Source organism: Astatotilapia calliptera, chromosome 16 (assembly GCF_900246225.1).
Source record: "Astatotilapia calliptera chromosome 16, fAstCal1.2, whole genome shotgun sequence".
NCBI lineage: Eukaryota > Metazoa > Chordata > Actinopteri > Cichliformes > Cichlidae > Astatotilapia > Astatotilapia calliptera.
This window is the reverse complement of record NC_039317.1, coordinates 7,705,330-7,823,095: the sequence shown is the minus strand read 5'-3', so window position 1 is coordinate 7,823,095 and position 117,766 is coordinate 7,705,330. Positions and strand designations below refer to the sequence as shown.

Sequence of the window (117,766 nt, the reverse complement as noted above, 5' to 3'; positions counted from 1 at the left end):
AAACCTAGACTGGGAAAACTAAATAACAAACCTAAGCATGAAACGGGGAGCGGAGAATGCAGCGAGACATAGTTACACCGAGAAACACAGACGATCCGACGATGAACAGAAGCCAACACACACTATAAATACACACTAGGTAATGAGGAGATGACATGCAGGGGTGGACACAGCTGACACTAATGGACATGATGAGAGGCAGACCTACAAAGTAAAACCGGAAACACCCAGACTGTTTTGCAACAAAAACACAGGGATCTGAACGGAGCACAGAGGGGAGACACAGGTAGGGATAATAAACACGACAACCAACCCAAATAATTAATACAGAATCAGAATAAACACCAAACACAAGATGAACCCAAAAAGAAACACAAAACGCTGGGTCAACGACCCAGGATCACGACAATTACTTATTTTAAATTTTATTTGACTAATGACATTAAACCCAGGGGGTTAACACTGTTCCAGTCAAAACCATTGCTTTGGCCTGGTGTACACCAATTTCATTTACCGAGGTTATATCTATTGTGTCTTTATTTCCTGATGTCCGTATGTGTCATACTTGTTTGCCTGTCCCATTTAGTTCTTTAGCTGTCAGAATTGTCTGAAGACCAAGAAGGATACCCAATGGATTTACTTTGCTAAATGGATCATCACAGCCTTGCCGTATTGGTCCATTTGATCAACCTTTGTTGTTATTGTTTATTTTATTTTATTTTCAGTTGTTACAGACGGGACAGACATGACTGAGGGATAGGAAAGGGAGAAAGAAAGATGAAGAAAAAGAAAAACAGAAGGGAAGAGGGACAGTGAGAGAGGGTCAGTCACCAATTCTGAATCATAACTAACATTAAAAACATGTTTAAGAAGGAAAGAGAGCAAATAAATCTGATTAACATCTGATCTTTGTGTTTTTTGTTCAATATCAGCATGACCTGTGTATACATAGACAAACTTTATTAAAAGAGATAACATGACGTGTTTCCATCATGTAGTAATTGTTAGGTTTAAATGTACCAGAACAGTTAGACACTATGAAACACATACAGACTTCAAAATGTTTGATTAATATTTTTATTGTGAATATTAATCAAGATTAAAGTAACAGTGTGCAAAATCTCAACACTAGATGTCAGTACATAGCAGACTGCATTCAACCCATTTCTGTTTTCGTACCCCTCCCAGTCCAAATACACAATCCCAACTAAGGTGGCTTCCATTTATCTGTAGTGAGTGTGTGCTGTCAGTCCGCTGTTTAGCTCAGCAGTAGCAATATGTATCGACATCTATGGAGGAAAACGCAAAACTTTGTGGTTGAGTCCAATATGAGTCGATGAGTCACTGAAGCTCATTTCTGTCTGAAAATGATACTGCAGTGTTGTTCAAGATATCCTGAACTTCTCTGTCAATAAGTGCTGCCCTTGTTAGTGACACTTTGAAGTGGAGCTAACTTTGTTAAATTCAGACTCTTAGCGAATAAACTCTCATACAATGTGAGAGTGTAATCAAATTGTTTATTGGAGGGAAAATGTGATTTTTAGGACACTTGAGTCTAACATTAGGTAATATAGCATTAGCTTATTGCTGCTGTGTTTTAGCCAGCTCAGTGTCAGCTGTCTGTAGGTAGTAGGGTCGCATGTTTAATCTACTAACAATAAGTAATTGTGATGAAATCAGGAAAAAATGAACATGTTTTACACATTTCATGTGTTAGAGCTCTGACTTCAGTTCAGTAGATTTAGCTGAGGAGAAAGAGGATGACATCTTATCCAGTTATCGCCTTCCCTCGCATTTTTGCTTCTTTAATGAAGTAAACCAGATGATAAAACACGAGTATGAACCTTCCTGTCTTAAGTCTGTAGGTGCAGACACAAATTAAAATTTCTCTAGGCTAAATTATTACTATTTTATTATTTTAAATTTTGCTAACTTTCAGGGATTTCTCAGTTGAACAAACATGTTTTATAACTCATAAGATATTTTTTTCCCCCAATCTAATTTGCAGGGAATTATTTCTATGTTGTTGGAAACGGCATAGAAATACTGGACTGATACCGTTTTTAACCAAACACGTACATTTGGACAGTTGTGGATCCAATGTACCAAGCAAACTACCCACTAGCCAGTAAGCATTCATCTAGCGGCTCTAATCTGTATCTCTTAATTCCAACCTGAGCTAACAGAATTATTTATTTAGAGAATGAATGGTGGGTTTAAATACTTGGATAACACCTGGAACAAATAGACCTTTTTCTTTTTATTCTTGTACTGAAAATCTTGAGAGATGGTTTTTAATGGCATTTAACTTTAGTCAGAGACGTACAGTATAATATTACTCAGTGATATAAGATTTAAGACAGAACACACATAATACCTTAAAGGAGTGAGGCTCTAAGTGGTGAGGCCATTCAATTTCTCTTGGTGAATGACTGTAAAAATCTGTACAGCATATTTTACGTTGATATTTCTCTTCCTGCATTGTAAAGCATGGTAATTTTAGTGTTCAATAAACTTTCAGTCCAAAAACCAGCTACGTGGGTTTTATTAATAAACTGAATGACAGATAGCAGTTGGGTTCATCAAAGTTCAAATCTGTCACATTTTACAGTAGAATATCCAGGCGATAGATGGGTCATTCCATATGAAAAGCAACCAACTGCACCAGTTTAATGTTTCTGATGGAGAGGAATAGAAACAACCGTTAGTTTGATCTGTTCTCTGATTATTCTGTGGAAAAAAAACAACAACTTTTGAGTCCAACTTTTAAAGGATTTCATCACCATGTGAGATAAGCCAGAACAAGTTATGCCAAATAGGTTTGTTTTTTTTAAACCTAGTGTTTGATATTCCCACTATAGCCTTAATTCATTCTGTCAAAAATAATTTACCAGTAATCTACAATCCTTTTTAATTCTGTGGCTGTTAGGTGGAGACACTAGTTGGTTTTACATATCAGTTTCAGTTCCAAACTTTTAGGAGCATTAAACTTTCTGTTGTTTGGTTTAATATAATGAATAAATCTAATTTTATTAAGCATGACAGACACAGACGTCTTCAGGGATACAGACCACCATGAAAAATGAAGTGGCTTTTGAGGGGCTTGGAAAGTTTAAAAAGTCTTGAAATTTGGCCCACAGATTCAATGTGATGAAGGCTTTGTTGTTATGTGATCACTTTCCTTGAATAGGGCTTTGGAGCGTGATGTCACGGGGGTGGGCGTGGAAAGGATTTTGGCCCGATCCGCCATTTTGGGGGTCTAAGTAAGGAGCGAAAGCATAGCCATGGTTCGTACTTGCTGCGTGGTCGGCTGCAATGTTCGATCTTACGACCGGCACGGGAATAAGTTTCGATTGTCTTTTTATGCTTTCCCAACCTGGAAGCAACATGAAGGAGCTCATGTATCGGATATTACCAAACGAAGGCGTCTAGCCTGGATAGAAGCCGTGAGACGAGCTGATATCCAGTTCTGTTACGTCTCCAGATATATCAGCTGGTGTGCTCAAGACATTTTCATTCCGGTAAGTTCTAAATATGTTCACATCACACTTTATAGCTGAATAATATCATCGTTGGTGGTCTCGGAAGTTATAGAAATTGCGATCAAACATAGAATGGAGTGACTTGATTGGTTGATGTAAAGACAATAAATGAAATGAGACAGGAAGGACACAAATTGGCGTTAATAATTTACCCGATTATCAATGTGTTAATTTGCATGTACTTTACAATTATGGGCATATAATATGATAACGATATTTTAGCAGTTCAATGATAAATGTGTAACATTAATTATGGTGGGGGGTGGAAAATGGCTATTTCACTCGATGCACTCCAGCTGACTTACTTTGACGACGTACTCAGAGTTTGGCGGCTTGAAAATAGCCAAATCTTGCACCCAGCTATTTGTAAATTGGATGTGCGCCTCCAGTGACTTGTAATTACGAAACTGGTTCGCTGTGTAAGCGCTTACTCCACAAACAAGATACGTGAAGATATCGGGGTAGGACAGTGGCGGTAAGTCGTCTGGGTCTTTACTCCACTGCCGTATTTCATATGGGTCCAGATTTGCGATGCACTCTATTTTTTTTTCCAAGTACCGCTGCTTCGCCTCTGGACGCAATCGGTCTCTATACCGTCCGTTTTCTTTTGAGCTGCTTTTAAGCATGTTTCTTGTCGTCGTTGTTCCAACACAGTGTGTTTGTTTTGATTCGTAGACCCCGAAAATGGAGCTTCGCTCCCACAATGCATTGCGGCGTGACGTCAACTCCAAAGCCCTATAGCGCAAAATGGCTCCACAGCGCCCCCTACAATATTTCAAAACATCAGCCCCTGCTCTGTGTTTTATCTATGAGTCTGAAACCTGGCAAGCTTAATGTAAGATATCAAGATGTAGAAAAAAGTCTCTTGGAGCAATATCCCAAATCCAACAGGAAGTCAGCCATTTTAAAATTAATGTGTAATTTTAGCGACATTTTCCCCTCTTTTCAGGCACCGTTCTTTGACGAACTCCTCCAAGGGATTTCATCAGATTAATGCGATATCGTCTGTGTGGAATCTAAAGACCTTTGTGATGTTAAATTGCGAAGCTTTTTACGTTCAGGGAAACGGGGTGGTCATGGCGGCACGTGGAGTTTCAATCACTCGCCAAAAAGCAGTAATCTGCTGTCACTCAAAAACACAATGTCCAATCTCTCTGGTCGCAGGCGTGATGAGACTCGAGCTTGGAAATGTTTGTTATGCCATTTGTCAGTAATGTTTAGAGCGCCACCTAGTGGGACGACTATAATCATGATTGAATGAGATGAATTGTTAGCTGGTGGTTAAATGCATGAATTCCATCAATCAGATCGGACGTGCTGGTTGTAGGTGTTGGGCGTGGCTCGACATGCCGGGGTGCGAGGGCCCTCATAACGCTGCTTGCAGCTTTAATTCTGTTTTGTATTTTCTTATTTAATGCAAATGCTAATATAATACAAATATTACAAAGATTGTAAATGATTTCTTCTGCTTTGTCCTTGTCCATGTTATTAACATGTAGAAAATTATACATGTTTTTGTCCTGTAGAGGGAGACAAATATTACTGTTACTGTGTGTTCATCTGCCCTCTTGACAGAATATTTGTCACAAAGTAAGGTTTCTTAAAAGGAAAGGGGAGACTGAAAACATCCGATTACTTGTTTTAAGTTATTAGCATTTTATATATATATATATATATATATATATATATATATATATATATATATAGAGAGAGAGAGAGAGAGAGAGAGAGAGAGAGAGAGAGAGAGAGAGAGAGAGAGAGAGAGAGAGAGAGAGAGAGAGAGAGAGAGAGAGAGAGAGAGAGAGATCGTCTTATTTACAAATTCCCAAGGGAACTCACAAGTGCAGATTTGTAGCAATGGTGTGGAAATTGAAAGAGTTTCTTAGTGTGATAATAGATGATAAAATAAGCTAGAAGTCTCATATAAGTCATACACATAACAAAGTTTCAAGTTTTGTATATCTTTTGATGTGTTACTGAGGTTATTAAATAAATAAATAATACATGTAACAAATTGCAATGAACAATTTATGATAAACAGCACATAAACAGGAAGAAAAAGTGTAGGCTGATAGTTGCTAAGTAGTGGAAAGAGGGTGGGATTAAATAACCTTATGCTTCTTCCTACTCCTTTTTGAACATGTAAGACATTTATAATTAATTATTATTGATTTGTTTTCCTTTTGTTTTCCTTTTTTGTTTGTCTCTTTTTCTCAGTTTTTGTTGTTATACTTTTTTAACTTGTTCAAAATAAACATTGTATTCACTTCAGTTATATGGACTTGATTGTCTAAATGGTGGATTCAATAATGAAGTCTTCTGTTTTAAATGAAGAAATTAAATTAAACTAACCTCAAACTTTAGATACCTTGTGTTTTATTCTTCTAAACACAGATACTCTGCATTAGGACGCATCTCCTTACTTAGTACCAGTGACTGTTGTGGAATTCTTCATCTTATTGTTCCTGTATTTTGCTTTGAGCATTTAAACATCACAGAATCTGTTCAAAGGAATACGTTTCCACTTCCTTTTGTCTCTGAGCCAGAGAGAGGAGGTTAATGGCGCCATGTAAAAATAATTTGAAATTCTAACAGTTTTGATAATAAATTTTGAAAACTTATAATTGGTGCATATTTGTCTTCTCTCTCATAAAAACCCCTAAACATCGCAATTTTAACCTCTCAAAACAAAGCTTTCATAACATGTATGAGAAAACTGAAAACAGAAAATGAGAAATTGAAAGCTCAAATACGTGAGCGAAATAATCGTATAGAAATTAGAAAAGCTTTAAGCGCACTGGAAAATGAAGAAAAAGTCCTGCAGGCATGCAGCAGAAGGCTTTATAAAAGGCATGCTGATGTCTCCAAACAGGTTGTTCTTGATGAAGATTGGAGGCAAACATAATAAACCATAATAAACCATAATAAACTGAAAGAAAGAAAGAAAGAAAGAAAGAAAGAAGAAAATAACAATGTGTCTAAAGAAATTGATACTGTTCATGAAAATGGATGGATTATACGATCTAAAGGCTGTTAAGGCAAATTATAATACTCTGTATCGGTATCTTGGCTGGTAGGAGACTTTTTCTGTGCTTTCACAGCTTGAGGGGCTGCGGTCAAAGCTTGTTAAGGAACAGACTTTGCATCAGCAGAATAGTGAACTTAGAGCAGAGATCGACAGCCTCAGGATTTTAACTTCTGCTCCCCAAGCTGAAAAAAAAGAAAAAAAAAAAAAAGAACATTACACAGCACAACAACATCCTGCAAAAAGAAGTGAATAAACCAAAAACGAAAATGAGAGGCTCTGCAAGAGCAATGCGAGAATGTATGCAGACAATGACATGCTCTAAAAACAGAACTCAGCAATTTCACAGACTCAGTAAGCACAGGGTGGGTAATCTCAGACTCAGAAAGCACCTTTTATGAGCAACTACTCAAAGAAATCACATAGATCTCTGATTTTGAATCTGGGCAACATGGTAACGAACCTAAACTTCGTGAAAGAAGGTTAGCACGTCAGTGTACTGTGTGAAGTCTGGCTTTAGTATGTTGCATTTGCTTTACACCAGGTGCTCTATTTTACCCCTAATCTAAAAAATTTGCTTAAATTGGCATTTAATTAAATTACAGTTACGCAAAACCTCAACCAGTCCTGGCAGATGGCTGCCCCAACCTGAGCATGGTTCTGCTGGAAGTTTCCTTTTAAACCAGTTTTTTCTTCCCACTGTTGCCAAGTGCTTGGTCACATTCGATCTTTGGGTTTTGCTTTTTTTTTTTTCTTTCTTTTTTTTTTTCCTTTTTCAGTTTTATACTTTTTGTGGATTGTTTTTTTTCTTTTGTTTTTGTGCTTTGTTTAATATTGTCGTGTCTTTATCTTACAATATTAGACAGTTCAATTAAATTTCTTTAGCTTTCCATTTCAAAAATTGCTTGTATGCAATATATGTGCTGCCTTTAGTACCTATAGTATTAGGGGGGAAACGTAGTCATGTTTCCAGAATTTAGGTATTGAAAGGTTTTCCAAATAATGGTTGAAGTGTCAAGTCTGTCTGAAACTCCTTCATAGACTATCCCTGTAAGGAGTGTTTTTCTTTTTGTCTGTGGTAAATTAAAGAAGAAATTCAAACATTTTGCCCATTTTTTTCAAGAACACACTTTACATGTAATAACAAAGTAGTTCAAAATTTTAAGCACTTAATATTGAGATCATCACTGAAAAGTACAACACATTGTCACTAAGAATAGACTTAAGTAGGCTTTGATGTGCAAATAGTGTGAAATCATTCAATGCACAAACTGGAGCATAAAGGGACATATTTTGTGAATATGCTTTCACAATAGACTGTGAGGCGTAGCAATATCGTCTCTGGAGCAAAGTGCAAGAAACAGATTTCATGCAGATGCAGATCATGGCCGCTAGGTGGAGACTCTCAGGCAGTCACAAGGAAACGCTCACTGCTCGGCTGTTCTGTAGATTTCCTCTCTGACAACCACGAGATCCCGAGAGCAGCAGCGTCAGCATGCAAACTTTGCACTACCATGAGAGTTTTTACAAGGACACTTGTCGTAACATGTGATGGAGAATGAATTCAACACGGGAGGATGCTACGATAAAGTAAGTGGACATTATTTTGTTTTCAACAAGATATACAGTAATGAATAGTCATCATTAACGACATGCATAAGAAATGAAATACTATATCATGAAATACTACATATAATAGGGATCATATATGAATCTTTTCACACTGCCTGAACAAAAATGCACCAAAAGATTCCTTACTGATTCTTGGCAGTTTACATTTAGGGAAAAGAGAAGATATCAGTAAAGTAAAACATTATAAAAACTGGAACCAAGAATACAGTATGCACAGGAAATATTTTAACTTTAGTAAAATCAATATGAAGTCGGTGTAGCATCACAGACATGTCCAAAGATCGTTAATAGATATGGGACAGGTGTATAGTTATTCTATGTTGGTTTTTTTTTAAAAAAAAAAACAAATATTTCTGTAAAGTGATAGTGCTGAATGAACTCATGGTCAGTGCAGCTTATAGTCTGCAGACATAAGTGCAGTATACAATATAATTAGCTAATGTTGGGATAAAATTTACTTACTAAAATAATTCCTCATTAAGTATATTCAGTTTCCTTGTTCGTGAACACATACAAACACACTGCCACTCACTTTCTCACTAAGCCCTTTGTGCTCAAACATGTCATCTAAGCTGGGAGCTTGATGAATTGAGCAGGAACAGGAAAAACTGATCTGTGACACAGTGGCACAAAGGCAAATGGTTGTGAAGAGGTCATGGATTTTCTACACAATTTGTGACATGATTGATTGATTGATTGATAATTTTAAGAGTCTTGTAGTTGTTGATTTGAGGTATAATCATGTTGGGCATTTGCACCATACACTGCAGATGGGCACAGCAAACGTTAATAAACGAATGAAGGAAGGAAGGAAGGAAGGAAGGAAGCCTGAATTATTAGGTTCTGGTGAGTGCTGTGTTTTGCGACAAATGGCCATCTTTAGACATTATCAGCTAATAATGTCAGCCATAAACTGCATGAGTGCAACATATGTGTAAAATATTAGAATTTAAAAAGCAACTGAAGCACAAACTTCATGAGTGGGATGTACCACACAGCAGACCATAACCTTTTCAAGTATTGCAGTTAAAAATGCTCCAGAAGGCACACAACACCACAAGTAAAGAGATGTAGCTCAGTGATTTGAATAAGCTGCTTGTGTTGTAGTTTTTAAAAAAATATAATTACTGTGCATGAGATGATTTTATGAAGGGGGAATAGACTATAGAGAGTTTTACATCAAACCGTTAAGCATAGCTGATGCTGAATTATGAAGACTGGCTCATTTTTGGAGGCAGACTCGTGTGACTTTTAGAGAAACTTCTTTTTTTTTTGCACTTCAGTGATGTCTTCACTTTTTCAGCCACAGAGGTTTACACTTGATTTGCACCCATACATCCTCTGCATATGTCCCCAAATGACCTTTTACCTCCTTCGCCTGCTGCACTGAGCTCCAGACATGACTGTGGCCCGCCAGGCAGAGCATGTGTGTGTCTGTGTGTGTGTAAATATGCATGTGTTAGCAGAAGTAGGACCACGGCACGCTCCCATTGAAAAGAAAGGGTGATGGTAAGGCCAGAGGTCTCTGTGGATGACGTTTGGCCCGGCAGCTGCTGGAGCTGCTCCATGCTTTTGTTTCTCTGTGACCCTTCTGACCCGGCACTCGCCCTGATGTCAAACACACACACACACTTTCGCACACCTGCACATAGTCAGACACATGACCCCGCATACACACACACACATGCAAGGATGTGCAGGCATATATGTAAATTTGATTATTTGCTAAAGCGCCCTGTAGACACATACACACACAACGGTGCTCAATAGGCCAGGCCCTGTGGGGACGATCCATCATGACTTAATCACAGAGCTGTGAATTTATGTGTGAAACACCGTGTACATGTGCCTGATTCACTTTATGTAGCATTAAGAAATTTGTTTTGCTTCAGATCATTCCCATATTTTTTTCTTCTAATTCTCACAGAGTGCTCGAAAAAAGTGAAAAAGAACTCAAAATCCCGCTAGCATTACCATAAACATCAAAAGACTTGGAACACTGAAGTAGGTCTGCAGGTAGCAGCTTGAAAATTGCCACAGGTAATTGGCAATGCAGAAATATGGATGTTGTAGCACTCTTATCGCTTTTCAGTTCTTTAGAAACAGGGGTGTACTGACAGGTCACCGCTGTCGACTGTTTGACTGATATTAGCCTGCAGGCAAAAAGGACCTGTATCAGTGTCAGTTGCTGATATTTCTCTGTCGAGTCCTGGCGAGCTTTGCTGGTAGCCAAGTCGTGTGTTGTGTGCCATTATAATTTGGTTTGTAATTTCCCAGCAAACAGTTCAATCTGATGCAGTAATATATTGCCAGTGTATGTTTCAGTCTTTAACCGCTTTCTGACAAACCAACAGTGAAAATTATCCTCAGTTACGGCCCTAATGTGCTTTTTAAAACTACAATTCCAAAGATGCTAGCCAAGTTGCCATGGAGGTTTTATTGGCCTCAGCTATGTGGTAAATCTCAGTAATGTGTGGCTGCAGAATCACTCCATCTCCATTACACCAAATACAAGCCTGCAGGAAACAGCAGGTGGTGTGTGTGCGCACTAACATGTTTTCATGCTGCCTCCTTAAGTGACCCAGAGGGCACTGGCCTGAAGGCCAACCTATTGTTCTTTCAAAGTCCTGAGTGACCCCATCCCATTCCCCCCCCCACCACACACACACACACACACAAACCCCACACACACACCCGACACACACTGGTTTGTTTGACTTCCCTCTTCATAGGTAGCAGCATGTGTAGAGCCTGTTAGCATAGTATTGTGTGTGTGTGCGCGTGTGTGTCATTGATACCAGCTGGACTACCTCTTCCCCTGCCTGTTTCCACCCCTCAGGCCTTGTTAAAGGGCTGGAGTAATCCTTGCAGCCTGGATCAGTGTTTATCCAGTGTACTGTTTGAAGATCTGCTGCAGACCCTGCTCCTGGCACTTACTCAGCCCTCAGCGTGGATTACCTTTACACCCACACTTATTTCTATCCTTTTTGCTCTGTCCTTATTTGTTTTGATTACTTAGATCATTGATTTTAGAGTAAAAAGGACTCAACTGGATATTCACTGTTCAAGGACATTAAAATAATCTTTTAATGGAGGTACTCAGGGTGGTGTAGACAGGTTAAAGGTTATTTAAAGTAATCTGCAATCAGAGCTCCAGAACTCTGAAGTGAAACGCACACGACGCAGACCAGCATGTTTGGTGCAGCATCAAAGATTATAACAGACATCTCTAAAAGTTTCAAGTTTAAATTTACCCAGGTTGAAGTTTTAATTTTCCTGTTGGAACTCATTCGATACTGCAGAATGCTTTAAAAAAAAAGGAGTAAAATGTGTTTTAATACAGTCCTAGTCTTGCAAAAAAGTAGTTTTAAATAGTAAAGGTATGGGATATGATGGTGCAGAATTAGGTGAATTAGATCGGAAATGTGTACCTGTGAAATGCAGGCCACTTTTGATATTGATTCAATCACCGGTTGTTGTTATTCATCCAGATATAGGTTGGGACATGTATTAACCCATAGTTATATCATCCAGTTGCGCTGTTTTACATGGTGGTTTTCAGTGTAGAGTTGATATGTTCTCTTCTTGTCTGTATTTCCTTATCTGAATTTTAAACTCAACAAGACTCAGCGCAAAATAACCATAGAAATCCTTTGTAGAGGAACCACTTTGTAGTGACCCACTATCACACATGAGTGAGATCCTGTTCCAAAGCTGGGTAGAATATAGACGAACAACATAAATATGGATTTTCTGGATTATGGACACAATATAGAAATCGCTTATTAAAACACAAAACCCCAATTTTCAAAATGCTTTTAAGAACAGATGCATCAACCAAACAACTCTGACTCAGACGTGCAGTAACAGGCTTTACTGTCATGGCTGTGATCTTTATGTCAGATTAGGTAGCGCTTCCATATGCTTCCTCCTTTGTCTGAGGCAGAAATGCTGCTCAGGTCAAACAAAACTACTCGGATTTATCTTGTGTACACAGCGGCGGCGGCGGCTACTACACCGCGCAACACTGTGCCGTGCTACACTTCGATAGGGTTGGTAAGGTGCAGGCAGGCGGCCGGGAGCAGGACACCTGTTCATCCTGCGACTTGAAGCAGATGGTCCACATGGCGCCTGCTCCCCCGAGGGGAAAAACTGTCAGCTGAGCCCCAATTAAGGAGTCACTGCAAGTCATAGGGGAGCGGGGAGTGGGGGTGGATGATAGAGAGAGAGAGAGGAAAATCAGTCTGATAATCAAATAACTGTGACGTGATAATTGAACAAATCAGACTGTGGAATTAAAAGACATGATACTGCTGGTTAAGTTAGGAGCCCTTCTTTACTTTACTAATTACTAACCCCCCGACATGTGAGTCATCTAATCAGCATACACAGATATATGATATACTTAGCTATGCTTTTGTCACTTGAAACTAAGCAGTTTGTTTTTCCAAGTAAAAAAAGTTTCAGATAATTTAATTGGACGTTTTTCTTTATGGTGAATTGGAAAGACTTATGTGAGAAAAGTGTGACATATTGGAAAGATGCATCCTTTTAAGTAAATCTGTGCAGTCACTTTCAAACATTTTGTGTGCAGAGGTTTAAAAGGGAAAAACCAAAATGTGTAGTCACAGTGTATTCATATCTGCAGTAAATAGTCACACAAAGTTCTGCTTTTGATTGCTTTTCTCTTAGCCCGTTTGAGTCGGTTGTTTTTGCTGGCGCATATCAGACTTAAATTCCCTTCTCAAACAGTTTCACATAATCCAGGTCAAAGTTGTGTTGCCTTTTGTTCAGATGCAGCATCTTTTTATCTGAAGGGATGTTTGTTGTGTTTTTTAAAAATGCTTCTTTAGTTTTCTGTGAAGGTTAGAGTTCGCCAACTGTCCCCAAGTGTCTAAACAGAGCTTTGCAGAGCCACACCTACATGCTGTAGCTGTGTGAACTGTCACTTGTTTCAGAAATGGGTGGAACAGCCGGTCTCCTCTGCTCTTGGTTTTTAAGCTTGGCACTTGTTGCAGGGAACACAGAAGCAATAACAGACAAAAAACTTTGCTGAAGTGAAACCTTGTTTAAAACAATTAAACCTTGTTTAAAGCAATTAAACCATTGTCATCTGTGGAGGTTTCTTTCTTTACGTATGCTTGGCCTCTTTTCCCCCTTGCAAACATCTAGGATGTTTGCAAGGGCCTAAGCTACGATCCAGTTTAGGCATAAAGTTAATCCTGTCAGGGAATGTTCTTTTGGAGGGCAGAACATATCAGTAGCCTCTGGATTGGTTGAATTATTATTTTCCCTTAAAGATGTGGGAGGATAAATCTCAGATTTCAATTTAGTTTTATTTTAAAGCTCCAAATCACAACAACAGTTGACTCCAAGGCGCTTAAAGTTACAATAACGCAGAGATTTCACGGCGTAGGGGCTGTTGACATCCCCAGACTAGCTGTACTTTAAGACAAGTTGCCTTTGTGATACTTTTTCTCTCTTCTAAAGGTCATCGCCAATCATCTGTGCTGGTGAATCATGATGGCTAACGCCGCATACGATCCTTGCTGTCATTCAGGGCCTTTGAATTTCCCATCATCCAGGAACCATGCAAAGGGACTGGGGCTCTGTTTGACAGAGTTTTTTTGTTTTTTGAGGAAATGAGTGTGTTCAAAGCGTGTACACAGTAGACAGTACAGTAACAATTCACACCATAAGGGAACCAACGGCTTAGACAATGGATAATACAATGAAGCATTTCTTTAGCAGAAGAAGTCCACATTTCACACTATAACTACCAGATATGTAGATGCCAGCACATAACACACCTTTATCCATCTGAGGTTTCAGTCATCATCGGTGATGACTCCAACTCAAATCAGTCAAAGAAAAAAAAATCAGTCTAACTGACACACATTTAAAAAATAAAATTTAAAAAAATTATTTAAGGGACAGATTCAGAGTTAACGCCTGTGATGACTCAGAGGGTTCTTTGTTTGAAACTTTGACAAACTCTGCACCTACATCTTTTTAAAGTCTTCCCTGTAGAGGGAGTGACACCATTATGCTGCCTGTGTTTATCATGGGCGTACACAGAACAGGTATTACTGCTTGATGTGGTCAGATTTGCATTTAAAGAACCAGTGATGCCTACTGTAAAAACATAGCGAGTGCTCAACCCTGAGGGATAAATTCTGAGGCTTTAGACAACAATGGGAGCAGGCCAACAGTTTTGCATGGCCTGGACTTTCCAGGTGAGCCAGGTTTGGCCGCTTTTCATGTTAAGTAATTTAAAGTAATTTTCCTGGATTAAGAACCATGTTTACCACATGTAAAGTTGTTTACCATGGGTTTTTCCTAAGCAAGCAAAGGGGGCCTTATATATTTTTTCTCTTTTTGTTTTTGGAAGACAAAAGACAGAAGATTAACTGGCCAACCGAAAAGTAAAACAAAAAATAAGGGTCACTTAGAGAAGTTGAGACAAAGAATGAGGGGGACGCACGTTGTGGATGGTGTTGGGAAGAAGTATGCGAGATGGGGGAAGACAGACGAACTAGAAACAGCTACGGGAAAGCATCGTCTTTGTAATAATTGTCGTTATTTTATTTATTAAGAGAATTAAGAAAATGAAAGGAGACCTATTCATTTTTACTTTTGGGCTCTAATAAAGTAAAGTTCAATGTAATCTTTATTTATCTTGTATTGGTGGAGCGTGGGTGTCGAACATAAGGTCCGGGGTCCAGAATTGGTGTTGGCCAGGCAAAGACTTGAATCTGTTGCATTGGACACTTTGGAAAATGTGAAGGAGGGCATAAAGTTTTGGACTTTTTTAACATATTTTAGTTACATTTTTCAGCATTTTCTGCTTACAGAGACATGATCATTCATATTGCACCACAATAATTAAGCAAGACAAAAAATTAAATAACAGAAAAGTTCCAGTTTTTTCACTGTTGACTATAGACAATTTTTTCACAATGGGTCTCCAAATAACAACATTTTCTGTGAATTAATGGAAACTTTCTGTTTTATAGTTACGGGACAATCTGCACAATGAGCTACTGTAATTTTTTCTGTAATTTTTCACATCTCTTAAAAACGTCATTGAAAATTTCTTATATTATGTGGAAAATCTAGGACATACTGTTGGAGTTGCACTTCCTTTTCTTATATTAAGCTGTGTCAAAGATTTAATATGTGGTTAAACTTCTTCACACTGATAGAAGTGGGAAGTTCAGTGGTCCAGCGCCTTGAAGATCAAGGTGGACTGTATTTGACCCCTAATATGAAATTTGACATTCCCGGTGTAGAGGTTGAAGCCCTTCAGTATTAACGCCCCACCCTTTGAGCCAGCTTTCTTCTAATTGGCTGCCCCACAAAAACAGACGGTTTGAACAGCAGGTGGCTGCTGTGCATCCACAAAATTAGCCAAAGGGCTACTTTTCATTTTTAGTCCCCGATCAGACAAAAACAACAACTAAGAACACAGACGTACACATCAGATTGCAATTCAGTAGCGCACTTCTATATTTCCCACATTCCCACACACATTTGACAAGAATTCAATTTGCAGAGTCATGAAAAATTTATGAAGTTCTCAAAGCAAAATACGATCAAACCTGGGACTAGTAGTATGCACCTAACCGAGTGTCTTGTTAGTGTAGCTTTATGAGTGGCATGCCACATAAATGACTTTCCACTGAGACTGTGTGGGCTTAGCTGGAACATCTTCCTGACTGTCGTCCGCTGGCAATATTGACTGCATTTCAAATGGAAACATGCCACATATGACTCTACACGAGACAAGACAGATTTGATCAAAGAGCCATTAAAGGTCAAAGCTCCACTACGTGAGGTTCAATTTGAATTTAAAGACCTGAGATTTGGTATTGAGATTTTTTTATCAAAGAATTTCAGAAATTCGATTATGAAACGTCTCAAATCTCAACAACAAAGCTACTTTCAGCTGCTCCCTTATTTACAAGGGCTTGCCACAGCAGGTAGCTCCACCATGTTTGATTTGGCAGAGTTTTTTATATCGGATGAAATCCTGTCTACTCCCAGGACCTAACTGAGATCTTTTGCTTTTTGCTAGCCAGATGTGTATAGATGACGTGCACGTGTAAAAAGTGTGATGTGAAAATAGCACTTGAGCCCATAAAATGATCAGGAATGTTTGAACCATGGTCGCTGATGAAAGGAGCTGAGGGGTCATTTTTCTAACCTAGACTTCTACGCAATTGGAAGTCTTTTTGCAACTAAAGCAGTCGCCCCCTGCTGGTCATTAAGGATACCTCCGGTTGGCTTAACTTTTCAGTTTTTGACTCTGGTATACAGTCTGTTATTTATATGTCAATCAACATTCCCTCGCTGACATCTACATTTAGATTAAAGGAATTTAATCTGCTCAGGAACGTGGAGCACAATCTTCCCCTTAGGTGTTTGCAAACCTCACACAGAAATTGTTAAAGATTACGTTTGTTCACGGGATGTTTTAAAATGTGTTTTTATTATTCTCTGGAAAAATAAAATCATAAATATTTTTCTATCTAAATTTGAAATGACTGGTTAACTTGAGCTGTTCAAGTCCAGCCCGACCTCCTTTGAGACTGAAAAATTCCTCCTGATTGTAATGGCTGGGGGTTTTTTGTTTTTGTTTTTTTACTGCGTTAGTTTGGTGTCTTTTGCTCACTGCAGCTTCCTTCCCCACCTGCTAACTTTCCATAAGAGAGATGCATACGCACTCGTAGGCGATCACACTCCTGACACCCATTTTGGGAAGCACACACTACTTTTAACATAATTGTGTCATTGTCTGAGTCAAGCCAGTCCTCCCACCATGAAACAAAGATGTAGAAGGCAACAGCCGTCTCCACCGAGCCAGGTGTTACGCAGGGCTCCATTCTGGGTGCTGTTTTTTCTTTCTTTCCTTTTTTTTTTACTCATTCTTTCTTGTTGTGTATCTATTTGTGTGTGTGTGTTTGTGAGTGCATGTGCGTGTGTGTCTGGGTGTAATAGCTCTAAGGACGGTGTGTCCGTGTGCAGCTGCCCGCTGAGGGCCCTCCTTTGTATCCCCCTCCCCTCTATTGTCAACTCATGCCTTCTCGTCCATTCATGGCTGATGGTCGGCGGATGGTCTGGTGATGTGTGCGTGTGTCTGTGAGGGGTTGGGAAGGGGTGGAGTTACCCTACTACATCTCACAGTCCCTTTTTTATTGGTGGAGAGGGGGGTGATTGGCATGTGTACAGAAGGAGATTTGGTGAAGAGACGAAAGTGAGCTGTGCGAGGAGATTTCTGTGCTCGTATTGGTGGGCAGACTCACAGTGAGGAGGGGACGGTAGGTGCCTTAAACTCCATCTGCTGTCAGTAACACTGCTAGCCCTGCAGCTTCAGGACACATCACTCTGCTTTGCAACAACAAAAAGAAAAAAAAAGGAGAACTTCATGGTTGATCACTTAAGACTGCTGCCAGACTCGACCAGGAAACTCATTTTTTGCTCAGCCCCACTTGGACTGGCAGCTTTCTCCAGTTCTCTAGTGGATACAAGACATTTAACTTCCTTTTTTTCCATTAAAAGAAAATCGGGCCATACTCCTGGGCTTAGTCCTCACCACTTTACTGGGTCATTTTCTTTTTTAAAATCTTTCCCACTTTGTGCTTTGTTGCTGATATGATCCAGAGTAGCATGTCAGGAGACACTTTGTAGGAGTTCTTGGTTCTTCTGTGCTTTACTGCCTTGCTGTTTCTCGTGGAACTGTTCGGTAAGTCTTACTAATTTACTTTTGTGCGTTTAGCTTGGATTCGCGTTGGCCCGTTAAAGACGCTGATAACACTGCTGTCATACTTCATCCTGGATTATCTGCAGTATTTTGATGGGTTTTTTTCACTCTTTTTTTTATCATGAAATCTCTGTAACCATATAACCTAATGATAAACATATGTGACCAGTGAACAGACGTGCTGTAATACTACAACAGTTAAAGCTGCACAGTCTTTGTTGCTGTAACGCTCAAACGGGGACATTTATAGACTAATAATACCTGTTAGTTACTGAGTGTGATTTTTAGGACAGCGCAGTTCACTCTGGAAGGTTGTCGTATACATAAGCATCGCAGTCTGAGCTCACAAGTGAAATTAAGACAAGGCCGTTTGTGGTTTTAAATCAGGGCTCTTTGGGGGATTCCTTGGGTTTCCCCCTCAACGGGTCATTGGTTAGGTTTCACTTCAATTAAATTAATGTAAACAAATTATAGATTATCATATGTGCTGACGAACGTTAGCAGGGTCTGGACCACTAAATGTCTCCGTATGATGGCCTTTAGTTGAGCAGCGAGGGAGGCAGAATCAGACTCTGCACAGCTTAGAGGTGAAACCGAGTGCTGTCCGCTACCAGAAAAAGCCACATGACAGACAGTGGTGATATGTATCAATGAGGATGAATCTGGACACCACCAGTTGCAGTCAGGGAGGGTGTAGGAACAGGATGCTTTCAGGGAGGTCCCCTGTGGCTTCAGCAGGCATCTGTTGTCCCCACCACCACTCCCCCAATCCTATATGCACCCCCACCCCCACTCTCCGCACCCTCTTTGTCCCCCTCCCAGCCGGTCGCTGGCGTGGCAGACTGGGTCACTGCTGTACTCAGCCGGCAAATGGCAGCCATGCGGTGGCCCTGAGGGACTGGTCGGGGTCTTTCCTCAGGGGAGCTCATCCTTCCACCCCACACCCAAGGGGGCTAACCCGGGATCACAACACATATAATGATACGCACAGACCACTGTCAGGATGGGCAGGGTAGGTCAACGAAGTGCAGACTGCAGCATCTGCTCAGTATGGAAAGACTCTCAGCTTCCCCTCGATGAAACACTGACTCACCGAAGTTTGGTAGACAAGTTATTCTTTCCAATAAAATACACACTCAAAATTAAAACTCACGGTAGCTGGCAGTTTGTGAGACTCTTTCTTTCTTTATTTTATCCAAAGGGACTTAAAGGATCGTTACAGTTCTTCAAGATTTTGATGCATGTAATTAAGTTTTTTAGGAGACTAATCAACGGCTATGCATGCTCAGCTAAATGGTTTAAGCTAATCTGTCACTGCAGCTCATCTTGTAATATATGGCTGCTCAACAAAAACAGTATTCACCAGCAATTGCATTTTTTTTTCACCCATCTCTGATATTTCATACTGAAAAGAACAAAAAGGTTGGTGATTTGACACTGTGTGGTGGCAGAAGCTAAAAAACTCACCCTGTAACTAAATATAAAAACTATGTAAACTCTCTCCGTGTATATTAACACTATACAGTCATCTGATAGGCTGAGTTTCCTCCCTACAACCAAGTCCACGTTTAACCAGGAGACAATTGCTTGTTTTCTGTACTTCAAGATGGGCTATTCCGGATAGACAGCAGTGAACAGAAAGTTCATTCAAAACTAAAGTTTAGCATGTGTAGGGATCACGCCAGCTCTGAAACCACTAAGCTGTTGGAAGACACCCACTCTTATTTTCATGTCGGCTGCACACCTGTGAATTATCGCGACTGCATCTTGCATTGTGGTGACGCTGTCATGTTACCAAAGACTGACAGATATACAAACACCTTCCAACGTACTCAAAAGTCTCCTTTGTAGCACTTCTTGCTGCTGTACAGGACTCTTGAACTGCATTCTTGGTTTATGATCCACACCCACAGCATCAACACTTATAAAACTAAATGAAGCAATAAATGCTGCTGTTCAGTGCTTCAAAGTTTAACTGGACATTTTCAGATATTGTACAAATCCACCAGCGATATTATTTATTTATGTATTTAGTATGTTTGAAACACAAACTATAATAGCTTAATTGTCATCCAGGTCTTTGTGTAGTATTAAGTAACATTAAAATGGAACTGAAATATTATAAGAAATACTACAAGGAACAGCTAATGGCATTCCTCGTGAGTTATTGGAGTTTTTTTTTTCCTCTTGGTTTTCCCAAAAACTTCCATGCAAATACATTTGTGTATTCACACTCCTTTATACGGCACACGTATATAGTGCAGAGATCACACCACATGTCACCGGACTGCCTTATAAGTGGGTTTTCACACTTGCTGTGTCACTCTCACATTTCTGCTGACTCCTCAGATTCCGTCTGGCATCCTGCGACTGAAGTCCGCGCGGCTGATGCATAAGCAGGCATGCTTTGCATGTTGATGTGCTGGTGTGGGGGGTGAATGGGTTTAAAAAAAAAGAAAAAGCCCCTGCCTCCGTCTGTGCATGCTGCTCGGGCCGAGAGAACAATACTCCCATCACAGGAGGACAGATTGTGTGGCAGCTGCATTGTTGAAGGACGGCACGCCAGACACACTTCTTCCCCCCCGACACACACACAAACTCACTCTCGCTCTCTTCCCCTTTGTTTTTTTTCTGTTTTTTTTTTTTTGTTTTTTTTTTTGCTGGACTAAATTATTCCGGCTCTCTTGTGGCATTCAGGATGAAAAACAGCGGCGGTGCAGCTTAGACGTCGGGGGTCGGGACATTAAGAGGCCCCTGCTTTCCGGTGCTTTAGCGTGCGATCTGAGAAATTCTTCTTTAAACTATAACCATAAATAGGAGCACATACAGAGTGCAGAAGTAGCTCTTTTGAAGTGATTTGCAAACAACTGGTGAAAAAATGTATCTTTTGAAATAAATGTTCAGTCTTGTATGAGGAGCAGCTTCATGAAGTGAACTGAAGTCTTCCAATGCTACCAGACAGTATTTGTTCACTTTGTGTCAGCACATAAAAAAAATCAGCATTATTTGTCCAGAGCAGCATAACAGAGTATTTTTCTTTCACAGAAATCTTTTTTTTTTTTTTTTTTGACATCGTACTTTGAAGAACAACATTTGAAGAAGATGCACCAAACTTGTAAATAACATTCCCGTTCACTTCTCACAGATCTCAGGGCAGTTTCATGCACTGGAAGTACCCTCCGTGGGTATTTCCACAGATAAACAACCTTACATGCAAACACACAGTTGTTGGTATTTGTTTGTGATGTGAACCGTTGTCACTAAAAACTGAAGCAGGCCCACTCTGTCCACATCATACCAGTTACAGGTGGGGTGTTGAGGCAAGTCATCATATGACTGGTTTTCAACTGTCACTTCCTTTTTCTATGCCTCTGTTTGAAGATAAATTTTTTTGTACCTTTGAGGTACCCTCAAAGGAGGATCTTGGCTCTGTCTGTTTTTTTATGCATGAAGCCAACAAGACTAAACTAGGTTAACGGGTAATTTGTATACAATGCTTTTTCTTGCTTTCCTTCATATATATTGTGCTAGAACAGTGGATGTTCATGTTCAATATGAACCAAACATGAGGCATCACGCTCTGATTCACAGAATTTTTATCTACTCTTGGATCTGTATGTCAGTGAGAGTGGATATTATATGAAATAGTCATCTCTGGCAATCAGCTTGGGCTGAAGAAGCCCCACCCACCTGGTGTACAAACCTGCTGTTTATGAAGGGCAGGAACTAGGCCGAGCGTAAATAGTTGATTTTATTTTTCTTGGCTGGTTCAGTTGTACAATTTTTGTGATCTGCTGATACAAACAAACAGCATTTTTTAATGTAAAATATTAAACTTCACTGGATATAACTTATTTCCCCCTAAACTTGAGTAAGTTAGAGGATATTTTTCTTGCTTAAATATCTAAAAACTACATGCTATGTGCAAAAATGAAAGAGTTGCTTTAAACCACCTTTATCCAACATATTTTACCTTACCAAACAAAAGCTGGTGCAGCAGATTTACTTAAGAAAACTAATGTCAGGTGCTTACACTATTTTTCAGTATCTTTATATATTTATAACTTTTCTCTTTTTCACTCATCTCCATAATGTTTACCTTGCCTCCGTTGCTCATACCGAGGCTGCTAGCAGCTAGCTGGTGGCTTGCTCTGAGCGCTGGACAGCTTTATTTCTTTTTTTTTTTTTTTTCAAATGTTCATGTTTAGCTGTGTGAGGGTGATGTAAGTGTGATTTAAGAATATTAAATATCCAGCACTATCAAATAAAGGTACTATTTTGAACTTTAAAATATGCCAGGCTTATTTAGTATGCTAAATAAAAATATGGAACCAGATATATAGTATTTCTCCCCACACCCTCTAGCAGATCATTACATGAAGGAACCTTTTAAAAACAAGCGCGTCCATGCTCACAGGTCCACACACACAAACTACACCCTTTTTGGCTCCCACCTCAAAGCACACTGTGCGCTGTCGATCCTACGTGCTGCACAGTAATGTTTAATATTTAGTATTTACTGTTATATTCCCATATATCATCGTGATGTTGTTTATTGTATTGCTCTCGTTTTCTTCTGCTTGTTTTCTTTTTTTCTTTCTCAACAGGTGATCCAGGTGATTGATATATGTATTTTTTTTGTCTGCTTATTTAGTTGGTTTTTGTTTTTTTGCCCTTTATCCCCGTCCCTCTTCTCCGTTGTTTTTCCCCCTCTTCCTTTCTCCCCTTTCTTTTCCTCATTCAAGTCTGTCCCGTATCTAGCAAGTGAAAATAAAAAATAAATAAAATAAACAATAAAAGGTGAATCAAATGGACCATTACGGCAAGGCTGGGATGGTCAATTTGGTAAAGTAAATCCGTTGGGCATCTTTCTTTGCCTTTAGACAATAATTCTGATGGCAAAAGAGCCAAACGGGACAGGCAAAAAAAAAAAAGACATAGTATTTCTGAGGAAATGAGCAACATTTAAAGTCAACTCAAAATGAGGTTATAGCTACCAAAAGCATCGGTAATTTAGTGGATGTTTTGTGTGAATACACTGGAAGTAAACAAAGACATTTAATTTCTTTTTTTAAAGTGGTCACTGAACAATTTACAGATCACTCTTTGTTTCAGCCAGTCTGTGCACCCCCACACAACCAGCAGGCCACACTCAGAGGCTCTGAGCAACATTAGGGGTTTCTCTCATTTGCTACCACAGATGGAACTGAGAAACATTCAGGAAGGCCACATAAACACAAACACTGACTGCAGTGTTAGCTGGTGTATCACTGACTGAATTTCATAAACATTACTTAAGATTTTATGTTGTGGATTTAAATAGAAGTACAGCTTTATGTAATGTAGTTTGTGTCCAACTGTGAGGATTTCTTTTGGGCTTTCGGTGATCAGTAAACTAACTGGAAAACATAAAACATGTACTGTGTTTGTGTTAATGGGCAGTTTGTAATTTTTCTTTGTCATGGTAGCTCACACAGCTGTAACAGTAACGCTTGTTTGTGTCAGAAAGAGCCCTCTTTTTATGATTTTGATAGGACGCCCCACCTCTATAGTGGCCGGAGATTTGAAATAAGTGGAAAATGTGTTTTTTGACTCATGTCACGGCCAGCACCTCCTGCCTCTTAACATTAGCTTTGTCCAGTCAAAATGGATTTAATTTATCATACATATATCCATGGCTTTTTTCATAAATTATTCTTAATTATAGTTAATCTCCTGTTGGCTGCTCATGTTTGTAAATTTCGGCTGTACCTTTTCTTGCTGCACGTTTAGATTTTGAATGTGCAAAATGTGCCAAGCAGTTAAAAATGCGTTTGATTCTGTATGACAGCTTATTCTTACCTTTACTCTGAGGACACAGATGTGCCAAACAGGGCTGCTAACAATAAAATCATGTTTGCAGTGGGTTTTCTCACTTACTCAGTGAGACAGAAAAGTTAACGCACTCTGTTGAGTTATCACACAAAACGTGTCCGATGACTTGCCACAAACTTTGCAGATCTTTGTAATTACTGTAACGTCACGTCGTCACGTTCATTTCGGTTTCCATTAGTGAATGCAATCACTAAACGCATATGAATGAATTTTGCTCATATTTGTTTTGAAATGATGTATCAAGAAGAAGCGCTTTTCTATGTTTGAGTATGAAGTCACCACAATATGAGGAGACAAACAATGTCAATCCCATTTTAGAAGTTACAGCTAGTGCATGCATTGATTAGGTAAGCGGAGAATCTGCCTGTTGGCCAAAAAGGCTTTTATTTTATTTTATTTTATTTATATTACTGGTGTGAAGCAGCAATGAAGTGTTTCATATGGCAAGATCGTTGGCCTATTTCTCACTGAGCTGTTGTTTCAAAATGTAAAGTAATGTATTTCACAAAATAAAATGCATATGTCAATAAGAATAAGAATGCCTGCATATGACAGAGTCAAGTTTTGTACTCTGTACATATAAAATGAGGTGCTTTAAATCGTAAAGTATCAAACTGAAGAATTAAAAATGCCTTAAGCAGAGGGCTGGATATGATTCAACAGTGTTTCTGACAGTGCTGCTGTTCTTTAGCAGATGAAAATTGCCCGTGCTGCACAGTTATTACGTCTGTGCTGGCTTCCCCTCATTGGCTCGGTACTCGGGTGTTTAGCGTTTTGTCCCAGAGCTGTTATTTGTTTGACAACACAACTCATCACTGTTAAAATGCAAATCAGTAGAAGTTGGTAAAGATAGTTTTCAGCCTGCATGTTTTAAGCATCATAAAGCGTGCACCATCAGCAGCTTTTCATTTGAATCTTGCAGTCAGAACTTAATATGCAAATTAGCTATTGGAGCAGACAGACTCTGTCCCAGGGCAGAGGAGGTGTTGCTGCTTTGGGCCCTGCGTTTTTTTTCCCTTTTGATGAAGAAGAGGCGTGCTTGAGATGGGAGGAAGAAGCAGAATAAAATACCCTTACAGCTGCTGGGGAGAATTTTTATTATCATTGGGCCATACTTTAGATAAACAGATTTTTTGGTTTTTAATGTTTATGACATTTCAATTGTTTTTTATGTAGAAGTTAATGGAGTACTGACCACGAGTGTTTCTGTATTTGAACATAAATGCAGTGTAGTGCCCTGTGTCCTCATGTGATGGTATCACATGACAAGTGAGTATATACTGAGAATTTAACCAGTTCCTTTTTATGTTTTAATTCCCAGGTACCCTCACAGGACTAGTTAGTAAGTGAGTTAAGTATCAGTAGTAACAGTGGGGTCAGTCAGGTGTTTGGGAGGTCACGGAGGTAGTGGAGCTGGATGTATGAGAAGGATTCATGGGCCTGAAGGACCATCTGGAGGATGGGACAGGCCACATCCTCAGCCCAGGGCTGGATCTGGACTACCTACACGTGGAAGGTGCTGAACGGCAGGCTGGGAATTTAGGAGCGGGTGTCACTGTTAAAAGCAGCAATACTGCTGGTAGCAGAGGCATTAGCTCTATCATTCATTCAAGCAGCAGTAGCAGTTGCAGTAACTTTTCTGAAGAGAGTGCTATCTCTGACAGTGAAGATGAAAGGCTCCAGACCGGGTCTGGTTCTGACTCTAAAACACCGCACCACGATCAGCTTCACCTACACCAAAGGGAGGAGTCCTCAGTCTTTCAGCCAGTCAGGCTGGACCTGGCACCAAATACATCTCCTGGAGACCCCCCGGAAACATCTCTGACTGACCCCATCACACACTGCCGTACGAAGGTGGAGTTCGCTCTCAAACTAGGCTACCCCGAAGAGCTAGTGTTGCTGGTCCTGAGGAAACTAGGCCCTGACGCACTTATCAATGATATACTGGGAGAGCTGGTTAAACTGGGAACCAAAATAGAGATGGATCAGCAAGGAGGTCAAGCTGTCTCACAGTCTCCCTCGTCCTCTTTGTCCTCCACCTCCAACTCCTCTCTGGATTCTTCTCGGCTACTGTGCCGGTCCCACCTGCTAGAAGACAAAGAAAACCTGCGACCTGTTGTTGTGGATGGAAGCAATGTAGCCATGAGGTGAGGAGGAGAAGCTTTGGAATATACTAGGGTTTTGTTCTGCTTTCATGTATCTACCTCTTTACCTCACAAAGAGTGTAGCTTTATTACTTTATATTAGGCTTAAGAGCCTAACATATATAGCTAAGCTGAAAGCCATATAACACACATTTAGAGAAATGCTTATTTGTTGAAAACATGCATTGTTTAGTTTTCTGAATTTTTGTAAATCCAGTTTTTACCAAAACCATTTAAGAAGATATCAGTTTAAAACTATTAATGTTAGTTACATGTTACATACTATACATGCTGAGACAAGCAGCAAGACTCCGGCATGCAATAGAGGAGACATCGGTGAAAACAGGTGTAAGATTGATTTAATCAGATTTACTAAGAAACGAGTTGGAATACAGATGGGTTGCAAAGTGGCTTGCAGTGCTTTATATTGCCAATTCGATGCATAGAAGGGTATCAGCTAATTCTAGCTGAGCTTGAGATTGTGGCCTGTGTGAACTAATGCTATGCCTTTGTAGTTTGTATCACTGGTTTGTAATTAGTGACACAAAGTGAAACAATTGTTCATTGTGGGAAGATGTAATACGATTATGTAATTTTTGTTTTTGCTAAATTGTTTTTCAAAGTCTCAGCAGTCAGGGAAGACAACTATTTTAAAAAACAGTTCTTTCTCTGAGGGTTGGATTTACAACCTTAAACCTCAGATGGTTACAATCATTAGTAAAATGCAAAAACACATCTTCATCAACAATATCAACCTGAGGATACTCTACATTCAGATGCCTAATTCAAGAGTTTGACTTCTAAGCTTTTTTTGTGTTACTTGATTATAATTCAAAAAACATGAAAAACCTGCCGTACTGACAGTATGACTATGACAAGCAAACAGGCAAAGTTTAATCTTAGCTGTGTGGCTGATGCTTGCCTTCTGTTTGTGTAGTCATGGGAACAAGGAAGTTTTTTCCTGCCAAGGTATCAAGCTAGCAGTTGATTGGTTCTTGGAGCGAGGCCACCGTGACATCACAGTGTTTGTCCCTGCTTGGAGAAAGGAGCAGTCGCGACCTGATGCTCTTATCACAGGTAAAAATTACAGTCGTTGTCACAGTTGAAAGTCCCAGAATAACAACAGTGTGAAGGATGTGATTTAATATCCTGCTCTTGGAAGCATTTCCTATTATCCATTAACTCTAGTCTTTCTCTCTATATTTAACTATTGCACCTCTCCTTGTTCAGACCAAGAGATCCTGCGGCGTCTGGAGAAAGAAAAGATCTTGGTTTTCACTCCATCACGACGCGTTCAGGGACGTCGTGTGGTTTGCTACGATGACAGATTCATCGTCAAACTGGCCTACGAGTCAGATGGTATAATTGTTTCAAACGACAACTACCGTGACTTAGCAAATGAGAAGCCAGAGTGGAAGAAATTTATAGATGAGCGCCTGCTGATGTACTCGTTTGTAAATGACAAGTAAGCATATCGCACCAGCACAAGAAGCAAATCTGTTGGATTTCCTTTTAACGTCATTGTTTCCCTGCACCTTTGAACATACTAAATAACATGCTGTCTTTGTGTTACTCTAACCAATTTGTTGTTAAAAAAAAGGGAGAATTTCAACTTATGTCTGTGTTTGAAAGAACTCAATATTTGCATCTAATTTCAGTCTGTTAACTGTATATTTAGATTCATGCCACCTGATGACCCGCTGGGACGCCATGGACCTAGTCTTGAGAATTTCTTGAGAAAGAGGCCTGTTATTCCTGAACATAGAAAGCAGCCATGTCCTTATGGTAATAAAAAAAATGTTTAGTTATGTTTCTTATCAAATGCATGCTTATCAGCTATGCTGCAGAAGATGTCTGCTCTTGCATAGTGGAATTAGATAAAAAATTGTACGAGAATAAATGCTTTTTATTCCAGTACAATGACAAAAAAACTTCACATTTTTTCTTCCATTAGGAAAAAAGTGCACATATGGCCACAAGTGCAAGTTTTATCACCCTGAAAGGGGTAGTCAGCCCCAGCGAGCTGTGGCAGATGAACTCCGTGCCAGTGCCAAAATTTCATCAGTAGCTTCAAGAGGCCTGCTGGAACATGCCCTGATGGCGAAGAGCCAAAAAAATGGTCAATCAGAAGGAATGGCTGAGGCCCCGCTGATTCGGGATACCGGAAAGAAACAGCCAAATCGGAGCCTTCAGAGCTCCTTCAGTGAGCTCTCAGAGGACAAAACTCAGGTCAGTTCCAAAGTGGAGGAACAGAGGAGAAACAGCAGTCTTAGTGGCAGCTGTAGCAATAACATTGTAGCACATCCTGCTCCAGGGGGACCGCCTTCATCGGGACATCTGGAAAGATGGGAACACCCTGCTGGAAGTACTGGATGCAGCTCCGGTATTGCCGGGGCTTCAGGACCAAACAAAGCTGAATCTTATTACAGATGCAGTTCTCCAGTGGTGGGCTACAACTCTGTGGTAAAGGCTTATTCGGGACTCAGTCTTGTAGTGCCACAGACTCCTGAATGCTTCTTTCCAGGTGAGCTCGGCACAAGTTCACTGGCTTCAGATTGTAGCAGTGAAAGCAGTGTCAGCTCAGATTCTTTCTCTCCTGACCCCGTGTTAGATGATAGCCCCAAGTGCCATCACCATCATCCCCACCACCACCACCATCATCATCACTACTCTGGCCAGTACCCTCACCAGGCAAGCCGTGTTTCTCCTAGTCTGAGCCAGCATTCTCCTCGTGGCTATGTCCATCCTCAAGGACTTTGGAGACAACGTGATTTTGGCGTAGAAGATACTCCAGCATCTGTCGCCTCTCGCATTTCGCCACATCACGTCAACACCGCTTCTGTCTACATCCAACCCCAGCAACAGCTTCAGCTGCTCGCCAATTTTCCAGGGGAACCACCTCATCCACAACATCCACCCCAAACACCCACTACTCATGCCCGGTCTCAGAGCTTCCCTCGAGGCCACAATATGGTGGGCTCCCTTTGGCCGGAACATGGGCTTCAGGACAGAGTGTGTGAAGGCTCACCAGTTCATTCTAGAAGAAACTACTCTGTGCGAACCCAACAACCTCAGCACCAGCAGAACTGGGACCCTAATTATGAGCCACCCCCTAAGCCTTACTATGATCTGTTTTCCTATAAGAGTTTTCCACAAGTCCATGGACACTCTCCTTGGGGCCAGCAAGTTCATTCATCACCACATGGCCTTTTAATACCAGGTCTTCCATCGCTTTCACAGCAGTCTCTTCCATCTGTCCCTACCCACAAGAGCTACATGCCCTCAGCAACCCAGCACGCAAAGCCAACTGCCTTGGGTCGATACCAGGACCTTAGGGAGAGGGTGTTTGTTAACTTGTGCGGCATCTTCCCTCCAGATTTGGTGAGGATGGTAATGACCAGGAACCCACATGTGACGGATGCTCAGGAGCTTGCAGCTGCCATTTTAATGGAGAAGTCACAGCACAGCTCTTGAATAAACACAGTGAAGTTTTCATCTTAACTAAACTCGTATTTGCGGGGATATCCTCTGTAAGCTTAATAAAAAAAGTCAAGTTGGGCATACAGAAACCAAAATCACAAGATACGAGACTCCTTCAGCTGTTAACACGCTGCCTTTTTAATGCTATTATTATACAGAGAAATACCAAAATTGCCATACTTTTTTTCTAGAAATATGCCTGCTACTTCTGAACGTAACATAGGAAAAGGTAGGGGTGCATCTGCATGTTTTCATCTTTTTTGGTTATGAGTCAAAACAGCACTGTATTTAGGGAAGCTTTTAAGGTGTTTCAAGGGTGGCAGTATTGTTGATTTTAAACTTATTTATTTGTTACATTTAAGTTATTTATATAATTTTAAAATTATTTTAGTTTTATTGCACTTTTTGTTATTTTTTTTTTCTTCAGATCATTTCTTTTGGCAATCATATCAGGGTATAATTATAGCCGTTTGCGCTGTTTCTCTGTTTCTAATTTTTTTAGTCACTGAGATGACAACATTGGGTATGTAGCTCTAACATTTTCAGCATTAACGTGGCACGCACGTATTTGCCACATTGCAAATACAGCCCGACCATAGTTGACGCTCAAGTAAGCCCAACAAACGGCTTTCTTTCTGTGCTGACAGGTGGCAGATCAGTTGTTGCGAGATTTTGTGGATTTCCCCCAACAAGGAAGTGAAACTTAACCAGCACCCACAAAAGAAGATAGCAAAAACTCCACTTGAAAACCCCAAGCTCTTGTTCACTTTTGAATGAGAGTTATTTCCTCTGTTAGGATAGCCCTGTCAGCTGACTTCACGGTTCATCACGCGCTGTTCCTTTCCATCGCTAAACAATATCAGTGTGCTAAATCAGGTTCAAAGTGTGGCAACTGGAAATGTTTATGGGGAACAGATTGTTGGTATTGTTTTAATTTAAATTATGTGTTAATTTATTATACTTAATGTTTGTGAATGTGAGACACGGGGTATCGTTTATCAGTGGTGGAGGGTTTATCTGCCTCTAATGCTTTGCATACAGTTGTGTTAACTGCACAGATCCACAGTTTTTTGTTTTTTTTTTAGTTTATGAGACATTGAATAAAAAAACAAAACAGGCACCGGGTGAGAATCATAACCTTAAAATCACTACATCACCACTGAACTACATTTTGGACCATGGTAGTTTTTTACTTTGCAGGGTTTTTTTCTCAGGAGATATTCATGTTTGGTTTCAAAGTCTGTGGTTCTGTTAAAAAAAGACAATAAAAATAGTTTTTAATAAATTCAACTGATCCTGACCATCACAGACCTCCTTAAATGCCAGCAGGGCTCGTATAGGTTTCCAGTTATCCTTACTTTTTTAACCATATTTTTTTTATTTATATATTTATATTCATAATAATTTTGCAGTGCCCAAGGTGACTTCTGTGAATTGCCTGTTTTCTCCCAAAAATCGAGGGGCGGGGGGGATTTAAAATATATTTTTAGTGTTTTAAAATTATTTTTAAGTTGTGTCTTCTTAATGCAGCTTGCTTGGAGCTGTGTGTTTTTGAATGAAATTATGATAATTTATTTTTACTATCTCTGCCAGTGAGGTTATTTTTATTACCCGAGGAACTGTTTGGAAAGCTAACTCTCTCGCCTGGTTAGCTTAATTTCAAGTAGCCCGATGACACCTCTCTTAGTTGATACAAATTGTATCCTATATGGTGAAAATAAACATTGTTTTATATGAAAATGTGAGAACAAGTTTTCAGTTGAATATTTTTATGTGGCAAAATATGTCGCCCGTGATAGTTCGGCTTTTATGTAAGGGGGATTCTTGTTCCCTGTTTCCGGGTGCAGTAAAGTCTCAAGTGCACTTTTTGGATATAGTTGTGTGTATTGTCGGTGAACGGAAAGCAAGGTGGAGTCTAGCTCAGAAATGGTGAAACCTCTAACACTGGTTAGCTAGAGGCTAAGTGGGCACACGCTCATAAAACAGTAAAAGTGATCAGGGTTAAAAGTTTTATAACAGAAAGAGCTTGTTAAAGTTGTTTTGTGATGTGATTGGCTGTTATTAAAGTTTCCTGGCATCACACTCCATGGGAGCAGCAAACGCTGTAGCTAGCTTGAATGTTCCAAATGTTTCTTAAAACACTTTCCAGAAAATGTATTTCTTTATTTCTGTGGAGCTTTCTAACATCAAAAAACTTTATTCTCAAACCCTGGAGAGTTGTATGCAAGGCATGAACAAATGTGAGTAACAGTCTGTCAGGTTTTTGGGGGTTTTTTTACACATTTTTTCTCTTATCATTAGCCTACATTGTTATCCGCTATGATGCTAAAGGCTAAGTCTGTGGTAACCCTGCTAGTCTGGCACTATGTGCTAGTGTTTGCTAAATGGGTTAAGACACCCTACAGTATAATTTAACAAACTTCTAAAGTTATTGTGTTTACATTCTGATAAATATTAACAACTTTATTCAGTGTACAAATACATATTTTTCTATTATTACAAACGTTTTAAAAAGGTATTTTTCTAAATGTGTGTATTTTTTTTCTCAAAAAAAAAAAATCCCTAGAAAGTGTGTGTTAAATCATGTCCTGACATCATGCTGTGAATGGATTTCTTCATAGCTGTTGCTTGAAAAAGTGAATTCCGACTGAACATGAAGCAAATTTCTGTCTTGAATTATATACTTAAATTTAAGTATAGCTAATGTGCTGACTACACAGATGTAAATGTTCTTTAGCTAGCAACATACAGGCCACATTTGGAATGACTACAGTTAAATCTCTTCTTTTTTCTGTCTTATGCATATGTCCATTTAATATTCTGTCTCTTTAGCTAGCAGTGATCAAAAAGAAGAACCTGGCTCTCAAGAATCCTGGATTTAAATATGTTGGAGAATTCTGCAACAACTAAGATGGTTCATATCTGTTCATGGGGAAAAGATCTGAAATGATAGACAGTATCAGAGATGGACCTAGCCACCGTGACGTCAAGCATTGAGTAGCAAAACCCCATTGAAAAGCACAAGCGTTTTCTTGCACCATCTTAGTGTTTTGAATCTGGACTCGGCAACTAGCATATCCTGGATTATCATTACTGTAATAAAGTACTTTAAGCTGCCCTGTTATTTCTGAAAGGGTCATCTATATATGACAATCATGGAGACAATTTTACCATCAATTATAGCCATGATTAGTCCCAATTTTGGCTCTCTAGGGATGGTCACACAGTCCTTGGAACTGGTCTGCAACTTCTGGTTGTGTGGGAGCAATGAGTAGTCTTTGACCAGTTGGCAAGTAGCTTCTGAAGGAGGATGCAAATGGATTGCTAAAGCCAGGGCATAATAAATATTCCACCACCGGCTGGCAAAAACCTCCTTGCGACTGCTTTGGTTGCTAGCAGGTTGGTAGCAGTAAGCATGGAACACACCAACTTCGGTTGCAGTTTTTCTATGCCATAGGTGGTAGTTAGCATTTTCCCTGCAAACTACAGACGATGGTAGCAATCTGCTGACAACCAAAGCAATAATAGGAGATTTGTATGTGTGTAGTGAACTCAGATTTGCCTCCTGTTCAGTCTGAATGCGCTTTATTTGCATTTTGAATTTGCATGTGGGGTTTGTATTAACCGATGACGAGCAACTTGTCATTTGTTGCTCATTTGACTAAAATCATGATGTGTGTTTGTATTTTATTAGGTGTTTTATCAATAGAAAAAATGTAAAATGCCGACAGTCCCTGTTTAGCACATTTATTCACATGTTTATTTTTAGTGTGCTTTAATACAGCTTCATTTCTGCTACAGAAATAAGTAAGTGCCATCTCTTCAGGGACCACAGCCAAGGAAAAGGCTGTTTGTTGCTCATCTCTCGGGCTAGTGGTGCTTTTATTAAACCAAAATTAAAAAGGAAAAAAAAGTGTTAGACCATTGCTGCTGTTTCACTGTATATTCTGCTAGGGAATAAAGTGGTTCTTTCTATAATGTGATCCAGGATTATGGTGGTAAATCACAGTATTGATTCATACATAGAGTTAACAAATTAAAAGGAAAACCTAAAAGGAGGGGAGGAGGGAATTTCTGGGTTGCATTTGTCCCCTTGGAGGGAAGCGTCAGTTGTTCTGGGGCGTCATATTTATCCTGTGACAAAACATTTCAGTTCAGATGGCATTGATGAGTTGATCACCTGACTCCAACCCCACCTGCATGTTAAACAATGCTTCCCACCACCATCATCAAAACACTAAATGCGGGAATATCTGATAGAAGAATGAAACTATCCTTCCAGATGAGTGTCAGAGACGTGGAAAATTGACATTGAAGCCGTTTTGTTTGTATTTGATGGACCAGCGCTGTATGTTGTCACTCATCACTATATTGATTAAGGTGATTAAAATTGTGCTTCACAACAACTTTTTTGATTTTTGGTTTAATGTACAGTACTTTCACTTTTTCGCCCCTGTATGAGTTTAACTTTTTATTCTATAAAACCACCATTCCAGAGTCGGTTTCACCAAACATTTGTTGTGCTCGATTAAGCTTTAGAGATTGAAACCCAAAACAAGAGCACATAAAACAAATGTGACATACCTACAGGATCAGGGAAAATGTGGCTGAATGAGACATGTTGACTGTTCTTGTGAGTGATGTAAAAGTGACCAATAAAAGCCTCACTTAAAGCTTTCACGTCCTGCCTGGTCTGTGTACATGCTGGATTTTGGTATAGTGTGATTTGAAATAAGAGTCTTTTAATTTTCCTTCATGAACATTTTTATTTGTATTAAATGTAATGTGCCTACACTGAACCACAGATGCCACAGAAACCTGCATGATCGCTTTTGGATGGACCTTATCACACCGATTTTAGAAGAGTTTTTCTTTTGGGTATTTTGGACACAGCAAGAGAAGTGACATCACTGCTCTACTGCAGTTGTTTACACTTGCATCACTCTTCCTGTTTTTTGACGATCTATCAGCTGTGGCAGGAAACAATGAAAAGTGCTGTGAAATGTTTCCATTAAGTTATGAAAATGAAACTTTCCACTTTGCGACCCCGTGAAAAAATTAAGTAAATTCCATGATTCAGTAGCTGTAAAACCACCTGTAGTAGCAATAACTGATCTGTTTTCTGTATAAATTTCTGTCATATTGTGGAGGATTTCTTTACAGCTTCAGTCCATTGAGGTTTGCAGGCATTAGTTTACTCATATTTTTGCCATTCTGTTACAGATTTGCTGGTGTGCTTTGGATCATTGTCTTGATGACCTAGTTTGACTTCATGATTCATGACTGACTCTATGCCTGCGAGGTGTTCAGCTCCTGAGCTGCAAAGCAAACCCAAATCATGACACCTCCACCACCGTGCTTGACAGCTGGCATGAGGTGTTTATGGTGATATGATATGAACTATATTTGGCTTTCACTTTGCTGGGACATCCACTCATGGGAAGATTATGGTACTGTGTTAAACCACAGCTAAATGCACCACAGCAGCGAACTCCCAACACTTCTGCTTCTATAGAGGTGCTCAGGCCACATCCTGCAAATCTGATACTCATTCTGTTTGACGGAAGAGTCAGGACCAAGATCATACCATAGGTGTATTATTGGAAATATAAATTCATTCTTTATTGTGAGACAAAATATATATTGAAACAACTGCCTCAATGGAAAGAGAACGCCAAGCAAATCTAGTTTGCTTATCTGCCTGCTAACGGCTCTCTGTGAGCACACAACCTGTTAAAGAACAAGTTAACTGCTGAATGTGGACGACAGCGTAACTGTACCAAAACAAAATGACAGCAGTGAAAGGGAAAGAAATGACACGAGTAAAGCAGTTTAAAAAAAAAAACATTTAAATTGTTCTGCTGAAGACAAAATAAAGGTACAGATTAAAGCGAACTCCCAACATCAATAAGCTATAGCTACAAATGATCATTTTATTTTGTTGAATAAAAGAAACCATTTCGGAACAGTCACGTTTTGTCTAAAGGTTGCGATATTGTTTAATTATCAAACATGCAAGCATTTAAATTGCTAGTAATGTACAGGGAGACGACACGTTGCTTGCTATTTGTCCAGATTGATTAAAAGACGTGTGCTTCATCGAGGCGAGGGCAGAGCTCTAAAAAGCAGAAAGCTGAGTATGTGGCTGGCCAGCCGCTGCTAGGCAGAGCTTTGGCGAGGTTGAAGCTACGAAGCCCTCTATCTCATCTTTCTCTGGGGTAGAGAAAAGGTAAGCTATCCTGCAGTGGCAGCAGGTTTTGGGCTTTACAAGGAGAGTGAGGCGTTGACATGGCAATGAGACCAAACGGTCTCTTTTCAGTGTCGTGTCCATCCACGTTTCTGGCTCACATGGACTCAAACTCATCTATACGCTGCTTGGTGTTGCCCTGGCGGATCTGCCGTAGGGTTTTGTACTTGTCTCTGCCCGCTTTGACGTTCTCGGCATGTAGCATGTCGTTCTGCGTTTTCTTGGTGTCGTCCCGAGCCTCCGCCAACTCCGAACTCAAAGCCTGGACGGAAGACAAAGGGAGGGAGGTGGTGAGACACAATTCACTTAAGATAGACTCCATCGTTGCTCGAATGAAATATTTGCTTAAATTTATATCAACTCCTACAGGGAGTTGATACATACAGGGAATTTTGGCTTTTGTTTATTCAGTCAAGTTTTAAAGACCAGAAACACAAAGACACATTGTTGTAAAGATCAACAAACGGCCAAGAAATGCTGAATTCTGACAGCCGGCAGCTTGTGGTTGCTCCCATATCATAATAAGGATGAAAAGCTTTTAACAGCTGCCGTTCAACAGGACATCGGTACATCTGAGTGATAAAAGAAAACAACCTGCCAGGCTGGCTTATGCGCCACCTGATTTGCAGATAAAAGGCAGTGTTAATGTATTTTCACAGCTGCTCTGGATTCAGACAAACCGCCGCTGTAACCGAAGCTGCAATCAAATCTGTCGTATATTCTAATGTGCAGCAGGAAAACTTACGAGCTTTTCACTGCACAGGCTACTTTCTGCGGATTAAACTACAAAATTCAGACCCAGATCTTTTTAGCAGCTTTACCGGAAAATAACTTTGCCACAGTGTCTACGCAGCAGTGGTTTCAGAAAGGATGCAGTCCTTCCACCAACGCTTCACCTTAAGATGTACAGATTGTACGATAGTGCCAATGAGGACAGAAAATTAGTGCAATCTTTGTTTTTCCAATGATTGCATGTGTTGAGAAACATCAAAAACTCGACCGACTGATACACAGTACTTCCTCACTTTGTTCACCACACTGAATAAAGAAGTACATTCAAAGTTTTGCAGAAATTTATTAATAACAACAACAAAAAAAACCCCATCAAATTGTACGATTCTTGGCTTTTGTCTAATAAACTGAAAGAAGCATTATTTATTTAGTCCTTTCAGCTTTGTGACAGTCCTGAAGTTGCAAATGATGCCAGATACACAGATTGCGTTGAAAAGTGGGATTGGAGGCTTTGCATTTGCACTGACAAACTCGACTGTGCCGGTCTTGCAGAAACCCGTTTTCTCAGGTGGTGTTTCTGTTGTAGCAAACTGGCAGCAAGTGTGTACGTGTCTGCCAGCTTGGATGTTTGATGAAAGGAGTTCTCATTAATGCAGAGAAAACACACACATACAGTTTTTGTTGTGTGCATCTAAAACAGCTCACTGGACACTTTATTAGGTACATCTACTCAACTACTATGTGCAAATAGCTAATCAGCTAACCACATCTCAGCAACTCAGTGCATTTAGGCATGATCAAGATGACCTGCCTAAATTTAAACTGAGCATCAGAATGGGAGAGAAAAGGGACTTTGAGTGACTTTGAACATTAAACAGTTGTTGGTGGGCTGTCTGCCTTTCAGAAACTGCTGATCTACTGGGATTTTCCCCACACACCCATCTCTAGGGTTTACAGAAAATATTTTCTCTTCTTAAAAGCAAAAAAGAAAATATCAAGTGAGCGGCATTTTCTCTGGGTGAAAACAGCTTGTTGATGCCTGCAGACAATGGCCTGCTGCTGGAAACTGCTAGAAAGGCAACAGTAACTCAAATAACCTCTTGTTACAATCAAGGTATGCACAAGAGCATCTCTGAACAGAGCCAACTCACACCTTGAAGCAGATGGGCTACACCACACCGGGTGACACTCCTGTCAGCTAAGATCAGGAAACTAACAATGACCACGACAAGAAGATATCTGAGATCAAATGGTCACCAGCTGCTCTCAATCCAACTGGGCACCTTTGGGACGTTGTGGAACAGGAGACGCACATCATTAATGCATGCAGCAACTGTGTGATGCTGTCTCGTCGATATGGACAGAAATCTGAGCATTTTTCGAGGTCTTTGTTTAATCTTTGCCGTGCAGGATTAAAGCAGTTGCCCAGCAAGTGGGACCTAACAAAGTAACCAGTGAGTGTGTACCTTTGGAAGAATCCCTCCCCCAGAAACTCAGGCTCATTTCTACCTGTAGCTGTTTCTTAACACGTTCGTTCTTCTGCGCCTCAGTGATTCGTTCCTCCTCGCTGCGGTGGCTGGTGACGCCGTCGCTGAGAAGCTCGGCACTGGCCTCGGCGTTCGTTTCATCCTGCTCGTCGTTTTCTGGCGCCGGTGGAGATGTCATGGCCGTCTTAAGTTCTTCCCTGGTCTTCTCCAGGTCCTCTTGTGCTGACAGAGCCTGGAAAGAAGATACATGCATACTTAGAAAGAGTAATGACAACCACACAAACACACAGACACACAAACACAGGCATTACTTTGTGTTGCCATTCTGTTGCTTCCTCTTCTTTTTTTCTCTTTGCGTCCTCAAGCAGAGCAATTTTGGCAGTGAATTCTGCTAACTCAGCAGCCTGTGGAAAATAATAACACATCCAAGCAAAAACTTATCACAAACATAACTGACATTTCAAGCACACAATGCTATTTGCAATGCAAAATAATATGAAGCAGAAATAATGATGCAATTCTCATATTTTAGGGAAAGGATGGTTCTGGTGGAGAAACACAGCCTTTGCTACATGGTTACAATTTTTTTTTACATTATGTATTTATTTATAAAAAAAAAAAAATTCTAAATGTGAATAAAAGAGGAAAATGATGAATAATCACTGAACTGGTCAAACATGAATCTATAACAAAAAACTGTTATGTGGTTTTTCACAGATCTGGTGGCATCTACACCTGCACCACAGCACCAGTATAAATGAATGAATATCCACGTGCGTGTGCAGGTACCAGTTGTTCCTGGGTCTTCATCTGGTCAGCGGCCTGCTGAGCCAGCGCTGTCTTGGCCTCCTCCGCCACCTGCCTCTCCCTCTCCAGCCGCTCTGCTTCTTCCTTCGCCCGCTTCCTCTCCTGCTCCAACTCTAGCGCTCTGCGGGTCTGCTCCTCCAGCTCTGCAGGCACACGCATATCAGCGTCTCAATATGCATCGCTAACATGCAGTGACCACAGTTTCAGATTTGTTTTTTAGAGTTTTTGTTTTCTATTCAGTTCAGTTTCCAGAGTGGATTTGATCGTGTCAGTTTAGCCCCTTTTTGCTCTCAGATTATTTCGTTTTTATGTGGTCCAGGGTTAGTTTTAGTGTTTTAAATGGAATAAGATAAGATAAGATAACCTTTATTAGTCCCACATGTGGGAAATTTGTTGGATCACCTCTCAGCTTATGCAGGCATCTAAAGTCTTAATACAGAAATCCATTTATTTAAAAAAAAAAAAAAAAACTGAAGTCAAAATGAGTTAACTAAAATGTTTCTCACATCTACTTTTAAGCTTTACTTGCAACCCTGGATGTAAAGTCGTCAACAAATATAAAGTTTTTTAAATAACATGTATTTTTAATGATGAACCGAAAACATTTTATGTTTACCCGGTAAAAAAAAAAATCCAAGTTAAAGAACTGCAGCAGACCAATATTTTCAAACGTCACGTCACGAGTTCTTTAAAATATGTTTATTTTTCATTTTTTAAACTTCCACATTTGTACCTGTACAGTCCAGATACAGAGTGGTGAATCCAACGCTTCAAGCATTTCTTAGATTAAAAACACTCCAGGTGTGAATTGTTCTTAATCTTCTGGGATCGGCGCCAGTACAGCCTGCTGCTGCCTGCGGTCTGCACTGCAGCTTCTATGTTATGCAAATTCAGAAAATTAGTAATAAGATGATGAACCACAGATGCTGATCCGTCTTAGATAGCAGTTCCCAAATGTTAAACATCAGCCAAGTAACGCAAACTTGTGGGTAGGTGTGCAGATTATCAGATTAGATACACTTCACAATAACCCTCACTTCAGGATGGGAAACTGCATTTGACCTCCAGGGAATGAAAAACAGCTCCCTGTTCAGTGATTAAAACATTATTACCAAATGTCTCTTATCAGTTCAGTACTGAAACCACAATTAAAGTTATGTGTGAAATGACATAAATAAATATAAATTATGTCACTATAAAAGACTTGTGGCTACAAACATGTAATGACTCCCAGGACTAAAGGAAATATCTACGTCTCACAGGCTGACGAACAGAGGACGTGCAGAACGAGGTGAGAGTGACCGGTCGGTTTGTTTTTACCTGGCTACATCAGATGATCTGATATCGTCGAGTTGGTGTTGTTCCCACATCATCATAATAAATATTGTTCCAGGTTCAACACTGCAAGTGACCAATCACATTGTTGTGACGTAATACTAAGGAAATGTCCAAATATAATTATGCTCGACTCTAATCTGCTACTATGTGTCTTTTACACAGCTGGAACTGCAGCTGCTAGACCACAGCTTAGAAAGTTGATCAGACTGTCACCAAGAGTACCTGTTAAATCAATCAAATTAATTTCACTTTGATGTGCCAACAAACTCTCCTCTGACTGTGGGTCAGCAAGCTTTATAGTTTAAATGCATACACTTTTTTACGTTATGTTATCTAAGTTCTCTGTGATCTAAATCACCAGATCTTTTGCCTGATCTGCAGCAGTCTGAAATTTTAGTGTTTTCTGTTCTCTAAAGTTTTTTAATCACCATTTTACCATCTTCATCTGTGATTGGTGTAGGAGGTGAAAGGCCCCCCCTTTAATGCGAGCGTGCACAGAGCCTGAGACAGAGAGCTAAACAGAGAAAGCTGATAACCATCACCATGACAGCAGTTATCTCCGAGTGGGGCTTAGGTTTTGCTGAGCCAGCTAAAGCAAACAAAGCCCAGCCGTAATACTTCCTTGAGCTTCGTTTGTAGTACACCCCACTGTCACACACGCGCACGCACACACTAGTGAAGTGGGTGGAGACGTACCTTTCTGAGCTCTCTGAGTTTGCTCTTCGATCTGCCTCAGCCTCTCGATCAGCTCTTCCTTCTCTCGCTCTATTCGCTCCTTCTCTTTCTCTGCAAGCTCTCGCTTTTTCTTCTCATTCTCCAGCTGTGCCCTGTCCAGACCACAAAGAAAGCAAACGTCACATGATTGTGTACCGACAAAACTCAAGAGGAAGGTTTTAAAGGTTTGTGTTGAGTCTGGCTCCCTGCTGCTGTGTCTCCAGCTTCATATCAATTAACCATTTAACCCAGTTTCCCACAGAAAGCTGTGGTTCCTTTGTTCATGTGAACCCGCTGACACACACAAAAAAACATGTTTTTTCAGGCACTGCGTGCACACTCAGATCGACTGACTACTCAGCTTACATCATTCTTGCAATATTATGCCAAATTTACCTGTTTATCCATAACAACCACATAATATTGGCACACACAGACTGAAGATGATAAAACAATATGTTTTAGAATCACTTACAAAAAAACAAAAAAAACAAACAAACCCTTATGTAGTCAATAAAAGACACTTTTACCAATTTGTTAAGTAAAACTAAATCTACCCACACACACAAAAATTCAGCACAAAGTGAAACCAATGCTGGACACATTGATGGCATTTATAAAAATCGCCACATCACCTGCTACCAAATAGAAATATGTGGAAATTTACAGTTAACAGAAAAAAGTAAAGTTCAGCCTTATGATTTTCTTCAAAGCAGCACTGCCCCCTAGTGGCCAGAAAGGGTTACTAGCGTACTGTCACTTACAGTGGGGCAAAAAAGTATTTAGTCAGCCACCGATTGTGCAAGTTCCCCCACTTAAAATGATGACAGAGGTCAGTAATTTGCACCAGAGGTACACTTCAACTGTGAGAGACAGAATGTGAAAAAAAAATCCATGAATCCACATGGTAGGATTTGTAAAGAATTTATTCGTAAATTAGGGTGGAAAATAAGTATTTGGTCACCTCAAACAAGGAAAATCTCTGGCTCTCACAGACCTGTAACGTCTTCTGTAAGAAGCTTTTCTGTCCCCCACTCGTTACCTGTATGAATGGCACCTGTTTGAACTCATCATCTGTATAAAAGACACCTGTCCACAGCCTCATACAGTCAGACTCCAAACTCCGCCATGGCCAAGACCAAAGAGCTTTCGAAGGACATCAGGAAAAGTATTGTAGACCTGCACCAGACTGGGAAGAGTGAATCTACAATAGGCAAGCAGCTTGGTGTGAAAAAATCAACTGTGGGAGCAATCATCAGAAAATGGAAGACATACAAGACCACTGATAATCTCCCTCGATCTGGGGCTCCACGCAAGATCTCATCCCGTGGGGTCAAAATTAACATGAGAACGGTGAGCAAAGATCCCAGAACCACACGGGGGGACCTGGTGAATGACCTGCAGAGAGCTGGGACCAAAGTAACAAAGGTCACCATCAGTAACACACTACAACGGCAGGGAATCAAATCCCGCAGTGCCAGACGTGTTCCGCTGCTGAAGCCAGTGCATGTCCAGGCCCGTCTGAAGTTTGCCAGAGAGCACATGGATGATACAGCAGAGGATTGGGAGAATGTCATGTGGTCAGATGAAACCAAAGTAGAACTTTTTGGTATAAACTCAACTCGTCGTGTTTGGAGGAAGAAGAATACTGAGTTGCATCCCAAGAACACCATACCTACTGTGAAGCATGGGGGTGGAAACATCATGCTATGGGGCTGTTTTTCTGCCAAGGGGACAGGACGACTGATCCGTGTTAAGGACAGAATGAATGGGGCCATGTATCGTGAGATTTTGAGCCAAAACCTCCTTCCATCAGTGAGAACTTTGAAGATGAAACGAGGCTGGGTCTTCCACCACGACAATGATCCAAAACACACCGCCCGGGCAACAAAGGAGTGGCTCCGTAAGAAGCATTTGAAAGTCCTGGAGTGGCCTAGCCAGTCTCCAGACCTCAACCCCATAGAAAATCTGTGGCGGGAGTTGAAAGTCCGTGTTGCTCGGCGACAGCCCCAAAACATCACTGCTCTCGAGAAGATCTGCATGGAGGAATGGGCCAAAATACCAGCTACTGTGTGTGCAAACCTGGTAAAGACCTATAGTAAACGTTTGACCTCTGTTATTGCCAACAAAGGTTATGTTACAAAGTATTGAGTTGTATTTTTGTTATTGACCAAATACTTATTTTCCACCCTGATTTACGAATAAATTCTTTACAAATCCTACCATGTGGATTCATGGATTTTTCTTTCACATTCTGTCTCTCACAGTTGAAGTGTACCTCTGGTGCAAATTACTGACCTCTGTCATCATTTTAGGTGGGGGAACTTGCACAATCGGTGGCTGACTAAATACTTTTTTGCCCCACTGTATGTAGTTGTCATACAAAGTGTGCAGTACTAGGAGAAATACAGGATAGACTGGTGGGAAATGACTACCATTTAAAACTGCTGGTATGTATTTAGATATAAACTTCATGCAATAAATCCATTAATAGGTCTTTTTGCGCCGTACCTCTCCATCTGCTTGTGGTGCTTCTCCTCCCTGGCCTGAGCCTTCATCTGCTGCACCTCAATAGTATCAGGCTTCCTCCTCCTCATGTACAGCTCGTGGTTTCCCATACACAACGCCAGGATACGCTTGTTGATCCTCAACCGTGGGGCGTAGAACACAAAGTCCTGGAGGAAGCCGGCATAAGAAAGGTTAGTAAGTAAAAATTTTATTCTTCTGTGGGGGGGAAAAAAAACAAAACATTAAACCGTGTATGAATTCATCAGCACTTACTGGAGCCTTCTTGTCAATGGGCTTGATGACAAACTTCTTGTCATTGAAGGAAATGTTTCTGATCTCGCTCCAGGGGAAACCGATCTTTGGTGACAACCTGAGGCAGCAGAGAGAGATTTTACTCCACTTAAATAAACGCACGAGCTGGTAAACATAAAACTTCAAAACAACAGTGGCTTTCAGACGATGGGTGCCCATTAAAATCCTGGTTTTGTTTCAACAATCAGTTGTGTACCACTGTTCACAACCATTAGAGGGAAATAATGTCAGTGCATCCCAGACCTCATTTACATACTCGGACTAAATATCAAAAAAGTGTTAGAAGGTGGATTTAACGATTTAAACAAACGACTGAATTACGTTTTCTTGTGTAATTAAGTTCTAAATCAGCGGTCTCCAACCTTTTTTGCGCCACGGACCGGTTTATGCCCAACAATATTTTCACGGACCGGCCTTTAAGGTGTCGTGGATAAATGCAACAAAATAAAACTAGTACCGGTACCGAAAAAGAAGATTTATTCATAACACACGTGAAAAGACCCAGGAAAACTGAGTTAACGATAACAAAATAACGCTGAAAACCGATAAAAACCCTGAAAATCATACATTTCACACCTGAGCCTCAACTCTCACGGCCCGATACCAAACGACTCACGGACCGGGGGTTGGGGACCGCTGTTCTAAACCGCATTAGTGTATGTATGCCAGCCATCAATCTCTGTTCCACTTTTTCCCCAAATGAAACCGAGCAGCTGTCTAACAAAACGTCTCTTTTTGTTCCATTTTGCTCCTTCTTTGGTTAAAATGACGTATTGGTTTTCATCCGCTACATGAATGATTTCGTCAAACAAATACTGAGCTGAGTCCCTGATCACAAGAAACAATGACGATATCCACGAATAACACAACAAGTACACATCCATGCAAATGTGTAGATTTATTACTTGTCTTCATGCTCGTAGATGTTGAGTCCCAGGGCGTCGACCCCGAGCCACAGCTCTGTGCCCTTCTTGTTTTTAATTTCAAAGTAGTTGACGCCATACATCTCCAAGTCCTGAGCGATCTTCAGATACTCCATCATCGCGTCCTCCCTGCACACACAATAGGAGAAAACAGTTAGCAGAGAAACATGCAGGAGCCAGTGAATGAAACTTTCCATGCAAAATAATATGAAACCATAACCATGAAACTTTCACAATACACTCACCTGAGCATGCTTCTGTGCTCCTCGTGCCACGTCTGTATTCTGTCCTCCCACTGCTCCTTTGTCAACTTGTGCTGCTCCAGAACTCTACAGGACACGCCGAGGAGAAAAGGACACAAGAGACACAACACAAGAGTTAACAGTGAAAACAATAACACAACAAGCACTCCTGGGCTTTTAATCATGCTAAAATGTACACATTTTTACTCTTAACAAAGAGAGACTCTGGAATCAGATATTTCATTAGACCCACGTGGAGTAGCATATTATGTCTACTGATTTTACCTCTGTGGCAGTAGCCGGTCAGATGCCAGGTAGCCAGGCTTGTGAATATCGTTGTTATAGTCTCCGTATTTGGCCTGAACGGCATACGAGGCCAGCAGCACGGCTGTCTCTGGAGGACAGTAGTTCTCATCATTCAGAATGGCCTCCTTTACCTGCTCAGAGGACACATATAAGCAAAAACACACAAGCGTCAAGATCTTCTGACTCCATGATTCATGGGTAAAAAAGAAAATTCTGTTTTTCCAGCAGAACTGAGTTGAACTAAAATAGTAATGCAGTCCAAAGATGTTTTAAAATACATTTATATCATTAATTAGTAATTCCTTTCACACTCTGGCTTTCTCCCATCTGTCTTGTCCCTCTCTGTTTAACCCCAACAGATGGCTACGCCTCCCTGAGCCTGGTTCTGCTGGAGGTTTTGTCCTGTTAAAGGGGAGTTTTTCCTTCCCGCTGTTGCCAAGGGCTTGTTCATATGGGGTCATCTGATTGTTAGGGTGTCTCGTACGGTTTGTAACCTACAACATAAAGCGCCTTGAGCAGACTGCTGTTGTGTTTTGGCGCTACAAGCCAAATCATCTTTGGCAGATGTAAGCCAATGCAAAGCATTCCATCTTAAGTCCAAAGAAGGAATTTCTGAGTTAGTCGGACTTCCAACTCAGAAGTTGGTGATCCCCCACCAACCCTAACTTAACAGTCCAAATGGCGGCAGTGTATGTAAACATTTGTGACTTGTAACCTACACTACTACATATGTGTGTTTGAGACATAAGCCAAAATAAATAAATAAATTAAATAAGCCATATGCAGAACACTGGCCATGCATGTGCCTCATTAATGGCTCTACCTTTACCTTTGCTAAGCACTGAAACAAACCTTGTTTATTCTTCCTTTTCTGACATTCCTAATGAATGTGCTGAACTTGGGGGTAATGTCACTTCCCAGTTCCGCCTTCCAACTTACGATGCAAATGGAAGACAGGACTCTGTTGCGGACACGGAAACATCACAGCTGAGCAATCATTCCTGTTTCACCTGGATGGAAGCACACTGCCTAGGCTGCATGAACAGTTGGTGCATTGTAAAGTGTAGTCTCGAAAAACTGGCAGGCAAGTGCACCTCAGGTGGCGGACTACAAGGACGCTTCAAAGAAGCATAACGGGAATCACTGCTCACCCGTGGTGTCTCCAGCTGTCCGCGCCCACAACAGAGTATAATTGAGGCCTTTTACTCATATATCAGAAAACTGGAGGTGACAACAGTCAGTGGGTGGGCTATAGTTAAATGAATGTAGAGGAATTACAGGGATTTTCACTAAACAGCAGGATTCAGAGAATAGTGTTTCTGTCAATATTATTCTGCAGCGGGGGATGCACATTAAACATGGTTATTAAAACAAAAACAAAACCCCCCCAATTTAGCTGACAGACATTGGCAATGCAGATAGGGAAATAAATAATGATTTAAAACTCCAGGAAAAGTATTTCAGCTCGTCATCAAACCACCTTTCAATATTATATTTAATAAATGTAAGCCAGCGGCAACCATACGTACTCTTTTATTTGCTGATATGTTGATCCATCTACTGCCAATAATTGATGTAGAAAGCAAATATACCGGTAAGCATGATCTATACTAACCACAATAGCCACATTATATGACACCAGCTCAAAAAAGGTGTAATTATTGTCTTAGATAAGAAAGGCTCTTTACAGCTGTAAATCCAGCTCAGTTTTCATGCAGGTTTACCCCGTACATGAGCTTGGCAGCCTGAGCAGTTCACAGTACCTGCAGGAAGAAAAGTTTCTGTGTGATCTCCTGGATGAGCTCCTCAGAAACATCCTCAGGGAAGAACTTTGCTCTGAACTTGAACTGCAGCGGATTCTCCTTCTTGACATCCTGCTGGGTCACCTGGAAGGAACACCCGAACACAAGCCTTCATCATCTGCCCTTTACAAAGTGCATGGGACATGAAAGTCCTGAGAAAACTAAACTGAAAATACATTAAAAACAGATCTCAGTGTTCATGGTCCATCCTCTACGTCGTTTTATAAAGTATTAACAACAGGATGATGAATGTTTACCATTTACAAGGAGTCATAAGATTAAAATGTTTTCTTAATGTGAGAATAAATTCAGTTGTTACAAAGAATATAAACATAAGCATGCTTAAGCTATGCTGAGGGATGGATTTCTTCCTGTGTTTTGAGCAGCCTCTCACCTTCTTATTGAGCTTGAGCCACGTCACGTAGCCTTTGCTGTCTGTGTACTGCAGGCCGAAGAACCAGACCTCCCTCAGACCGACTGTTTTCACCACCTGAAACCACAAATATATCTTATGTTTTCCACTTCCTCTTCAAAAAGTCTCAAAATTTCCCCGACACCTGTAGTCAGTATGACTGTTGTCTGTACTTGCAGTTTCAGTTCTTTCAGGATTTGAGACCACAAATTGTACGCACTGCGTCAGATAAAGTAAAAGTGCTCTGTCATCTCACTGGTATCATGTACTGACAGCAATCTTACCAAATCGATGCATCATTAAAAAGTGAAACTGAATATTTTCCCCTCGTCTTTCCTCCCTGTTCTCAAACACAATTCTCTGTTTGTCATTCACAAACTATTGTCTCACATACACACACAGAGAGGAAGCGTGAGAAAGAGACACAGATGATCCCAGAGGGGATTGTAGACACTCTCTCAGATGTTAAGGTGATTTACACAGTCAATACCACGCCACTTCTACCATGTAATTAACTCTTTCTCACGCACAGAGAATAATAGAGATGCTGACATAAACAAGCTAAATACCCATGTCGCATGCACGCACAACTGCGAAAGCCCCCACAATCGCCCATCCAAAAAAAAAAAAAAAAAAAAAAACCACACCGTTGCGATGGTAACGGTACAATCAATTACATTTGCAAACACACACACACATGCGCCTACACAGAGCGGGCCTCCAGTGGGACTGCGGTACGAGGAGACAGCTATGTGGATAAGAGACTTCAGGATGAGAGGGGAGGAATGATGAGTGTAGCAGAGACGGGGAAAGGCGATCAAGCTGCCTGGACCTCTGAGCAGGACTCTCATACTTTCAGGCTAGATAAAAACATTTGCTCACACGGGCAGTTTTACAAGCGAGTGTGATCATCACCCATCACAGGCTTACATGTTTGGGTTAGTTTGTCTGAAAAGCTTTTCCATCATGATGTGGCCTTTTATCATCCTGTGTGTGTGTGTGTGTTTGAGTGAGCCATTTATAGTGAGCTCTGCAGCCTCTTTATCAATGAAGCCCTCACTTCATTCATGCGAATCTGGATCACTGCGAAGGAATCAGGACATGCAGCACAGTTTTTCCCTGTGCTGCATGTCATTTGCCTTTGCCTCCGTTTGCCTTCTGGACATGTGACTTCCTGTACTGTAGGTAACATAGCCAGGCTGCATTTAAGGGATCACAGGATTATAAAGGATGCAGAAGAAATATAGCTCCTGAAGCACGTCAGTTGTTGCTATGCATATCAATCACACTTTATATGACGGATGGTTTAAAAAGAACTACATCCGAGTCCTACAAAAAGACAACCATGTCAGCATCTCCATGACCGAGGTTGGTACAGACAATCTTTATCAGCTGATCGCCTCTGACAGTTCTGCTGCCTGCAGCGAGGACTATAATACTGCACAGTACTACAGTGTGTAGACTGGTGTGCTTCATGGAGCACTGTAGTGAGATGTTGCCACACTCCTGGACCACAGTGTGGCTTCAGGACTTCTTGTGGATGTTAATTTGAAATGTGGAGGGACTGTACTAGCTGTAATTGAGAGGTGGTCTAACATGAAGTAATGTCCTTTTAGATGTTGGAATGCATTCATATCCTCATGAGGGAATTTGCTGTCATTATGGGTCCAATCCAGTCTGAATCATCACACTGTTTGGATTCCTCTGTGGAATGACTGTGGCTCTGGATATTTAGTGGATCCAGACCACGCTCTGCACCATTTACAACAAGCAGCTGAACACTTTGTCTAACATTCATTTCAGCTCCGCTGCCACAGCAACAGATACAAAGTCTTTTCCACTTTAAACCTGTTTTTTTTTTTTGAAGATCACAAAAAGGCTCATTTTTAATAGTTTTTAAAAAAATAAATAAAATAAAATACATTTTTAGTACCAGTTTTGGTTTTCTTTTTATTGTGCAAAGTTGTTTTTCCACACTTTGGTTACTGTAACACTGTAATTTTCAAACTTTTGGGATATTTCTTCTTATTAACAAAAAAAAAAAAAGTTTAGAAATATCACCAAAACAAATCCATCAAATAAAGATTAAGGTAGTTTCCTACATATAGCAAAGTTACAGCAGGAATTGGGCATCTCTGGACTGAACAAACCTATTTTATCAAACTCGCAGAATTCTTTCTAGGAATTCTGACTGCACATTGGCTAAATCCATACACCTGTAATACCTTGGCTGCCTGCGTAACAGCTTTGCCCTTAATGATGGGAATTACCAGAACAGACAACACAGCGATAACAAGCCTTGAAATAATAAAGGGAGGAAAACAAAGCGAAAAGACAGGAGCTATCTTCATTTTGGAACAATTAAGATTTGTATATTCATGTAACATAATCACAATAATTTCTCCAAATATCCACCATCGTATCTATTTCTAGCTGAATAAGTGCTATAATGTGTGAAGGGTAGAATTTTCACTGATATTAAGAATTCTGTTCAGGTAAATAACTGATTTTTAAAGCTTTTTTAAGTGTGTACTAATAACAATTAGCCGATGTTGGTTCGAAGCCTTCTCAAGTAGCTCTAGTGAAATGCTCAAAATCACCACAAGGTGGTGCTACCTCCTTTTTTAGAGTTGAAAGGCACACAGACAACAAGGAGCTCATCTGTATGGCTACTGAATGTAGCCCTGTGGAGACCTGTCATTGTTTGGTCTCTGTTGAGTCCTGTAGAACAAAGAATCAGTGTCTTCATTCACATGTCTGAAACCTGCCAAAATATCCCACACCAATGCTATATAAGCCACTCACATGCTACAAGATTTCATCATTCAATACTTTATCCCCACTGGCTTGTTCATTTATAAGCTGCAAGGCATCCCGTCTATTGCTTACTTTCGGTCGCTTTTAAAACCAAAATAATCTCAAACAAATGAATATTTGGTATTCTTTTTATGAGCGTGAATATAACAGAAACACACTGAACACACATATCACTGTACGCTGACTGTAAACAAGCATCCTTTGGCAGATTCGGTACTATGCAGCACAAGTGCACGCACACACACAAATCACTGGGCATTTGACAGTTTGTTGCTATGGCGATGCATAGGCACAGGCAGCTGAAACGTTCAGATTTGGTGCGTCTGTGTGTTTCATAGAAAGAAAAGCGATATTAGAGAGTAATGGATGCAGAGACTTTGTGAAGTCACCAAAAAAAAAAAAAAAAAAAAAAAAAAAAAAGAGCCAATTCATGTTAACTACAAAATTAACTAATGTGTTAATATTCCAGCGTCACGCAGTTTTACACCTGCATTTCCTGCAAGATTAAAATGTTTAGTGTCAACAGAAGCTGGCATCTTTCTCAGTGGTTTCCACGAGTCAGCTACAACCACCAACTGTCATCATCCTTTCAAACAATCAGATGAGCTGATCAGTGTCAGAATATGAATGAGAAAAAAATAACTGTATAACAAATGTTAGGAAAATCTGTTTACGAGTCACAGAAGCAAGTCATTAAGTGAGTCTGATTTCTCTATGGATCCTGGTACCCAAAGGTCAAAGGCACGTTCATAGACAGCTCTGAAACAGAACGTGGTTGCTCAGCTATCCACAGCAGGAAGCAGAACACACAAATACAAAAACAAAACCACAGTTTCACTGGGTGTGTATATTGCACAAATACTACAGATATGATCTGCAGCTTTAGACTGCAACAAGTCCTGATTTCTGCTGTTAAAACAGATCTATTACAAACACACAGCCTTACTCCCCTCATGCTGTACAGAACATGAAAACAAAAGCGACAACAAAAGCAGAAAACAAATGTGTCTCTCTCGCATTTTGTCTTCACAGTATTCCACCACAACCCCAACAACCCTTTGTAGTCTGACATGAAACGACACTGAAAGCTGCCCTTTTACTTCCCAGACAGCGTACACACGTACACAGTTATGCACACCATCCACACAATACTTCCACCCATCTGCTGACTCCTGAAAGCTCCTCTTTTGAACAAAGAGTGCTTTATATGTTTTCTTTGTACAGAACCAGTACCAACCCGAACCCAGCCAAGCACGCCCTGGTACACGCACCAGCACTTAGTTTCAGTGTTGCATTTCATTAGTAATCCATGAGTCTTTCAGTAGGTCACATAGTCTAAAATACCTGTAGTGTCTATTCTAACAGTAGAAGTCATTTTGAACCCTTCTAGCTGCAGAAGAAGATTTGGTCCTCACAATCTGAGATCAAAACGGAATAAATTAAAAATAAGACACTTACATCTTTGTGTTTACAGTATGCGACTCTTACCTGATCGAAGAGCTGTTTGCCTGTTGTGTTGGGCTGGATGGCAAACTCCAGCTCAGCGTCCATGGTGGTGACGCGCACATTGATCTGTGAAACACAAGTAATGGATCAGTAAATGGTTTACTTAATTCTACTTGTTGAACATGGACGATATATAAAAGACAGACATACTCAGTGGGATGTTACCCTCAGGGATATAGTTTTCGAGCATCTAGCCATGCAGTCAGCCTTTACGAACATTTTTGAAAGATTGGGTCATTTTCAGAAGCTCACAGAGCTCGAGTGTGGTACTGTAATAGGACGCTAGCATTGCAACAAGTCAGTTTGTGAAATTTCCTCCCTTTCAGATATTCCACTGTAAGTGCTGTTATTGCAAAGTGGAAGTGTTTAGGAACCACAATAACTCAGATATGACGCGGTAGACCACGTGAAGTTGCATAGTGACATTGCCAAGTGCTGATGTGTGTATTGCAGAAAAGCACACTTAACAACTGCAATGGTCCAAAACTCTTCTGGCATTAACATCAGCAGAAAAAACGTGCACCAGAAGCTTCATTTGGGTTTCTATAGCTGTGAAGCTTGCCAGCATGCTCTGCGAGTGTCAGCTGAAGACTTATACTGTAGAAAATGTAAAACCTGATTTATGTGGTTTGAATGTTTCCCACAGACGACCATGATGCAGCATAAAGGCAGTGATGGCCACTGTATTTGGTCAAAGATGATCCACACCTTGTAACCATTGTGACACTGACAGCAATGCAGAGTGTTGGAAAACCCCTTCAGTAAATTCTAATTTGAGATCACGGAGTTGAAATAAGAGGTGGCAAAGGAGATCTAGAAACTGTCGAGAGGTCACTCTACAGAATCTGTGATTTTAAATAACCAACACAAGTGCTATATACAGTGGGGCAAAAAAGTATTTAGTCAGCCACCGATTGTGCAAGTTCCCCCACTTAAAATGATGACAGAGGTCAGTAATTTGCACCAGAGGTACACTTCAACTGTGAGAGACAGAATGTGAAAAAAAAAAATCCATGAATCCACATGGTAGGATTTGTAAAGAATTTATTCGTCAATTAGGGTGGAAAATAAGTATTTGGTCACCTCAAACAAGGAAAATCTCTGGCTCTCACAGGCCTGTAACGTCTTCTGTAAGAAGCTTTTCTGTCCCCCACTCGTTACCTGTATGAATGGCACCTGTTTGAACTCATCATCTGTATAAAAGACACCTGTCCACAGCCTCAAACAGTCAGACTCCAAACTCCGCCATGGCCAAGACCAAAGAGCTTTCGAAGGACACCAGGAAAAGTATTGTAGACCTGCACCAGACTGGGAAGAGTGAATCTACAATAGGCAAGCAGCTTGGTGTGAAAAAATCAACTGTGGGAGCAATCATCAGAAAATGGAAGACATACAAGACCACTGATAATCTCCCTCGATCTGGGGCTCCACGCAAGATCTCATCCCGTGGGGTCAAAATGATCATGAGAACGGTGAGCAAAGATCCCAGAACCACACGGGGGGACCTGGTGAATGACCTGCAGAGAGCTGGGACCAAAGTAACAAAGGTCACCATCAGTAACACACTACAACGGCAGGGAATCAAATCCCGCAGTGCCAGACGTGTTCCGCTGCTGAAGCCAGTGCATGTCCAGGCCCGTCTGAAGTTTGCCAGAGAGCACATGGATGATACAGCAGAGGATTGGGAGAATGTCATGTGGTCAGATGAAACCAAAGTAGAACTTTTTGGTATAAACTCAACTCGTCGTGTTTGGAGGAAGAAGAATACTGAGTTGCATCCCAAGAACACCATACCTACTGTGAAGCATGGGGGTGGAAACATCATGCTATGGGGCTGTTTTTCTGCCAAGGGGACAGGACGACTGATCCGTGTTAAGGACAGAATGAATGGGGCCATGTATCGTGAGATTTTGAGCCAAAACCTCCTTCCATCAGTGAGAACTTTGAAGATGAAACGAGGCTGGGTCTTCCAACATGACAATGATCCAAAACACACCGCCCGGGCAACAAAGGAGTGGCTCCGTAAGAAGCATTTGAAAGTCCTGGAGTGGCCTAGCCAGTCTCCAGACCTCAACCCCATAGAAAATCTGTGGCGGGAGTTGAAAGTGCATGTTGCTCGGCGACAGCCCCAAAACATCACTGCTCTCGAGAAGATCTGCATGGAGGAATGGGCCAAAATACCAGCTACTGTGTGTGCAAACCTGGTAAAGACCTATAGTAAACGTTTGACCTCTGTTATTGCCAACAAAGGTTATGTTACAAAGTATTGAGTTGTATTTTTGTTATTGACCAAATACTTATTTTCCACCCTGATTTACCAATAAATTCTTTACAAATCCTACCATGTGGATTCATGGATTTTTTTTTTTTTTTCCACATTCTGTCTCTCACAGTTGAAGTGTACCTGTGGTGCAAATTACTGACCTCTGTCATCATTTTAGGTGGGGGAACTTGCACAATCGGTGGCTGACTAAATACTTTTTTGCCCCACTGTAACTGGGAAGGAGAAGGAAGCGTGTACAGGAAGCTGCAACACATTTAACAGGTTAAATGAAATGTAATAGGAATTAATATATTACATTTAGGAAAAAAGGGAACCCTAAGTGTATATTAAAAAAAATAACTAAATATATATATAAATAAATGTGTGGAGGAAGCAGAACTGCTAAAAACAGGATGTGAAAGTTCCTAACAACGTGTGAAAATCTAAAGACTGTATTGAAAGAAAGCAAATATAAGCAGCTTGGAAAAAAGTAAACTGGACTGATCTGAGGCTCCACAGTCTGCCGGTGGGACTGCCTGTGCAGCTGTGTGCGAGTCCCTGTCAGACTTCTATAAATATTCCCAACACATAGTGACCACACACACACACACACACACACACACACACACACACACACCTTCCATATTAGGTGCAGTCTGTTTACGCTGCTTATCCTTCTTCCCGTAAACTGAATAGAGGAAGTTTTCACTCCACTTTTACCAAGACCTGTCACTAGGTTTCCGATTTAACTGTAATGTAAATTAAAAAAAAAAAGGGGGGTACTCAGTGAAAACTACAATGACTCAAACTAGGGCTGCTCGATTATGGCAAAAATGATAATCACGATTATTTTCACTGAAATTGAGATCACGATTATTTGACGATATTTATTTAACCCTTTAAGACCTACTATAGAACCAAGTCCACCAGAGCTTATATTATTTTTTTTACATGCTGTAGTGCCATTTGTGGGAGCATTTCAAGTTGCTATACATCAATACAACTGTTATAGCCCATATTTTAATAATATGTATGCATTAAGTGCATAGTAATTACATAAATTGCAAAAAAGTGCAATAAACTACAAAAAAAATTGAAAATCGCTTTTGTTTTGTTTACATATATTTCTACTTGGAGAAATTTAAGAGGCTTATCCCTCAAAACTTTAAATACAATAAAGTTGCAAAAAATAGTTTACAACAACAGGAAATTTATTTTGAGTGTCTTCATAGTTTTATTTTGGAGATACAGCAATTTTTATATACTGCAGGAAAAACAAAAAACAATCCTATGATGCAAATTTGCAAAGAAAACAGCATGTGCATCATTTTACTGTGGGAAGTGTTACGAACAGCTGATCGGAACGGCAAAGCGTGTTTCTGGAATATTATGTTTTTGTTGCTGCAAGCGCTTTTTATGCAATTTTTGCAAAGCTATATGTGGAACGAAACCATGACCGAGGACAAGCTGATGGCATCAGATGTAAGTACAACTCCTCCGGTTTCATATGCAAAACAAATTATTGCGCTAGCTTACACGGTTCAGGTTCTACAGGGATTTAACAATAGTTACGCAAAACGGAGCGTGCTGCTCTGACCGGCTTTAAAGGGTTAACAATGACTTTAAAAAAATAATATAAAATAGTGTGCAACACCACTGAAGTTTTTTTTTTTTTTTAAACTCTCTTTTCAACCAACGGCAGTCACTCTCCAAATAACTTCTGCTTAGCTTTCCGAGCTTCCCTCGGGTCCTCTTAATCAGCGGTCTCCAACCTTTTTTGCGCCACGGACGGTTTATGCCCGACAATATTTTCACGGACCGGCCTTTAAGGTGTCGCGGATAAATTAGGGAGGGGCTAATAATCGGCTCAGTCATTTTTAATGATCGTTGAAAGCCCAGATCGTAATCGTGATTAAAATTCGATTAATTGAGCAGCCCTAACTCAAACTAAAATAAGAACTTCTCCTGGATCTTTGGGGTTCACTGGACATCTGTGCTTCCGCATAGAAGAGTGGAAGTTTGCACAAGAAACAACCATAATAATTTGGAGAATGCGTCACTTCCTCAATGAGTTATGATGTAGTGCTATTCATAAGAAAAGCCCAGACAGATATCTCAGGAAAACACACCGTCTCTGCGTGAATTCAGGAAATTTCACCTCATTTTAAATTTTAACACAGTAACATGTTTTAAAAGACTAAGAAATCCAGAGATCAGATCAGCCTTCAAAACCACACCACTGCCCTACATTAATCCTTTCCAGACACTTTTAATAGTAATGAACTCATACTCATATGCAGTACATAAATATGCAATCGCACATTTCTCTTGGTGTGCATCTATTCCTCTCTTCCCACTCGAGGTGCAATACATTATAATGCCCTGTGCCGCAGTATGAAACCCTCTCTGCAGTGAAACCAACCACCAACTGGCACTGTCCTCAAGTAACCCTGGCAGAAAGTGAGAGGGGAGTGAGAGAGGCACAGAGGAGATGAGAAATAACAATGATACAGTAAAAACTACCAGTCTTATGCCGTTTTATACTACTATAAGAAATCTATGCAATCGCTTAACTTATACCTTCTCAGAAATGCAAACACTGCAGCCACCTTAACAACTGTCTGCTTTGCAGTAACCCCTGTGAAACTACATGTAATAGAATGTAACTGTATCTAGCTTGCTCACTATGCTATCCAATAACTACTGTAATCTGCCAGTGTGGACATATGGAGTTTTTCTTATTGTCATAGTTCTGTCAATCCTGCATCAGCGCTGAAGTATAAATGCATACAACGAAAGCAATAAAATGCACTTCAAGTACAAAATTGCTGCATAAGGAACTAGTAAGGTGTGTGTGTGTGTGTGTGTGTGTGTGTGTGTGTGTGTGTGTGTGTGTGTGTGTGTGTGTGTGCGCGCGCGTGTAATATTTAGAGACACACAAAGACAAAGAGATGATGCCTACGCATCAATCATAAGAAATCACAGACAGCTCTACTGACCTGAAAAATATACGACAGACAGTGGGTACACACACACACACACACACACACACACACTAAAGTGTGTATATTATACTCTATATTTTCCCTCTCGTCCTGTAATGTGTTGCATCTTTTTGTCTGCAAAGATACTAATAAATTCCCAATAAGTTCCACACCAAAGTGAGGTCCTCTCTTGTAAAAAACAAAAAACCCCACACTGTGCTAAACTATATACCACCAGCCGCAGTCCACACTTTTTAGGCGACTCCTCTAAGACAGTACGGACTATACTCATAACATACGGAGGTAGGACAGAATGAGCAGCTGCTTCACTGTATGGATTTATTTTATTTTATTTTTTTATTTAATTACTCACTATTTACACACTCCATTTCTGACTCTACAATGTCTCAGCTACAAGCATGATAAATAACCCAATAGCCTCTGTGCACTTCTGGCATCTGAACAACTGAATTACTTTTCTTGTCGATGGCAACACTCCCACCAAAACCAGGAGAATCCTTTGCATCAGCATGTTGCACAGTCACAGCAGCTAACACTCCCGTAAGCCTTGTCCACATGCCAGAACTATGTCCCAACCACACTGCTGATGGATCAGAAACTGTGAAAGTGCCAGTTTGAAAGCAGTACACACAAAGACTTGGCGTGGGTTACTGACTCTTAATGTCAATGAATTTCCTATCACATGCAGAAAGAAATTTAAAAAAGAAAAAGAAAAAAGGTCCCAATTCAAGTAATTTTGAAAATGAGGGCATCATTTAATGTTCTTGGTCTGACATTGCATCCAAGGTTGATCTTACGAGACTCGTTACCCAACAGCTCCTAGGGGGCTGTTCCTACGCACACAGCTGCAACACATAACCAGCTACCTCATTTTTGTCGGGCTGACCGCAGCACAAGATTGTGGATGTTTGCTACACTGACTGGGCCTCAGTTTTAACACCAAACCCTTACTCAACTATTATTGATCACCACAATCATTTTTGATCAAGTTTCTGTCATTAAACTGGATAAACAGGAATTCAGACCCAAATAGCTTTTCACACTGTTACTGTGTAGCTGTTACTTTAAATATAATTACTCATGTTAATGTATTGATAATGTGCTTGTGAAAAATGAAGTGTGTTTGAAGTCTGAAGAGGGAACAGTGTTTGTGCAGTAGATGCGGGGAAAGCATGGGAACACTACCATATGGTGGTGTGTATATGTGTGTGTGTGCATGCATTTAACAACAAGACTGACATTTGTGCGTATGTATGAGAGTGCAGCCATATGGGGCATATGACGTGCACACACTGTACACCATGTATTCCACATGATAATACCTCACAGCAACATCCCAGTGGCACATTTTAATGTAATTTTCTAAAAAGCCATGTGGGCGTCCTAATGAGGGATTTTAACACTTGACAGGGTGGCCTAGAAAGGATCGTCCTCTCTTGAGATGAAAGAAAAGCTCATCGGTTCAACAGACAGGCAACAGTAAAAGAAGAAAACGCTAAACCGACGTTAAACAAGCGAGGCTAAAATGATTGTTTGTGTTATTTCTCCCACATGTTTTAGTTCAGAAAATGCATTGTGCAGATATCGACTTCAAGTTATCACTGACTAACATGTTGTTTTTTTTAAGTTGTGTCTGACCAGTAGCCCAAAGACATGAAGTTACAGTAAAAAACAAAACAACAACAAACAGCCCAACACCACCACATTCTAACAGGCTGACTTGTAGAGAAATCGCTACGATGTATGTTTTGCCATTTTTAGTTGCAAAGAAAAAAAAAAAATACCTGAAACAACTCTTTATATAAAGTGTTCACTATATTGTACATGAGACTCCAGCTGTAGATTTGTGTGTACGCATGTGAGCAAGAGCGGTTTTAACATTTGTATTTGTGTGTGTCTGTGTGTGACAGAGAGAGAGTGGGACAAACTGATGAAGAACCATGCCATGTCTTCTTGCTGATAGCTGTTAACAGATAAAGCAGGCGGTCTCAGCAGTTTACTGACCACAGTCTATTCTGTTACTGTTGACTCACTCCAGCTGATAAAACTTAGAGAAACACATAACATCTTTTTGTTCCACATACACGCAGCAACAACAACGCTCAGGTCATGGCATCAAAATTAGATTTATGCAATCAGCTTGTCAGTTTTTCTACTGTCTATGTCATAAACTCATTATAGTCTATTCTAAACAGGACTCCCGTTAAGTACACACAAGTGTGCGCACTAACAGTCACATAGCTTGTTGTAGTCAGACAACATGTTGAAACACAGCTTGAACTTGTTACGACACAAACATGTTTAAAGTTAAATTGCTATGATAAATAAATACATTATTAATGTAAACTTTACAAAATTCATGAGTAAATTTCACAAGCACCGCTTTGAGTGATGGCACAGGAAGATCCCTTTGCTTTCACTTGGTCGACAACAAAAGTAGCTGTTTGTAGAAAATCATGCCTGACTGCAACATGACACCTCATGGATTTGTTTATGTTGATGTAGACTGTTAACAATATTAACCTTATGACGTCAATCCACATGATCAGCATGTCTCTGAGGACAGCTTCTTATGATATCTTGACTGACAGCCATTAATATGGGACCAGACACCATTACCACAAATGAACACTGGACTTTGCCTGGAGAATCAGGTTGTGACATTGACCAAACATGGAAATTCTCTAATGTAGCACAGACCAGTATAGAGTCCACATGACACTACTAGAAATAGTCTGTTTGGTATTCAGCTGCGAATTTAGAATTACCTGCACTAGGGCTTGAATCAAAACCAACACTCAGATCCTCTAATCGAACTAATTGTTCCCATGTTTGTTATTTCTGCTTTTTTGTTTGTTTGTTTGTTTGTTTTAACTTCTGTTAATACTTCCTCACTATGTACTGTCTGCTTCAAAGCACACTAGCATGTGTGTCGTCACACGGCTCCAGGCTTTAACATGCAAACATCATGGAGGAAAAGTCAAATACTGAGCTCTACTAGCTTGTACCAAATAAAAATTGTGTGCCTGTTATTTGGACATACTTTAGTAAAGACAACATCAAACAAAACAAAAAAACAAAAAAAAAAAAAGAAGAACACAGAAAACTGCGTAAGGTAACAGCGGCAATCTGTTACAACACTTGAAAAAAATCATATTATCGAAAAAATTTATATCTCCTAGCTTTAGGAATTGAGCAAGAACAGAAAACTATGGGGTTCATGTGGCTTTTTAAAGAAGGTTAAAGACAGTTTATTGTCCAATCTGGATACACGGGGCATCTGTCTTCTCAGGGGCATCTCTGTCAGGTATATAGAAAAGTAAAGGTCTGCAGGGCATGTGTGAAAACAGCCATGAAGAGAAAGATCCATAAAGTTGAGTGGAGCTACAGAGAGCAGAAATATTTATTTGCACTGCAGATGAGCTGAAACACTATATACTATATCAGTTTTTGTAATAAGATTCCATCTAAGGAGACTCTGGAGAAATGGATCCCGTGTGCCTGTAGCTCCAGTGTTTACCAGCATCCTCCAGTCCCTGCATGTTATTCATAACAAGTAGTGACAGCTAAATAGTAGGCTAGTGTGTACAGGCTCAGGCTGCCCACGCAATACAGCCCACCTGTTGACTGTTAGTGTGTGTGAGGGAGGAACACTCTCAGACAGCCATAATTAAAAGCTGTTGGTAGCTAAGCTGGTTAACAGAGGCTTTAAAGGCAACCGGGGGCTATGCTGCCACCTTCAGCGCTTCATCATCATGCATGATCTTTCCATTTATCTCATCTAACACCTGCCCTCTGTCAAGCTTCATCTCCTCACCTCTGCCTCACCCGTTTTCCATTCATCATTTTGCTTTCCTAGACCCATTGTTCTTCCACACCTCTTTTTATTCAGCACATTAATGACTAGTGTGTTTTGCTTCGGGTTTGTTCAAATGGCTGTTTGTATTTTCGCTCTCAAAGTCAGGTATTATGGATTCACAGTAAAAATCCATACATCAGCGCTGGGAAATTACACAGTAATGAGGGCTGATGCGGTCTTAAGTGGGAGAGGATAGCATGGAAGATCTCGCTTTGCCTGCAGTTATGCAGAGAAAAAAAACAATACATCCAAGCAAGAATAAAAAGTGAAGGGCAGCACAAATCTAATACTTTCCTCCAGCTCAGGAAACAGCGAGAAAATAAAAGGTGGATTTTTCTTCCTTCTCCCTCAAATTATTATTATACTTTGGTTACCATTGGTTACCAATACAAACAAAATTTGTGGTGGAGCCACAACATACAATTTTTTCCATCACATATATCCTTTATAGGGTCATCCCATATCATACCTTCTGTGATAACCAGTATGAATTTAGGCAGTATATAACAGTGTTCTGCAGCTATTTTGTGCTTCTACTTAAAACCTTCCAGTTAACAGTTTGTGCTTATATTTGACTTGTGCCGTGTCATTTGCAATACTACTGACAGAGCATTATATCACTATAATAAAATAAAGCTGCAGGCACCTTGTTTCATTAGATTTACACTTTATATGAGGCAGTATGCCATCAGTAACAAGGATGGAAAAGTAATCCTTCATTTACTTATAAATGCTGCTGCCTGAAAGCTGAGTGCCAATAAAAGCATTCAGTATTTTTTTTCCTACACTGTCAGAAATATAACTGCAAATTTTCTTAAAATGTAGTCTGTCAAATGTTGAGGCTATACTGCCCGCCTCTTACTGGTTTCTTTGTAAAACCTGATTGGTTGGCCCTACAGTAAGCTTCATTTGGTTGGCTGTGCGGCACAAACTAACCCCTGAGAAGGAGGCTCACTAACAGTCACAGCTGGGACAAATTAACATTGTTCAAAACCATGTGAAAGTGAGCGTTAACTATATTACTAATGGTAACATAATGGGGATTGGAAGGCCCCAGCTAATGTATTTCACTTATATCATGAAGTTCTTTATTATTTTATGTATAAATAAATGTATCAATATTGAGAATGTGTTTTCGAAAGTGTTAGATCTGAGTACTAATCAGTGGAGAGGCAGTGAGAATTTACTGTAAAGTAAGTTTGATGGATTTCTGATCAATACTATAGTAGTATTATTGTATTACTATTGTAGTAGTAATTCTTGTGAATTGCAAATAGATATACATCTCGCCACAGTGTTAGCTCATCAGTCTGTGGATGAGCTGAAAGTTATTTGAAACCATTATATGCATCAATTTTGAGAATTTTTTTTTACTTTTTGCCAGCTCACAATAAATGTGACACAAACTACCTGCCACTGGTGTCAGTCAACATCGTCAGTATTGGCCGATACAGATACTGTATATCAGTGCATCACTAATGATGACCATCAGTATGATGGCATCCAGCTTTGTCGAATGATTTTCCAGATTCTGGAAACTGGTTGCAGAGATTTCCTCCCATTCAGTCCCAGCAACATTAGAGAGGTCCATACATAAAACTGCTGAATGGAACCTTGCCGTTTTTACACCACACCAAGCTTCCATTGAAATACAACTGAATCGTTTGGATGGTTAAAATCACATCATACGATTATTTCTCCAAATCACTAAGTTGTAGATCACAATGAATAAAAGTTTACAATTAAAATGTTAATGTTTTATCTACAAATTTTGAAAATATAGCTGAAGCAGTGACTGAATGTAGGGTGGGGAGAGGAGGTGGAAGTAGTGCTGATCTTCACACCCTCCCTCTAATTAGATTTAGTGACTTGATAATTCCCATTATATAAATGAAAATGGCTGTGTAAAATATTTATAGCCTCCAGCGAGGGCTCACTGCCCCCTCTCTACAAGCCCCTGGCCCTCAGGGACACCAACGCCAGGAGGGGCAACATGTGCAAAACGCCGCAATAAATCAATAATGTACGATCCCCCGCTGCATCTCACACCCTAGATTAAAAGGCCTGATGCCTGCTCATTCCTACAAACACACACACACAGCAAACAAGTAAACAACACATTCTGCATTCACCCAGGCAGACATGTCGCTGAAACTTCAAATATTTTCATTAAAATGATCATCAAGTGAAATGAGTAGAGAGAAGTGGGTCTCTCTACAAACGCTGGCTTTGCGTGTGGCCTCTGTGAGCAGCTAAACTTTTGGCTTCGACCCGGCAGATGAGGATGGGTAAAACAAACATGTCGACTGTAATGATACACGATACGCACATCACAGTCAAGCCAGGCTCCGAACATCTGAAGTGTCAAAGTCTAACTGATCAAGACCTAAACCCGGCAACCTCGAAAGGGAGTCTTTTCCCTTTAATTCATTTTTTAATTTTAAGTGGGCAGCACACAATCAAACATGTGTCATAAATAATGACACATGCACACAGTATATTAAGGGTAGACATTTTTTTTAACCGATTTACTGCCATGGGACTGCAAGCCTCCACCAACTAGGGCTGTGCGATATGACCAAAATCTCATATCCCGATAAAGGAATTCTATCGTCCGATAACGATATAAATCACAAAAATGTAACAATCTCCAATCTCTGTAAATTCTGTGAATCTCGGGCAGCTCGACTTGTGTGAAGTGTTTCCAGCTGCGCGTCATGTAGCTGGAGTCGAATGTTTTAACCGATGCATGAAACGATACATTTTTAGACATAAGTTGTAACGGCCGCCGTTTTCTTTGTGAGTATTTATTACACGCCGTGCTGCGGGGAAAAGCCTGTTCTAACGTTTGAGTCTAAGGTTTATTTTTTAGCACCTGGCGGCTTTTTTTTTTTTTTTTTTTTAAATAATCTGCTCTTTCACGTGATTCATGTGAAAAATCTCAACAGGATCTTGAGCTTTATTGTGAAAGGTTTATGTGGAACATAAACAAGCGGACACGCGATGCTGTTACCGTCGTTGTTGCTAACGACAACGCATAAAAACAGGCGCTTGTCCGTCCCTAGTGTGGTTATATTAAATATAAGAGAAAGAGAGAACTTTAAGAAATTAATAAAACTACAGTGACCATCAAAACCATGAAAAAAATATTGCCGTAAACAGTTTATTTTGCGACACCACGAAACAAACGATAGCGTAATATGAAACGATAGACGTTTTTATATCGTCATCTGATATATATCGTTATATCGAACAGCCCTACCACAAACAAATCAAGCTTACATCATTGTCTAGACTCCTGATGGATATATGTACTGCAAGAAATAGAAGTTGGCATTGGCGGCCAAAGATTAATGTCTCTAAATGTAGAACAGTTTTAGCATTAAGAAATCACCAGAAAAGTGATTTTGCAGAACATAAGAAGTTTGTCAATTTCTGTTAAAAGCTGCATAAAAGTTCTTGGGATTTGAACAGTAATAACTTACATTATGCAAGGTCACATTCAGCTTGATCTCAGATGTTGCTTTAGTCTAGGGCTGCCACGATTAGTCGACTAGTCACAATTACGTCGACTATCAAAATCGTGGGCAGCTTATTTGGTAGTCGACGCATCGTTTGAAGCTTTGTAAGATCCCAAAAGACACAGGAATAAGTAGCAGGATTTAAGAGTGTAATAACGGACTGAAACAGAAGATGGCAGCACTGCATGTACAAGGATGCCAGCTGCCGTTAAACCCCGAAGAAGAAGAAGCAGTGTCTGGTATCGTAGCGGTGTCCAAATTCAGGAACCGCATCCTCCTGTGACTCCGACAAATGCGTCCTTCATTTCCCCAGATTTGAAGGATGGGTCGGGTGTATACTTCATGGCCCAACCTATCCAGAATTCACAGCGCAGCCCAGCTCAGTTTCCAACAATGGCGGAAGCTAGTTAGTTTTAATATTACTCTTATTATTCTTTCTGGGTCACAAAATAAACATTTAACATATTTTCAGGCGAGAATGTAGCTGTATAAACCTCAAATATCTGCTCAGTTTATCAAGACATCACATATTTTCAAAAGCGCTCCGACGTTTTCAGAGACGTCTGTTACCCACTAGCTCGATAGCTAGCGGGGGAAAGGCTCACCAGAACCCGTGAGAACACCGGACTCCCGGCAAATCATTTTTAAACCCACCGCCGTCTTTCGCTACTCAGGTTAAACATATATAAGTCACTTGATAACTTAAAAATGTTATTGTTTGGCTTTTTTCAGTATTTTATTTGTTCCTGAGTAAATCGGTTTGGCTGAGATTAAAGTTATAGTTTTTACACAGCTGAACAAACGTCAAGCAGACAGCTGATTATCAGAAGTGTGAGATGCTCGAGAATATACTCCGGTGTCCTGTTATATTTTAGATAGCAAGGAGTTTATTAAACTTCACAGAAACAATCTGCAAATTTCATTAAAATTTAATAAACTATCATCTTGTCTTTATTTTTAGTTAGCACAGACCTTAAACACTTAAAGCTGTAAGATAATGATAGTTATATAAGAGCAGATGCATGCTGGTGCAATAAGCTGTACGTTTGACGTTCAATGGATGCATGATCTGATTAGTCGACCAATTGCAAAAATAATCGGTAACTAGTCGACTATCAAAATAATCATTTGTGGCAGCCCTACTTTAGTTCAAGTGTCCTTATAGTCAAGATCCAACCAAATCCAAGCTCAAGGTTATTGTGAAGGTAGGGTGTGGTATTGTGTTTCATTATCAAGGTTATCTGATGAGGGAATATAAAATTCTCAGTCACAGTACAACATGTGAAAATGTGAGGAAAGAAAAAAGAAAATTTCATTTCAATTTCATTTCACTGTTTTTGAAGAATTCACCCTCTGTTTTTACAGCAATCAATTTCTGGGCTGCTTCCTAACACAGACTCGTTTTGTACAACCCCCTCTGACCTACATGAAAGAAGAAGGAAGGAAGCAGTCAGTAGCAGGGGTCGTCCATGTTGGGTTAGGGGTGTGTACTTGCCATTAAAACACTGCTTAAGGGAGGATTACGATCTAGTGCAAACTCACTTTGTAATGGCTTTCCTGGGGCTAGCTAGCTTATAGCCTGTCTTGCCTTTTGAGGGTCTTTCTTTGTGCCCCAACAGACAAATGCTTTGCAGACCTTTCGGGTCACCTCAATTGTTGATGCGTTTTTCCTGTCTACAGTTTCTTCTTTTGTTGCTTATTAGCTTGGAGCTGAAGGAGTCAGGCTAGCTTATGTGCTCAATGGTTATAGGTATGCCTTCAGGGGGAACTCAGCTTTAGCTTGTAATCCAAAGTGACATTTAAGCATTTTCAGGAAACCAGAATGCATAAATGAAGCAGTGAAAGGGCTGATGTGTTTACTATTCAACCGCTAGGCTTAATGTCAAAGTGCATTGTAATGTAACCAGAGTGGGAGTTCCCCTCAAGGGTAGCTTGGGTGTCGTTTTTCTAGACTGGAGGTGAACAAAGTGCCCATCACTCAGTCCTCTCCCAAATCCTCTTTTATCCCTTTGTTTTCACTCCCGATGGTCAATTTCAATAATCTGCACTTTCATTACAAATTTCTCCTTCACTCCTGCACCCCAATCCCCCATCTATCTGTCCATAGCGCTGTCTCCATCCTCCCACCACACAATTTCTCCAGCAATTCCCATCTGATCTGGCTCAGCACCATCTCTGATTGTTTCGCAGAGCTAACCTCTTTACGTAAGTATTCAAATTTGTTGTAAAAGCCTGTAACACTACCCCAAATTATTTCATATCACAAACCCTCCGAAGGCATCTTTATGGACAGGAACATTTTATCGTCTTCTGCTCTTCTGTCATTTTTATCCTTTTTCTTATGAGCCGTTTCATCATTTTGCATCTCTTCATCTTTCTATTCTATTACCTTGTGTCTCATGCTTCACCTCCCATCCTCTTGCTGCTTCTCCCCCACAATCTCCTCTTTCCAGGAATTGTGTCTGGCCTAATTCCCCATTACCGAGATTGATGGGCCAAGGGTTCAGTCCTGTCGCTCTCTGGCTCAAGAAAACCGTGTAAGCAGCCAGCGTGTACGTGCAGCAGGATCATAAAAGCCCCGTAACGTCCAGCTTCCTGCCCTTGCTTTAGTTTTTAATGATCACTATCTGCTCCATCTGTAATCTGCTTTGAACCCATTATTATTATTTGCTTGAGGTTTATAGCGATGCATTGAGCTGGTTCACCAAACTAAGGCTGGAAAACCACAATTGACTTTTACTAAACATCTGGTTCTGTTAGATCTTGGTTAGTATTTAAATCTGGAATAAAATTCTATATTTCTTCATAACCACCGCCTTTAATTTTGTTTATATCATGCTGAGGAGTTTACATTGAGTTTCTAAAGTAATATTAAAGTAATAGACAGAAAATACATCACAGCCATCAAAATATAATCCTGTTATTTAAGCGGCAGTGCAATCTCAGCCTCTACACGTTTGTGTCACAGCAAAATGAAAGCTCCCAGTGTCCTTCAGTTTAAAAATAGAGCAGAGAAAGCCCTCTTTGTGGGTTTTTTCCCCCTCAACAGACAGGACAATCCCACAAAGTGGACGACTGTTGTGCCTCTGTGCATGCGTGTGTTATCCCAAAACTCTGTGTTGTCCTACAAAGCATTACTTCTGACTAGTAGAGCTGAAAAGAAAGTCTAGACTCATGTAATTCATGTCACCAGTACTACTGCCTCCAGCTACACTTGAGGAAAAGGAAATGAACAATGGTTTCGGTTTTCCAACCAGAACCCAAAACCCATCCTGAGCTTACAGCCAACCATTTTTCTCTGACAGAAGCTTTAGCCTGAGTATTCAATGGAGGAAAAACCAAGAGCTCAGCAGATACTGTACATAAAATGATGATCCTCAGGTTGTGTGGTTAATATCTTCTTGAATCTTATATTTGTAAGAGACAAATTGACTCACTGTGATAAAAACAAACAAACTAATTGGTGTTTATGTGTGAAAGCCCCTGAAACTTCAAGGTTGTTCACATATACAGGAAACCTAAATTTTGCATTGTCTTTATTCTAGCCCCAGAAATCAGAAGTGTGCATAAGTGTGAAACAACCCAGACAAACCCACTGTCCAGCAAATGCATTAGCTGGGCAAATTTAGAGCTAATTGAATGGGCTGCCATCTTCTAACATCCTCAAGTCATTCATTTCTTTTATAATCATTTGCAAAATGCAAATCCAAACCTTCAGGAACCTTACATGCTGCTGACATGAGCAATTAGATCCTTGCTTTGCCCATAGCACAGAATTAAAAAAAAAAAAAAAAAAGATACAAACCTAAATCGATGCAACAACTCCCCCAAAACCCTGCAATCTGATGATTGGGAAAACCTTGCAGGACTTAAGAATAGCAATACAGGGAGTAACTATGACATGACTCTAGTAAGTCAACCATTCATTCCTGATGTAGGTACTAACCGGTTTGGGCATCTTTCTCCGCTCTCCTGTCCCCTGCTGCTGATGAAACAGAAAGAAGTCGTCCTCCGTCTTCCTGCCTCACTCCGGGGCACCAGCGCCTGAGACACAAAGCAACAATGAAAGCAAATGTCAACAAATAACAGAAAAAAACAACATAAGGTAGACGTAGCCCCAGGGCTCTGCTGTAGTGTGTTTCTTCTATATTTCTTGGTTCTCTTATAGTACAATTATACATTTGTGCTGAAGACAGAACAGTGCTATGATTAGAAAACAGAAAGATAAAAACAAAGGATCTGCTGATTGGGTTCATGCTGACAACAGTTTGCACTGCGTTTCCTTTCATTATACCAACCACTTCCTTACGTGGTAATTTTTCTAATATACACTTCACAGCCCTGTGACAGCTGGGATAGACTCCAGCTCCCCCACGACCCTGAATTAGATAGGTGGAAGACGATGGATAAACGGATGGATGGATGATTTCACAGCATCTGCTGTAACAGATAAACCTCCCACATTTTAGTCACACTGTGCATACATAAACTAACTGAATTCACATCTCCTCACTATAAATGTACATACCTAGTCATTTTTAATACTGCGGCTACAAAAACACTGCTGACACACACTCAATGCTAGAGCCCGACCAATACACGGGTCTAGTACTGCCACCTTGCAGCAACAGAGTTCTGGGTTCAGATACCCAGGCTTCTGAGGGTGGCCTTTCTGTGTGGGGTGTGCATGTGCTCCTTGTTCCTACGGGGTTTTCTCCAACTCAAGAATTTTTTTGCTCTCTAAAAGTCAGCAACTGAAGTGAGTTTCCTGGATGTACGCAAGGTGCTTTTCATTATGCTCAGGCATGTAAACTCCTCTTAGCAAGGATGTGTGAGAGCTATGAGGAAGCTGCCGAATGAGAAATCCTGTCATCAGTTAAGTGTAACGTGCTGCACGGCTGTATCAACAGAAAGGCCCAGACTGAATTCTGGATTCAAACCCAGAACCTTCTTGCTGTAAGGCATCAGTGCTACTTTCCACACCACCGTGTTCCTCTGAATTCCTACTGGTTAGGAAACTTCGTTGCAGACGAACAAGCTGTAGTCAGTTCACTACCATCTCTGCTGCTACGGTGCTGCATGCACTACTGCACATATTTATTTTTCCCCACTTTAAAACTTAGACCTTGTGTACAGATCGGTCTTCACTGGAGTTTCCTAACGACCTATATATTGATTTGAACTGTTATCTGGACAACTATATAGCACATAGTTGTCTAACAGTCTATCGCCTCTGTCAGTGCGCCCCAGGGCAGCTGTGGCTACAACGTAGCTTGCCATCGCCAGTGTGTGAATGTGTGTGTGAATGGGTGAATGACTGAATGTAGTGTAAAGCGCTTTGGGGTCCTATGGACTAGAAAAGCGCTATACAAATGCAGGCCATTTACCATTTATCAAACAATCTGTTACTGTTTAATCTGATGTTACAATTCTTTATTGTAACATATTTACTTTGTGTGTCTGACTATGTGATGTTTCATTACACCGCAGTCAGTCACACAATATAACTGTGTGACTGAACTGTTATATTACCTGTAAAGGTGGGATTAGGCCTCTTCAATAATCCTTTACGTACATCTCTTTCTAAACCATGTGTGCGCTGACTGAAAATAGCCCTGACAAAACAGATTTATCAGTTGCTGCAGGTTAATAAGGAATAAGGGGAAATGCAAACCTTTCCAAACAGAACACTGCTGACATGGTCACACTGTCAAAACAGGACAAACTGGCCATTTGATATAAGATTACGTCACAAAAATCACTGAACCACTATTAACTTCATGTTTTACTGCAAGTACGTTATGAAAAAGGGACAAACTAAACTAGCAACACTTAGCAAACAACCATACTGTACACACACAGATGTTACTGAGATCCTTTGACTACAGCAGAATTCCTCAGTGTTCAGATGAAGCTGTAACAGAGGAGCAGTCCTAAACTCAGCATAAAAAACAAATGAGAACCATAGAGTAGGTAGAGGACAGTGGTTAGTTATAGAGAAAATCAGGGAAAGAAAGAAGAAACAGAAACAAACCAGTAAGTGGGGACAAAACGGGTGGGGGTGGTGGGGGTTTACAAAGCCCTTTGCATGATCTCTATGACAAATCATAACTTGCTTACTGAGAAATGTTATGTTCTCTGGACAGTGTGGGTTTATCTAGTACATCTTGTTACCTAAAATGATTAGAATGTAAGGAGAGCAGTTAGTAGGTGTCCCGTAGGTGCCAGATCTTTGTGATGTGTGGGGCTAGAAATAGACCTTCCACAAGTGTCAGCACATAGCATTAAACCAGGCTCAGACACAGGCTTAGGCTCGGTCTGACAAGAAAAACAAAGTGAAAGATTTTGGTTCTCTAAATATCTCAGAGTTACTGGAAAGGTTTACACTAATTAATATGACCACAAGAAGCCATCCAAGAAGAATTATGGAAGAGTTCTTCATTTTGTTTTTATTTTCGAAATAATGATGGAAACTAGGTTTGGTTTGTAAACTGGGACAAATAAAACATTCAGTATGTCATAAAGATGGTGTTTAGATCTAAAAGAAATTGGTTTCAAAGTGTGTGTTCTCAAATTGACTTATCAGTGCAGTCAGCCTCTGCTATGCTTTGTTTGTCTAACTATTAGTGAGTGAATTTAAACAAACCTACGCCTCCAAGACTAAAAGAAAATTATTTTGAGGACTTCAGCCAAGAATTTACATGTCTCTGCATAAAACATTCTTTACAATAATCACATTTAAAGGATTAGGCTATTGAACAGAAAAAACAGTAAAAATTATTTAAAGAATAATTAACTTGGACAACTACATTGAACTGCTAACTAACCTCAGTTAAATACTTTACAGAAGTCACTGCAGATCCATTTAATGTGGTCAATAACTGCCCTACATATTTCCATCCTATTAGAAGGCTGGCAGAAGGATTTCTACATATTTGAATAGTCTTGAGGCAAACTGAAATTTTATAGTCACATCTGAGAGCATTGTAAATTTACAAATTCTCACTTTTAAAAAGTCCCTTTGATGTGTCAGAAAACTGTACAACATGACCTGCAAATCAATGCACTGCTCAGTCTCAGTCAAGCCTTCCATAATCACATCAGCGTCTTATGAGGCCCAAATCCTAAAGGTCTACCTGGCTCAGAATACATTTTCGTTCAAAGAGAGCTTTGGAAGCCAGATGAGCTTCTTTCTTCAGGTGCAGAAGCATCTCAACTAAGCCAAGATTGTAATACGAGTGACCTCTAGACTACCGCTTGAAATAGTACTTGTTAAAATAGGAAGATGTAGGACAGAATCATGTTTTAAATCATTATTCTAGAAGAAGAGTGAGCAAAACTAATATTACTGTTTGAAACACTGGCACCTTCAGAGGGCAGGAACATATTTAAGACTACTAAAGATTGATTGTACTGTCAGCAGTAGCAGCAGCTGTAGTTTGACCACATCAACTAGGACAATATGTCTGTGAAGGTTCTCAGTCATCCAGGTCATCGTAGTCAAAGGAGCTTGCAAAGAAAAGCGTCTGGACTTCTTTAAGTTGCTTGAAGACGTTTCACCTCTCATCCGAGAAGCTTCTTCAGTTCTAAGGTCAAATGGTGGAGAGTCCCAGATATAAACCTAGTGGGAGTGACCCCCCACAGAGGGACAAAAGGACCCCCTGATGATCCTCTAATCGCCTGAGCCAAGGTGGGAAACTGGGCGTGGGTCCCAATCAGCCAGAGTTTCGGGTGTGTTCATTGTGAAACCTGGCCCCACCTTATCATGCGAATTCCTGAGGTCAGATGGCCCAGGATGTGAGTGGGTGTTAAGGCGTCTGGGAAGGGATCTCAAAACTGGATTATAGATGGCAGAGAGTTGGTGTCGTAAACCCCCGCCTCTGTTCAAAGATGGTCGCTCACAGTGGACATAGATGGCTTCTTTCACTCCTCTTTCAAACCATCTGTCCTCTCTGTCCGCACGTTTTGAGTGCTTCCTTTACATGTGTGTCACACATGTAAAGGAAGCACTCAAAACGTGCGGCTATCCTAAATGGGCGTTCTTAAAGTCAGCAAAGAGGCACAGAAAAGAAGATCAGACACCAGCGAGGGAGGACAGACGCAACAACATTGTCATCCCCTATGTAGCCGGTGTATCAGAGAAACTCAGGAGAGTTTTCTCCAAGCATGACATCCCAGTGTATTTCAGACCCAGCAACACGCTCAGACAGAAACTGATTCACCCGAAAGACAAAACGCCAAAACACAGACTTAACAATGTGGTGTATGCTGTACAGTGCAGCGAGGAATGCTCAGACCTCTACATCGGAGAGACCAAACAGCCACTTCACAAGCGCATGGCACAACACAGAAGAGCCACCTCCACAGGACAAGACTCAGCAGTCCATCTGCATCTTAAGGATAAAGGACACTCTTTCGAGGATGCCAATGTTCACATTTTGGACAGAGAGGACAGATGGTTTGAAAGAGGAGTGAAAGAAGCATCTATGTCCACTGTGAGCGACCATCTTTGAACAGAGGCGGGGGTTTACGACACCAACTCTCTGCCATCTATAATCCAGTTTTGAGATCCCTTCCCAGACGCCTTAACGCCCACTCACATCCTGGGCCATCTGACCTCAGGAATTCGCATGATAAGGTGGGGCCAGGTTTCACAATGAACACACCCGAAACTCTGGCTGATTGGGACCCACGCCCAGTTTCACACCGTGGCTCAGTGGATTAGAGGATCATCAGGGGGTCCTTTTGTCCCTCTGTGGGGGGTCACTCCCACTAGGTTTATATCTGGGACTCTCCACCATTTGACCTTAGAACTGAAGAAGCTTCTCGGATGAGAGGTGAAACGTCTTCAAGCAACTTAAAGAAGTCCAGACGCTTTTCTTTGCAAGCTCCTTTGACAACTAGGACAATACTATTACTGACAGTTGTGACAGCAACTGAACGCACCCCCAAGCCAAAGTTTCATATCACAAAAAAGCTCTATTCCGACAGGACCAGTTTCAGGTTTCTATCACACAATACTGCTGAGTGAGGTCATCTTCTAGCAGGTAAATAGACTGAAAGAGCATCCAGTACAAAGGCTCAGTCACAATGCTAGAAGCCACCAAGTGAAAATCTGGCATTTTCAGTCCTGAGGAAAAATTCAGTATTCCACGTTTGGCAAGTGATTGATAGCATTGACATTGACTCCTTAAACCCCAATTACGCAGGCCTAGAGACAGGTCGGTGACCCCCGGTATCACAAAATCCCAAATGGAAACTAGCTGGTAATTGTATCTGCTTACCAGCTTTAAAGTAAAAGTTGCACCTTACCACTGCAACTTTTACTTTGAAGGCAAATGTTCCATTTCCAGTTTGCGTTGCACATTTTCAAGTTTCATTAAAGGTCAGAGAGGAAATGATGATGATATGGTCTGCATGTAAGTTGTAAGTTGGTGTCATCGATACAAACGGAGTGACCGCACAAGTCTGCTAGTGACACCATCTTTGCAACAGATTTCAACATTGAAAACATTAAAATAAAATAAAATTCAATCAATCGCCAGCTGGTCAGGAAATATACATTTTATCTTTAGTCACAGGAGGTCAATGTGTGGGTTTGCTGGTCAGTCACTAAGTCTGTGTGGCTAACTGAGGCTCACAGATAAATTGCCACTCAAACGTTTGGACACACCTTCCCATTTAATGGTTTTTCTTTATTTTTACTACTTTCTACATTGTAGATACATACCGAAGACATCAAATATATGAAGAAAGATATATGGAATTATGCAGCAAAGAAAAAAAAAAGATAAATCACTCTGTCTTATATTTTAGATTCCTGAAAGTAGCCACCCTTTGCCATGATGACAGCACTGTAAACTCTGAATGTGCTCTCAGTGAGCTTCATGATGTAGTCGCCTGAAATGGTTTCACTTCACAGGTGTGCCATGTCAGAGTTTATTTGCGTAATTTCTTGCCTTCTTAATGGGGTTGGGATCATCAATTGCATTGTGCAGAAGTCGGGTTTGTACACAGCTGACAACCCTGTTTGACAAATTTTAGATTTCATAAGTAAATAGACACAACAGTCCATCATGACTTTAAGAACTGAAGGTCAGTCAGTCCAGACAATTGCTAAAACGTTGAATGTGTCCCCAAGTGCAGTCGCAAAAACCATCAAATACTATGGCGAAACTGGCTCACATGAAGATTGCCCCAAGAAAGGACGACCAAGAGTCACCTCTGCTGCTGAGGATAAATCCATCCGAGTCACCAGACTCAGAAAACACAAGTTTCCAGCACCTCAGAGTAGAGCCCAGATAAATGTCACACAGAGTTCCAGTAGCATCTCTACATCAACTGTTCAGAGGAGACTGGTGTGAATCAGACCTTTACTGTATGGTCAGATAGCTGCTAAGAAACCACTACTAAGGAAAAGCAACAATCAGAAGAGTTTGTTTGGACCAAAAGACCCAAGGAATGGACATCTGATGAAAATCTTTGGTCTGATGAGTCCAAATTTGAGAGTTTTGGTTCGACCCACCGTGTCTTTTAGATAGTCACCGTGAAGCATAGAGGAGGAGGTGTAATGGTGAGGGTGCATTACTGGTGACACTGTTGGGGATTTATTCACAATTGATATCACATGGAACCAGCATGGCTACCCCAGCATCCAGCAGCGACATGCAATCCCATCCAGTTTGCATTTAGTTGGACCAACATTTATTTTTCAACAGGACAAAGATGTCAAACACATCTCCAGGCTGTGCAAAGGTTATTTGATCAAGAAGGAGAGTGATGGATTTCTGCACCAGATATCCTGACCTCCACAGTCACCTGACCCAGTCAAGATGGTTTGGGATGAGATGGACCGCAGAGTGAAGGCAAAAAGTCCAACCAGTGCTCAGCATCCCTGCGAACTCCTTCAAGAGTGTTGAAAACTATTTCAGGTGACGACCTCATGAAGGTCATCAAGAGAATGCCAAAAATGTGCAAAGCAGTGATCAAAGCAAAGGGTGGCTATTTTGAATAATCTAAATTATAAAACATGTTTTGAGTTGTTTCACTCTTTTTTTGTTTACTGCATTATTCCGTACGTGTTCATTCATAGTTTTGATGCCTTCAGTGAGAATCTACAATGTAAATAAAATAAAGGAAAATCATTATATAAGAAGGTGTGTCCAAACTTTTGACTGGTAGTGTACATTGGTTTCCTGATATCAGCTGATATTTGCCCATCAAAGATACATCAGGGTTTCCAGTTTGTGCCGATAAAAATCTTTTGTAATTAAGAAATTGTGTCATTTCATAATTTCTCCAGAAGAGAATGTTGATCTCCATTATCTACAATACTGCACTATCTATAGGACATGTAACTGAGTACACTTGCCTGTCCGGGATATATCTCTACCACTTTTGGGATAGGAACTGAAAGATGGTGAACTATGGTTAGGCAGGGTGGAGTCAGAGGAAACTCTAGTGTAGCTCGCAGTCATTATGTGGAAATCTAAAATCTTTTAATTACGTTTCGTATCATTTCGATGCCAATGACATTCAGCTTTATCCACCCTAGTCCATCTTATTTAACCCAGATTAGTATAAGCTTGCTAGCAATTACCTTGCTTTGAACACCAACAATGCTGAGACCATAATTATAGCTCCTTGTGAACTATAACCTAAAATGAGTCAGACTCGTACGTTTTTTGTTCAACGGCTAAGTCCAGCATTCAGAATCTTAGTGTAATATTTGATTCTTCTTTGGGGTTCGACTTGCATATAAAATCTTTGTCTCGATTCCTGTTTCTTTCATTTAAAGAACATTTCTAAACTGTGACTTATGTTCTCCTTAGTTGAAATGGAAAATAATGTTTATCGTTTTTGTTTTTTCATTTAGATTACTGTAATGGCCTGCTTACCAGCTTGGACAAAGTTTTACTTTCACACTTCCAAGCAATACAAAATGCTGCGGCCAGGCTAGTAACATCTTCTAGAAAGCAAGTCCACATCACTAGCATTCATACTCTTTACACTGGCTCCCAACAGGTTTACGATTCATTTTAAAATCCTTGTAATAACATACGAAATAAGTCACGGCCAAGGTCCAGATTATATACACTGCTCCTCACCATCTTCTCGGGTTCAGAATCTGTTAGTTGTTTGCTGTACACAACTAAAGACTGGGGAGAATGAGCCTTTAAGTCTGTGGGACCGAGGCAATGGAAGAGTCTACCGCCACAACTACGTCTAGTTGACTCTGTGGGTGCTTTTAAAAAGCAGTAAAAACTTTTAATAAAACAGGCTTTGTGTTGATTTTATTGGATTATTATTATTATTATTATTATTATTATTATTATTATTATTATTCATTTGTTTGTCTTTTAGAAATCTTTTTCTTAATTGTGTCTTATTTTATCTTTTTATTGGCTATTATGGCACTTAATGTTTTTAATTTTACTTTTTTTTGTGTAAAGCTCTTAATAAATGTTACTTACTTCCAATATTGGTTCTTAAGCATACCAGATATGCTGAAATTATATATTTATTGGACCTATGAATTATCTATATGCAAGTAGTGTATATGCACAAACTAACACCAGAACAGCCACTTAACTAGAGAGCTATGGAAATCACAAGATAGAAAGTACAGGTGATAGCAGGCTAGCAGCAACTGAACTTTCTAAATAACAGTGAGATTAATTATCTACCAAACAAACTCTGACAGCTGTTAACATACAGTGCAAACCAGATCCAACAGAGCTCTACTTGTGGTGGGAAGCACTGATATATAAATACTGACCAATTTGTATTGATGTTGGATTTTTTTAAGCACCCTAAAAACAGATATCAGTATCAGCACCACAAATGCATAAATAACTCAGACAGTTCCATCGCTCCTGCTGGCCTTAACAGCTTTTTCACTGGAAGCCCTATTACAATCAATGCAACAAATTCATTGTTGAAACCATTTTCAGCTGTAGGTAGGAAAGATGAGAAAGTGTCTCATAGATCTAAAATAACTTCATCCACAATTTAATAACAGCTAGACTGAACCAGAAGAAACTGAACCATTATCAGCATAAGTCCCTTGGCTGGAAAACTTAAATTTAAAGCAGGTAGACTGCAAAATCTAAAGCCTGGGATGAGTTTATCAGCTGAGTCACCTTGTGCAATTTTCTTCCAACCCTGTAACACCTTCTGCTTGCTCTGTGTCTTTCTATTTCACATCGAGGGTGAGAGACAGTGAGGAAGGACTACAACAGTGAATTGATGGAAAAAAAAAAAAAAAAAAAGAGAGAGAGAGAGAAAGTCGGTAAGAATTCAAAGCTTCACTTGACCCATATACCTGCAGCCAGCAGATAGGTGAAGACACTGAATGCTAAGAGAGTTGAAGTGGTTTTACGTCTGTGTTCTGTGAAACAGTATAAAGCCAGTCGTTCAAAAAAGAAAAAACCCACAGCACACACAGGTCTGCACTGTGTAGACAGGCTTAGAAAAAAGTGATGTAATATATTTAGTGAAACCACAGGGTCACTTAAAAAAAGATATAGCTTTCAGGTCCCCATTCATGCAAAAAGAAACCTCTCTCAATGTGAACATTGCTTTCTTTCATCTCTCTCGTTTTCCCAGTTGATATCAACACTGTTAATAGGGCTGTTTGATATAAAGATATATATCGGATGACGATATAAAAACGTCTATCATTTCATATTACGCTATCGTTTGTTTCGTGGTGTCGCAAAATAAACTGTTTACGGCAATATTTATTTTTTCATGGTTTTGATGGTCACTGTAGTTTTTATTAATTTCTTAAAGTTCTCTCTTTCTCTTATATTTAATATAACCACACTAGGGACGGACAAGCGCCTGTTTTTATGCGTTGTCGTTAGCAACAACGACGGTAACAGCATTGCGTGTCCGCTTGTTTATGTTCCACATAAACCTTTCACAATAAAGCTCAAGATCCTGTTGAGATTTTTCACATGAATCACGTGAAAGAGCAGATTATTTACGGATGAGAAGCAAAAAAGAGCCGCCAGGTGCTAAAAAATAAACCTTAGACTCAAACGTTAGAACAGGCTTTTCCCTGCAGCACGCCGTGTAATAAAGAAAACGGCGGCCGTTACTATGTCTAAAAATGTATAGTTTTATGCATAGGTTAAAACACGACTCCAGCTGGAAACACTTCACGCAAGTCGAGCTGCCTGAGATTCACATAATTTACAGAAAATGTTACATTTTTGTGATTTATATCGTTATCGGACGATAGAATTCTTATATTGGGATATGAGATTTTGGTCAGATCGCACAGCCCTAACTTAATATCAAAAAAATTTACAGACTTTTATAGATTTTCCAGTCGCCTTTACAGACCTCTGTTACTTGTCCCTCCTTTGCCATTTAATCATGTTAAGTTGGGCTGTGATTCATATTGGGAAATACTGTTCTGACTTTCTTTGCCATTTTTAAATGGCAATAAAATAAAATAAGTGGTGGTGGGGGGAGGGGGAAGGTAATGAAACCCCATTCAGAAATGTGGAGCTGGATCTCGTTCAATTATTTTCAACAGTTCTTGACAACATCACCGGTTTCCTTTATTCTGTTAATTTACATAGTGATAGCTTAAACATAAAAAACAAAGGGCGACTGTTGCTGTGAAATACTTGCAACGGTAAATCTCTGTCATTACATGTGTGTTTGCAGAAGCCACAAAATGTCCTGCTGTTAAGTGCCAGGGCTGACACACTCATAACTTTGAGCAGCTGTTACAACAGCAGGAATCGGCACCAACTGCTTAGAAAACAAAGCTTTACTTAAACCACCAAAGAGCCAATTGACCCCTCTGTGAATGTCAGGAGGGGAGACTTTGTGATAAAACGCAAATGGCTTGTCCCAGGTGTGACCTCTGAAACTAACTGAGCTAACACAAACTCCTTTCAAGCCACTGAAAAGGTGTGAATTTTCATGAGTTTCTCAAATATAATAAAATTTATGGCACAAACAGCAGCTTTTTTGGAATCACCTCCAAGCGCTCCAAGCTTACATGCTGACTTTTTTCCCCCTCTCAGTTGGAGGAAATGGGAGGCAGAGAATGGGTAGGATTGGGGGACGGGATGGAGTATAACGCTGAATCTCAACAGCCAACCGCAGAAGACCACGCTAATCAGCCAAAAACAAAGACTAGCTCCAGATGCATGTGTAATGACTATGGCTGAATTTGAAACCAGCCCGTTTTATTTACAGACGTGCATGAAGGACGTTTGCATTTGTTGTCCCTCCAAAACCGTAACCTCTGTGTCAGAATTCTTCACGCACTGAGTTACTTAAACCAGCTTTAAAGTGTGCAGGAAACAGAGCAGATAAAGGCAAAGAAAGTGAAAGAGAGGACATGAGATTGAGGCACAATAAATAAGGGAGAAATGAGAGAAACTAGATAGCATCAGTCTGCGACAGGCCTCTGGAGCTAAAGTATTGGCTCCCTGTTCCCAGCTGATACTACTACATATGCTCCAACGTAACAACTGATGTGACAAATTACACCAACATACATGAGACAGAAAGGCATATTTCTGGCATATTACTTAAGATGTTGCAAGCTGTCAGCCTTATGTTTGTGAAAAAAGTAGAACAGTAATAACTCACTGCGTTTTATATTTTTGATCTCTTTTTCCACTTGAACAGTTAAAGATTCACCATTACTTTTGTTGCAATGCAAAGCATGTTCCTGGTTCAACTCTGACCATTTAAACTTGTTACCCATGCATGAATGCACCTTCACAATGCACCGAATGACAATAATAGATGTTTCTGGCACATTTCTCCTTTGTTTTAGATGTAACTAGACTTGACAGGCATCTATAATTAACAGAAGAAATGTAAACAGACAATGTAAATACTGTCTCTAAACTTTTAAAGTGCTTACATAGACTACGATAGAATGGAAATAGCAACAAAACACCATAAAAGTCTAAATTTTCATTAACAAGGCTGATAAGGGAAAACTGCACTCAGTACGAACACAGCCATAGCCATAACATAGTAGAGGAGTTTCACATTGACAGCTGGTGTGTGAATACTAAATTCTTCCAGCTGGCAAATTGTCTTATTATGAACATTCTTTTGGTTGGTGCAAGTTGGTTTAAATTTTTTAAGAATAAAGAAAACCAGGGCCTATTCTCTTTCTTAAAATAGCGGAGGGATACTGCTGTTATTGCCATTTTAGTGTCTTTACATTTATCTCACGGTTACCATTTTTGATACAGTGAGGGTTTATTTACAAATACGAAGTTTAATCGTAATGACAAGTCTCTTTAATTAGCCAATGAGTAAGCATGTACTTTCAAGCCTTCATTAATAACTTCTGCTGTAAAGCTTTCTTCTTCTGCATTTAAGTGGTCTTACAGCAACATTTCTCAGGAATTAACAGCTATATGGACGTGTGGTCAGGACAAGCATTAGCATTCTCTTTTTGTGGCCTTGTGCCGTGGGATTATTCAACAGGTTACAAAAAAAAAAATAGCGCAGCCGAGAGAAATCTAAAACCAGCAGTCAAGGGTATCTGATGTCATGGTGCGGAGAGCCTCCTTCTCAAATGAGTTGTAATTCGGTCCCACGAGTGGGCGGGCTCGAGAGCAACAGGAGAATTTGAGCGATGGGAATAATGGCCAATAAATTCACTCGCTGTGCCTATCAGCAGCTCGTAATTTGCCTGACGCCGACAGAGCATCTGTTTGTGCCAGATGGACCGCTAGCGTCCTGCATGTGTGTGTGTGCGCGCGCTACTGTGACTGAATTGAAAACCGTTATTTATGTGCAAAAGCCATACTGGTCCGCGTGCTTCAAGCTTAGCGCCTAAACTTGAAAATGATAAACTAAGGCCAAGGTTGCCAACGTTAACATATCCTCATCTTGCTGATAAACAAAAAAAGTCAGACTTAAATCGAAGTTGTTATTTGTTTTTACGTTACAGTATCGCCTGTATAATCTTGGAGGCAGCGCTAAAAAAAAGCGGAATTTAAATCGACCGCAAGTATCTCAAAGTGCGGTGACCGCAACACACGAGTCCCCGAATGCCGTATCTGCACCTGCTAACAGTTCAGTGTGAACGATGTGCTAATCGTGTTTCAGCAGCGGCTGTTTTCGACATTGTTACAGAAAGAAAGGCGCGTTGTCAGCACCACAAAAGTTGCAAACGGCGCAAGAAACATTCTTTCCGCTGCGAGCTTTTTTTTCTCTTCCCCACCAGAGCATCAGTCCCTTCCAGCACGTGAACAGGACCTCGCCTGAATTTCAACAGCAAAGGCGGGCACGTTCAAGCTCTCCCGGGTAGCTGTTGAAATCATTATCGAAGAGCTCAGAGGAGCTCGTGAAAGCTCACATATATATTCCGCTTGAATCTCGAAGTAGACATGACAACTAATTGCCATGACTACCCTCTTCTGTTGCCTAACACCGACTGACACTGAGCCCTTCAGAGGAAAGCGACACGGGCTTACTCACCCGTCCTCCCGTCCTAAAACGTGCACGAAGCCGGTTAGAAACTGAGGTGAAGCCAAACCGGGGGCACGCCGCCTTTAACCTGCCAGTCAAAGTGCGCTAGAAAATAAGTTGTGCCGCTCGTCAGCGGCCCAGAGTGTTCAAATAAAGACACAGCTGCCGCTCTGCAGCCCAGAGAAGAAAATAAATCCCTTCTCATAATGGACGGCTTAAAGGAAAAGAAGGACGACAGGCAGAGATGAAGACGGTCAAACTCACCTCTAACGCCTAGCTGCGCTCGAGGGATGTGTCCCAACTGTCACCCCCCTCCAGCAGGCAGCAGTACTTAGAGAGATTTATCACACTGTTAAAGGGCTGTTTGATAATAAGATATATATCGATGACGATATAAAAACGTCTATCATTTCATATTACGCTATCGTTTGTTTCGTGGTGTCGCAAAATAAACTGTTTACGGCAATATTTATTTTTTCATGGTTTTGATGGTCACTGTAGTTTTTATTAATTTCTTAAAGTTCTCTCTTTCTCTTATATTTAATATAACCACACTAGGGACGGACAAGCGCCTGTTTTTATGCGTTGTCGTTAGCAACAACGACGGTAACAGCATTGCGTGTCCGCTTGTTTATGTTCCACATAAACCTTTCACAATAAAGCTCAAGATCCTGTTGAGATTTTTCACATGAATCACGTGAAAGAGCAGATTATTTACGGATGAGAAGCAAAAAAAGAGCCGCCAGGTGCTAAAAAATAAACCTTAGACTCAAACGTTAGAACAGGCTTTTCCCTGCAGCACGCCGTGTAATAAAGAAAACGGCGGCCGTTCTATGTCTAAAAATGTATAGTTTTATGCATAGGTTAAAACACGACTCCAGCTGGAAACACTTCACGCAAGTCGAGCTGCCTGAGATTCACATAATTTACAGAAAATGTTACATTTTTTGTGATTTATATCGTTATCGGACGATAGAATTCTTATATTGGGATATGAGATTTTGGTCAGATCGCACAGCCCTAACTTAATATCAAAAAAATTTACAGACTTTTATAGATTTTCCAGTCGCCTTTACAGACCTCTGTTACTTGTCCCTCCTTTGCCATTTAATCATGTTAAGTTGGGCTGTGATTCATATTGGGAAATACTGTTCTGACTTTCTTTGCCATTTAAAAATGGCAATAAAATAAAATAAGTGGTGGTGGGGGGAGGGGGAAGGTAATGAAACCCCATTCAGAAATGTGGAGCTGGATCTCGTTCAATTATTTTCAACAGTTCTTGACAACATCACCGGTTTCCTTTATTCTGTTAATTTACATAGTGATAGCTTAAACATAAAAAAACAAAGGGCGACTGTTGCTGTGAAATACTTGCAACGGTAAATCTCTGTCATTACATGTGTGTTTGCAGAAGCCACAAAATGTCCTGCTGTTAAGTGCCAGGGCTGACACACTCATAACTTTGAGCAGCTGTTACAACAGCAGGAATCGGCACCAACTGCTTAGAAAACAAAGCTTTACTTAAACCACCAAAGAGCCAATTGACCCCTCTGTGAATGTCAGGAGGGGAGACTTTGTGATAAAACGCAAATGGCTTGTCCCAGGTGTGACCTCTGAAACTAACTGAGCTAACACAAACTCCTTTCAAGCCACTGAAAAGGTGTGAATTTTTCATGAGTTTCTCAAATATAATAAAATTTATGGCACAAACAGCAGCTTTTTTGGAATCACCTCCAAGCGCTCCAAGCTTACATGCTGACTTTTTTCCCCCTCTCAGTTGGAGGAAATGGGAGGCAGAGAATGGGTAGGATTGGGGGACGGGATGGAGTATAACGCTGAATCTCAACAGCCAACCGCAGAAGACCACGCTAATCAGCCAAAAACAAAGACTAGCTCCAGATGCATGTGTAATGACTATGGCTGAATTTGAAACCAGCCCGTTTTATTTACAGACGTGCATGAAGGACGTTTGCATTTGTTGTCCCTCCAAAACCGTAACCTCTGTGTCAGAATTCTTTCACGCACTGAGTTACTTAAAACCAGCTTTAAAGTGTGCAGGAAACAGAGCAGATAAAGGCAAAGAAAGTGAAAGAGAGGACATGAGATTGAGGCACAATAAATAAGGGAGAAATGAGAGAAACTAGATAGCATCAGTCTGCGACAGGCCTCTGGAGCTAAAGTATTGGCTCCCTGTTCCCAGCTGATACTACTACATATGCTCCAACGTAACAACTGATGTGACAAATTACACCAACATACATGAGACAGAAAGGCATATTTCTGGCATATTACTTAAGATGTTGCAAGCTGTCAGCCTTATGTTTGTGAAAAAAGTAGAACAGTAATAACTCACTGCGTTTTATATTTTTGATCTCTTTTCCACTTGAACAGTTAAAGATTCACCATTACTTTTGTTGCAATGCAAAGCATGTTCCTGGTTCAACTCTGACCATTTTAAACTTGTTACCCATGCATGAATGCACCTTCACAATGCACCGAATGACAATAATAGATGTTTCTGGCACATTTCTCCTTTGTTTTAGATGTAACTAGACTTGACAGGCATCTATAATTAACAGAAGAAATGTAAACAGACAATGTAAATACTGTCTCTAAACTTTTAAAGTGCTTACATAGACTACGATAGAATGGAAATAGCAACAAAACACCATAAAAGTCTAAATTTTCATTAACAAGGCTGATAAGGGAAAACTGCACTCAGTACGAACACAGCCATAGCCATAACATAGTAGAGGAGTTTCACATTGACAGCTGGTGTGTGAATACTAAATTCTTCCAGCTGGCAAATTGTCTTATTATGAACATTCTTTTGGTTGGTGCAAGTTGGTTTAAATTTTTTAAGAATAAAGAAAACCAGGGCCTATTCTCTTTCTTAAAAATAGCGGAGGGATACTGCTGTTATTGCCATTTTAGTGTCTTTACATTTATCTCACGGTTACCATTTTTGATACAGTGAGGGTTTATTTACAAATACGAAGTTTAATCGTAATGACAAGTCTCTTTAATTAGCCAATGAGTAAGCATGTACTTTCAAGCCTTCATTAATAACTTCTGCTGTAAAAGCTTTCTTCTTCTGCATTTAAGTGGTCTTACAGCCAACATTTCTCAGGAATTAACAGCTATATGGACGTGTGGTCAGGACAAGCATTAGCATTCTCTTTTTGTGGCCTTGTGCCGTGGGATTATTCAACAGGTTACAAAAAAAAAAATAGCGCAGCCGAGAGAAATCTAAAACCAGCAGTCAAGGGTATCTGATGTCATGGTGCGGAGAGCCTCCTTCTCAAATGAGTTGTAATTCGGTCCCACGAGTGGGCGGGCTCGAGAGCAACAGGAGAATTTGAGCGATGGGAATAATGGCCAATAAATTCACTCGCTGTGCCTATCAGCAGCTTCGTAATTTGCCTGACGCCGACAGAGCATCTGTTTGTGCCAGATGGACCGCTAGCGTCCTGCATGTGTGTGTGTGCGCGCGCTACTGTGACTGAATTGAAAACCGTTATTTATGTGCAAAAGCCATACTGGTCCGCGTGCTTCAAGCTTAGCGCCTAAACTTGAAAATGATAAACTAAGGCCAAGGTTGCCAACGTTAACATATCCTCATCTTGCTGATAAACAAAAAAAGTCAGACTTAAATCGAAGTTGTTATTTGTTTTTACGTTACAGTATCGCCTGTATAATCTTGGAGGCAGCGCTAAAAAAAAGCGGAATTTAAATCGACCGCAAGTATCTCAAAGTGCGGTGACCGCAACACACGAGTCCCCGAATGCCGTATCTGCACCTGCTAACAGTTCAGTGTGAACGATGTGCTAATCGTGTTTCAGCAGCGGCTGTTTTCGACATTGTTACAGAAAGAAAGGCGCGTTGTCAGCACCACAAAAGTTGCAAACGGCGCAAGAAACATTCTTTCCGCTGCGAGCTTTTTTTTCTCTTCCCCACCAGAGCATCAGTCCCTTCCAGCACGTGAACAGGACCTCGCCTGAATTTCAACAGCAAAGGCGGGCACGTTCAAGCTCTCCCGGGTAGCTGTTGAAATCATTATCGAAGAGCTCAGAGGAGCTCGTGAAAGCTCACATATATATTCCGCTTGAATCTCGAAGTAGACATGACAACTAATTGCCATGACTACCCTCTTCTGTTGCCTAACACCGACTGACACTGAGCCCTTCAGAGGAAAGCGACACGGGCTTACTCACCCGTCCTCCCGTCCTAAAACGTGCACGAAGCCGGTTAGAAACTGAGGTGAAGCCAAACCGGGGGCACGCCGCCTTTAACCTGCCAGTCAAAGTGCGCTAGAAAATAAGTTGTGCCGCTCGTCAGCGGCCCAGAGTGTTCAAATAAAGACACAGCTGCCGCTCTGCAGCCCAGAGAAGAAAATAAATCCCTTCTCATAATGGACGGCTTAAAGGAAAAGAAGGACGACAGGCAGAGATGAAGACGGTCAAACTCACCTCTAACGCCTAGCTGCGCTCGAGGATGTGTCCCAACTGTCACCCCCTCCAGCAGGCAGCAGTACTTTATATATCCACAGCGATTAAAAATAGACCGTTTCACGTTCCCGGACACGGTGCGTACTGAGAGTGTAGCTATAGTGATACAGGCTTCATTGGAGGGAGACTCCTCCGCTAGTCTCCCACGACCGGAGAAGAGGTAGTCAATATGGCTGACAAACTCACCGTACCGAGGCGTGGTGAGCAGAGTCCTGCAGATTCACCCACCCCTCCTCCTCACACCGTGCGACTGAAACTCTGCAGAGCAGCCCAGCTGTGGGGTGTAGGACTGGGGTTCAGGAGCTTATCACCCCACCCTCCAAAAAAGGAGACGTTTTATTACCTCACAGACCCTTCTGGTAAATGTGTTGGGTCACATTTTATTTTGAGAAGTGCCCCCCTGCTGCTATGTAATGTGGCAAGTGTGTGACTGTAAAAGTGTTTGTATAGACATTTAGCTAAAAGCACCAAAGCAGTCAAAGCTTTAACGAATGTAGACTCGTTTTTTATTTATTTATTTTTTTTAAATGTGCTAACAGTTTGCACTGGGAACCCTCAGTGTTTGTGTAAATCTTGCAGGCATGGCCATTAAATTAGAAACATGAAAAGAAGAAGAGCATGCAGCTCTAACTCCTTCACAGTGCTCCAGATCCGTTAGAAATCAGCTTCACATTGAGACAGTGGCAGAGTAATGGCAAAGTGAAATGGCTAGTGTATCATGCATTCAGCACATAGTGGTTCTGGTTCTTTACATCACCTGTGTTTTTATTTATTTATTTATTTTTGCAGCGTGCCCTGCTGACCCTTGCTGGTGAGCTAAAGTGATGAAAAACTCACTTTAAGGCACATCAGTTGGCCAATGATCAGCAATTTTACATTTTCATGTAATTCTTCTACATAAATCAGTCTAATAGGTTGGTTTTTAAGGCGGTATTTTTAAGGTGTGGTCATGAAAGGAGTCTGAGGATGACCAAGGGGCACGCATTAATTTACATCAAACACGAAACAGGACACTGCTGGCGGACCTTAGTGTCAAAAATAAGTGCTGGATTCATGCTGAATGTGTTGGAGTAAGACTGAAGGCACAAGGCAGGCGGTGGGACTGCTTTACAACACATATGCCTCCTTAGTTGTTTAGTCCCTATATTACCCATATGAAGTAGCAGATTCACTCCAGAGCTGCAGTGGTATCACAGACACACGTGAAACATTTGACCTCACAGATACGTGCCTTCAGTGAAAGTAGAACAATATCGTCGACACTTGTCTGTCGAGTTTTCCTTCCACCTCAGCAGGCGGTAGCGCCCATCTGCATCTCCTGAAAAAGCTCACCATTCATCCATCCCCGCCTGGAAATGAAAGCTTTATGAAAATAGCCGTGTTGTGAAACAGTCCATGTGGTTATGAAGAGGAGAGATGTGTCATCTTTGAGCTGTGAGTCACTGGCATTCTCAGTTGCCTAAACTTGAAGTTGTAATAAGGAAAAGGAAAAAAAAAAACCCACACAAGGATAATATCAGCAGATATCAATTGCTGTTTACATCCAATTAGAGCCTGACTAATGGCTTTCTGGAACTGGTGTACATTTTTGCTATTAGGAGCCTCTGATCTGACGGATTTGCTCATTAAGTTTATAATTTATCTTCCAAACATTTTACTCGCGCAACGTTTGGGAATAATCCACCCATTAAGTATGTGTAAGTTTGTCCAGGTGTCAAATATCAGCATACAGCATGCAGGGCAACTGAAAGGTATGTGTGCTATCATGGCCGTGTCAGATGTCAGCCTCAAGGAGAAAGTGAAAGAATCTGCTTGAATATGGAGGCCAGATTATAATTGCATATCTCTAGGGGGGCTGATTCATCAGTTTGCATCTTTGGCCTATTTCAGCATCTCTGTCAAAAACGGGTGGTCATAAAGGGAGAACAGAAGAACAAATGGTCTGTGGTTCTTCTGCATTAGAGGTTCAATACTTTTAACATTGTGATGGCGCTCACATTCCTCCCACATATGGCTCCTCTTTTTTGTTCTCACCTCTTCAAGGCCGTGTCCTCTCGCTTTCACTCACCACGGTTTTGTTTTGTTCACTCGGCAGTTTTAGGAAGTAATGTAGTACATTAAATGGGATTACAGTAATCTCATGAGTGCGCTCCATGACACAGTGTGATTCTCTTCCAGTAACATGTGAATTAAGGTCTTCTGCAAACTGAACTAATGAGTCTGGAACACAGATAATCAAACCTTTCGATCCAAAACTGCAATATGCAGCTCTATTCTATTCAAAATCAGTCTATGATTCATCTCTTTGTTAGCCATGTTTAAAAGTTTGTTGGCTGAATGGTTCAGTTTTTAACTCAGAATTTGAAATCCTTTACTTTTTTGCTTTTTTTGTTTTGTTTTAAATTTAATGCATATATAGCACCCAGCCTGCATTTAACATAAATCGCACAACTTCAGGAAACATAATTTACCTGACTGATTATTTAAAATGTCATTTATGTAACACATTGATTGTGCAATTGTTATTTAGGTGTTCTTTTCTTGTTTTAATTGTTAAAGAGACAAGAGTTTAAGGGACTACTGAGATTTTTTTTATTGTACAACACTGACACCCGATGGTTGCGTACGTTTATGAGCACAAGTTGTTAGTCTCCAGGGAAACATCTGTTTTAAAGGGTGCTCCTGTTGCTGTGTTTGGTAACAGATGAAGGCTAATATAGCATAAACCTTTGTTTATATGTATATAATCTGGATCTCCAATTAAAGGTGGAAGAGAAATAAAGATTGTTTATAAAGCTCAGATGGAGAGCCACAATCTAGTTGCATCAGTAGACCAAGAGAAAAAAAATAAATTAATTAATTAAATAATTTGAGTAAACCTATAGGTTCTACAATTTCCCATATTTTTTGCAAAAAGTCTGTAAAGATGCAACCACTAGAGGGTGTAGGTGGGCACTTTTCTTAACCATGACCTTAACCATGAAGTTCAGAGGTCAGTTGTAGATTCATGTGTGTGTTTGTGTGTGTTTGTGTGTGGGGTGGGGGGTAGTGGAGAAAAGGACACTGGCCTCACTTGTGGAAAAACAAAGACAAGAAAAAATAATTAGTAATAAATGAAAAATGTGCATTGAATTCACACATGGAAAGCAGACCTTGGTTAGTATACATTATATTATTTGCAGTGAAGAACTTACTACATTCTTATTAATACAAATGTTTAGGTGTTTGCAAACACAGAATAATATATAATGACAGGAATTTCAAAAATGCTGTCCTCATGTACCCAAGTGTTCTTCGCTCTCGAACTCTAAAAAATCCCAAAAATATCAAATGAATTAATAAATTCCCTCCTTAGTAACCCCGTTTAAATCCTGAGTTAAAACTGTGGTGTTACATTTCTGCATTAACCTCTTACTTTTATTACTGAGCCTACAAGACGAGGTTCACTCAAGGGCCTAATTTTCCTTTGTGAGGATTACTGCAGGATGTGCAGGAAATTTACCTGCAGGGAAAAAAAAACCCCAGTAAGATCCATAGGTGCTGATCCATTCATGAGCCTCTCTGCTCAATAAGGTTAATCTAAAAGAACAAAGTAAAACTTCTGCTCAAATATTTAACTCTCGCTGAGATTATGAAAGGCTTTTTAAAGCATGACTGATTAACAAGGCTGGAAGACTATAGAATATAGCAGGATCTTACAGTCTTACTCAAATGCAATCACACAGACAAGATTGCGCGTACAGAACACAATCATTCATATCAGCACTTCAGAGACAAGTTAAATGTGCTTCAAAGTTTGAAGTACAGTGTACTTTAGAACAGGCCTTTCACTGATTACACACTCACCAGCAGTCTTTGTTGGTTCATTTAATACCCCAATGAGGGAGAAAATATCAGCTGTGTCTTTCAAATATTTAAATTTTTTGCCCCAAGTATTATTGTGTTTTGAAAAGACTCTAATTGCAAGGATTCAGAGAGTCACAGCGCAGAGGGTCCGTACCCAAACTAAGCATGTTTCCTCACTCAGTCAGTGCCTGCTCCTCTGCTATCTCCACATGCAATTCCTATGATCCAGAAACTTACCACTCAGCATTCCCTACTGCTTGATCAGTGACTATAATGCTTCAGACCAAGCCAAAACATTTTACCTTAATTCTTGTTGGAGCAAAACTTTTTCCTGGGCAACAGCCGAGGACACTTATCATCTTTTACTGCTTTTCTAGGTGTGAAAGTGTCTGACCATCCCACTCAAAGCAAGCTAAGCAGCTCATTTCTTTAGGCAAAGCCTTCTGTATTGGAATATTCCATCATGGTCAGAACCTTTACTGCTGACTTTGTAAGGAAAGAACATGAGCCTAAACTATTGGAGCCTCTCACAGCTAACCCATTTAAAAACTACTGAAGAGTGTCGACTTAAAACAAACTTCGGCCACTGTCCTTACCTATATGCTTTGCCCATTTCTTGCAGTTCTTCTGTACAGGAACAGTTGCGGCTCAGGAGGTAGAGCAGGTTATCAGCTGATCAAAAGGTTGGTGGTTCAGTCCAGTCTGCATGCCATGGTCTCTGACACCACCATTAGCATGAATGTTAAATAGAAAGCACTTAACTGTATCACAAAGTGCTTGTATGAATGGGCGTGTGCTTTGAGTGCTCAGGTAGAGCAGAAAGGCCTTATATAAGAACCAGTCCATTCACCATTCTCTAACTCCTGAAAGAACTGGTGCAAATTTCCAGTGTGCTCAATGCACTTTTCCCCACCAAAACTCTGCTAGGAACGAGTGCTAGTAGGTGCATACATTGTGGTGAACATAGGAATTTAGTTATGTCCCATTCAGCCAAAAGACACAGCTTATGAGCAGTGCAGGGAGTGCTAGTTGATTAACCCCTTTTATCTTTAGGCAGCTCAAGCTTAGCATGCATGCATCCTCTTGATTTGATAATCAACTCTCGTCCTCGTTAGTACTGGAGACATAGTGGAGATGAGTATTCTCATCATTAATCCAAATTATCCAGCTAGCACATGTGTTGAATTGCTTCAAATACCTACCTGCTGTAACTCATACAAGTTAGGAGTTTCTTGATTTGCATCTCACTCATTCCAGCTTTTGGGCACCCCTTTTTTAACAACATAAATCCCCACATTGACTGATCTGTTGGAAGATTAGTTAGCTGGTGTCATTCCCAATGTCCCTCTGAGCGATACAGTCTATGTGAAATGTTCACTAAAGGGCAAGCTTTGTTGGCACCACAACTGTGTGACTGTGCATTTTGCAGGCTGGAGCCTCCTCTCTTCAAACTCTATTTTCACTCTATGTTCTGTATTTTGTGGTTTTCAAACTATGAACCCTTCCTCTCCTGCCGTTGTTTCCTTCAAGGCTGTGGATTGACATTGACCCTTAATGAAGCACGGTAACTTTTGTGGGGTTGGCAATCAAAAGCAATTATCAGAAGAGAGAAGGTGGATAATTTGCATATTCATAGAGTTTGACATACTAAATGAAAGAAATTACAAAAAATAATGTCAGGGCAAATGTCTCCAACAGCTGACTTATCAAATGAGACCTAATTTTAAACTCTTGAACTAAACACAGGCCAGAGTTATTGGGATATTAATTTTGCTGGAAAATTAAATGTATTACCTCGGTAAAAGTGGACTACACACAGTGCTGTGAAAAAGTCTTTGTCCTTTCTTGATTTCTTAGTCTTTTGCATATTTGTTTCAGGTCATCAAACAAATTTTAACATTAGGCAAAGATACCTGAGTAAAGGCAAAGTTTTAGATCATTAAACAAGTTCAGATTTGTCACATATGGCATGATAGATGTAAAAAAGCAAGAAATAAGGAATATTTTTTCACAGCACTATAAGGCGCTTTTGCATTAAAACATTCTTCTTTCAGCCATTTCAGAAGGAAACACTGGTTTGAAATCTGCCCAGTGAATTTTCCCATGACCACTTGGGAGCAGCATATCACCATCTGATGTCACATACAGTATTAGTGTGGCTCTTTTTGCCCTATGAAATATCAAACAAATGGTGCTGAGCAGTTTACTTTTTATGTTTGCGTTTGGCATTCCTTTACTATTGATTCCTTGAAGTTTAAAGCAAACACAGGTTTGACTTGTTTGATATGAGAGTCAACACAGCATACAGTTCCATCATGTCCTCATTATGTTACCTAAGAGTACAGTATAACAAACCAGTGTGTTTACACATGGAGGTGGTTTGCCCTCGTAAGTTGATGGGACTGAATGCGCTCTCACCATGATTTATTTTTCTGGCATTTATGCAGCAGGTAAAGTTTACAGAAACCGAAAACACCGTGAATAAATTATATAATGTGTTTCTGAAGTGATTATAGGGCTAATTCATGTTAATTTTCCATTTTTCTCTTTACTGGGGACTGAGGAGTAGAACATTTCTAATCATACAGGCATTTATGTTTCTCATTTCTTACAGTTTACCACCTAAAATCAAAGTATTTTTGAATCTTTTATTATTTATGCTCTTTTCCTAATAATATCTCCCAGGGAATGCATGTTTAAAGTAAAAAGTATATAGGTACTAGTGCAGAACCCTGTGGAACTCCATTATTAATGTTTTTACAGTATGTACATGAAAGACTGATTTTTTTACCTGAACAAATTGGAATTTATCTCTTGTATATGAATTTAATTTAAATTTGTGTGCAGAAGTAACCAATTATGAGTGAAGAAATGTTGAAGATAGAAAGTGAAAACTGAATAAATACACAAAACAAAATACAATAATTTAAAATGCACTCATGTTTGGACACTGTTGCCTTGAAACATGTGGCTACTTTGCCAGGACTCTCCAAATAGCACAACTCGTTCAGTGCCATAGTGTCCCAGTGAACGAGCTGGGTGTCATGCTTGTTTTGTTGTTTGACTTTAAGAGTTGTCCGATGGACAGTAGCAGTATCTGAGTTCGGCAGCATCAGGACCCTAAACAAATGCACTCAGCTGTTGTCATCACTTTTGCAGGACTTATCTTAGTGGCCAAAAAGTAAAATGGTAAATGGTCTGTATAGCGCTTTTCTAGTCCCTAAGGACCCCAAAGCGCTTTACACAACCTGTCATCCACCCACTGGTGATGGCAGCTACATTGTAGCCACAGCCACCCTGGGGCGCACTGACAGAGGCGAGGCTGCCGGACACTGGCGCCACCGGGCCCTCTGACCACTACCAGTAGGCAACGGGTGAAGTGTCTTGCCCAAGGACACAACGACCGAGACTGTCCGAGCCGGGACCGAACCGGCAACCTTCCGATTACAAGGCGAACTCCCAACTCTTGAGCCACAATTGCCGCACCTCGACAGCAAGGGCCGCGAGCTGCCGTCATCTTTCGACTTTGTCGAATTCACTCGCTCGCTCTTTGTCAACTGATCCTTTAAAGTAGACTGTGGGAAATAAATGAAAATGTGTGCGGATCGATCTAAATATCAATAATATCAATATGAACACTGGAATTGATATTGGATCTATATAGTGCCATAGCATCAGTATTTTGTTCCTCTAAGTTCAGTTTGTAGCCCACTGAACTGTGTGCAATAATATTTTTTTTTGAAAATGACAAAATACACCTCAAACGCACAACATGAAAAAGGTCTGAGCCTTTTGTGTTCACCGTCACATCTGTTTTATTTATACTCGATAACACATTTGTGTTATCGTGCTTTACAGACAGGGAGGTTTAAATTCCTGGTTTCAAAATACATAAAAAAACTGAAAGGTGTCTTTTTATTATGCTAACTCAGTATTGTGGAAAGTAAAAAGTCAATTAGTGGTCATAAAAATCTGCAAATTGATGATGATTCATCTCATAAAGCATGACACATTGCTCTTCCCTACAGCTGCCTTTATAGGTTAAAAGTATCAGCATCAGCACTGGCCCTGTATTTACTTGGTATTGTGTCCATAACAAACCACTAGTGAAAAAGTTTGTTAAATATTGGAACAAGATAACTTTGCAACATGTGCTTAATGTCGTCAAAGGGTGAATTTTAACCTACACTCCTCTTATCTTAAATCTAAGCAATCACAAAGTAAAAAATAGAATTTCAAAAAGAGAAAGTAAATAAACGCCCTACAACAAAAGCAAACCTCTAGCTAAGAGTTCTGGTAGTTAGCCACTGAAACCCCTCCCAAACCCAATGTTTTTTATTTCCTCATCTGGTGAGATACCATGTTGGAGCACTGCTCTACCGCCAAAAATTGCACTGAAGTATTCATGCCTTCAAGAAGTTATGACAAAGAATTAGAATATGTTAATCTTACAAAATTGACCAATTTAACTAGATTTATTTAAGTAACACAACAGGACCAATTTGCATTTGCGAGAAGAAGCCCGATTTGTGATTCAAACATAACTCAAGTTCTGGCCACGAAAATAAATGTATTTTCTTACTTTTCCTCCACTCTCATCAGATATACACAACCTTCAAGTTAGCTGGGGTGTCGAGCTCGGGCGACATAGACTTGGATACTAAACACAGAGTTTGACTTTGCCAGCAAGGTGACTCAGTGTTTTCAGCAGTGTAAAGATGAATGCCAAAAGCAATATTATGCAGGTGGAATAATGGGATTCTGGCTGGAAAAGTGGTGGATTAATCAAATTGTGGGCTTAACTGCAATAAGAATAATTACTGTAGTTTTCTAAACTGAATTGCCTAGTAACAGCAAATTTACCGTTGAGTTGAAACACCGGGACTACGAAAAATGACAGAGCAGTCAGTGTGGGTTAACTGCCTTAATTGGCAACATAGTAAAACTCAAAGAGAAAGGCAAAAGAGGGGGGGACAGTTGTGTCTCTTCAGGGAAACAAACCCACTGTTGGAACACTGACAGCAAAAGATAATAAGACCATGAGGTCGACCACCTGCCTCCATCTCATCTTATCCCTTGCATCATCTTCTGTCACACCAACCCTCTGCATGTTCTTCATCTTCTTTACATGTGGTCTTCCTCTTTTCTTCAATCTTGCATACGCTTTGCTACTTTCTTTCTCCCTTTCTGCCTGTGAACACACCTTTTTCCTCTCCTGTGCCCAACAGTAGCATAGTTTCCACCAGCACCTATTTATACTATAAACAGAAAAATGAGCAATAATATAAGAAATTATTATAAATAGGTAAATAAGGCTGAAATGAAGTGTATTAAAGTAGACCCTGCCCTTCCTGTAGACAGAGTGGTTTTTAAAAATTTGCTACACAGATGTCTCACATACCTTCTTTCAGCTTCTTAACCTGCATTAAACGTTGTGAAAAGTTGTAAAATAGATGTTATAGTTTCACTAAAAAAATAGGCTAAACTGAACAAATGTTACACCTTTAATACTATTGATTATTAGATCGATCAATCTTTAGTAGAATAGGAGACAGCGCCTTCAGCTTTCAGGACGCTCTTCTGTGGTACCAGCTCTCAGTCTGGAAAGACACCCTCTCTACTTTTAAGATTAGGCTCAAAACTAGGTTTAAACAATGCTCAGTTGGTGCTAATGGGGCCAAAGTGTGCCAAGAAAATGCCCCCCACACCATTACATCTGCACTGACACAAGACAGGATAGATGCATGATTTCATGTTTACTAACTCTGGCCCTGTGACCCAACTATTAAAGCAGAAATTCAGACTCATCAGACTCAACACTTTTCCGATGTTCTAGTGTCTAATCTTTCCTGTTTTTCCTGCTTCTGATGCTTCTGTTTCAAGGTTCGACATGTTGAACATTACATGTAGCTGGGGGGTTGTTTGAGTTCTGTTGCCTTCCTATCAGTTAAAAGCGTGAAGATGGCATTTACATCCAGCGAAATGCTTCCCTCGGCTGTGCAGGAAAATCCCAGCAGACCATTGAGTAGCTAATATGTGAATGGCTGATTAGATATTTGCATTAACAGGCAGTTGAACCAGTGTATCTAATGAGTGAATTTAGCATCTTCTCTTAATCAGGACTGTGAGATCTGATCCATATCTGAAAGCTAATGAGAGCTTTTATTTTTTTTGAATGCAGCAAAAGGTGCTGAGCTGGTTCTCGTTGACGTGGCTGCTCTTCAGTACTGTCCCATACAGATGCAGATTATAATGTGCAATAAGGACATAAACTCACTTAGTAAATATTTGGTCTGTATTTCTCAGCAGTCAGCATGTTGCAAACTGAATGAAATTAGTGCAATCCAACCATGAAGGCATTGTTTTACAGCAGGCTGTCAGGATTGTGGATCTGTTTCTGCAGCAGAATGATAACATCATACGTTTTAAACTACTAGTGTATACTTTGTGAGTTACACTATGGAGCCAACATATTGGTATAGCAACGTTAGTGTCTCAGTTTTCTCCGGAGGAGCACTTTCCCATGCAGCCAGTCACAGTGACAAGTGGCATGTGTCATCATCAGCCCGAGACCCTCAGTGTTTCCATTGCTTTATATGGAGGAATGAGAACATCAAAGAGTGCATGCCAGAAACTGGGAAGAGGAGTGAGGGGGCTGAGTAGTGGGCTGTGAGACTGAAGATAAAGTGAGGATAAAATAAAAACTCACAGTGACAAGAAGCAGGAGAGAAGAGAAACACATAGCAGCGGAGTGAGATAGACACGGAGATAAGCAAGTAAAGAAGAGGAGAAATAATTCAACACGACTCTTTTTGAGAGGTGTAACTCAGAGTTTCCCTACTAAGGAAGAAGTTGAGAGGAAACCCTGTCTTTCAGTAGATAACAGTAATACCCATATGTATCACCAAGCAAACTTTGATCGCTGTAACAAAAAATTTAAAAAAAGGAAAACAGTTACAGGCAATATTTTATTGTTGCATGTGGCCTCAGTTTTCTCTTCATTTTAATTTGGCTAACCTGGAAGTTTCTGCTTTGCTGTTTATCTTGGTAAGAGTGTAACAATTGCAGGCCTAAGGAATGCACTCAGTAGGTATCCTGAAACATATACAAAAGATGCATGGCCTCCGAGGTTGTAACGTTCTGGAAGTACCCTAAACATTTCTTCCAATGGCCACTAGGGGGCGACCCCTCCAATTACAAAAAGAACTGTATAGAAGCCTGCGAGAAAACAGTCCTTCATCTCCATTGATCTGCTATCCCACGAAACACGTTCCTAATGGGTCCATGGCCTCAGATGATCATAATATTTGTCCATATTATTTACTTTGTTATCCTGTCAAAGCGAGACAACAAAGAAGAGTATGCATTGTAACTGATTAGCTGCTGCTTTGTCAGTATGCAGTGCTCAGTCACTCACTTCCAAACACCAAAATCTTCACTCTCTGCCCGAGGTATCAATACAAGAGTTCACTGACCAGTGTCGGACACCCCAATTGGCTACGTCTATCTTTTATATACAGTCTGTGGTTAGTGTAACATTAGTGCATTACTAATAGCACCCAGGCTGTCTGAAGTTACCCTCTGAAGACCCGACAGTGAATTCAGTTTGTTTTACAATCCAGTCACAGTCAAAATATAATTTTCCCAGAATGACCTGTAACTAAGAAAAAAGTCCAGATGAAACACGTCCCCATTTTTGATTTTTGACAGCTTGTCGTGCTCTCACACTTTACTCATCCCCGCTGCCCCGAATCTCTGACCTATTTTGGTATTGCAGTGTTAGCGTCTTCTCTTCTGGGAATCTTCAGACGAGTTGGGGCTGTGTGTGTGTTTCCCAGTAAAGTCAGCACTTTGCTTGAACCATGAGTGTGAATGGGTTTGTGTATATGCATATTAGATAGAGGCAGAAACATGTCGTCATACTGCCCTGATGTAGGTCAGTAAAGTGTCTAGAATACAGTCTCTTACCCAGTGTTAACTGACAAATGCAAAATTTTCACCTTCTTAACATCTATGTGGAATTATTAAAGTTAAATATATAACATCATGTGTTAAATTACTAGTGGCTGTCTAGGGAAATTTTAACTGAGTAGATATGATGCTGTTGTCAGTGGCGATGAGCGTGTTTTAGCTCTGTTGTGCCCCCGTTTTGATTCGATTATTGTGTTTGTTGACTTTTGTGAACAGGGATATTCATGCTCACAGTATTAAGATGTAAACAGCCATACACAGCTTGAAAGATGATATTTCACTCTTGTAAACACACGCTTTAACACTTTGATTGTGAGCTCAGACTGCCGGTAAACCTCCTCAGAATTGTGACTGCAGATGTAAACAGCAGTATTTTTGTTTAGAGTTGCTTTAAAATAGCATTTTTTTTTGTGGGAGCATTTGTGAGTGGAGATTGCTAAAGTCTGGTCAGATTTCATGCCATTGTTTGTATTTTTCCAAAGCTATTCGCTACTAAAAAAAATAGATCTAAAAAAAGAGAACCTGATTTTAATTCCAGTGATTTAAAACCATCAGTCGCTGCCACAGTAATTATAGGAGCCAGAGTTGAGCACAAGTTTTCCTTTCATCCATTCATCATGTGCCTTTTTCTTTTCCTCTTTTTCCTCTCGGTCATTCGTCCTCCTCAGATTTTGTTGTGCTCACTTTGTTTGAAATTTTCCTCAGTTGTTGTTTGTCTTCTCCCTCAAATCCAGCAGGTTCCATGATTAATCAGGGATAAATTCGTCATTAGTTAGACCATGGGAGTTTCTTGGTAGACCTTTCATCTTCAGAGCTGGCTTAATCCTTCATGGCATGGATTCAAGATGCTGGAAATATTTTATTTTTTAAGAGATTTTTAATAAATATCATGACAACATCATCCAGTTTGTCAGCTGCACATCCCTCAGGTGAACCTCACGTCCCACCGCATTCCAAAGGTGCTCTCTGGAACTGAGATCTGCTGACTGTGGAGAACATCTGAGCACAGTGAACTCGCTGTCACGTAGTCTGGCCACTTTCCTCTGACCTTTGACATCAACAAGGCATTTTCCCCCAGAGAGCTATTGCTCGCTGGGTTGTTCAGTGATGATATTTTGGGATAATTCACAGTAAACCCCGGTTGTGTTGGGAAATCCAGGTAGTAGCTTCTGCAACACTTAGATCACTCTCTCAACCGTGCCATTCAAAGTTACTGTATTCACTTTTCTTCATCCATGTTTTGTGCTCAGTTGGAACCCCATCAGGTTTTTCTTCACTGTATCTATAAGGCTTAATACATTAAGTTGGAGCCCTGTGATTGGCTGTTTGGTTAAACAGAAGTATCTAAACTATTCTATTCAATTCAATTTTATTTATATAGTGCCAAATCACAACAACAGTCACCTCAAGGCACTTCATATTTTAAGGTTGACCCTACAATAATACATACAGAGGAAAAACCCAACAATCATATGACCCCCTATGAGCAAGCACTTTGGCGACAGTGGGAAGGAAAAACTCCCTTTTAACAGGAAGAAACCTCCAGCAGAACAGGCTCAGGGAGGGGCGGGGCCATCTGCTGCGACCGGTTGGGGTGAGAGAAGGAAGACAGGATAAAGACATGCTGTGGAAGAACACATGATGATCATGAACACTCAATTTACCTTAAAAAGACTTTGTGTCATTTTTCCATTTAAGCAAAAAAACAAAAAACAAAAACCCATGCAATCCAATTTTAAGCCATGATAGAGAACCAGGAGGGAATCTATCTGCGCCTGTTAGGTTTAGGCACTTAACTCACCTCCATGTTTTCACTATTGCTGTGAGCCAGTAACTTTGCTTAGGCTGGGTTAATTTAAGGAAGGTGTATATGATTGTGCTTCTACTCTAGTCTTCGAGCAGCGTAGTGTCATTCCTTTCAACCTGATTATAACCTCCAGTTGCTGTAATAAAATGTTGTCAAATGAAACACTGAGATCTAGCAGAACAAATAAAGAGACAAATTGTGCGAGGCCTTCAAAAGACCTCTGGTGACTTAAAGCAGGGCTGATTCTGGCCTATGTTCTGCTCTGAAACCTTTCAAACAAATCACAAAGCAAACTCAGCTGGTTTGCAACAGCATTTTCATGCATTTTACAAATAGAGTCAGGCACCAGGCTGAAGCACGAGGACGTGCTGCAGATTTTGAATCAGAGGTTAATCAGAGGATTCTCATGAAGTTGATTCTGTTCATGTGGACGTAGCATTTTCAGTGGGAGAATTGGAAGTGATTTTCTTACTGGCATCAAGATAATCAGAGGACTGTTAATGAAAGTGATCAATCAGATTTAATGTGAAAGTGGTTATCCAGGTTAAAACAACACTGAGCACTCCAGTCTAAAAGACATGTTGATCAAGTAAACGCATGCTGCCAGCCTCTCATCTCAAAACTTGTCTTCTCTTAAAGTTTATTTGTAGAAAAGGTTATTAAGTCATCGCTAGTAGGGAATAAAAAGCTGAGCAGAGCTCTGAGTCATTGTCAGCCTGGCTACAATGTTAAAAAGAAATCTGGGGTTGTTCCCAGTTTCCACTAACTCTGATGAATAATATGTGGATCCAGCTTTACAGAGGGCTTTTTTATGCCTCCATGCTTGCAGCAGCAACAAGTAGAGGCGTTATGATCTTGTGACTGTGATATATTAGGGACGCCTTGGGGTTTTTCTTCAAAAGACATTCACTTGAACCTGAAATGACCTTATTAAATCTAGGTGGTTAAATCTTAATGTTCCAGCATTCTGTGACTTCACAATATATATTTTAGGTCATAACCCAAGCATTATATGAATCAAAATGTCTAAAAGCGTAAAGTGATGATGGATGGATGATGAGGCAGATTAAATCAGTTGCCAAATCATTGCTAACAGAGACTTGGATGACAGAGTGTGTTGCTTTTTGGTTCTGTTGGAGTTTTTATGAGTTCCTCATGAATAACTCCACTTCTGCTGTCATAAGTGGGCTGTGTGACCTGTTTATTGCGGACTCATATGCAGGGCACACGAGGCAGAAGTCCAACACAAAACAGGGTTTGGTGATTAGATCAAAATACAGGAATGGAGCTAGGGAAACCAAAACATAAGAAATCGCCAGGAAATACAGAATCAAGAGCTGGGGTTCATGCAGTTATGGAGGATGATGCAATAACAAACGCAGAGACAATGAATGCACTCATAAGATAATGAGGGGATAACAGGCGTGACTGGAAATATTAGGCACAAAAAATTAAACAGAGCACAACCCTGACCAAAATCAAACAGGAAGCGCGAAACAGCAGAATGAGGGGAAACAGAATTAATGTGACACATAGGAAAGAGAGGAGCACAAGACAGGGACACACAGAAATACAAAGATGGAACAGATGGAGGAACTGAATGGAAACTCAAAAGGGACCAACTAAAGGATGATCTGAGAGTAACAAAACAAAGAAAATAAGACAAATAATACTAGGAATTTAGCCATTGAGAACCAAATGCAAAATATGATATAAATAGAACTTGTAAATACAGAGTGGATTAGCAACAGAAACTTAATACTAAACATCAGCTAACCAAGAAATATGGAAACTCAATCCAAGGAAAAGCTAAAATGACGGACTTTAAGTAAGCCAAAATACAAACAGGCCACTGGGAAGGTAATAATGAACAATACCAGGAAAGATGATGAGCACAAACCTCGGCCAAGCCAGCTCAATCTCAGGGCAGTGTTTACTTTTAAGGGAACAAAGCGTTATTTTTGTATATATTCGTTTTCTTTTCTTTGATCTATTTAAACCTACTTTAGGATGTCTTTAGTGCAGTAAAAAATAATGCATTTTGGGGTCAACTTTGGGGACAACAGCTGTGAAACGTAAAAGTGATATTTGGATGCAAACTATATTGTGACTCTTATATAGTCCCCATATACCAGTATCATGTACTAAAAAAACAAAGGCAGCACAATTTTAAGCAAAGTTTTAAAGATAAAAGACATTTTATGAGAGTTTGAACTCATTTGACTTTGAACAAGAGGTCAGGAGCACAAAGTAAGGTGATATTTTGAATCCCCATATATTAGTCCCTATCATGTCATCAGTACAAACAATGGTAGTAAAAAACATAGTTTTAAATAGTTCTATATAGCATTATTATCAATTTGACCTTTAGATCAATCTATTGCCCTTGAAGGTGAGGTCAGAGGTCACAGAGGTGACATGATATTTTAAATCTTTATATGCTACTTCCCATATGTTTCAAAGAGATCTTTGATCTCAGTGGAACTAACCTGGTTAAATAAAGGTTAAATTAACATAATAAATGTCACAACACACTTGTAAGAACCATAGTTTCAGTTTTTGACCAATAAATCACTAAGCTGACCTTGGTGGACATGAACCAAGTTCGAATTGATTGTCAACATGACGCCACTCTAACCCCCTAAAAAGTTTTATCAGAATTAATTCAAAATTTTCCGAGCTATCGTGTTTGCAAACAGAATGACACAAGCGCTACCAAAAACAAAACCTCAGAGGAGTTAAATATAATACTACGTTTCAAGAAGGATGGAAAAAGGAACAAAACATGAACATTATTCACTTCACAAACATACTAAACAAAAACAAACACTAACAGAAACTGTAAACAAGTGGCTCAAGACTCAGAGACCATGACATGTGCTTTAAAGCAGGGGTAGTGGAGCAGATGCTTCTTTGTTGTTTCTGCTTTATATTTCACTTTTGAGTCATGCAACATTACACAATGAAAACACATAAAACAGAAATATGATGTGGGCAAATATATGAAGCATAACTGCAAAATATTACAAGAGTAAGAACCACACTTTGTACAAAAATGCAAACACAAATGCTGAAGTTTTTCAGGTTCTATACAACAAAAATCTGAGCTTTTTTCCTTTAAGTTGTGTGAAATAAACAGTCCCCTCTCTCACCGCTCTTTGGAAACCTATAACCATTGTTCCGTCTGCCAAAAACAACATTTGCTTTCAGATGGTTTGATTCCCTCTCTGGCTCTGTTCTTAAAACAGAATCTAATCAGGATCACGATTAAGCCTGTTACAGTGTTTACTCTGTTCCCTCTGTTTGCCTTTGTCTTTCCCCTTCACTTCATTACGAAGCGCTTTCAGCTGAGGAGTTGACATCAAAACACTAGTTTGAAAAGGAATCTTCATCTGAAGTCCATAATGATGTTCTCATTTTAATGTGGTTGTGTTATGAGAGGATAACTTTCAGAGTGGAGGATGATACTTTGCCCCAGAAGGAAAAAGAATTCTAACTTCATTCCAAAGATGTGATTTCACCCTAAGACCTCAATGAAAGGACTCAAATTCATCACGCTCTTACCAAAGTAAATGTAGAACTTTCTGATCTTGGCAGCTCTTTGGCTCTATGTCTTCATTTACACCTCAGATTTCCCTTTTCCACTTGCTCTTTCTCTTCTAGCTCTGATTTTGTGTTGCTTACTTTGAAATTATCCTCAGTTACCATTCTGACTTCTCCTCAAACACAACAGGTGCTCCGATTAATCAGGAATGTATTTCACAGAACGCTGAAATTGTTTTTTCGCCTTGACCTGCTTTGTCTTATTTTCCATTTTTACAACGTGGCATCCAATTTTTTGTCAAGAGAGCGAAGTGGGAGGTGATGCATACGGCCTGTGCTTCTATTAGATCCAAGATGGCAGATGTTCAGCAGCGATGGTTGCAGTTGAATGGGGCCTCATTTAGCTCCTTCCGTGTGCTGGATATAAAACAAGTCATGTGAGCTGCATTCTGGTCCTGGGCCAAGATGATTTGCATAACTGGATCAAATATTTATATTTGCCACTGACCTATCAAAGTGTCTGGCTGCTGCAAGACTAGGAAACAACTTGTCATGCGATGCCTCCACTAAATACTGTCATTAAGCGCAAAAATATCTACAATCAGTCGATCTTCACTTATGTCCAAATCCTCAAAATCGATGAATCTACAGAGCATCACTGCCAAAGCACAATATTCATATCTTCATTGTCTCTACTGACTGCTTTAAGTTTCATTTTGGGAGAAAAAGTAATTCTCATGTCAAATAAGACTTTAACAAGACTGACATTCTAATAAAAGATATTAGAGAATACACACATCAATAGATCTGAAGGGATAATTTGCCTCAAATTAAACTGTCTCTTTTTTTACTTCTGCCTTTTATTTGTTCATATTGATTACTGTGTGCAAATTGCCTCAAGGCATCAGCTGTACCCATCCATCCATCCATCCATTCATCCATCATGTTCACCTATCCAGTTCAGGAAAAAAGCCCACAGTCACATATCAGCAGACTTGTACTTCAAGCTTTCCAGTGAGCTTGTTTTTTAAGGCTTTAGAAAATCAGCCAGTCACAGGGGGGGCAATCACAGATCAGGTCAACGAGACTAAAATGGTAGAAAAAGCAGTCCATATAGGACTTTTGCACAGTCTGCTGAGGACTTTCACCTGGGATAGATGTGTCTTTGTGAGAAATCAGCATGGTTGTAGTACATAGTTTGTTGGGAGGGGCTTACAACAGATAGCAGAGGTGCCCTCACTTGTCTGTTTGTCTGTTTGCTTTTTAGATTCTTGCACACTGCATGTTTGAAGGAGAAGAACAGCACGCTCATGTTGCATTGCTATTGTCTTTTAAGCACACGCCTCAGGCAAGACTGATTTAACAGAGCCTCTGCTGTGTTTTACAGATGGCTGAAAACACTCATTGTTGTACCTCTCCCCTGACCTTCTTCATGTATGATATGTTTGATAATAATGATAATGGATTGCATTTATATAACACTTTACAACGCCATTATTCATTCACTCTCACATTCACACACTAGTGGAGGCAAGCTACAGTTCTAGCCACAGCTGCCCTGGGGCAGAGTGACAGAAGCGAGGCTGCCATATCGTGGCATCGCCCCCTCTGGCCATCACCAGTAGGCGGAAGGTGAAGTGTCTTGCCCAAGAACACAACGACCAAGACAGACATGGCTGGGGATCGAACCGGCAACCTTCCGGTTACAAGATGAGCTTCCCATCCCCCTGAACTGTGGTCATCCCATATTGACAATGTTTTGAATGAAAAACTCCTAATTTTGTTTCATCCACTGCATCAGACCTGTTGCCACTGAGTTTCAGTCCAGTTCTTGTGCAATTTAACATACCCCAGCCTTTTCTCCCCTTTTCTCTTTCTGAACTATGGCTTTCTGAAAGCCACCCATCCACTGAGACTGAGACTGATGAGGCTTTGGCGAACAGTAGATGGATCAACTGAAGCACCAGATGCATTTCTCAGTTCTTGCATCAGGTCTTTACTGGACTGTTCCCTATTTCTTAAGGACATGACTTTCAGTCACTCTTAATCTACTGTAGATATTATTTAAGGTCTGCTTCTTCTTTTATCCTGCACATGTCCACTTTCCTCACAGTTTTTAAGGACACACATGAAAAGCATACTGAGACATGCCAGGTTTTTAGCTAATAGCACCTTGGGAATGATCTTGTTGTTGCAGAAATACTCTTTTATGTCAAATTGTGTTATCTTTGGCATTTTTCATTTCAGCAAAAGAAATGGAAACACATGATGTGCTTTAGCAACTCACTGGTTCATGCTTTGAGTTTGGCACCTTTTTTCTGCTTGAGTCATTCATAGGTACTATGATTAGATTAAAAACAAGTGAAAAAGCAGCCATGTCAAAAGAAACCTGTCAAAGGGGGTGAATGGTGACTCTTTTTGTGTGCTTTAGTGATAAACCTTCAGGTTTGTGTAGCTGTCATTGCTGTTATCAACTGCAAATTGCATTAAGACTTTAAATTTACAAAACTTTACAATTATATAATTAAATATAACTTTGTAACAAGATTCTTTTTTGGTCTCAAAATACATATTTGGAAAAGAATGTGCACAGCCAAATGGAGCGCAGGGTTAATGTGGTAGACCTACAGGACCTCTGCCTTTGAAATCTCTCTTTTAGACACACACACACAGCATTCATAAATTAAGTAGACATTACATTATTTACATTAATTGTCTTAACCTTTTATCCCAGCCTTAACCTGGAGCTAACCTCAAACAAAGTCTTCACACTAAAACTTTGCGAGGACAGATTTACATCCTTTCAAAATAAGTATTGCGAGGGATAAACCGGATAATCTGAAATGTGTCCCAGCAAACAGGCCGGTGAATGACAGCTGGTGAACTCTGTCTCCCCCGACAACTGCTGGGCTGTGAGCCAATAGAAAAGCAAAAACCAGAAAGTGGGTCAGCATGGTAGATTATACTCCCATCAGTGATGGATATGTGCCTGAATATTAGTTTTCCTCCTCTTATTGTTCAGTTTGTCATATAAACCAAATTGGACCAAAGCCTTTTACTTAATGATGATGATATTAATCAGATTGGAATGGTTTTTATTTTTTGTATATTGTAAAACGAAATCCCTCTGAGGGATTTAACGAGCTGCTGAAAACTCAAAACTGTTCATCTTATTGTGGCATCTGCTAAAGATGTCCTGTAACTGTTGTTGAGATACAGTATGAATGGATGTCTAATGTGGGAGAGCTGTAAGAAAGCAATAAATCAATATACTGATATGGACTGACATTTTGATAAATAAAACTATTACCGTCACATTATATGATGTAAACGGTAGAAGTTTAGACAGTTTAGACAGTAAGATAAGCGTGTTATTGCAATAAACTAAATTGTAGTCCTTTGTTTTGCCATTAAAAATACTGAAGAACTACAAAAACAAATCAGACATCGGTATTCCCTCTCCCCTCTGACACACTGGGAAGGAGATTTTGATTTTTACCATTTTTTCAGTGTCAGTTTAAGTTTGTTTGTTTTTTAAAATGTGCTTTAGTTAACTTTTCTGTCTCCATTTGATTAGGTTAAATCATTCAGTTATGTGGAAAGGTAACAAAGTTATTTGGATAAGAGAGAGGATGCTAATACAATAATAACATGCACTGCTTTTCATACTGGTTAAAAGAGCAAAGGTTTGTAAATGGACTCCCCCCTTGTAGGCCTTGCAGTGGTTCGGTCCACTGTTGATAATTTCCTGAGTTCTTTACTTCATGAATGTGACCTTAAAACAAAGGATGTGTGGAATAGTTCTCTTTTATACCCACTATGATAAAACGTAGTTAGAGTTGTTCTCGCGCTCCATCACTTTGGGACTCATCTTATAAAGTGTGTTTGAGGATGCAGGAGGTTTTGTCCACAGTTAAAACCGTTATACAGATTTTCATGAAACCACTTTTGAAAAACATTTTGAGACCCTGAAGCTTAAAGCTTCCCTGTGGTTGTTTATTTTTGTCCTGTAATTGGTTGGTTTGCCTTAACTGTAAAATAAATACTTGTTTTCTACTGACACTAACTATCTGGTGGTTAATTGTTTTTGTGTGTGATGTGCCAGATAAGATTTTTTTGCTGTTTAGTGGGTTGCGACATAGTGAATTAAACTGGTCCGGCCTGTATGTGGCCCACGACAGAAAATTAGACAGCCCTGCTTTACAGTGATAAGCACACATTAAAAGAGCAGTTTCTACAACACCCAGGGTCCCGATTATTATTGAGCAACGACTTGGGATTGAGACCAATTTGCTATTGACCAAGCGCAGAGAAAATCATTCTTTCAGCATATTGGCCACAAACAGGAGTGACGGTGATATTTGAACAGGCGCAGCAGCTTTTAGGTGTTGGGCAAATCCCATTGAAATAAACCAGCATATTTGCATTCGCTGCAGGACTGACAAACATTTATGGTTACACAACCAACTTCCCCTTTGTGCTGACTACTGTTATGCAACCATGATGTCATCTATACTGGTTACTACAAATGCTGGTTATTTTGACTGGGGTGGGGGTGTGTACTGTGCTTTCTTTTCAGTTATGAATGTAATGTGAGCCTGAACTGAACCCGTTTAGTGTGTTACACAGCTTAGGCATTTACACTCTACCAGAAGCAACATTTAGGCAGCGACAGCATCCCTGATTTTTTCCTGATTGCGAAAAACAGGCAAGAATATGACGAACTTTCCTGGATGTGATACTCATGGGAGGAATAATGAAAAGTGAAGCAAAGTTCACAAAGGATACTCCTACTGGGTGCAGGGTAAAGGTCAAATTTAAGACTGGAGATAAGTGTTGGCTGGGGCTTTGGCCCTGATTAAAAAACGCGAGTCACTGTATAACACGTCCTTGAATAAAAAAAAAAAAAAATTTCAGAATTAGTGCTGATTTGGAGTGACCCAATGCCTCAAGTAGATCCAAACCATGCCAGCAAAATGTAGCATGAAGGAGTCACAGCATGCCCTGATATGGACAGTACGGGTTTCAGTTTTTTCATTTGATTTTTTTCAGCTGTGTGTGCACTTTCTTCTGTTATCTTTTATAAAATTGGAAATGTTTTTGTATGCAGAGAAGGAGAAGAAACAGTGAAGTCATCATCTAGACACCAGGGTGAATCCGGAAATAAGAGCTCACATTGAACTTATTTGAGAAATTCTATGCTCGGCTTCTTTAGATTTGGAAATTACCAATTTTACAACCTGGAAAAATGTGATCACATATGGTGACGTCCAAGCAGCATTCCCCCAGGTGCTGAACTTGTTCATCAGCCATCATTTATTTCAGAAAGAGTTGGTGAGGTCTAACACAGACGTTGAGTGATGAGGTTTGAGTTCTGCCTAAAGCTGAGGGCCAACCAGTCAGGTTCATCCACACAGAACTGGGAAAACTTTTATTTGAGGATCTGGCTTTATACACAGGAGTGATGTCATGTTGAAACAAGACATTAAAGTCTCCAAATTCATGTTGGAATTACTTGTTGTGCAAAGAATGATGTTTACTAGGCTCAAACTGGTCGCTTTTAGTTGCTTTGATTTTGTGCACAGAGACAGTTTCTGAATATTCGCCTTAAATATCCATCTTACTATCCCTACATATATGCCGTCTACCATTATAAATTATGTTTTTCAGCTCTACTAACTTGAACATTTGTTCCCCTTTCCGTATAGTTGGGATGTAAGTACTTATCCTGGTTGTTTCTACAGTATTTTGCAGTACAAAGAGCCTCACCTTTATATCTGTAAACTTATTCTTTTGGTCAGAACTCAACAGATATGACTGTGGGTGATGTTAGAGGTTCTCAAACTCAATTACCTGTACAAAAATACTCTTTCAATAGAGCTGGAGACCTCCAAAAGGGGTTCAGAAGGTGTTTTATGTCACCTTAAAGCCAGCTCTGAGTCACTTCTTGGGAAGTAGCCTGAAACACATTCATATTTTGGACATTTTACAGTCTGTGAAAAGTCCTGGGTGCAGTAAACAAGAAGGGTTATTTAAGGGGGTTGTAAGTTATGAATATAGCGGGCAGGTAAAGGCATATAAAACACATACACACTTCATCTGCATCTCACCTGACAGCCAAGTTCTCTATGGGGATGCTTGGTCCACACAAACACCTATGCACACATATGTATACCTGACTGTATCTTGGGTTGCTGTAGCTCAGGAGGTCTGATGCATCCATCATAGTGTGAATGTTGGTTAGAAAGCACTTAGGTGTCGAACAAAGGTACAGTGGTTTGCTAAAGTATTCGGCCCCCTTGAACTTTTCCACATTTTGTCACATTACAGCCACAAACATGAATCAATTTTATTGGATTTCCACGTGAGAGACCAACACAAAGTGAGAAGTGGAACGAAAATCATACATGATTCCAAACATTTTTTTTTTTCAAATAAATAACTGCAAAGTGGGGTGTGCGTAATTATTCAGCCCCCTTTGGTCTGAGTGCAGTCAGTTGCCCATAGACATTGCCTGATGAGTGCTAATGACTAAATAGAGTGCACCTGTGTGTAATCTAATGTCAGTACAAATACAGCTGCTCTGTGACGGCCTCAGAGGTTGTCTAAGAGAATATTGGGAGCAACAACACCATGAAGTCCAAAGAACACACCAGACAGGTCAGGGATAAAGTTATTGAGAAATTTAAAGCAGGCTTAGGCTACAAAAGGATTTCCCAAGCCAAAAAACAAAACAAAACACTGTATCTCTATACATTACATGCAGACATCTGAAGTAGATTCAAGGTGTTGAATTTCCTTTTAATTAAAATTGAATTAATGCTGAAAGACTGCACAGTAGATTGTTTAAAATCTACTGTGGTGGTGTCCAAAAGGCAAACCTCTAAACAATGTGCCCAACAAATCATTGACCCAACCGTAAGGCATTTGTTAAATCATGCAACAGCTTTAAAACAGGTCACTGAAGTCTGCTACAGGAAGGCCAAAACAGAGAGGGTCAAAGAAGCAAGATGGTTGATACCTGAGGTGAATCCATAAAAACACACTTTATACCTTCAACAGGAGTAGCACTGACCAGCCAACAAACATCAGTCACGTGTGTGTCAGTCATCAGAGAGGAACATGGGGTGTCGGTGTTGAAGAGGGGAGGACAATGTGCTTTTAAGACCTTGATGTTTGGTAGGAGAAATCAGTGGTTCTTGATGTGCTCAGTTTTACTCATAGGTCATCGCAGCACCCCCACCTCACCTGCCCTTTTTCTCCCCCTCTCATGTTTCATGTTTCAGTGTTCGCTGCCAGCCAAAACAAAGAGTTGAAGGATCAGTTAAAAGTTAAAAATAGAAACTGCAAAGCAAAGCTGGCGAGCTTATTACTAAAAGGAGAAATCAGCTGTCCTCTGGAAAAGTTTTGTGATGCCACCTTTGGTTGTTAGGCTTCCCATCAGCTGTGCTGGTGTTCTGAAATAGTTAAGTCATGATAGCTGCTGATAATGACAGTGACTTAACCTTTAATGTGGTTTTCTGGCTTTATAATGTTGTTTTATTTTGAACAATTGCTTTATTTCACATTTGTTTTGACTGAGGTTGAAAAACTAAATAAATGATTTCTCCTTAAGGTGCGCTTGAAGATGCAAAAAAAAAAAAGAATAAATAAATAATAATGTCATGCTAATTTTTCATTTCAAAACTTTTCCTTCACTAACCATACCCTGCTTCCGCGCATGTACAATGAAAGCTTCAGGTTTAAACACAGGGGCAGACAAAAACAATAATTAAGGCTGGGAATTTTGAGTCCATACCAGGCCACCCTGTTCATGCAAACCACCAGACCGCTATTTTTCTTAGGCGACCTCTACGTGTTGATGTAACTGGTGCCAGGCTGGCCCAGGTTTGACCACTATGTTCTGCTGGGAGCAAAGTTATCCAGACGGCAAAATACTGAAATTTGGGACTGACCAAGTAGTTTATCTGAATACTGAGTTTTTAATGTGTGCTAAGGCTCTGGGTGCTCTCTCAAAAACTCACTTGGGAATCCCCCAGGCACACCACATGAAGGCTATAGGTTGCAGTGTATACTGTAGTATTTTTGAATAACTTTGCTTATTTTAAATGCTGCATGTAGAAAGAGGGCTATTCTCAAGTTTTCCCTCTCTCTCCTGATAAATATCAGTTATCAGTTATCTATAGAGAGAGGGGGACATGGATATCTAAGCACTATCTAAGCACTTAGATAACTGCTCTATGTTATATATTAGGGTCACGCTCTGTACTCCATATGGACTACAACTACAGCTAACTATACGTGAAGAAGAACTTTAGCATTTCTGTGGAAGGCTACTTGTATGATGTACAGTAAGATCACCTTACAGAGTGGTTCCCAAAGAATATTCTGGGGTTTCCCCTCCAACAGCAGTTTAAAAAAAGGCCTTCAAAGCATTTTTTATTGATTTCATGGGGGAACACGGATGGGAGCGTTGGTGTGGATAACAAAGAGGCAGATGAAAGTTGGGCTTAATCTGTTTCTTTTAATGCCAGCAAAGGTCAGACTCATGTGCCTTCCCACCCACCTCCCCTGGCACCCACATAAAGGGTACAGGAATACACAAATGCATAGCCCAGCATGTGGAAAACAGCACTGGAGTTGTACTGAGGTTTCTGCATATCACAGACAAATAACAGATTTACTATTTGTTGTTTGTGGATATGAAAAAAGTGTTAGTTATCAATAAGTGGACATGTGTGCTTCCTTGAGAATAATAGAAGAGACGGGGAGGATGAGGATGACTTGTTTAAAGGGAGCTGTAGACAGGACAGCAATAGAGACGTAACTCTTTGTAGATGAAAGGGAAAATGATGCAGGGTCATTTTTAGCCATTTAATGATGGAGCTTTTCATCCGAGGTGCCTCACAACAATGAGGGGGTGGCATGTCAAGAATCAAATATCACAGATGTTTTAGCTCTTTAATTCACATTTGGGCTTGACTACGGGTGTATATAAAACACACACAGCCAAGGGGGGGACTTCAACCATTTTATTTAGGTCTTCTGAATTAAAGGTCCTAATTTTGCTTTTTGTTTGTTTGTTTGTTGGTTGGTTTGTTTTAAATTGAAGTGACATGCAAGGTAGTGCTGACTCAGCATACAGTAGCAAATTGTCAATCCGGTCTTTAAGTGATGACGTGATGAATCCTGCTTCCGGGCCCAAACTACCCTGCGTTTAATAAGACTGTTGTGTTTTTAACATGTTTTAATGCTTTGTATCTTATTCTATTTAATCTCAAAAAGCCCCTAAAAACAGTCAGTGACTGTTTTTCACTCGGTTTTTATTACCGCTAATCATTTTAAAGCTCAGTTTTTAAGACCTTAGATGTAACTATAGCCCAGCCCATGCAGCAGTATATGAATGACTAACCTCGTATTCTGGATGGATTATCTCAGTTGTTCTCCTGGCTGAAGTTTGGTCTGTTTACAGCCTGCCATCCTGCCATGCGACTGCATTTGTCCCTGACCATTGGGAGCCCTCGTGTTAACTTTTATCAAGTGGAAAAAATTAGCGTTCATCCTCCAGCTTCACTGTTTATATTATGCTAACATAGCTGTGTTGCTAGCGATCACGTAGCACATCGTTATATACCAGCTAGCCAAACTTCAGTAACCCTACAAACGTCACTGCTGTTTACTTTGTCTTCATTTATGTTGGAAGTGATAGCAGAGCTGTATGTTTGAATTTGTTTCAGAAATCTCTCAGTCAGAACATGGTATATTATATTTAGATGGAAACTAGCGAGCTAACTTCCTGCTAACTTCTGACTCCGTTAAATTTAATAAATTCCGTTTTCATGGATGCCTGGATGTTTAACTTAATTGTTACACCTGGTAGAGCAGCCACACTGATCATTTTATTACAGACGAAATAATTTAGACAGTTTTTCAACTCTCAGTGATCCCGCGGTGATCGTGTGACTTAGGGACCTGCAGCGGAGTTTAGACCCAGACACGGCTAGTGACGTCAGACTGAACAACCGGATACACACAGAGAAAAAAAAACGAACAATCATATGACCCCTATGAGCAAGCACTTTGGCGACAGTGTGAAGGAAAAACTTCCTTTTAACAGGAAGAAACCTCCAGCAGAACCAGGCTCAGGGAGGGGCGGGGCCATCTGCTGCGACCGGTTGGGCTGAGAGAAGGAAAACAGGATAAAAGACATGCTGTGGAAGAAAGACAGAGATTAATAACAAGTGTCTACCCTTAGCAGATAAACAGCCCAAAGTTTAATGTTTCCACCTGTGTGGTTGACTGTGGGGATGGTGTTCCTTGGGTCATACTCAGCATTTCTTTTCCTCCAACAATGGAAGGTCAAGCCCTTTCTCCCAGGTAGATGGTAAACTTAAGACAGGCTTGTACATGTGCCTTCTTGAGCACTGGGACCTTTTGGGCACTGCAACATTTAAGTCCATTATAGAATAGTGAGTTACCAATGGTGTTCTTGGGGACTGTGGTCCTAACTGCCTTCAAATCACAAACAACCTCTATCCGTGTAGTTTTGGAGCAATCCACCACCTTTCTCATAGCCCTCCAAGTCCTTACCCCACGAGGCAACATTTTGCCTGGAGCTCCAGACCAACATGATTTTATATTTCTTCTATTTCCAAATAATCACACCAACACTTGTCACCTTTGCATCACGCTTCTTGTCAATGGTAAAAGGAAAGCCACCTTCTTGCCACTGAAAACTCCAACTTTAACCCTATCATAGTTAACCCTTGAATCTTCCCTCTTGCTTTACGGTTTTTGGAGACTAAGTATATTTTTTATATACAGCTTGAGTCAAATATGACACAATCAAGCTCATTAGCTAGCTGAGCACACAGCAACATGTAGAAAATGGCTAATGTCATTAAAACTGACCGCATGAAATATTAAGTTTGAGAAATAGCTTTGCGTACAGTATTTCAGTGGGAATACACATTAATATGCTCAAATGCCTTCACATATCCAGTCTTTTCCCTCACTGACTTCTTACCAGGTGTTTTTACCAGGCTCTCTTGACCACATTTTTTCAACCCCATAAATCTTCCCTCCTATTAAGTAACTAAGCTTTGTCGGAGGTCTTACATTCTTCTAAGCTACTCCTATAATTTGCTGTATTTATATGTACAAATGTAAAACAAAAATGTTTTCCTGTGCTTGTGTACATCTACCTAGCCCCATAAACCATCACACAATCTTATTTTATGATTTTCAGCTAGGGAGAAACAATGCCATAACATGCTTGGTTCTTTACAGCAGCTTCTATAAAACATTGTGAAGGTTTCTACAGTTGTATTGCTGTGTTAGTGCAGTTGTGTTGTGATCCTGTATTTTGCCTTTAGAAAACTAATCAACATCACATTCAGGGTCTAGCGGGTCTTAGCGAATGGGAGTTCACTCACGCCTGCTGCAGCGTTACTGCTTCACCAAAACTGGAGAATGTGTGTCAGAAAAACAATATGTGGGAATAACACCAGGGTTACTGCCCAGGGAGTTGCATGCTTTTCAGAGTGGGTCAACAGTATAGCAAAGGGAGGGAAAGCATACTGATTGCTGATTTGTCTGAAATTCATGACTGGGATCGAGTGTGACCTCACTGTGCATCGAGTTCGGCGTTGGCTGAGGAATCTCATGGAGAAGCCAAGCGGCTGTTAAACAACCTTTATCATCCTTCTGAAAATAAAAGCAAATCTTTCTTTTGCTACGGGAGCAACTTAAGGTCTGGAAGCGCAAACTGCACCTGTAAAACTAGCAAGAGACCTAAAATAGAGTACGAACCTCAAGAATACCTGTATTCTTGCCCTTAAAAGTTTGTAGACCGATCCATTATAGAGAACAACAGCATTGCATAAAAATACGAAGCAGCAGCAGGAAAAAACAAGAACAAAGGCAATTTCAAATACTACTCGATCAGTTTGAATTATAAACACAGAAAATTGCTGTCAGATTTTGATCCGTGCAATAAAAGCTGGAAGCATCTGGTTGGTAAAGGCTTCACTTTCAGTGTGACAATGATCCCAGACACGACGCCAGTGCAGTAAAAGCATACCTGGATAGAAAAACACACAATGAATTCCACATTGGACCTCAACATCATAAATGCACCCATTTCTCATTTTTCTACTGACATATAAAGACAGTGAGGGGTCGCTCAAGACTTTTGCACAGCATCAAACAACTTGATTTATTCTATCTTTAGAAGATTTTGCTGCTCTGAACATGTTCCTCTATTTTGCTCTGTTACCCCCATAACAGAAGTTTGCAAAAATCAGGAGGCCAGCAGGTGTTAGGGTGCCTGCTGGTTGTCAGATATGGCTGAGAGAGATCAGCCACTCATGAGTTCTTGAAGAACTCATAGTAAGAAAACCCGTTTTTGCCTGTAGTTCCTCTAACACTGAGCTGAACCTCTCTGTTTGTCCGACAAAGCTGTGTTTTGACTAATTCTCCCAACCTGCTGTGCAACCTGTCTCCCTAGCAACATCAGCTTGTGCCTGTATATCTCCACATCATGCATTAGTGGAAAACATGTGGCCCATAAGTGTACAGATGTGAAAGGTTTTGATGATTCTGTCTATATTTCTTTTGGTGTTGACGTCTTACAAAGTTTTCTTGTAAATATATGAGTCAACCGTGGCTGCCGGTGTTGAAGGTTTTTACAAAAACTCATAAACAAGGGTTAGAGAAACCATCACAAAGCCCCACTTAATTCTTCCTCTGCCGCTGTGTAGGAATCATACTGGGGATTTTTTGTAAGAATCCCACCATGATTTGTGAGCCTTGATTATATAATAATGTAGCTAGGGATTGTTCATAAAAAAAACTTAATTTCAAGTTATCAAACCGATTCAGAGATGTCCAAGGAGAAGAAAAACTCATGGAGTGATAAAGGAAAAGATCAAAACTTGGAAAACATGTAAGAGAAAACCCAATAGAGGAATGGAAACATGGACACTTGTTCCCTTTATCTTTGGTTTTAAGATGCTCGTAATGAGTTTGAACTCTAATGAAAACCTCCAGCAAGTCAAAAGACGTCGACCTTGAGCGTGCAGTGTTCTTTAGTTCCTCAGTCAGAATCACCCCCCGCAAAGTCGCTCAGCTCCAGCCTTCACAAAGGGACTTCACTAACCAGTAGGTGACGTCACGGTTGCTGTGATGGCCGTATCCACAACCACACACTCGAAACAAGTTTGGTGATATTCATCCACTCTCTGCGCTCACATTAATCAGACGTGCAGGTCTAAAGTTTCTCCCTCTCCCGCACCGTTGCCAGATTTAATTTCCTTTTTGCTGCAGTCATGAGAGTTTCACAGCACACGCGCAGCTTGTTTGGTAATTTGTTTCAACACATTTCGTCACACAACACTTTATTCTAAATGATGAGGAGTGCATTTGGTTTTCACTACTTTTTCACTGATTTGTTAAACCGTCTTTAGCACAGGAATAAATAAATGTTGCCTGGTCTGATGAGTCTTGATTTCTGTTGCAACATAAGGATGATGGTGTCAGAATTTGGCAGGAACAGCATGAAAGCATGGATCCATCCTGCCTTGTATCAACAGTTCAGGCTGGTGATTGTGATGATCTGAGCCTGAACCAAATTAGTTTACTTGGAGTTCACTGCACTTAAATGCCTCCACTGTCACCAGATCAGGAGATCATGGTGGTGCAGCAGACAAATCTTCAGTAATTGTGTGATGTACCAAAATCTCTGGGGGATGTTTCCAAGCAGCTTGTTAAAGCTACACAAACAATTAAGGATGTTGTGAAGGCAAAAGTGGATCCAACCCATTACAGCAAGGTGTACCTTACAGCAAACTGGCCTCGGTTTCCGAGCAGAGCCATCAAAGGGTGGAGTGTGTCCACACGCTGTTCATTTGTTTGCAATAAATGTTAATGATGATCCTCATCCTGTATCCCACCCTGGTGATAGCCACAAAACTGTCACGCGAAACCACCCCTGTGAACAAATTTCACATTTGACTGGCAAAGTAGTTTCACGAGAGCAACATTTATTGAAATCAATTATATTTTGGTTCTTGTGAATTCCTGCTGGAATTCAGATGTACACAATATACAAAGGGTGCATTTGGTAGCAAATACTCTTTCTATAAAGACAGCAGCAGCAGAATTGGCATGTACAAAAATACACATTTGATTTCCTCACACCACACACCACATACGAAACAACAAGATAATATATTTATATAGAGATTTATACATATATATATATATCTGCATCATAAATATGGAGAACTATACAGGCTGAACACAGTTCTGTAAAGGAGATAATAATATTAATAATAATACAGGACAAAGTACTCCATGAGA

The 117,766-nt window shown here is 40.2% G+C and overlaps 2 protein-coding genes across 8 annotated transcripts; one reads left to right on the top strand and one right to left on the bottom strand.

Annotated features, from left to right (window-relative positions):
- The first annotated feature begins 225 nt into the window (after window positions 1-225).
- On the top strand, window positions 226-29,815 carry LOC113007395 (probable ribonuclease ZC3H12C). 3 transcript variants are annotated; one of them, XM_026143912.1, is made up of 6 exons: window positions 226-286; window positions 25,158-25,983; window positions 26,918-27,057; window positions 27,211-27,445; window positions 27,659-27,765; window positions 27,935-29,815. In XM_026143912.1, the coding sequence occupies exons 2-6, from the start codon at window positions 25,271-25,273 to the stop codon at window positions 29,452-29,454; spliced, it is 2,715 nt and encodes a 904-aa protein (XP_025999697.1). In that variant the 5' UTR covers window positions 226-286; window positions 25,158-25,270; the 3' UTR covers window positions 29,455-29,815. The 3 variants fall into 3 exon arrangements, with proteins under 3 accessions (XP_025999697.1, XP_025999696.1, XP_025999698.1); XM_026143911.1 differs by lacking the exon at window positions 226-286 and adding an exon at window positions 7,988-8,157; XM_026143913.1 differs by lacking the exon at window positions 226-286 and adding an exon at window positions 17,873-17,944.
- Window positions 29,816-33,197: 3,382 nt separating this feature from the next.
- Window positions 33,198-86,542, bottom strand: LOC113007393 (radixin). 5 transcript variants are annotated; one of them, XM_026143906.1, is made up of 15 exons: window positions 86,425-86,542; window positions 68,208-68,305; window positions 51,596-51,679; window positions 47,273-47,368; window positions 46,840-46,962; window positions 45,056-45,207; window positions 44,774-44,857; window positions 44,511-44,657; window positions 43,567-43,663; window positions 43,297-43,460; window positions 40,768-40,898; window positions 38,716-38,876; window positions 38,238-38,330; window positions 37,949-38,158; window positions 33,198-35,969 (listed from the first exon to the last, which is right to left on the bottom strand). In XM_026143906.1, the coding sequence occupies exons 2-15, from the start codon at window positions 68,217-68,219 to the stop codon at window positions 35,805-35,807; spliced, it is 1,719 nt and encodes a 572-aa protein (XP_025999691.1). In that variant the 5' UTR covers window positions 68,220-68,305; window positions 86,425-86,542; the 3' UTR covers window positions 33,198-35,804. The 5 variants fall into 5 exon arrangements, with proteins under 5 accessions (XP_025999691.1, XP_025999694.1, XP_025999690.1 ...); XM_026143909.1 differs by having other exon boundaries at window positions 86,430-86,542; XM_026143905.1 differs by lacking the exon at window positions 86,425-86,542 and adding an exon at window positions 86,200-86,418.
- Between the last annotated feature and the right edge of the window lie 31,224 nt (window positions 86,543-117,766).

What these genes read in the sequence shown, in the direction of transcription:
- LOC113007395 (XM_026143912.1), top strand. Translation starts at nt 25,271, where the DNA reads ATGGGCCTGAAGGACCATCTGGAGGATGGGACAGGCCACATCCTCAGC. An exon ending in GGAAGCAATGTAGCCATGAG is followed by an intron (nt 25,984 to 26,917) that starts GTGAGGAGGAGA and finishes CTGTTTGTGTAG; the next exon opens with TCATGGGAACAAGGAAGTTT. An exon ending in ACCTGATGCTCTTATCACAG is followed by an intron (nt 27,058 to 27,210) that starts GTAAAAATTACA and finishes CTCCTTGTTCAG; the next exon opens with ACCAAGAGATCCTGCGGCGT.
- LOC113007393 (XM_026143906.1), bottom strand. An exon ending in GCAAACAGCTCTTCGATCAG is followed by an intron (nt 47,369 to 51,595) that starts GTAAGAGTCGCA and finishes TTGTGGTTTCAG; the next exon opens with GTGGTGAAAACAGTCGGTCT. An exon ending in CAACAGAATGGCAACACAAA is followed by an intron (nt 38,159 to 38,237) that starts GTAATGCCTGTG and finishes TCTTCTTTCCAG; the next exon opens with GCTCTGTCAGCACAAGAGGA.